Consider the following 139,356-nt stretch of genomic DNA (forward strand, 5'->3'; position numbering starts at 1 on the left):
GGGTGGTCATGCGCCTAGGCCCCAGGGGGCGCCGCCGGGGGCGTCGGGGTCCTGGGAACTGCCCGGGACAGCCGCCGGGAGGCGACGGGGGCCGGTCGGTCGGTCGGCACGGCACGGCGGATGCGCCCCGCCCCGTGGACGCGCCCTGGGCTGCCGGCTGGGTTGGAATGGGGCACCGAAGTTGAACCCGGGCTGCGAAGCTTGGGGAATCCACCCTGAGCTGGAGATGGCCTGTGGGCGGGGCCGGAAGTGGCACGGCCCGGGGCCGTTACGGGGCGGGGCCGGAAGCGGCGGGGCCTGGGGCCAGTGCGGGGGCGGGGCCTGGGGCCAGTGCGGGGGCGGGGCCTGGGGCCAGTGCGGGGGCGGGGCCTGGGGCCAGTGCGGGGGCGGGGCCGGCGCCAGAGCCCCGTCTGCGGGCGGAGCGCGAGGAGCCGCGGGCGCCCCGACGCGCGCGAGCGAGGACGGACACGGGGCGAGGGCCGCCGGTGAGAGCCGGCCGGGGCGGGCGGGGGCCTGAGGCGGCGGGGTGGGCCGGGGCGGCGGGGGCCTGAGGCGGCGGGGGCCGGGGCGGGCGCGGGGCCTGAGGCGGCGGGGTGGGCCCGAGCGGGCGCGGGGCCTGAGGCGGCGGGGCGGGCCGGGGCGGGCGCGGGGCCTGAGGCGGCGGGGGCCGGGGCGGGCGCGGGGCCTGAGGCGGGGTGGGCCGGGGCGGGCGCGGGGCCTGAGGCGGCGGGGGCCGGGGCGGGCGCGGGGCCTGAGGCGGCGGGGTGGGCCGGGGCGGGCGCGGGGCCTGAGGCGGCGGGGTGGGCCGGGGCGGGCGCGGGGCCTGAGGCGGCGGGGTGGGCCGGGGCGGGCGCGGGGCCTGAGGCGGGGTGGGCCGGGGCGGGCGCGGGGCCTGAGGCGGCGGGGTGGGCCGGGGCGGGCGCGGGGGCCTGAGGCGGCGGGGCGGGCCGGGGCGGGCGCGGGGGCCTGAGGCGGCGGGGTGGGCCGGGGCGGGCGCGGGGCCTGAGGCGGCGGGGTGGGCCGGGGCGGGCGCGGGGGCCTGAGGCGGCGGGGCGGGGGCCGGGGCGGGCGCGGGGCCTGAGGCGGCGGGGGCCGGGGCGGGCGCGGGGCCTGAGGCGGCGGGGCGGGGGCCGGGGCGGGCGCGGGGGCCTGAGGCGGGGTGGGCCCGGGCGGGCGCGGGGCCTGAGGCGGCGGGGCGGGCCGGGGCGGGCGGGGGCCTGAGGCGGCGGGGCGGGCCGGGGCGGGCGGGGGCCTGAGGCGGCGGGGTGGGCCTGGGCGGGCGCGGGGCCTGAGGCGGCGGGGTGGGCCGGGGCGGGCGGGGGCCTGAGGCGGCGGGGGCCGGGGCTGGCGCGGGGCCTGAGGCGGCGGGGCGGGCCGGGGCGGGCGGGGGCCTGAGGCGGCGGGGGCCGGGGCTGGCGCGGGGCCTGAGGCGGCGGGGGCCGGGGCGGGCGCGGGGCCTGAGGCGGCGGGGGCCGGGGCGGGCGCGGGGCCTGAGGCGGGGTGGGCCCGGGCTGGCGCGGGGCCTGAGGCGGCGGGGTGGGCCCGGGCGGGCGCGGGGCCTGAGGCGGCGGGGCGGGCCGGGGCGGGCGGGGCCTGAGGCGGCGGGGGCCGGGGCGGGCGCGGGCCTCAGGCCGCACGTCTAGCCCCCGGCTTCCCGGGAGCCCCGAGCCCGGCGTGGCGCCGCCGGGGCCGCGGCTGAAGGGGCGCACGCCTGACCCGTTGCGGGCCCGCAGGCCTCGCCGCACCATGTGTGGGCGCACATCCTGCCACCTGCCCGGGGAGGCCCTGGCCAGAGCCTGCGCCTACCGGGACCGGCAGGGCCGGCGGCGTCTCCCGCGGTGGAGGGATCCAGAGAAGTACCGCCCGACCTACAACCTGAGCCCTGGGTCCCGCGGGCCCGTGCTACTCTCGCGACTGCACCTGGAGAAGGTAAGCGCGGGCCGGCCCGGCCTCGCCTGGAGCCTCCGCGGGGCTGGGGGAGGCCGCCTCAGCCCGCCGGCAGCCTGGCCCCGGTAGAGAAGCGCCGTGCGTGGCGCCCGCGGAGCTGTCCGCAACGCCCTCCGACCGGAGATGCGCACGCTGCAGAATCGGCCGATCCATGTCGCTACTTCAGACAGGCCCAGTCTGTGTCAGCCTTACAGGGAGCGTGAGCACATCGTTTAAAGACGGCGGCTGTCGAGCCTCGGCAGTTAGGGTCCCTTCAGTGTCCTGTGCCAGTGGAGTTAGGGTCCCAGGCCTAGAGTTCTGGGAATGTGCCCACTTCTCATTCTCAAAACTGGGTCAATGGGCTGGGAAGGTGGCTCAGTGGTAGAGCGCTTGCCTTGCATGCATGAGGCCCTGGGTTCGATTCCTCAGCACCACATAAGCAGAAAAATCCGGAAGTGGCACTGCTCTGTCTCAAGTGGTAGAGTGCTTGCCTTGAGCTGAAGAGCTGAGGGACAGTGCCCAGGCCCAGAGTTCAGGCCCCACACAAAATAACAAACAAAATAACAACAAAAAAAAAACTGGGTCAATCCACCTCAACGCAGAAAAATGTAGAAAATAAAACTACTTTGTTTAGGGTTTTTTAGGTCCTTTGTGTTTGTTTTTCTCCCAGTCCTGGGGGCTTGAACTCCAGCTGAGCTTCATTTGCTCAAGGCTAGCGCCCTACCACTTAAGCCACAGCATCACTTCTGGATTTTTTTTTTTTTTTAATATAGTGCAGAGGAATGGAACCCAGGGTTTCATGCATGCAAGGCAAGCGCTCTACCTCTAAGTCACATCTCCAACCCTTTTTTTGTGCCAGTACTGGGGCCTGAACTCAGGGCCTGAGCACTGTCCCTTAATTTCTCAAGGATTATCACTCATCACTTGAGCCATTCTTCTACTTCTGACTTTTTGCTGGTTAATTAGACAAAAACCAGAAGTGAAGATGAGGTTCAAGTAAATGCTAGAGTGCTAGCCTTGAGCACCAGAGCCTAGGACCTGAGTTCAGGTCCCATGACAGGCACTAAAAATTTTTTTTGTTTTTAAATTTTGTATGTGTATCAGTACTGGGGCTTGAACTCTGGCCATTCATTCTTGCTTGGCTTTTTTACTCAAGGCGCACGTTACCATTTGAGCCATACCTCCACTTTGAGCTTTTTGGTGGTGAAAGATGAATTTCCTGGAATTTTCTTTCTTTTTTTTTGGGGGGGGTGGGGGGAGTCCGGTCCTGGGGCCTGAACTCTGGGCCTGGGCACTGTCCCTCAGCTCTTCAGCTCAAGGCTAGCACTCTACCACTTGAGCCACAGCACCACTTCTGGCTTTTTTCTTTTTGCGTATGTGGTGCTGAGGAATCGAACACAGGGCCTCAGGCATGCAAGGCAAGCGCTCTACCACTGAGCCACTTTCCAAGCCCTCAAGCCCTTTTAAATTTTTTATTTATTTTTTGCCAGTCTTGAGGCTTGAATTCAGGACCTGGGCACTGTTGCTGAGCTTCTTTCGTTCAAGGCTATTGCTCTACCATTTGTGCCACATTGCTACTTCTGGCTTTTTCTGTGTATGTGGTACTGAGGAATCAAACCCAGAGCTTCATGCATGCTAGGTGAGCACTCTACCACTGAGCCACCTTCCCAGCCCAATAATCTTTTTTTTTTTTTTTTTGCCTGTCATGGGGCCTGAACTCTGGGCCTAGGCGCTGTCCCTCAGCTCTTGCTTTTTCTGTGTATGTGGTGCTGAGGAATTGAACTCAGGGCCTCATGCATGCAAGGCAAGCACTCTACCACTGAACCACCTTCCCAGCCCAGGAATCACAGTTTAAATAACTTTTTTTTTCTGGTGATTGAACTCATGGCTCCATAAATGGTAAGCACACGCTCTGTTGGTGAGCTACACTCCTAACCCCAACATTAATCTTCTTGGTTGACTGAAGCCATTTACATGAAATGGTTTTTTCTTGAGTCATTTTTACCAGATACACACCTTACTTCCCTATTGAAACTAGTTTTGTGTGCTGGTCCTGGATATTGAATTCAGGGCCTGGGCGCTGTCCCTGAGCTTTTTCACTCAAGGCTAGCACTCTATTACTTTGGGCCATAGCACCACTTCTGGTTTTCTGGTGCTTAATTGGAGATGAGTCTCATGGAATTTCCTGCCCAGGTTGCCTTTGAACTGCAACCCTCAGATCTCACTCTCCTGAGTAGCTAGGATTACAGGCATGAGCCACCAGCACATGGCTATTTAAACATTTTTATTTTTATTTATTTTTTTGGGGGGGGTCCAGTTGTGGGGCCTGAACTCTAGGCCTGGCGGCTGTCCCTCAGCTCTTCAGCTCAAGGCAAGCACTCTACCACTTGAGCTACAGCGCCACTTCCAGCTTTTTGCTTATGTGGTGCTGAGGAATCGAACCCAGGGCCTCATGCATACAAGGCAAGCACTCTACCACTGAGCCACCTTCCCAGCCCCTAAACATTTTTAATGAGAAGAAAATCAAAGAAAGGAAAAGAGAAATCAAGGGAAAGGAAAAAAAGAACATAATTGAAAGAAAGCTATAAAGTAAAAAGGAAGAAAATGATTAAGCATATTAGTTTTATTATTTATTTTGTTGGTCATGGGGCTTGAACTCAGCCTGGGTGCAGTCCCTCAGCTCTTCAGCTTAAGGCTCTACCACTTGAGCCACTTCCGGTTTTCTGAGTGGTTCCTTGGAGATAAGAGTCTCATGGACTTTCCTGCCTGGGCTGGCTTTGAACCTCGATCCTTAGATCTCAGGATCTCTTGAGTAGCTATGATTACAGGCGTGAGCCACCTGTGCCCAGCTTTAGTTTTATTCTTTTTTAGCCCTTGTTCTTTCCTTAATAGCTCTGGAGAATTAGTGACTGTTTACTGGAAAAAGACAACATGGGGGCTGGGAAGGTGGCTCAGTGGTAGAGCGCTTGCCTTGCATGCCTGAGGCCCTGGGTTCAATTCCTCAGCACCACATAAGCAAAAAGAAAAAAGCCGGAAGTGGTGCTGTGGCTCAAGTGGTAGAGCGCTAGCCTTGAGCTGAAGAGCTGAGGGACAGCACCCAGGCCCAGAGTTCAGGCCCCACAACTGGACCCAAAAAAAAAAAAAAAAAGACAACATGGGCTGGGAATGTGGCTCAGTGATAGAGCGCTTGCCTTAGCACTCATGAGGCCCTGGGTTCGATTCCTCAGTTCCATATAAACAGAAAAGTCTGGAAGTGGTACTGTTCTCAAGTGGTAAGAGCGCCAGCCTTGAGCAAAAGAAACTCAGGGACAGCGCCCCGGCCCTGAGTCCAAGCCCCTGATAAGAAATACAGGAAGATTGTGACTTGCCATATAAGTGATTGACATTTGAGACAGGTCCAGCAGTCTCCTCACTCCATAAAAAGATATTGGAACCTTGAGGAGAGAAAGTTGGTCTCCCAAACAGCCCAAGACTGTGTCAGTGGTATGGATTTGCTGAAGTTGTGTTTGACTGTAGGTCTGTAATAAGTTTTGTTACAATGGCTAGGGTTTATTCAGGTAGCTAATGGCTCAAGCATTAATCCTAACTAGGCAGTAAGCTGAGAACACAAGGATCCCAGTTCAGAGCTAGCCTAGGCTGAAAAGTCTGAGAGACTTAATTTCCCAATTAACCAGCAAAAAGCCAAACTAGAGATGCGACTTAAGTGGTAGAATACCAGCTGTGAGCAAGGAAGCTGAGAATCCAAGATTCTGAGTTCAAGCTCCCAATAGTGACAAAAAAAGAAAAAAGAATTGCTTGGTTTCTTAATTTGATACTTTTTCTCAAACCTGTAAATCCTAAAAATTAGAAGCATTTCAGCAGTTCATTCATCCAAATCCCAACGGCCATCTCCAGTATAGATTGCAAATTTGCATTGAAAACCACTGATTTGCAAATTACTTCCTCTTTCATTTTCTACCTTAAGGACAGTGGCAAAGATGACTTATGCTAAGCAATTTTTTCAGTATTTTGACCTCTCAGCTATATTGTGTCCCTGGCTCTCACCTTTGGATTTGGTTTACAATTGTCCAGTGAACACACTTGAGTTAAAAGAGACCAATAGGCCAGCGGCCAGTGGTTCACGGCTGTAATCCTTACTACACAGGAGGCTGAGATTTGAGGATCTTGCTTTGAAGCCAGCCCAGGCAGGAAAGTCCCTAAGTCTGATCTCCAATTAACCATCAAAAGGCCAGAAGTAGAGCTGTGGCTCAAGTGGTAGAGTGATAGCCTTGAGCAAATGAAGCGCAGGGACAGTGCCCAGGCTTGAATTCAAGCCCGAGGAGGGCCACCACAAAAAGAGGGAAATTGTAGGAACCTCTGCAAATAAGGATGTTTGTGTGAGTGTGAGTGAAGGGAATTGGGAATTAGTGGATACTGAAGGAAATAGGGTGAATTTTATAAGGAGCACAATGGAGGGGTTGTGTTTAAACAAAAGGAAATCTTTCTGAGATATTGCCATTGTTGATTCCTTTCTTTTTGTTGTTGTTGTTGGGCAGGGCTTGAACTCTGGGCCTGAGCACTGTCCCTCAGCTCTTCAGCTGAAGGCTAGCACTCTACCACTTGAACATCAGCCCTATTTCCAGCTTTTTCTGCTTATGTCGTGCTGTGGAATCGAACCCAGGGCCTCATGCATGCAAGGCAAGCACTCTACCACTGAGCCACCTTCCCAGCCCTATTTATTTATTGTTGGTCTTAGGGCTTGAACTCTGGGGCCCAGGCTCTGTCTCTCAGCTCTTCAGCTCAAGGCAGTTGCTCTACCACGTGAGCCACAGAGCCACTTCCAGTTTTTTTTTGTTTTTTTTTTTTTTTTTTTCTGGTGGTTAATCAGAGATAAGAGTCTTTCGGACTTTCTTGCCCAACCTGGCTTTGAATGGTGATCCTCAGATCTCAGCCTCCTGAGTAGCTAGGATTATAGGTGTGAGCTACCAGTGCTGGGCTTAAAGTTGTTTTTTAACTAGGCTTCCCTTTTTTTTTTTCTGTTTCTTTGTTTTACTTTGTTTGCTGGTCCTGGGACTTGAACTCAGGGCCTGGGTACTGTCCCTGAGATTCTTTGTGCTCAAAGCTAGCACTTTACCACTTGAGTACCACATTTTCTGAGTAGTTTATTTGAGTTTAAGAGTCTCACGGACTTTTCTGCCCAGGCTGGCTTCCGAGATCCTCAGATCTCAGCCTCCTGAGTAGCTAGGATGACAGCAGTGAGCCACCAGTACCCAGCTTACTTGTTTGTTTGTTGTTTTTCTTGCTAATGTACTCTGGGGCCTTGAGCCCTCATTTTTTCACTCACAGCTAGCCTTTTACCACTTGAGCCATGTCTCCATTTCCAGCTTCAGCTCTTTAATTAGAGATAACAGTCTCTGAAGCCAGGTGCTGATAACTCACGCCTGTAATCGTAGTTGTTGAGAAGGCTGAGATCTGAGGATCGTGATTTGAAGCCAGCCCAGGCAGGAAAGTCTGTGAGACTCTTATTTACAATAAACTACTCAGAAAAAGCCAGAAGTGACAATTGGGCTCAAGTAATAGAGTGCTATCCTTCAGCACAAAGAGGCTCAGGGACAGCACCCAGGCCCTGAGTTCAAGCCCTAGGACCAGCAAAAAAAAAAAAGTCTCTTGGATTTGTCTGTTTGGACTATCTTTGTGCCAGAATTCTCAGATCTCAGCCTTCTAAGTAGCAAGGATTATAGGCGAGAGCCACTGGTACTAGGCTGTGGTTTTTTGTTCTTTGTTTTTGTCAGTCCTGGGCTTGAACTCAAGACTTGGGCACTGTCCTTGAGCTGCTTTTGCTCAAGGCCAGTACTCTACCACTTAAGCCACAGCACCACTTCTGGCTTTTTCTGTTTATGTGGTTTTGAGGTATTGAACTGAGGTCTCACACGGGGTAAGCAAGCATTCCACCTCTAAGCCACATTCCCAGCCCTGTGGTTTGGTTTTTAACATAGGGTCTTACGTAAGCCCTGGCTGTCTTTGAATTTGCACTACTTCTGCCTCTACCTTTCTAGTGCTGGGATTATAGGCCTGAGCCCCATGCCTAGATGACCCTTTCCCATTGAATCATCTTGTAGTCTTTGCATTTCAAGAGTAGTGATAGTGTAGTACATGTGCTAAGTTTGCTTTTTTTAATTTCAGATGGTCTTCTTGATATTAACGTCTTTTCTGTGGCAGGACTCAGACTCGTCAGAGCGGGTCATTGCTCTCATGCGATGGGGCTTGGTCCCTTCATGGTTCAGAGAAGGTGACCCTTCTCAGCTGCAGTTCAACACCACCAACTGTCGTAGTGACACTATGATGGAGAAACGATCATTCAAGGTAGGTGGAAGGCACATTCTCTCTCTCTACACAAACGCACATGTGCACACATGTTTGTAATGAGTACTTTGCATGCCTGAGAAATAAAGAAAGATCCCAAGGAATATTCCCAGTTGATAATATTGAATACTGTTCTGTTTAGTAACAGACAAATAGGCCAAAATTGATTTCAAACAGCTGTCTTCTATGGCTTGGCTGTGCTCAGCTACCAACGTCTTTGGAAGTTCTGATGTGCTTGTAAATCAGATGACAGGTGGAAGTGGATGTCAGGACGGCTTGTTTGTTGTTTTTTTTTTTTTTTTGGGTCCGGTCGTGGGGCCTGAACTCTGGGCCTGGGCGCTGTCCCTCAGCTCTTCAGCTCAAGGCTAGCACTCTACCACTTGAGCCACAGCGCCACTTCCGGCTTTTTTTTCTGCTTATGTGGTGCTGAAGAATCGAACCCAGGACCTCATGCATGCAAGGCAAGCGCTCTACCACTGAGTCACCTTCCCAGCCCAGGATGGCTTCTTTACCCATGCCTCATAATTGGGCTAGAACATCTGGAAGCCTTTCCACGTACTCAAGCCTGAAGCATCTGGGTAGATATGCTTCAGTATGCCTCAGTCACCACAGAGAAGGTAAGACAGGGTTATACAGCTGTGACCTGGCCTCCGCACAGCATCCCTCCTCCTACCGCTGTCTGTCTGGTTCAGGACAGGAGGCTGCAGGGCCCAGGGTGTGTGTGCTAGGAGCCAGCTTCAGAGATGGCTACCGTGTGTACCACTGGTTACAGAAGAACTGGTCACTTGCATACACGTTATTTCAGCCTTTCAACATGTGTGTGATTGAGTGGGGAGACATTAACTTCTCTCAGGATGAAGTTTGGTAGTCTAGGTCCTTGCCTAGTGTTCCAGGGTCTTAGATTCCATCCCAGCACTAGTGAAGAAAAGGAAGAAAGGTAATTCCTTTAAGATCATCTTAGACCTGAAGTTTGGGGTATTTTCTTGTTTTGTTGCTGCTGCTGCTGCTGGTAGTAGTAGTCCTGGTGCCTCAAACTTGCTCAGCTTTCTTGCTCACAGCTGGCACTCTACAAGTCATTTGAGTCACACTTCCAATCTGGCATTTTGCTGATTAGATGGAGAAAAAAGTCTCATAGAGCCAGGCTAATGTAGCTCATACCTGTAAACCTAACTACTCAGGAGGCTGAGCTCTAGGGATCAAGGGTCAAAGCCAGCCCAAGCAGATAAATCAGGGAGACTTCTATTTTCAAATAACTAGCAGAAAGCCAGAAGTGGAGGTTTAGCTCAAATGATAAGAGTGCCAACCTTGAGTGAGAAATCTGTGAGGCTGAGTTCAAGTCCCAGTACTTAGCAGGAGAGGACTCTCGGATTTCACAGCCTGGGCTAGCTTCAAACTGAGAGCTCAGCCTCCTGATAGCTAGGATTACAAGCCTGAGCCGCTGGCACTTGCTCATTTTATTTTTGTTGTTGCTGGTCTTGGGGCTTGAACTCAGGGCTTGGGAGCTGTTCCTGAGCTTCTTTGTGCTCAAGGCTAGTACTCTACCACTTGAGCCTGCTCCACTTCTGGCTTTTCTGAGTAGTTTATTATAGATAAGAGTCTTATGGACTTTCCTTCCTGGGCTTATTTTGAACTGTGATCCTCAGCTCTTAGCCTGCCAAGTAGCTAGGATGACAGATGTGAGCCACTAGCACCCAGCTTACCATCCTACTTTCTGTCTCCATGTACTTAACTGCTCTAGATAGCTCATCAAAATAGAATTGTAAAATGTTGTGGCTTTTGCTTCACTAAAAAAAATATCTTCAGGTTTTATCTACATTATGTAGCATGTATCAGACTTTCCTTCTCATGTCTGAATTTTTTTTTTTGTCGGTCATGAGGCTTGAACTCTGGACTTGGGCACTGTCCCTGTGCTCTTCAGCTCAAGGCGAGCACTCTACCGCTTGAGCCACAGCGCCACTTCCGGTTTTCTAGTGGTTAATTGGAAATAAGAGTCTCACGGACTTTCCTGCCCAGGCTGGCTTTGAACCCTGATCCTCAGTTCTCAGCCTCTTCTGTAGCTAGGATTGCAGGCTTGAGCCACTGACGCCCAGCTCTGAATAATATTTTGTTTGAATAATGTTTCATTCACCTTTTGTTATCCATTTATCAATTGGGGGGGGGGGATGCATTTTGAGCTCACCTGTTGACAATTGTGAATAATGCTGCTATAAATATGGGTATACAAATATCTGTCCAAGTTATGCCTCTAAAGTTTATTTACTTGCTGTCTTTATTATTTGTCTTGTCAGTTGTGGGGCTTGAACTCTGGCCTGGGCCTCAAGACTAGCACTTTGGGTCATAGCACCATTTCTGGTTTTCTGCTGGTTAATTGAAGATAAGAGTTTCACAGGACTTTCTTGCCTGGGATAGTTTTAACCAGCTATCCCCAGATCTCAGTCTCCTGGAGCTAGGATTATAGGTATGAACCACCAGTGCCCGGCTTTTATTATTGTTAAAGTAATTTATATTTGAGGTCCTGGGTACTGAACTTAGTGTGTTGTATATGTTAGGCAAGTGCTGTATACTTGCTACACTCCAACTCCGGTAAATATTTCTGTTTACATATTTACTTACTTTGGTAGTACTAGGGTTTGAACTTGGGGCCTTATGCTTACTAGGCATGCATTCTTCCTACTGAGCCACACCTACAGTGGTTATTTTGGGGGGAGAGTCTCACTGCCTGTCCAAGCACATGCTGGGGACAATCTGCCTATTGTGAGGCTCCCCGTCATAACTAGGGTCATAGATGTGTGCCACCACACCTCTCGAAGCCTGGGCTGGCTTCGAACTGAGATCTTCCTGATCTCAGCTTCTCAAGTAGCTAGGATTATAGGCCTGACTCACCAGAAGACTGAGATCTGAGCATCATAGTTTGAAGCCAGCCTGGGTAGAAAAGTCCATGAGATTCTTATCTCCAGTGAACCACTCAGAAAAAGCCAGAAGGGGTACTGTGCTAGCCTTGAGCACAAAAGCAGCTCAGGCCTCAAACCTCAGGACCAGGAAAAACAAAAACAGAATGACATCCCCAGCCTTGAACCTGAGATTTTTTTTTTTAATTTTTTATAGGTATTATAAAGGTGATGTACAGAAGGATTACTGTTTTGAACCTGATAATATATATATATATTTTTTTTTTTGAACTCAGGTACATACAACAGAACCCTATGAAACATAATGATCGCCTTTCTTTCTCAGGTACCTCTGGGAAAGGGACGACGCTGTGTTGTCTTAGCAGATGGATTCTACGAGTGGCAGCGCTGTCAGGGAACAAGCCAGAGGCAGCCATACTTCATCTACTTTCCCCAAGTCAGGACAGAAAAGGTATTAGCAGCTGCACTAACAATGCATTTTTGGAAAGGACAGGGAAACATATCACAGTCATGTGCTATATGAATTGTTTCAGTCAGTGATACAGTGCATGTGTATCGTGGCTGTGCCTGAGCCTGGCGGTGTAGGGAGGCTGTACTGTGTGCGTTTGTGTGAGTACACCCTATGGTGTTATGCAACAATGAAATTGTCTAGTGATGAATTTCTCAGAACTACCTCATCATAAGGGATATGTGACTATGAAGAAGAATATTTTTCCCGGGCGCTGGTGGCTCACACCTGTCATCCTAGCTACTCAAGAAGCTGAGATCTGAGGATTGCAGTTCAAAGCCAGCCCAGGCAGGAAAGTCCTAAAACTCTTATCTCCAGTAAACCACCAGAAATAGCACTGTAGCTCAAGTGGTAGAGCACTAGCCTTGGGCTGAAGAGCTCAAGGATAGCGCCCATGTCCAGAGTTGAAGCCCCAAGACCAAAGAAATGTCTCATAAACATTTCTTCAATAATAAAGACATATGGTGAACACAAATTTGTAATTTGATAATCTGAGAAATCAGAAGGCTGAGGCAGGAGAATCTTGACTTTGAGGCTGGCCTGAGCTATGTAGTAAGACCTGTTTCAAAAAAAAAGAGGGGGGGGCTGGGAAGGTAGCTCAGTGGTAGAGCGCTTGCCTTGCATGCCTGAGGCCCTGGGTTCGATTCCTCAGCACCACATAAGCAAAAAGAAAAAAGCCGGAAGTGGTGCTGTGGCTCAAGTGGTAGAGCGCTAGCCTTGAGCTGAAGAGCTGAGGGACAGCGCCCAGGCCCAGAGTTCAGGCCCCAGGACTGGACCAAAAAAAAAAAAAAATGGGGTGCCAGTGGCTCACGCCTATAATCCTAGCTTCCTAAGAGGCTAAGATCTGAGGATCGTGGTTTAACTTCCACTGTTTCCCTGGCAACTAGAGACAAGTACTCAGGAGAGAAATCATGAGGGAAGGCCTCCTTCTGTATGCATGCTGTACAGCAACAGCCTGGAAGCCCAGTCTGCTCCTGTTTTCTCTAAGCATTAATGAGGTCTGCAGAGACCCTGTGAGTCAACACAAACCCCTTGATTTCTGCAGTGCCTGGGGGTTATAGACTCTCAGACTGCCCGTGATACAATTTTAACATATTGATAATTACATCAGAGTTCTATACTGTTTGTATGAAGCCGTGTTTTCCTTCTGTTGCCATCAATAAACTAGTATTTGTGTTGTTTCAGAGAGGTTATCTCTGCTCTTCTTCAGGCTCCAGTCTTGTTGATTGACCAGCATCTCAAATCACTGATATAACCTTAAAAAAATGTATGATTTTGTAAATTGCCTAGCTTTTTTCTTACTGTTGGAATATAAGTAATGCATTTCTCAGCCTTCAATATTACAGGTTTTAAATGGAAGCTTCAACGGTGTATAGAAGTTGGCCTGGTGAGAAAGGGGGTGGGAAGAGTTTTGTGAAGAAGACTGCTTCAGCAACCTACACAGAGGTGTAGGTTGCATGAGACCTTCATTTTACAAACAGGGGTTTGAGTTCAAGTTACCTGTGTGGGCCCGAAAATGCCAAATGAGGAAGGTGTTTAGGAACTGTAAGCCTCAACTTCAGAGCTATTTGCCACCAAGCCCCTTTTTATTAATGACAGTGGATCAGTGATAAAGAATGGGCTGAAGCTGGGTACTAGTTACTCACACTTCTAATCCCAGCTACTCAGGAGGCTGACATCTGAGGATCACAGTCCAAAGCCAGCCTGGGCAGGAAAGTCCCTGAGACTTACCTCCAATTAACCACCAGAGAAGGAAGTGGAGCTGAGGCTCCAGTGATAGAGCACTAGCCTTGAGCATAAAATCTTAGGGACAGCATCCAGGCCCTGAGTTTAAGCCCCATAACCAACAGAGAGAAAGAGAGAGAGGGAATGAGAATGGGCTGAATTATTTCTAAAATGACTGCTTTGTGGTCTGAAGAAGCTCCTGCTGTGCTTATGGGAGGGCTGTTGAGTGTGTCTAATCTTCCCATGTGTTCCAGTCAGGTAGCAGTGGTGTGATAGGCAGCCCAGAGAACTGGGAGAAGGTCTGGGACAATTGGAGGCTGCTGACAATGGCAGGGATCTTTGACTGCTGGGAGCCCCCGGAGGGGGGAGACCTCCTCTACTCCTACACCATCATCACAGTGGACTCCTGCAGAGGCTTGAGCGACATCCACCACAGGCAAGACACTTCCTCTGCTTTTATTTGTGTTGTTTTGGGGCTTGAACTCGGCCTGGGTGCTAACCTTGAGCCTCTTCCTGCTCAAAGCTAGTGCTCTACCACGAGCCACAATGCCACTTCTGGTTTTTGAGTAGTTAATTGGAGATTAGAGTCTCCAGGAGTATGAGCCACTGGCACCTCTGACTCTCTGAAATCTGAGGATTGCAGTTTGAAGCCAGCCCGAGCAGGAGATTTTTATTATTATTATTATTTTTTTTTTTTGTACTGGGGTTTGAACTTGGGGGCCTTGAGCTTGTTAGGCAGCTTCTTACCACTAAGTCACATCCCTAGACCTATGAGACTCTTACCTCCATTTAGCCACCAAAAAGTTTTTTGTAAGTGGAGCTGTGGCTCCAGTGGTAAAATGCTAGTCTTGAGGGGAAAAAAAAAGCTCAGTGACAGTGTCCTGTACCACGACAAAACAAACAGAAAACAAGTACCTTTAAAAAATAGTACCAGCACACAAAAGAAAAATACATTAAAGTAGTCCTAGCTACTTGAGTTTGAGCTAGAGTTCTGGCTCAATAGTAGCATTCCAGCTTGAGCAGAGGGCTAAGGGACAGTTTTTAGGCCCTGAGTTCAGTTGAGCCCTAGTTCTGGTACATGTGTGCACATGCACATGCGTGCGCACACGCACACACACACACCATTTAACTGTTAATGTGGATGTTTGTGTGTGTGTCTCCTAAAATCAATTGTACCATTGGCCAGGAAGTATAAGCTATTTGTATTAGTATTAGTTATACTAGTATTAGCTATTTGCATTGTATTAGTCTAGAACATAAACTTGTTTTTTTGCCAGTCCTGGGGCTTGGAACTCAAGGTCTGGATGCTATCCCCGATCCTCTTTATGTTCAAGGCTAGCGCTCTAGCACTTGAGCCATAGCAACACTTCCAGCTTTTCCTGAATGATTTTGTCTCATGGACTTTTCTGCCCGGGCTGGCTTTGAACCTTGATCCTCACATCTCACCCTCCTAGGTAGATAGGATTATAGGTGTGAGCTACCAGTATGTAGCTTAGAGCATAGCAACTTGTTTTAAACATTTGATCTACTGCGTAACCTCCTTCATCCTTTCATACCATTTTCATATATACTTGTGGCCTTTCTTCACTGAAGATAGCTTTGGAAAATTGTTTGAAACCACCACGATTATCATTAAAAGAAGTTAATTCTGTGGTATCTGATGTCCTGAAAGGTCCAACTTTTTTTGAGATAGTTTTTGTCATGTATACTGGTCCTTCTCTACATAGTCTCAGAACTTGGGAGGCTGAGGCTGAGCATTTCAAGTTTGAGGACAGCCTAGGCTAACATAGCCAGACCCTGTCTCAAAAAGACCAGACAGCTACATGCCTGTCTCTCCCAGGGTTGACTCTTGTGCCCTCGGGAGGCATGTGACAGACAGTGTGCGGCTTCTCCTCAGATGACCAAGGGAGGCATCAGTGAAATCTGTCTTTCTACCCTCACTAATGGCACTCTTGACCTCTTGGCTAGGATGCCTGCCATATTAGATGGAGAGGAAGCAGTCTCCAAATGGCTCGACTTTGGTGAGGTCTCATCTCAGGAAGCTCTGAAGTTAATTCATCCCACAGAGAACATCACTTTCCACCCGGTCTCTCCAGTGGTGAACAACTCTCGAAACGATACTCCTGAATGTCTGGCTCCTGTCAACTTGATGGTTAAAAAGGTAGGGGGCGCTATTAGTCCCCTTGTAAGACTTTGGTGACAAGCTTTCACAGTCAGCACTTTGAACTACCCAAAATGCTCACACTCCTTAGGCAGACAGTAACGGAGCAGTTGTGCCTCTGGAAAACTCTCCCAAAATGTTAACAGTAAGGTTCCATTGCTCCACTGCAATGGCTGAACGCTTATCTAGTATGTTCAGGGTCCTGGGTCCCATCAAAAAAAGAAAATGTAGTTGGGTGTGGGTGGCTCATTCCTGTAACTCCAGCTACTTAGAAGGCTGAGATCTTAGGATCACCATTGGTTTTTTGTTTTTTGGTGCTGGCCCTGGGACTTGAACTCAGGGCCTGCCTGGGCACTGACTCTGAGCTTCTTTTGCTAAAGGCTAGTACTCTACTGCTTGAACCACAGCTCCACTTTCAGCTTTTTTGGTAGTTTATTGGATTTGAGAGTCTCATGAAATGGAGTGCTGGTGGCTCATGCCTGTAATCCTAGCTACTTAGGAGGTTGAGATCTGAGGAAAGTGGTTCAAAGCCAGCCCAGGCAGAAAAAGTCTCACGGGCTTTCCTGCGCAAGCTGGCTTCGAACCACAATCTTCAGATCTCAGCTTCCTCAATAGCTAGGATTACAGGTGTGAACCGTCAGTGCCCAGCAGGATTGCTATTTGAAGCCAGCTCCAGCAAAAAAAAAAAAAAAAGTCCATGAGACTCCAGTTAACAACCTAAAAGCTGGAAGTAGAGCTGTGGCTCAAGTGGTAGAGCTCTGGTCTTGAGCAGAGAGAGCAAGTGCCAGGACTGGCACCCAAAAAAAAAAAGTAAATACATATATTCACTTTGCATTCGTGGTTGCACTGTCATATTTTGGAGAGGCAGCCTGATGTTAATCCAGAACCTCTGCTTGGAATAGGCGTTGCTGAACGGAAATGCCTGTGGTCCCTGATTGTGGTGGCTGTGGAAGCGTACATTTCCCTGGCTTTCTTTTTTACTTGTATTCTTTCTGCTGTGCCATTTCTGGGCTTGAACTAAGGGCCTTGAACCTTTTTTTTTTTTTTTTTAGAATTTATTGTTAAGCCAGGCGACAGTGGCTTACGCCTGTCATCCTAGCTAATCAGGAGGCTGAGATTGAGCATCATGGTTCAAAGCCAGCCGGGACAAGAAAGTCTGTAAGACTCTTATCTCCAATAAACCACCAGAAAACCGGAAGTGGCTGGGAAGGCAGCTCAGTGGTAGAGTGCTTGCCTTGCATGCATGAGGCCCTGGGTTGGATTCCTCAGTACCACATAAGCAGAAAAAGCCAGAAGTGGCACTGTGGCTCAAGTGGTAGAGCGCTAGCTTTGAGCTGAACTGCTGAGGGACAGCGCCCAGGCCCAGAGTTCAGGCCCCACTACCGAGAAAAACAAACCCAGAAAACCGGAAGTGGCGCTGTAGCTCAAGTGGTAGAGCACTAGCCTTGAGCTGAAGAGCTGAGGGACAGCGCCCAGCCAGGCCCAGAGTTCAGGCCCCACAACTGACCAAAAAAAAAAAAAAAAAAGGCTATTATAGAGGTGATAATACAGAGGGGTTACATTTACATGTGTCAGGTAAGAGTACACGCCCTCATTCTCCCCCATTCCCTCCTCCCATCCCCCCACTAGTTATGTACATAGTTCACTTTCATCAATGTCAGTGCCCCACTGCCATACTTTTTCACCCTTTTTTCTCAGAAGGGCGTTTCACGCTTGCCTAGTTTTTTTTATTTTTTAATTTTTTTTGGGTCCGGTCGTGGGGCCTGAACTCTGGGCCTGGGCGCTGTCCCTCAGCTCTTCAGCTCAAGGCTAGCGCTCTACCACTTGAGCCACAGCACCACTTCCGGCTTTTTTTTTTTTGCTTATATGGTGCTGAGGAATCAAACCCAGGGCCTCCGGCATGCAAGGCAAGCGCTCTACCACTGAGCCACCTTCCCAGCCCTTTATTTATTTATTTTTATTTTTTATTGTGAAAATACCGTACAGAGGGGTTACAATTACATGAGCAAAGTAATGAGTACATTTCTTAGCAAGCATTGTTGCTTCCTCCTTTGTTTCCCCTTACCATCCCTGCCCTCCCATCTCCGCGCCCCTGCCGACCCCCCCCCCAGTTTCTTGTGGCTTTCTGGTTGTTCCTTGGAGATAAGATTCTCATGAACTTTTCTGCCCAACCTGTGTGTGTGTGTGTGTGTGTGTGTGTGCGCGCGTGCATGCGTGCGTGCGTGTGTGTGTGTGTGTGTGTGTGTGTGTGTGTGTCTGTCTGTCTGGTTGTTCCTTGGAGATAAGATTCTCATGAACTTTTCTGCCCAATCTGTGTGTGTGTGTGTGTGTGTGTGTGTGTGTGTGTGTGTGTGTGTGTGTGTGTGTGTGTGTGTGTGTCTGGTTGTTCCTTGGAGATAAGATTCTCATGAACTTTTCTGCCCAACCTCTGTGTGTGTGTGCGTGTGTGTGTTTCTTTCTTGGTACTGGGGCTTGAACTCTGGGCCTGGGCACTGTCCTGAGCTTCTTTTTCTTTTGCTCAAGGATAGCGCTCTACCAGTTGAGCCACAGTGCCACCTCCGGCTTTTTCTGTGTATGTGTTACTGAGGAATTGAACCCAGGATTTCATGCATGCTAGGCAAGCACTCTACCACTAAGCCACATTCCTAACCCCCTCAGCTGGTTTCAAACCATGATCCTCAGATCTCAACCTCCTGAGTAGCTGGGATTACAGTCCTGAGCCTGCTGGTTTTCTCTTTCTTTCTTTCCTTCCTTCCTTCTTTTTTTGTCGGTCATGGGGCCTGAACTCTGGGCCTGGGTGCTGTCCCTCAGCTCTTCAGCTCAACACAAACACTCTACCACTTGAGCCACAGTGCCATTTCTGGCTTTCTGGTGGTTTATTGGAGATAAGAGTTTCAGTCTTTCCTGACCAGGCTTTGAACTGCGATCCTCAGGTCTTAGCCTCCTGAGTAGTTAGGATTACAGGTGTGAGCCACTAGTGCCTTCTGGTTTTCTTACATGCTCCTACTTGGTTCCAGTAAATTACTTCATTTCTCTAAGGCTGTTTTCATTGTCTGCAGCCTTCTCTGCTGGCTACTCTTGTTCTTAGAGCACGCTGAATGCTGGTTCCTAAGGTCTCTTTGTGCTCTTTGGACGGTCTTCCTGAAAAGGTCAGGGTGGGTGGTAAAAACTTCTCTCTTTCCTAGGAGCCCAAAGCAAGTGGTAGTAGCCAGAAATTGATGCAGTGGCTGGTCACAAAGTCACCCATAAAGGAAACCCCCAAAGCCCTCTTGAAGAAAGAGTTGGATGTGCCTCAGTGGTCCAGTCAGTTCCTGCAGAAGAGCCCACAGCCATCCAAGAGAGGCAGTGGGGCAGGCCTCCTGGATCGATGGCTGAAGCAGGAGCAGAAGGAGGAGGAGCCCAAGGCCAAGCGACCTCACAGGCAGTGACAGACTCTCACAGACCCAGGCTGGGCCTGCTCCATTCCCAAAGGGGACTGCTGAGAGCAGCCGGTGGACTCTCCATCCAAGCCCTCCCTGCTGAGAGTCCAATCCCGTGCTGCTAGCAGAACTTCTTTTTCTCAACCCCAGGACTCCTGCTGTCTTTTAAACTTAAGTTCTTACATGTATTTTGTTATGAATAAAGTACATTGGATAAACCTTGGTCTGCACCTTTAGGTGATGCTGGCGGGGGAATTCTGGGTCATCCTGCGGATTGTCTGGGGGGGCAGTGGACTTTGTGAGGAAAGGTCTACAATGGGGCCAGGTGGAGGCTCCTTATGTCATCTCTTCAGTCAGGACTTGGGGGTGTCTTGAATGGTTTCATGTAGAACCAGGCTGACCCAGTGACTCCTGTCTGGAATCCAAGCTACTCAGGGAGCTTAGACAGAAGGGTTGTGATTCAAAGCCAGCACAGGTAAAGAAACCAAGACTTCCTAGTGGCCAGAAGTGGGAGTGCTCCGTGCACTGGGAGCCTGAGGTCACCCGTGGGTGGGTGGGTGGTGCGCCACCACACCCCCCTCTACCGGGGGGGACGGCCCTCCCCAACTAGTGCAACCTGCTGCTATATGAAGGACATCTTTCCCAGTGGCCTCTACCAAATCCCACTGTCGAGGGAGCGATGATCATTTTTGTGACATCTGCAGTGACACCCGAGGAAACGCATCCCAGCACCCACAGCTAGGGAGGCCGGTGTCGGCCCCTCACTGGCCGCGCAGGCCTGGGGTCAGGCTGGCCCTGGAGTGGATGGCCAGGCAGGGCCCTGGCTGCTTTGGGCGCCGGGGGCCCCAGGCCGCCCTTGGCTGGGGTTGAGGACGGGGCCAGCGGGCAGCCGGAAGGGCGCTCTGGCCCAAGGCGTGGAGCGCTGGCCTGGAGCCAGAAAGCTGAGGGACAGCGCCGTCCTGAGTTCAAGCCAGGCCCAGCCCGGGGCGGGGAGGGGGACAGGCGGGGGGGGGGGGGGGCGCCCTGCAAGCGTCCCGGGGCGGGGAGGGGGACAGGCGGGGGGGGGGGGGGTGAGGGTGAGGGGCGTCCTGCACGCGGGCCCGGGGAGGGGGACAGGCGGGAGTGGGGGGCGCCCTGCGGGGGACAGGCGGGGGGGGTGGGGGTGGGGGGCGCCCTGCGCGCGGGGCGGGGAGGGGGACAGGCGGGGGTGGGGGTGGGGGGCGCCCTGCGCGCGGGGCGGGGAGGGGGACAGGCGGGGGTGGGGGTGGGGGGCGCCCTGCGCGCGGGGCGGGGAGGGGGACAGGCGGGGGGTGGGGGGGACGCTGCCCGGCCCGGCCGCCGTGGGCCTGCCCGCCCCTCCCGGCCCCGCCCCTCCCCACTCCCCGCCCACACCCCAACTGGGAGCTATGGCCTCAGGCACTATGCAAATCAGGGATCCTGGTTTCTGCCAATCAGAGGGCGCCTCTCCGGCCCCGCTCCCCGGCCCGCCCGCGCTGGCCCCGCCCCGGGCGCCCGCGGACTTAGCCCGTGGAATGGGGACGACTCGGTTTCCTATTCGCATGGTCCATGAATGGCTTCTCTTTGTTTCCCTCTTGGTCACCGGGGCACTGCACCCTGGGGGGGACGGTGGGGCTGCGTGCTGGGTGGCTGCGCGCTGGGGGGGCTGCGTGCTGGGAGGGGCTGCGCTCTGGGGGGGCTGCGCCCTGGGGGGGCTGCACTCTGGGGGGGCTGCGCCCTGGGGGGGCTGCACTCTGGGGGGGCTGTGCCCTGCGGGGACTGTGACCTGGGGTGGCTGTGCCCTGGGGGGCTGCGCCCTGGGGGGGCTGCGCTCTGGGGGGGCTGTTCTCTGGGGGGGCTGCGCTCTGGGGTGGCTGCACCCTGGGGTGGCTGCGCCCTGGGGGGGGCTGTGCCCTGGGGGGACTGTGACCTGGGGGGGCTGCACTCTGGGGGGGCTGCACTCTGGTGGGGCTGAGCTCTGGAGGGGCTGTGCTGAGGGGGCTGAGCCCTGCGGGGGGTCCTGCACTCTAGGGGTCTTGGCTCCGGCCCTGAGCTGCCCCCTCCAGCTCTCTTGCTAGAGGCTGGTGCTCTACCACTTGAGTTGCACAGCTCCATGCTTGCTCTTGGCTGGTTAGCCTCGGGGACTTCCCTGCCTTGCCTGACTGGAAGCCCGATCCTCAGATCTCAGCCTCTGTGGACCCAGGAGTACAGGGGCCCAGGGCAGTGGAGTCTTAACACAAAACAAAAGTGTTCAAAGGTGTGACTAATCTTCATTTACCTTATACTTGAACCATGCCTCCACTCCAACTTCTTGCTGCTAACTGTAGGTAATAAACTCAGGGGCAGGGACTTTTCTGCCTGGGTTGGTGTTGAATCAGGATACTCAGGTCTCAGCCTATTGAAACATCCGGGATTACTGGCCTGATCCACCAGCACACAGCTGAGCTGTACTTTAGATAGGCATCATGTTGCAGCAAATGCATTCCTATATAAGAACATATTGGGCTGGGAAGATGGCTCAGTGGTAGAGCGCTTGCCTTACATGCCTGAGGCCCTGGGTTCGATTCCTCAGCACCACATAAGCAGGAAAAAAAAAAGCCAGAAGTGGCGCTGTGGCTCAAGTGGTAAAGCACTAGTCTTGAGCTGAAGAGCTGAGGGACAGTGCCCAGGCCCAAAGTTCAAGGCCCACAACTGACAAAAGATAAGAGGGCTGGGAAGGTGGCTCAGTGGTAGAGTGCTTGCCTTGCATGCCTGAGGCCCTGGGTTCAATTCCTCAGCACCACATAAGCAGGAAAAAAAAAGCCAGAAGTGGCGCTGTGGCTCAAGTGGTAGAGCACTAGCCTTGAGCTGAAGAGCTGAGGGACAGCGCCCAGGCCTGGAGTTCAGGCCCCACGACCGACCAAAAAAGAAACGACATATTGCTTATAGGTTCAGGTTTCATACATGCAGTCCTCAGAAACTTTTCTAAGTCACCAGCTTTACTACTGTCAGATTGCGTTTCAGATTTTCACTTGTTTTAGAGTTACTTGAATCTTGCCAATGTGTAATGCACTTTATCAGCGTAGTGCTTTGTCTCTTGTCCTCTAGGTTTTGTTTGCTTGTTTGTTCTTTGTGCCAGTCCTGGGGCTCGAACTTAAGGCCTAGGCACTGTCCCTGAGCGTTCTTGCTCAAGGTTAGGGCTCTATCACTTGAGCTACAGCACCACTTCTGGCCTTTTCTGTTTATGTGGTAAGGAGGAATCGAACCCAGGGTTTTATGCATGCTAGGCAAGTACTCCATCACTGAGCCACATTCCCAGCCTCAAGGATGCATCTCTGCTACCTGTACTTCTGCATGGAACCTGGGAACTGGGGGGAGCCCTCCTTCCTGCCCCAGACCCACACCCATGGTGGGCTCTGGAGTAGAAAATCCTCCTGGATGTGGTTGGCCCTGTTGTCCTGGGCCCTGACGGGGCTCTGACCGCCCTTGGGATGCTGTTGACTGGCTCTCCTGCCTGTGTGTGAATCCTCAGCGGCCCTCTCTCCCATCCCAGCCTGGCACAGTCCTGAGGATCCAGCCAGGAGTGACTGACTGTGGAGGAGTCCTTCCATGTGGGATCTCTTTTTATCAGCTCCTCAAGACTTACTCCTTCCACCTTGCAAGTGGCGTGTGGTCCTGGCAGTGTCTGTGGGAGACTGGGGTGCGGATGGAGATAAATGTTTTTCCCCAAAGCCTGCCTGAGATCTTGAAGTGGCTTATGAGGCTAGTTTGTTAGCAGGTGAGTAAATCTCTGCCAGGCACTGGTGGCTCACACCTGTAATCCTAACTACTCAGGAGGTGGAGATTTGAGGATCTGAGGATCGTGATTTGAAGCCAGTGTGGGCAGGAAAGTCTGTGAGACTCTTACCTCCAATGAATCACCAGAAAACCAGAAGTAGGGGGCTGGGAAGGTGGTTTAGTGGTAGAGTGCTTGCCTTGCATGCATGAAGTGCAGGGTTCAGTTCCTCAGTACCACATACACAGAAAAAGCCGGGAGTGGCGCTGTGGCTCAAGTGGTAGAGTGCTATTCTTGAGCAAAATAAGCCCAGGGACAGTACCCAGACCAGCTCTGTCTCACACACACCAATCTTTCTTTGCTCCTTTTTTTTTTTTTTTTTTGGGTCTGCTGTGGGGCTTGAACTCTGGGCCTGGGCGCTGTCCCTCAACTCTTCAGCTTCCTGTTTTCTGGTGGTTTATAGGAGATAAGAGTCTCAAGGACTTTCCTGCCTGGGCTGGCTTTGAGCTACGATGGTCAGATCTCAGCCTCCTGCTTAGCTAGGGTCGCAGACATGAGCCACCATGCCTGGCTTTCTTCATTCCTCTTGAGATAAGGAAACTGAGAGCAGACTAAAAGCCCCTGGTAGAGCCAGGCCCACCACCTGACCCAGCCTTGTGGGTTAGGTGGGATGAGGGTGCCTGGGCAGGGGGCCCTTGGCCATTTCATAAACCCATTGCCTCCAGCCACATTGGGCAGCAAGCTTTCCTCCGAGTGCTCCGCTGCCTTCTGTAGCCACTGGAACCAAGGCTCCTTCCAGGGCAAAACAGGAAAGAAGCAAAGAGGCTCATGTTTTGTGAACATGGCCCAGAGTCAGGTACGCTCTGACATGGACCACGGCGGGTGTCCTAGGGACAAAGCTGTGGGCTTTGCACACATCCCTCCCAGGCAGCAGCCAGAGGGTTCAGTGGAGCTGTGTGGCCTTCACACAGCCCAGGACAGCATCCAGGACCCAGAGCCCCAGAGCACAAGGCCCACACAGCACGAGTCCACGGCTTTGTCCCAGGTGCTCTCAGAGATGCAGATGACCAGACAAGGCAGGTGTTTTGGTCAGCCCAGTGGGGTTCAGTGAGCAAGCTGGAGTGGCCGGTGACCCTGGGCAGGGCATGGGAAGAGCCCCCAGCTCTAGCCCTGGCTCCAGATGGGGCTGGGTGGACACAGGGCTCCTGGAGAACTTGGACTGCAAGGACAGACTCCATCTTCGACCTCAGGGCCTCTGCTCCACAGTGAGCAGAGCACCCCTCCCAGCGCAGCCTGGACAGCCCTAGGGAGGCCTGGACAGCCCCAGGGAGCCTGGACAGCCCCAGGAGACCTGGACAGCCCCAGGGAGGCCTGGACAGCCCCAGGAGGCCTGGACAGCCCCAGGGAGGCCTGGACAGCCCCAGGGAGGCCTGGACAGCCCCAGGGAGGCCTGGACAGCCCCGGGAGGCCTGGACAGCCCCAGGGAGGCCTGGACAGCCCCAGGGAGGCCTGGACAGCCCCAGGGAGGCCTGGACAGCCCCAGGGAGGCCTGGACAGCCCCAGGGAGCCTGGACAGCCCCAGGAGACCTGGACAGCCCCAGGGAGGCCTGGACAGCCCCAGGAGGCCTGGACAGCCCCAGGGAGGCCTGGACAGCCCCAGGGAGGCCTGGACAGCCCCAGGGAGGCCTGGACAGCCCCGGGAGGCCTGGACAGCCCCAGGGAGGCCTGGACAGCCCCAGGGAGGCCTGGACAGCCCCAGGGAGGCCTGGACACCACCAGGAGACCTGGACAGCCTCAGGGGGCTCAGGACTCCGCCTCATGTCTGCTCCCCTTCTAGCCACCCCCACCCCCTTGCTTCACTTGCTCCTCCTCTTGGGGTCTGGGCAGCTGCTGTCATTCTGGGGACAATCTGTGGACAACATGGTGTCCACCCAGCCTCCTCTCCTTCGGCAGGACCGGTCGGTGAGCCGCGGACCTAGGGCTCAATTCAGGCTGGGACCCATCAGGCCCCGGCCCCAAGCGTGGCCCACCGGGGAATTGGCCATTCTTTACTGGACCTCCCTCCTTGCCCCCCTCCCCCGCCGGACCGAGCGCCCCCCTCCCTGCCCCTTCCCCCCTCCCCCCCGCCGGACGGAGCGCGCCCTCCCCCAGCCCGCCCCGCCGGACCGAGCGCCCCCTCCCCGTCCCCCGCCCGCCCCGCACAGGACCACCAGATGCTCGGAGGCTGAACTCTTTATTGCGCCGCGGAGGCCGCGCGGAGGCCGGGGAGGCCGCGGGCGCGGCCGGCCCGTTGGCGCCGCCGGGCTGGTAACCATGGCGACGGCTTTTACCGAGGGCGCGAGCCAATAGGACGTCGCCGGGGCCGTTTCAAACACCCGGAGCGAGCGGCGGGCGGCGGCGGCGCGGGGGAGGGGGGCGCCGGGGCCGCGCGAGCCCGGTCCGGGCCCCCGGGACGGGCGCCGGCGCCCGCTCACTTGCGGGTTCGGGGCGCGCCGGGCTTGGCCGCCTTCTTCGCCTTCTTGGCCCCGGCGGGCGCCGCCTTCGGGGCCGCGGCGCCCTTGCCCGGGGCGGGCGCGCGCCGCTCGGGCCGGGCCGGGCCGGGCCTGGAGTCCGCGCGCCCGGCCTGCGGCGCGGCGGCCTTGGCGGCGGCGGCGGGGGCGCCGCGGGCCGCGCCGGCCTCCAGCTTCTTGCGGTTGAGCTTGAAGGAGCCGTTGGCGCCCGAGCCGCGCACCTGCAGCAGCGTGTCGTTCTGCACCAGCGCGCGGACCGAGTACTTGAGGTAGGTGCGCCCGTTCTGCTGGTCGAACCACGGCAGCTTCTTGGCCTCGGCGTGGATGCGCGCCAGCGAGGAGCCGCCGCGCTCGCCCAGCCGCCGGATCGTCTCCACCACCAGCTGGCTGTAGCGGCCCGGCTGGTTCTTCTTGCGGCTCCTCCGCTTCCGCGCCGGGGCGGTGGGGCCTCCGCGGGCCGCCGCGCGCGCGCCCTCGGCGCCGGTGGGCGGCAGGGCCTCCTCCAGCTCCACCGACATGGTGGCCAGCGGGTTGGCGGCGGGCGGCGCGCGGGCGCCGGGGGGCCGCGCCGGGAAGAGGAAGGCAAGGGGCCGGGGCGGCGCCGCGGGGCCGGGGGCGCGCGGCGGCTCCGGGCGGGAGCGGCCGCGGCCGGGCCTGGGCCCGGGCGGCAGGGCTGGGGCGGGCGGGGAGGGGCGCGCGGGCCGGGGTCCCGCCGGGGACCGGGGCGGGCGGGCCGGGGCGAGGCCGAGCGAGCTGCGCGGAGCCGGGGCGCGCGCCGCGTTCTGGCGAGGACGGCGCCCCGCCCCGCTTTTATTGCCTCTCGGCGGACCGCGTTGAGAGCACCAACAGCCGGGGCCCGGCCCGCGCCCGCCGAGAGCTTCCTGGGGCCCTTCCGGGGCCGCCCGCCCCCCGGCCCGCGCCCGCCCGGCCTCGGGGCGCGGCGGCCAGCGTCGAGGGGCGCGGGACGGGGGGGCGCGGGACGGGGGGGCGCGGGGCGGCGGAGGTCACGGGGCCGTGCGGAGGGCGCGGGGCGGAGGGCGCGGGGCGGAGGGCGCGGGGCGGAGGGCGCGGGGCGGCGGAGGGCGCGGGGCGGAGGAGCGGGGGGGGGGGGGGCGCGGGACGGCGGAGGAGGGGGGGCGGAGAAGGGGGGGCGCGGGACGGCGGAGGAGCGGGGGGGCGCGGGACGGCGGAGGAGCGGGGGGGGCGCGGGGCGGAGGAGGGGGGGCGGAGGAGGGGGGGCGCGGGGCGGAGGAGCGGGGGGGGGGCGCGGGGCGGCGGGGGGCGCGTGCTGGAGGGCGCGGGGCCCGGCAAAGGGACAAGGGCTGGGGATGCGGGGCCGGGGCTACGTGGCCCCCGCTGGATCCGGGCCGCCCGAGGCCCGGCCGGCTGCGGCCCTGGGGCCTGAGCGGTGCCACGGCCCCACGCAAGAAACTTCCGCGTGGGGCGGGCCGCGCGATGGCGGCGGGGAGGGCGCGGGGCGCGGCGGGGAGAGCGCGGGGCGCGGCGGGGAGAGCGCGGGGCGCGGGGCGGAGGCCGGCCGTGGGGAGAGCGCGGGGCGGAGGGCGGGGGGGGGGGGGGGAGGCGCGGCGGGGAGGAGGCCGGCTGCGGGGAGAGCGCCGGGCGCGGGGCGCGGGGCGGAGGCCGGCCGTGGGGAGAGCGCGGGGCGGAGGGCGGGGGGGGGGGGGGGGCGGAGGCGCGGCGGGGAGGAGGCCGGCCGCGGGGAGAGCGCGGGGCGCGGGGCGGAGGCGCGGCGAGGAGGAGGCCCACGGCCTGGGGTCCCCACGCAGCCCCGCCCGCCCTGGGTCGGCCGTTCTGGGCCCCACAGGCTGCGGGGCGGAGCGGCTGCGGCCCAAGGCCCCGCAGAAAATCCGTGTTTTCTCTTCCAGAAAGACGCAGCTCTTGGGACCAGGAGGACCGGGACCGCGCAGGCCGAGGATGGACACCGAGGACCTTCCCATCCTTTGTGCTGGGTGTGAGCGTCCGCGCGTGTGTCCGCGTCCGCGTCCTGGGGTGTGTGACCGTGTCCGTGTCCGCTGTGCCCGTGTCCATTCGTCTCCATAGCTGTGTCCATGTCCACATCCTGGGCACTGTCCCTGAGCTTTGGCTCCAGGCTGACCCTCACCGACCCTCACCAGCCCTCACCGACCCTCACCGGCCCTCACACGACCCTCACATGGCCCTCACCGACCCTCACCGACCCTCACCGACCCTCACCGACCCTCACCGGCCCTCACACGGCCCTCACCGACCCTCACACGGCCCTCACCGGCCCTCACACGGCCCTCACCAGCCCTCACCGACCCTCACACGGCCCTCACCGACCCTCACACGGCCCTCACACGGCCCTCACCGGCCCTCACACGGCCCTCACCAGCCCTCACACGGCCCTCACACGGCCCTCACACGGCCCTCACCGACCCTCACTGACCCTCACACGGCCCTCACACGGCCCTCACACGGCCCTCACACGGCCCTCACCAACCCTCACGCTGCCCTCACCGACCCTCACTGACCCTCACGCTGCCCTCACCGACCCTCACTGATCCTCACCGACCCTCACTGATCCTCACCGACCCTCACTGATCCTCACCAACCCTCACTGACCCTCACCGACCCTCACTGGCCCTGGCGCTGCCCTCACCAACCCTCACTGACCCTCACTGGCCCTGGTGCTGCTCTCTGAGAGCCCTGTCACCTGTTGCCCTGTTCTGAGCGTGAGCCCGTTTGCAACCCAGTGTAAAATAAACCCGAGGTCAGTTTCTCTGGGAGCGGCTTGGTTTGTCTCAGTCTCCTTCCTCAGCCTTTTGGGAGGCCGAGGTCTTTAAGCAGAAAGTTCAGGTCCAGAATCCAGGTAAAACACACACACGCACGCACGGGACCGTGCCTGCAAGGTGGCACTCAGAGAAAAATGTCTGTCAGAGACTGCACAGTTTGAGTAGACTACTCTGAAAATGCAAGGTGCTGGGCTGGGAAGGTGGCTCAGTGGTAGAGCGCTTGCCTTGCATGCCTGAGGCCCTGGGTTCGATTCCTTAGCACCACATAAGCAAAAAGAAAAAAGCCAGAAGTGGTGCTATGGCTCAAGTGGTAGAGTGCTAGCCTTGAGCTGAAGAGCTGAGGGACAGCGCCCAGGCCCAGAGTTCAGGCCCCACGACCAGACCCCCCCCAAAAAAAAGCAAGGTGCTTACTGGTCCAGCAGCACGGAGGATGCAGAGCCTCGAAGGGGAGGGACATCAAGGTGGGCATCAAGCCCACCCAGGCCAAAGCCAGGTCAGTGAACACGGCCATGTGGGTGTGGTTGTTGAGCCAGGAAGCAGAGCACTGAGCTGGGTGTGGGGTGGAAAGGCAGGCGGTCCCTGTCAGGTAAGGGAGGTCACTGGACTGGCTAGTCAAGGAGCAGGGCCAGGGTGCTGAGTCAGAGTTGGAGGTGAAGATCCCGGACCGAGGTCAGCTCCCTGGAAGCACCGCCCTGGAGGAGGTAGAGCGTCCCTGTTTTCTGTGGGGCAGGGAAGAGTTAAAGTCCGTTCCTTTAAGCCCACGGTGTACTGGGGACCGGTGGAAACGGAGGGAAGCCAGGGCAGGAAGCTGAGAAGTTCAAGAGTGTAACTCTGGTCCCTCACAGGGCATGGCAGGTCCGGCAGAGCTGAGGGGACACCAGGCTCCCAGTACCCTGCCCAAGACCCTGCAAACTCTGTGCTTGCACTTGGTGAAACATAGTTCCAGGATTTAAGCTCAGGTGATGTCAAAGACTTCAGCCTGCATTCCCCAGTTCCCTCAATATAGGCCAGAGGGTAGGGCGGAAGGTGGGAGGCTGAGCCCTGGGAAGCCTGGCCAGGCCAGAGGGAGAGCCGCACCGCGCACTTGAGTCTGCGCCCGCTCTATGGCCAGCGTGCTCTTCTCCAGCTCCCTGAACAGGTGGGAAAGAGGCCTGGGGGCCGCAGCGCTCAGCCCCACCAGACACATGGGTGGGGATCCTGCCAGCCTAGAGATACTTCACCAACCATGCTCCTGGGTGCCACTCGCCATGAGCCCACAATGGAAGCCGGAGGAGGGGTTCCCAAAAAGCCAATAAAGAACGGGAGGAGTGGGGGGGGAATGGAGCGTTGGGCAGTCAGCAGGGCCCAATAGGGCCCGCCCGCTCACGGGGCCGGGGAGCCCCTTCCCCTGTGCAGTGTGGAGGGTCCGGGGATCCCGCTCGGTTCCGAGGGGTCTGTGTGGCTGATGTTTCCGTGCTGTGCCTAGCTGAGTCCCGTCCATGTCCTGATGATGCCTTCTCCCTCTGCAGCAACATCCGAGGCCGACTTCCAGCCAGCACTGCAGTTTTCGTGGTCTTTTCCCTCCATGCTAGCCAGACGGTCAGTCGCGCTAGCAGCTTGGGGTCTCCCTCAGGGCACCTCCGTCTCTGGTGAAATGTCTGGCTGAGGGGCCTCCCATCCCAGTTTTCTTATGGACTGTGAGCTCTTATTATTAAATTTTTTAGAAGAACTTGCTATTTTGCCCAAACTCGTGTCATTCAAGCTCAAGGCTAGTGCTCTTCAAACAACTTTTCTTGTTTGGGGGGCCGGTTGTGGGTCTTGAACTCTGGGCCTGGGCGCTGTCCCTGAGCTCTTCATTTGAGCCACAGCACCACTTCCGGTTTTCTGGTGGTTAATGGGAGATTAAGAGTCTCATGGACATTCCTGCCCGGGCTGACTTTGAACCATGATCCTTAGATCTCAGCCTCCTGAGTAGCTAGGGTTACAGGCGTGAGTCATCAGCACCTGGCTTCAACTTTTTTAAGAGCGGTCTGGGTCTGGGAGGGGCTAGAAGGCCTCTGACCTGTGGGAGGGCTGGATGCCACTAGGCCCCAGGCACTGGATCAAACCAGAGAGCCTTCCAGAAAATACCTTTTATTTACTGCTACTATCTGCTGTCCTGCTCTGAGGGTTTTGTTGTTTTTCCTGTCAGTCAGGGGCTTAAACTCAGGGCCAGGGCACTGTCCTGAGCTCTTTTTGCTCATGGCTAGTGCTGTACCACTTTGAGTCACAGCATCACTTCCTGTTTTCTGGTGGTTCATTGTAGACAAGAGTCTCATGCACTTTCCTGCCTGGGCTGGCTTTGAATCAGGATCCTCAGATCTCAGCCTGCTGAGTAGCTGGGATGACAGGCGTGAGCCAGCAGCGCCCAACCTTTTTTTTTTACATTTTAATTTTTTATATTTATCTATCTTGGGTCCGGACGTGGGGCCCAAACTCTGGGCCTGGGCGCTGTCCCTCAGCTCTTCAGCTTAAGGCTAGTGCTCTACCACTTGAGCCACAGTGCCACTTCCAGCTTTTTTCTTTTTGCTTATGTGGTGCTGAGGAATCGAACCCAGGGCCTCAGGCATGCAAGGCAAGTGCTCTACCACTGAGCCACCTTCCCAGCCCCAGGTATCTATTTTTTTCTACATTCTATTTTTTATTCTCTTGTCAAGTGTCAGGTAACTTTAAGTATGTCGCTTTATTTCTGGGTCTTCTAGTCTGTTCCACTGGTGTTCAGGCCTGCTTTTGTGCCAACATTGAAATGTTTTTGTTATGATAGCTCTGTAGTAGAGTTTCAGCCTAGGATCATGATACCATCAGCTTTCTTTTCCTTTTCTTTTCTTTCTTTTTTTTGCCTAAAATTGCTTTGGCTATTCAAGGTCTCTTGCTGTTCCAGGTGAATTTCTATCTTGTTTTCTCTCAGTAAAAAATGTCATTGGGATTTCAATAGGGATTGTGTTAAATTTGTAGATCGCCTTGGCAGTATGGCTGTTTTCAGGCTATCAATTCTTTTTGGGTGTGAGACTGGGACCCGATTTTGGCTCATTGGTTTAGTGCTGCACCAACTGAGCTATGCCTCCAACCCTTTAATTCTACTTATTGTAGGACTTTTTCTCCTTCTTTGGCAGGGAGGGTGATGTTGCCTACGAAACCCTGGGCCTTGAGTCGCGTGCTCAGCCAGAGCTACATTTATTTTAACAGCCTTTCTCCTTTTCTTCCCTAAAATAGTGCTATGAGTAATAAATAATTCACCACTTAGCCATGACTAAACCCTAAGAAGTTTACAAAACCAAAGGACTGCTTCCTTGGTGAGAACTCCAGCAAAAATAACATACACTAGGAGCTGGAGTGCACCCCAGGGTAGGCAAAGTATTTAAACGGGAATTCAACAGCAAAGGAGACTACAGAAGATATCCCAACACATAGAAACTGCCCATACATTGTTGGAAGATGAGCGGGTCACTGAAGTCATAAGGGGTAAAATAAAAAGTTCCTGGAAGCGGGGCACCGGTGGCTCCCGCCTGTCATCCCAGCTACTCAGGAGACTGAGATCTGAGGACCACAGTTCAAAGCCAGCCCAGGCAGGAAAGGCTGTGAAACTCTGAAGCCACCAGAAAACTGAAAGTGGTGCTGTGGCTCAAGTTGTAGAGCGCTAGCCTTGAGCTGAAGACTGAGGGACAGCGCTCAGGCCGAGTTCAAACCCCATGACTGACAAAAAAAATGTTTGAGCTGGGAAGGTGGCTCAGAGGTAGAGTGCTTGCTTTGTATGCATGAGGGCCTGGGTTCGTATTTATTTTTTCAGTCGTGGGGCCTGAACTCTGGGCCTGGGTGTTGTCCCTCAGCTCTTCAGCTCAAGGCTAGCGCTCTACCACTTGAGCTACAGTGCCACTTCCCACTTTTTTCTTTTTGCTTATGTGGTGCTAAGGAATCAAACCCAGGGCCTCATGCATGCAAGGCAAGTGCTCTACCACTGAGCCACCTTCCCAGCTCCTCTTTATAATTTTTTAAGGCTACATTTCATTATTTCTGCCGTCAGCTATTAAATTGTTTCTGTCTGCCAAGTTCTTTTGAGCGTTTGCTAGTACTAGGGCTTGAACTCCGGGCGCTGGCGCTGAGCTGCCCCTTAGCTTTTTTGCTCAAGGCTGGTTCTCTACCACTTGAGCCACATTTCCCAGGATTTTTGTTAATTGGAGATAGAGTCACATGGAATTTTCTACCTGGACTGGCCTCAAACTGTGATCCTAAGATTTTCTTTTTTTTTTTTTTATTTCCTTCTCTTGAGTAGGTGTAAGCCTACAGGCACCTAGCCAAATTTTAGACTTGGCTTGTTCTTGTTTTTCCAGCAATTTGAGGTACATAATTAGGTACATTGAGATCTTTTAAAAAAAAAAAAAATACATGTAGGCACTTATAGCTATAGATTAGCACTGCCTTTGCTGTATCTCAAAGGTTCTAATAGGTTTTTTTTGTCGGTTGTGAGGCTTAATGATGGACCTGGGTGCTGTCCCTCAGCTAAGCGCCACAACCACTTCTGGTTTTCTGGTGGTTTATTGGAGATAAGAGTCTCACAGACTTTCCTGCCCAGGCTGGCTTTGAACAATGATCCTCAGATCTCAGCTTCCTGAGTAGCTAGGATGACAGGCACAAGCCAGTAGCACCTGGCGTGGCTGTTTTAATTTTTACTATAGTCCAGGAACTTTTTTTTTTTTGGGGGGGAGAGGGAAGTCCATCGTGGGGCCTGAACTCTGGGCCTGGGTGCTGTCCCTCAGCTCTTCAGCTCAAGGCTAGTGCTCAACCACTTGAGCCACAACGCCACTTCCGGCTTTTTTCTTTTTGCTTATGTGGTGCTGAAGAATCAAACCCAAGACCTCATGTATGCAAGGCAAGCGCTCTACCACTGAGCCACCTTCCCAGCCCCCTCCAGGAACTTTGAAAATCAGGAACAGAAAGAATGTGCCTAAACTTAATGAGGTTTTTTTATATATATATATGAAAAATACACGTTACTATATATGGATGTATGACAAACCTATACTCAACACAATAAATAGGGGAAAAACAAATATTTTCCTCAGTCAGGAAATGAGACAAGGGTGCTTTTATTCAATATGATACTGGAATTCCTAGCCTAGCCAGAGCAATAAGGAGGAAAAAGAAAAGGGATTCAAATAGGAAGAAATCAAATTACCCTTATATGCAGATGAGAAAATCCTGTGCTTGACAGACCCAGACAGTGCCAAAAAGGCAGTGATGTGCTCAATAAATCACACAGGGTATCAATCACACCACAGGATATCAACACTTTCCACACGCCAAAAATGAACAGGCTGAACAGGAGACTAGGAAAACAATTCCATTCATGATAGCCTCAAAAATAATAAAAATATATACACATTAACTTAAAGTCCTTTACAAAACGTGTAAAACCTCGGGGCTGGGAAGGTGGCTCAGTGGTAGAGTGCTTGCCTTGCATGCATGAGGCCCTGGGTTCGATTCCTCAGCACCACATAAGCAGAAAGAAAAAAGCTGAAAGTGGTGCTGTGGCTCAAGTGGTAGAGTGCTAGCTTTGAGCTGAAGAGCTGAGGGACAGCGCCCAGGCCCAGAGTTCAGGCCCCACGACCGGACCCCCCTCCCTCCCCACCCCCCCCCCAAAAAAAAATCCTGTAAAATCTAGAAGGAGCGAGATGCCGGATCACTCCTGTCATCCTAGCTACTTAGGAGGATGAAATCTGAGGATCACGGTTTGAAGCCAGCACCAGCAAGAAAGTTCCTGAGATTCTTATCTCCAAGTTAACCACCAGAAATCCAAAAGTGATGCTGTGGCTCAAGTGGCAGAGCACTTGTCTAGAGCTGAAGAGCTCAGGGACAGCACCCATGCCCAGAGTTCAAGCTCCACAACCCACAAAAAACAAAGAAACCTAGAAGGATTTGAAGACACACCAGAAGATGGAACCACTTCCTGTTGGTGTGTGTGAGTTGGTGTGTGTGCGGGCGCGTGCACACACATGTGTATGCCTTCTAGTCCTGGGGCTTGAACTCAGAACCTGGACACTGTCCCTGAGCTGCTTTTGCTCAACTAGCACTTTACCACTTGAGCCACAGCACCACTTCTGGCCTTTTCTGTTTATGTGGTGCTGAGGAATGGAACCCAGGGCTTCATGCATGCTAGGCGAGCGCTCTACCGCTGAGCCACCTTCCCTGCCCTCTTGCTTTGCTCTACCACTTGAGCCACAGCTCTACTCTGACAGATCTTATTTTTCGTGCAGGTCCTGGACTTGAACTAAAGGTTAGATAGAGGTCTAGTATCTGAGCGTAGCCCCACTTTCCACTTCCGCTGTTTGCTGGCAAACTGGAGAGGAGTCTCTTGGACCTCCACCTTCTGCGGAGTTAGGGTTACAGGTGTAAGCCACTGGAGTCTGGCTCCACTGATACTTTCACACAATTGCTTCTAGGTGACACCTCTTTGGATTTACTTTGTAACTGGGGCTTGAATTCAGGGTCATGGTGACCATTACTCTGAGGGGACTATGCTGTGTCCACTCAAGGATTAACCACCCACAATACTGAGATTGCAAAAACAATGAAGGCAGGTCCTACAGGGGTGGATGGGCCAGGGAGAAGGATCCTACCCTAAGAACACTGGCTGTGGGCAGTAAACATCTCTTTGGAGCCATTTATCTGCAGGAAGAGAGAGGAAAAAAAAAACAAACCAGCACACAGGGCCAAGGAAGCTGTTCTTTGTTCTTGTTAAGTTTTATTGGCATCCCATTCATCTCTTTACAGAAGACGCAGCCCACACCTAGAACACAGACCTCTGGAGAAGGGCGTGCTCCCTCAAGCCAGTCAGGGTGCAGGCAGTCCTGGGGAGGGGCCGAGTGGCCAGGGCTCAACTGAGAAGGTGGGTAGCTAGGGGGGAGGGGGGAAGCTAGGTGGGGAGGAGAAGGTCTGCTAACCTAGGACACCACAATCCTAAAAGGAGCGCCTTCTAGAACAAAGGTCAAGTCGCTAGGACAGGTCTGCCAGGGCTCTCCTCTCCTTGGAGAGTAGGTGCACATCTAATGGGAGTTCTGAAATGTGGAGCAGTAGGGGAAGGGAGGAAATAAGAATTTCGAGTTTTGAAATAACAACCATTTATCCATTGCACGTACAACTGTATTATGCAAATCAACCTTTTGGAAAATTTAGACAGAAGGAAACTGTCTAGTTCAATTTTCCCTCTGGAGAGATGAAAAGCTTTTTGGCTCTTAAGTCTTTGATAAAAGGCGTACATGATTCTTGTGTCTACTGTACAGAATACTGCCACTAGCTGGATTTCCAAATGCTGCATCTCTAACACTGCCATCCAGACAGGGTCCAACCCTCCACACCTTACACATGCCTGTATTACAGGGCCTGACACACATGATCCACAAATTCCTCACGCTAATTTATAATTTTTAATTGGTTGCATATATTAACATGTACTATAAGATTCTTTTCTAAGAAGCATTACATAATAAATGGATACTGTAAAAAGATCTGATTAGTTAAAAGTAACAAGCATTAACAGATACATACAAAACTCAGTCTGATCAGACTGGGTGTAAGCCTGTAAATGAAGCGTGGGCACCGGCCTTCCCAAGGGGGCCTTCGGCAGGGAGGATGGGGTCAGGGATAACAAGACCGTTAAAAAATCAGATCACTAATTAGAGAGATTCGCTGTGAACAGTCCTCTCGCTTTCCAATGGACAAGAAGAGCAAGCTCACTGCTGACCAGCCAGACTGGGGTCTGCAGCCACATCGGGGGGCGACTGACCAGGAGCCCCGCAGGCCTGTGCTGCAAGTTTGCTTGTGTGTGTGTGTGTGTGTCTGTGTGTGTACTATGACGTGGGCATGTGTGGATGGAGGACAACTGTGTTTGGTGGGATTTCTTTTGGCAGCTGGATGTGAGAGGTTGCTTTCTGCTCTGTTTACAGGAGGGAGGCTTGTGTTTGAAGGCTTGTGTGTGTTCTTGGTTTGTTTACAGGAGGGAGGGCTTATGTTTGAAGGCCTGTGTGTGTGTTCTTGGCTTGTGAAGGACTCTGTGCTCAGTGCTCACTGCCTCTTCAGCAACTGCAGCTCTCGGCTGAGGCCTTGGCCCGGTCGTTCTTGTCCAGTTTGATGGGTTCAGGAAATTCATTGTACAGCTCCACCTCTGTCTCCTAGACAGCGAGAAAAAAAGGCTAGTCACCTCTGGCCTTTCTGACAAGCAGCACAGCACAGAGAAGGGACAGAGTGGGCCCACCCTGGATGCAGAGCAGGCCACCTGGTGATGACAAATCCAGGTAGAAGGAGCCCCTGTCTACGCTGAGTAGCCAGGGACAAGCTGCCTGATGCTCCTGCCCAGAGTATGGCCTGGTGACCCGAAGACCATGTCCTGCTCCCACATGTTCATGGATGGTTGGCCCACAGAGTTGCCAATACAGGTTGGCTCACACCTGTAATCCTAGCTACTCAGGAGGCTGAGAAATGAGGATCATAGTTTGAAGCTAGCTGGGGCAGGAAAGCCAATGAAACAAATGAATAACCAAAAAGCCAGAAGTAGAGCTGTGGCTCAAGTGGTAGAGCACTAGCCTTGAGCAAAAGAAGTTCACAGACAGTGCCCAAGTCCCAAGTTCAAGCCTAGGACCAGTACAAAAAACAGAACAGTTTGCCATAGTCTGGATTCTGGACTTCTCTCAAGGACTAGGCCAGCCTGGGACAGGATTCCCATATGGTGCCGGCTGCAGCTTGGCTTCTGAGTCTCTTGGACCCAGTCCCAGTCTCCCCTGTCCTCACCTCCCACTTGTTTTCAGACTGATGGACAGCCACGGTCTTCCTTTCTCTTCCTAAGATTTAGAAGAGGTTTGTCTCCTGAGTGCTGCAGAATCAGGAACAGACCCCCTCTGGAGGGCATGGCTCCCGTGGGGAGCAGGGCTGCACCTCTGGGTGTGGCAGAACCGTGTGCATTATCAGGGAACTGGGTGATGTGCCAGTTGCTGCCTGCAGCCTTAGACACAAGTAGGGACTGTTTCTATTCTTGTTGGTCGTGGGGCCTGAACTCTGGGCCTGGGCGCTGTCCCTCAGCTCTTCAGCTCAAGGCTAGCACTCTACCACTTGAGCCACAGCGCCACTTCCATCTTTTTTTCTGCTTAAGTGGTACTGAGGAATTGAACCCATGGCCTCATGCATGCAAGGCAAACACTCTACCACTGAGCCACCTTCCCAGCTCTGTTCCTTTTCATTTAAAGCTCTCTCAGTGGCCAGGTTGCTGGTGGCTCATGCCTGTCATCCTAGTTATTCAGGAGGTTGAGATTTGAGGATTACAGTTCAAAGCCAACCTGGGCAGGAAAGACCATGAGATTCTTTTTGGGTACGGTCATGGGGCTTCAACTCTGTGCCTGGGCTCTGTCCCTCAGCTCTTCAGCTCAAGGCTAGCGCTCTATCACTTGAACCCCAGCGCCACTTCCGGCTTTTTTCTTTTTGCTTATGTGGTGCTGAGGAATCAAATCCAGGGCTTCAGGCATGCAAGGCAAGTGCTCTACCACTGAGCCACCTTCCCAGCCCAAGACCATGAGATTCTTATCTCCAATAAACCACTAGAAAACCCGAAGTGGTGCTGTGGCTCAAGTGGTAGAGCGCTAGCCTTGAGCTGAAGAGCTGAGGGACAGTGCCCACGCCCAGAGTTCAAGACCCACAACCAACAAAAAATAAATAAAAAATAGACAACATCTGGGAATACATATTTAAGGAAGATACAAGTTTTACTGTGGTATAGTTCATGAATTGTACAAACGTGATGTTAGTGTGTTTAAAGACTGAACGGTCACCACCCTCTGTATGGAACACCCATCATTCCAAAAAGAACCCCTGTGCTCACCTGTGACCGCCCCTCCCCCAAGCCATCATCAGTCCAGTTATGGGAGTGGCCTCCCTGGCCCTGCTCGGGGACTGCAGCCACAGCCTCCGGGTTGGTAAGCAAGGGCTCTGCCTCCAAGCCCCACTCCCGTCCTGAAGGGTCCCCCTCGCATCTTACCCGCTGGTGGCAACATTCACCAGCGTTTCATCTTTTTTTTTGCCAGTCCTGGGGCTTGAACTCAGGCCCTGGATGCCGTCCCTGAGCTTCTTCAGCTCAAGGCTAGCCCTCTACCACTGAGCCACAGAGCCACGTCTGGCCTTTCCTGTGTATGTGGTGCTGAGGAGTGGAACCCAGGGCTTTATGCATGCGAGGCGAGCGCTCCACCACTGAGCCCCCTTCCTTCCCACCTGTGCCTCAGAGTACCTACACCCGTTCTAGGCAAGGATCTGAAGTTTATGCTGCTCCTGCGGGGCCAGGGATGCCCCCAGGCAGCGGCTGTGCCTGCCCACTCCGCACAGAGGCAGAGGACAGCAGGAAAGGCCTCACAGGACCCAGGCTGCTGCAGCTGCATTCTGGACCGAAAGGTGCGAGGTGCACGCCACCCTGTCCCTGCGGTGTGCTGGGCAGCCTATGGGGACAGGTGCACCCCACAGAGACGCACGGGCTGCAGCTGGGGTGGAGGGGAGAAAACCGCAGAAACACAGATTTCAATAAAGTAGAAAGTAGTGCCAAGAAAAAGAAAAAGCTCAAAAAAAAGCATCCCAGGATTCGAATGGACATTTCCTGGGGTGAAGGGCATGTCCCAAGGTGACCTTTCTCATCCCATGTCCTAAACCCCAATAAAAACAAATTAACAAAAAAAAAAAAGAAAAAGAAAAAAAACACACAGATTTCAATAAAGTAGAAAAGAAAAAAAAAAACCCAGAAAATACAAGACAGCTAAAAAAAGAAATGCCAGGCAAGAAAAAAGATATAAGATAGAATGATGAAGTTGGATACCTGTAACCCTAGCTGCTCAGGAGGGTGAGATCTGAGGATCATGGATCACAGTCAGCCCAGGAATAAAGGCTGGAGAAACTCCATCTCTAGAATAATCAGCAAAAAGCCAGGCTACAGGTATGGCTCAGAAGTGACAGAGCACTGCAGGTCCTCAGGGTGGACTCAGTACAGGCAAACAACACGTACAACTGTGCCCTGACAGGAGCCGGGCCCCAGACCCCAGACTGTTTCCTTCTGAGACAGTACTGAGATTTGAATGCAAGGCCTAACATTTGCTAGGTTGGAGATCTACCACTTGAGCCACACCTCCACATCTAAAGGCTTTCAAATCAAGTCTGAGGGCTGGAAATGTGAATTCGTGGTAGAGTGCTTGCCTAGCGTGTATGAAACCCCAGGTTCAATTCTAGAGTATCAGCCGGGCGCTGGTGGCTCACGCCTGTAATCCTAGCTACTCAGGAGGCTGAGATCTGAGGATCGCGGTTCAAAGCCAGCCCGGGCAGGAGAGACCGTGAGACTCCTATCTCCAATAAACCACCAGAAAACCGGAAGTGGCGCTGTAGCTCAAGTGGTAGAGCGTTCGCCTTGAGCTGAAGAGCTGAGGGACAGTGCCCAGGCCCAGAGTTCAAGCCCCACGGCCGACAAAAAAAAAAAAAAAAAATTCTAGAGTACCAAATACACAGAAAAAGCTGGAAGTAGTATTGTAGCTCAAGTGGTAGAGTGCTGGCCTTGAGCAGAAGCTCAAGGACAGTGCCCAGGCCCAGAGTTCAAGCCCCAGGACTGGCAAAAAGAAAAAAGAAAACAAAACAAAACACCAAATCAAGTCTGTGTCCAAAGAGACACAGACATCGCCAGGAGAAACTAAGGGAACTGTACATGCATCCCAAAGTATGTGCACATGAAATACAACACAGGCCACGCCGGGCTGGGAAGGTAGCTCAGCGGTAGAGTGTATGCCTTGCAAGCATGAGGCCCTGGGTTTGATTCCTCAGCATCACATAAACAGAAAAAGCTGGAAGTGGCGCTGTGGCTCCAGTGGTAGAGCGCTAGCCTTGAGCTGAAGAGCTGAGGGACAGCGCCCAGACCCAGAGTTCAGGCCCCATGACTGGCAAAAAAAACAAAAAACAAAAAACACAGGCCACGCCGGCAGGACAGGGAAGATCTCTTATTCCATATGTTAGCAATAAAATGAAGGGCTATTCGAAAGGAAAAAAAAAGTATGTCCAAATATGCCCTGCTTTCTGGCCATAACTTTCTTTTTGTGAAAGGGCCTCCTGTGTAGCACTTTCTCAATTTTTCTCAGACAGTCTTAATAAATACCACAGGCTGGGCTGGAACTTGAGACCATCCCATGGAGCACAGGTGAACTCAACTTCAATTCCCCAGGCCCTGGTGAGAATTTTCAGGTGCGTTGTGGAGGCTAGTCAAGCAGAGAGACCCAAACAGCAGAGCTAGAATGGAACAGTGGCCACAAAGGGGAACTGGCAGGCCCGCACCTGGCGCGGCCGTCAGCAGCTGAGGACGCCCTCTGCTCGCTGGGAGGGAGGGAGGTGGAGAAACCAAACCCTCACACATGTGCTGTACTGTCTCTTCAACGAGGAAGCACCCCTCTCAGTCAAACAGCTTAGACCCCACAGAAACGTCAGCAGTGACACAAAGAAGCAGGGACAGCAAGGGCCAGAGAAACACTGACAGTGATGCCAGCCACCAAGGACGGGACTCCTAAGTGGCTGCATAAACTCTGAAAAGCCTGTGGGGTTACTCGTCAGGTGCAGGTCTGTGCTGCAGTCAGCACACACTTGTGTTTCCAGAGAGGTGCTGGGCGCTCGGGCGCAAGCCTCGCCAGGCAGGCTGTCACTTGTGTAGGCCCTCTTGTTCTCTGAGAACCGGTGCATCTGACCAGCCTGGTGTCCTGGACACAGCTGCCTTCTCTGCAGCCCAACACCTGCTGTGCCACGTGGGACGATGCTGGATGACCTGCTCTCACCTGCTCCAGCCCACCCTGCCTTCCTGTTACCTTGTCACGTGGAGCGCCAGGCTCCTTAATACAGTTGTTTTGGATTTTGCCTCTTGTTGGTCTTTCTTAACATGTATGTCCACCTCATGAAACCATCACAAATGCCCTGCAAAGGGCATGTTACAAAGGTGGGGAAATAGGAGCTCAGATGTAATTTTTAAAAGCTAGGTCTAAGGACTAATAGAATTAGTAATTGAATTTAAGTGTATCTCCTCCTTAAAGAGAAGCAGCAATTTGGAAAAGGGTTTTCTGATCTACTGGCATGAAAAGAAAGTAGCCTTGAGCAGATAAATTCAGGGACAGCACCCAGGCCCTGCGTTCCTGGGTTCGAGCCGCAGGCCCATGTTTTCACTGCACAGTCTTTAGATGACGCACAGAGCAGAACTTCTGGGACTCAGGCAGAGACTGCCTTTGACTTCCCAGAAACAGAGTTTCCTGGCTGCCCATGAGAGGGTGCTAGGAAAGATCACAAGCAAGGGCAGTAGTGTTGGGCCAGTGCCAGGCCGTCCTCACCAGAGGGTGCCAGACCACTGTGGAGACCTGGACACCTACCTGTTTAAGTGCATTCCTTGCGATCGTCTGGAACGCCTGCTCCACATTGATGGCCTCCTTGGCACTGGTCTCGAAATAGGGAATGTTGTTTTTGCTGTAGCACCAGGCCTGTGCCCTCTTCGTGGCCACCTGCAGGAAGAAGCAGGGCACCTGTGGACTAACACGAGCAGTGACAGCCTGTAGGTACACAGGCAAGTCAGACCTGGAATGAGGATGAGCAACAACCATGGAGATCTGCCAAGACTCGTGAGCTGGCTGTGAGGATCACAGATAGTGCCAGACTCAAGCGTGGGCAGCCTGTGCTACTGACCTCAGCTATGCTCACCTGTGGTTTGTGAAGGGAATAAAAGCCAGACCAAGACAGGAACCAGTGGCTCATGCCTATAATCCTAGTTATTCAGGAGGCTGAGATCTGAGGATCGTGGTTCAAAGCCAGCCTAAGCAGGAAAGTCTGTGAGACTCTTATCTCCCATCAACCATGAAAAAGCCAGAAGTGGAGCTGTGGCTCAAGTGGTAGAGCCCTAATCTTGAGCAGAAAAACCCAGGGACAGCACTCAGGCTCTGAGTTCATGAGTTCAAGCCCCAGGACTGGCACCCAAAAAAAAAAAAAAAAAAAAAAAAAAAGCCAGTTAGGAGGAACAGCACCATCTCATCTCCTGAACACTCCTGCCTGCTTGGCTGTGGACACCGGTGCTATGTACTCAAGTGACACATAATTTCGTAGCTTTCACACATCCTCATTCCTTTCCAATGCTAGCCCATTTCAGCCAAGAGACAAGTCTTAGAAAGGAGAAAATTAAGGGATTAGTGGTCAGAACTAAGCAGCTATAATTAGTAAAAGAATGTTTCCAACAAATACTGTTTGAAAATACACAAAAACCATTTAATTCAAAACCCACAGCAATCTTCTATTCCATTGATCTGTGCAGGCCACTGAGAGTGAGATCAAACTCCCTACTTCAGAGAGCAGCAACAGCTGGCAGCAGCAGCACTGCTGGAGGGGTGCTTCAGGGTCAGACACGGAGCCAGCATGGCCAGGCTTCTCAACGACCTCAAAGGATGGCCCTGGCCCAGGATGAGGGACTCTATCACCAAGAACCATCCAGAACCACCTAGCATGGCACTTACTTGTCTGTTTTCAAGGTCAATCTTGTTTCCCAACACAACAAAGGGGAAGTTTTCAGGATCCCGGGGACTGGCCTGGATGAGAAACTCATCTCTCCAGCTGTCAAGGGTCTTGAATGTGTTAGGGGCAGTCACATCAAACACCAGAACACAGCAGTCTGCACCTCTATAGAAGGCCACACCAAGAGACTGGAACCGTTCCTGACCAGCTGTGTCCCAGATCTGCAAGAAATAACAAACATTTCCAACTTGGAGGACGCTCTGCAGAGCAGCAGGTGCATCTGTGCTGGGGGGCCTGTAACAGCACACAGGCTGAAGGGGGGGGGGGTGGGCACCCACAAAGCTACAGGGTTCAGGACGCAGACCCCCACAGTGCAGCACCCTAAACAACCCTACCAAGTAAGCGCAGAGAGTATCTGAGAGTGTGACCTGGAGTCTGCTCTCTGGAGTGCTAGGAAGTAAGTTTTTATATACTGCCCTCCATGGGTAGCTATGTATGCTCTTATATGCTTATGTACCCTTATAACCCTGGGAATTCTCTAGGAATATTTGTTTGTTTCTGAGAACAATTTTGCTATGGAGCTTCGTCTGGCCTGGACCCTGGCCTCTTCCTGCCTCAGCTTCCCCAGTGCTGAGACTACAGGTATGGCTCCCACACCCAGCCTTTCTGGGGGAAACACAAACAAAAGGAGGTGATTTGTCACTGAATTGTACATTCACATCTATACATTTCAATAAAGTGAAGTTTGGTTTAAAAGTTCAGCATGCTTTATATTTTTTATAATCTTTTATATTATAATTCAATTATAAGCTGGGCACTGGTGGCTCACACCTGTAATCCTAGCTACTCAGGCAGCTGAGACCTGAGGATTATGGTTTGAAGCCAGCCTGGACAGGAATGTCTGTGAGATTCCTATCTTCAATTAACTACCAAAAAACTGGAAATAGAACTGTGGCACAAGGGGTATAACACTACTATGGAGCAAGAAAAGCTCAGAAACAGTGCCCAGGCCCTGAGTGCAAGCCCCAGAACCAGGACCAAACAACAACAAACCCTCTATTACAAAACAAAGCAATCACACACCCTGACAGAAATGGAATATCGCACAGGTCCTACTGACCAATGCAAATTGTTGCTTTCCAGTGCTAGGGTAGGTTCAAGAGCAACACTAGAGTTCCCCACTGCCTGACAGCCACCCAAACTGAGAAGACAGCTGTGGTAATACTAGGATGAGGTTATCAGAATAGGTGAGGCCAAACAGTCCTCTGCCTCAGAACACACATGCAGGTGAGACAGGGTCTGCAGGGGCAAGGCAGGATTGAGGAGCTACCAGTGATAGGGTCTTTGTGTTCACTCATGTTCTTCCTTGAGGATGTATATGTATGTATGCGTGAAAACAACCAGGGGACTAAGGTAGAGAAGAATCAAGAATTGGGTCACATAATGAAGTAGAAACAGCTCACTATTCCTGTGAAAGTATGCAAGTTTCATAAACGGAACTCAATCTAGACTTGGACACATTTTTCGGATATAAAGGACCCATGGCACCCTCTCCCATGTGGCCTCTCACAGGTCCAGTCTCAAATATTACGCTTTGCCGGTATTTCACACAGATCCCAAGAGCAGAGATAGGCGAGAACTGGTCGCTCTCAGCTGAGAACTAACTGACTACTAATAGAAAAGGCAAAGAGTGAAATGAAAAGGAAAAGCTGAGAAGTTGAGGGGCTATTCCTAATAAGCTCAAAATAATTTAACTTCAAAGTTATACCCGGGCGCAGGTGGCTCACGCCTGTCATCCTAGCTACTCAGGAGGCTGAGGTCTGAGGATGTGGTTCAAAGCCAGCCCAGGCTGGAAAGTCTATGAGACTCTTATCTCTAATAAACCACCCAGATAACAGAAAGTGTTGCTGTGGCTCAAGTGGTCGAGTGCTAGCCTTGAGCTGAAGAGCTGAGGGACAGTTCCCAGGCCCAGAGTTCAAGCCCTGTGACCAAAAAAAAAAAGATAAAGAAAGAAAAAAAAAGAAAGAAAGAAAAAGAAAAAAGTTACAAAAAGCATAATCCGGGCAGGGAATGTGGCTTAGTGGTAGAGCTAGCATGCATGAAGCCATGGGTTTGATTCCTCAGTACCACATACACAGAAAAAGCCAGAAGTGGCCCTGGGGCTTAAGTGATAGAGTGCTAGCCTTGAGCACAGAGAAGCTCAGAGACAGAGCCCAGGCCCTGGTATCAAGCTCTAGGATCTGGGGGGGGGGGAGAGAAGCATAACCCTCTGTCTACTGTGATCTTTTTAATTTTTTGGGTAAGTGATGCTGGGGACGCAATCCAGTTTACAGTGTGTGCCAGGCAAACATTTTACCTCTGACCAATGTCCCTAAGAGAAATATTCATTATTTTTTTACGTTTAAAATTATACAAGCCACGCCGGGCGCCGGTGGTTCACGCCTAGCTACTCAGGTAGCTGAGATCTGAGGATCATAGTTCAAAGCCAGCCTGGGCAGGAAAGTTTGTGAGACTCTTATCTCCATTTACCACCAGAAAACCAGAAGTGGTGCTGTGGCTCAAGTGGTAGAGTGAGCAAAAAAGTGGTAGAGTGAGCAAAAAAAGCAAAAAGAGCTCAGGGGCAGTGCCCAGGTCAGGAGTTCAAGCCTCACTGACAAAAGAAAAAGAAAAAAAAAAAAAAAAGATTGTATATATTATATATCCACTCACGATTCTGATAGGACAATTTTCTTTTTTTGGATAAGGCTGTGTTCCATGCATGCTAAGTACACATCTGCCATGAGCTATGCTCCTAGGCCTGATGTGACAAATACCACACTACCACCAATAATACCCAGATGGGCACTGTGGCTGAAGTTTGTAACCCTAGCTAGCTGGGAAGATCCAAGTGGAGCCTCATAGTTAAAGAACTCATGAACACTGTGTCTCAAGCAATGGTTGGAACAATGGTGCCTGCCAGTGACCCCTTTCGGGCGTGCAGTGCCTCAGTGCAGCGGTGTACATCTGTCCCCAGAGACACGAAGAAGCACAAGTAGGAGCACTGTACCTCAGGCCAGCCTGGGAATAAAGCTCCCAAGTCACAAATAATCGATGGGGGTGCCAGTGCTTCACAGTTGGAAAACCTAGTCACTCAGGAGGCTGAGATCTGAGAATTGTGGTTCAAAAAGCCAGCCTGGGCAGAAAAGTACATGAGACTCCAATTAACTACCAAAATCTGGAGATGGGGCTGTGGTTTAAAGTGGCAGAGATCTAGCTTTGGGCACCAAAGTTCAGGGGCAGTAACCAGGCCCTGAGTTCAAACCCATGACCAAAATAAATAAATAATAAATAATCAAGCAAAGGGATCAGGGACTGGGCTTGTCTAGCATGAGTGCTTCTCAAACATGCTTGACGCCCTCGGTTTAATTCTCTGTACCTTGTGGAAAAGAGAAAAACAAAGCCTAGTTATACTTAAATTTCACAAAATTTTAGTATTCTTTATCTTGAAATTCAAATTTATAGAGCTGGGATATCACCAGTAGTGGAATGTGTTTAGCATGCATAAGGTCCTGCAGTAAATCTCCAGCATGACACACATAGAAGATCTAACTTAAACTGTGCCTTCACTTAAAAGAATGGAGGGCTGGGTGCAGGTGGCTCACACCTGTCATCCTAGCTACTCAGGAGGCTGAGATCTGAGGATGGTAGTTCAAAGCCAGCCCGGGTAGGAAAGTCCATGAGAGTCTTATCTCCAATAAACCACTAGAAAACAGGAAGTGGTGTGGTGACTCAAGAGGTAGAGCGCTCGCCTTGAGCTGAAGGATAGCGCCCAAGCCCAGAGTTCAAGCCCCATGACCAACCAAAAAAAAAAAAAAGAATGGAGAAATGGGGTGAGGCGGTGATGGAGTGGGAGGCTGTCTGGGATACGCTGTGTAAAGAAGCCACAGTGAGACCCTCCATCTACTAGTTGTGTATGCTAATAAAAACAGAAACAAGGTCTGGGAAGGTGGTTCAGTGGTAGAGTGCTTGCCTTGCATGCATGAGGCCCTGGGTCCGATTCCTCAGCACCACAAAAGCAGAAAAAGCTGGAAGTGGTAGAGTGCCAGCCTTGAGCTGAAGAGTAGGGGACAGCACCCAGACCCAGAGTTCAGGCCCCACTACCAAGAAAAACAAAAAACAAAACAAACAAACAAACGCAGAAACAAGAAAAATCTGGGTGTCTAGAATTGCATCTAGTAATTCCATCTGTAGGATATCTATATGCCTTACACATGAATGTAACAGTCAAGTCTGGGCAACAAAGAGGAAAAATGCCTAAGTATTTTAAGTTTATTATTAGATAAGCTAACAAGGTGTGGCTAGCACTAGTGTACAATGGCTTACCTGCATGGTAACTAGTCTGTCATCCACCATCACCTCCTTGGTCAGAAAGTCTGCTCCTATTGTGGCTTTGTACTGGTTACTGAACTTCTTGTTCACATACTGGTTCATGAGTGATGTCTTACCCACACTGAAATTGGAGAAAGCCCACAAGTTTAAGTAAAAAATCCAAACTGAACCAAACCAAACGAACAATGAAAACCAACTTTGAAGCTGGGCCCCAGTGGCTCATACCTATAATACTAGCTATTGAGGAGGCTGAGATCGGAGGATGGCCTTCAAAGCCAGCCCAGGCAGAAAAAGTCTGTGAGACTCTTATACAATTAACAACCAGAAAACCAGACGTGGTAGAGCGCTAGCCCTGAGCGAAAGAGCTCAAGGTCAGAGCCTAGGCCCTGAGTTCAAGCCCCACAAATGACCAATAAATAACTAAAATAAAATAAATAAAACCACTTGTGACACCTGCAACTTTAAAAGAAAACCTGAGCCGGGCTCCAGTGGCTCACGCCTGTAATCCTAGCTACACAGGAGGCTGAGATCTGAGGATCACGGTTCAAAGACAGCCCAGGCAGGAAAGTCTGTGAAACGCTTATCTCCAATAAACTACTAGAAAACTGGAAGTGGTGCTATGGCTCAAGTGGTAGAGTGCTAGCCTTGAGCTGAAGTGTGCAGGGACAGTGCCTAAGCCCTGAGTTCAAGCCCCAGGACTGATAAAAAAAAAAAAGAAAGAAAGAAAGAAAGAAAGAAAAAAAAACCTGCTCAAAAGTAAACAGGACTCAAAAAACAAAGGACCTCGTCTTACTTTGTCCTATTGTTTTTAGATGACTCTATGTTCTTGACTCCATATATGGAATACACATGTGCTTTTCTGAGGGAAACTAGGAGGAGGCACAGAACCAGAGCACAACAGAGGGGCCCATCAGCTTGTACTGGACACGGATGAAAATGAACGAAGCAACTCAAAGGCAGCGATGGGAGGAAGGGAATGAGAGGGAAAGAGGGAACAGGTCACACTAAGGAAAGAAATGCACATATCACCCAGTGTGGAAGAAATAGTTGTACTGTCAAAGCTCGTAAAATTCACAAACTTGATAGACCACGATCATGACAATTTGCCTGATGAAGGTTAGAATGTGTGTGTGTGGCTTAGCTAAGAATCACTATCCCATAGTATTGTGAAGTTTATGTAATCACTTAATCTCAATAAAGAAATTTTAAAAAAAGAAAGGAAAGGACAGGAAAAGGCAAAGAAAACCTGCTCATCTTGACTGAGAACTAGGAACTTCCCCACAGCAGAGGGCAGCACCAGATGTGTGTTAGCACCACACATTGGGAGCTGTGTACTGTCCTGGGTGTGCTTAGGGGTGTAGCTCAGTAGCAGTGATCGCCTAGCACTCTCCAGACCCAGGACTCCATCCCTAACACTGCAAAACAAATGTTACATGTGGAATAGCTGTTTACAGTTTTAATAGAGGCAACTCAGAAGAGAGTAGTTATCATTCTTTTTTTTCCCTTTCAAAAATGTCAACATCAGAAGATGCTCACTCCTAAAGGAAGCTCAAGAATAAGAGCTATTCCAAAATGATCACCACTTTCTCCACTTAGTGGCTGTACTCAGTTTGGTGAAGTAACAACAAGAGGAAGGCACTGGCTTTGAACAGAAACACGTGCCACACCAGCCGACATGCTGCTTCAAGTTTAAAAACCCAACAGAGAAAACAAGTTATGTAATCAAATCACAATCTAACTCAAAGCAAGCAAGCTCTTCTGAGCCAGGACCTGCAATCCCAGCAGTAGTCAGGAGGGTGAGGTAGAAGGCTTATAATTTGTTCAAGGCCAGCATGGGTTATCTATCAGGATTTGTTCTTCTTTTTTTTCCTTTGGTGTTGGTCATGGGGCTTGAACTCTGGGCTTGGGCGCTGTCCCTCAGTTCTTCAGCTCAAGGCTAGAGCTCTACCACTTGAGCCATAACCCCACTTCCGGTTTTCTGGTTCTAAGTCTCACGGAGTTTCCTGCTTAGGCTGGGTTTGAACCTCAATTCTCAGATCTCAATCTCCTGAGTACCTAGGATTACAGGTGTGAGACACAGGTGCCCAGCTCTTTTATTTATTAAAAAAAAAAAAAAGAATGGTAAGGAAATGAAGGAAAGGATGGATGCAGGAAGAAAAGAAGGAAGGTAGGAAAGGATGGATTGGAGAACTCTACCAAAGAAATTATTCAGTAACAAAACATCAAGAGGGAGTGTGAGCCAGGCGCCGATGGCTCACACCTGTAATCTTAGCTACTCAGGAGGCTGAGATCTGAGGATCGAGATTCAAAGACAGCCCAGGCAGGAAAGTCTATGAGACATTTTCTTTTTAATTGTGAAAATACCATACAGAGGGGTTACAATTACATGAGCAAGGTAATGAGTACATTTCTTATCAAGCATTGTTGCTCTTGCTTTGTTTCTTCTCATCTGTTCCCGTTCCCGTTCCCGTTCCCATTTCCACCCCCACCACCCCCACCCCCGTCCCGTGAGACTCTCATCACCAATAAACCACCAGAAAACTAGAAGTGGTGCTGTGGCAAGCGGTAGAGCGCTTGCCTTGAGCTGAAGAGCTGAGGGATAGTGCCCAGGCCCAGAGTTCAAGCCTCACAACTGACCAAAAAAAGAAAAGAAAAGAAAAAAAGAGGGAGGGAGGTGGGGGGGAGGGGTTGGTAAGATGAGGTTTTGAAGATGGTGATAATTTTTTAAAGATCTTCTTAAGCCAGGTGCCAGTGGCAAGCCTGTCATCCTAGCTACTCAGGAGGCTGAGATCTGAGGATCACGGTTCAAAGCCAGCCTGGGCTGGAAAGACCTGAGACTCTTATCTCCATCAAACCACTAGAAAACTGGAAGTGGTGCTTTAGCTCAAGCGGTAGAGCATCTGCCTTGAGCTGAAGAGAGCAGGGACATGGGCTGGGAAGGTGGCTCAGTGGTAGAGTGCTTGCCTTGCATGCTCGAGGCCCTGGGTTCGATTCCTCAAAACCACATTAAAAAAAAGCCGGAAGTGGCACTGTGGCTCAAGTGGTAGAGCACTAGCCTTGAGCTGAAGAGCTGAGGGACAGTGCCCAGGCCCAGAGTTCAAGCCTCAGGACAAAAAAAAAAAGAGTCTTCTTTATACCACCACTACCAGCACTGAACTTGCGGGGAAACACTCTGTACATAATGGAGCAAGAAGGGCCTGGTGGTTCTTTTTAGGCCAATACAGGGCCCCAAGCAGTCTCTGTGAATCCTGACATTAGCAGGAAAGGGAAACACATACTGAAGTCCTCTCACTCGTCTAAGGATGGACACATGCTGATTTTGTAAAGCTTCCTCAGACAATTTAAATTAACTGAATCAAGCTGGGACTGGTGGCTCAGGCGTGTAATCCTAGCTACTAAGGAAGCTGAGATCTGAGGATCACAGCTCAAAGCCAGCCCAGGCAGGGCAGGAAAGTCCAGGAGACTCTTATCTCCAATAACCTCCACCCGCTGCGCACCAGAAAACCAGAAGTGGTGCTATGGCTCAAGTGGTAGAGCGCTAGCCTTGAGCACAAAAAGGTTCAGGGACAGTGCCCAGGCCCTGAGTTTAAGCTCCAGGACTGGCAAAAAAATAAACGGAGAGAGCATTTTTGGAGATAGGGTCTCTGTTGTGCAGCCTGGCCTGTGTCCAAGTAATTTGCCAGCCTCAGCTTCCCAAGTAGATGGGACTATATCTGCATACTTTCATTCTTGGCTTATTTTTAATGTCTGTCTCATGGAAATCAAAGCCACCACGGGCCAAGTGAGACACTAAGTCTGGAAAGGCTGCCAGACAATATTGAAGAGCTACTAGTTAATTACTGGTTAATGGCAGATCTAGACTCAGAACCCAGTCCCCTCTCCCGGACTCTTCCACAGGAGAAGGGTAACAAGTGCATGGGAAAGTAGGCAGTATGCCAGAGCCAACAGGACTCCTTAGTCTGGCCAGCTTGGAGGAAAGGAGAGTTATGAAAATAACCATTTGTCAAGTTCCAACAGCAACCCCACACACTGCAAAGAATGCAAATTACATTTCAAAGGAGAACACTCAAGTTTCCACTACATCCCAAACTGAAGGGAAGAGAGGCCCAGAGCAGGACAAGGCTCCAAACCAACCTTACAGCTCAAATTCTTGAGAAACACTTACCCTGAATCTCCCAGGATGATGACCTTCAGCAACACCTTCTTCCTAGAGGTCATCCTTCAGACTACAGGAGGAGAGGAGAACACAGTGAGCTGATGGAAACATCGGGGAAGAAGCACCTTTGCTGTATCTATTCTAGGCAGCCCCAGAGCAGGTTCCGGAGCCGTCTGGGGGGTCTTCTACTAGAACCCCTAAGACCTGGATAAAGAAGAGGGCCTCTAGCAGGGTGCCAGTGGCTATAATCCCAGCTACGCAGTTGGCTGACTGAGATCTGAAGATCAAGGTTTGAAACTAGCCCACCAGGAGGGAAAGTCTGTTAAGACTCTTATCTACAATTAACTACCAAAATGACAGAAGCATAGGTGTGGCTCAAGTGGTAGAGTGCCAGCCTAGAGCTGAAGAGCTGAGGGACAGCGCCCAGGTCTGGAGCTCAGGCCCCACAACCCACAAAGAACAAAAACAACAACAAAAAACTATTCGTTAGGGCTGGGAAGGTGGCTCAGTGGTAGAGTGCTTGCCTTGCATGCATGAGGCCCTGGGTTCGATTCCTCAGAACCACATAAGCAGAAAAAGCGGGAAGTGGCACTGTGGCTCAAGTGGTAGAGCACTAGCCTTGAGCTGAAGAACTGAAGGACAGAGCCCAGGCTCAGAGTTCAGGCCCCACGACTAAAAAAACAAAACAAAAAATTATTAACAGCTATTTTTGTTTGTGTCAGTTATGGGGTTTGAACTCAGGGTCTGAGCACTGGACTCTTTTTTGCTCAAGGATAGTATTCTATCACTTGAGCTACAGAGCTACTACTGGTTTTCTGGTGTTTAATTGGAGCTAAAGAGCCTCACAAACTTTCCTGCCCATGTTGGCTTTGAACCATGATCCCCAGATCTCAGTCTCCTGAGTAGCTAGGATTACAGGCCTGAGCCACCAGTGCCCAGCACAATTATTTTATTATACTTTTTTTTGTGTGCACTCTGGCACTGGGGCTTAAACTCAGGGCCTTGTATTGTTTGGCTTTTACACTCATGTCTGGTGTTCTACCATTTGAGCCAAATCTCCACTTCTGGCTTTTTGCTGGTTATTTGTAGGTAAGTCTTTCAGGAACTGGACACCAGTGGCTCACACCTGCAACCTAGCTACTTAGGAGGGTGAGATCTGAGAATTGAGGTTTAAAGCCTGCCAGAGCAGGAAACTCTGGGAGACTTATCTTCAATAAACTACTCAAAAGAGCCAGAAGTGGCGCTGTGGCTCAAGTAGTAGTGCACTTGCCTTGAACAAAAAGAATCTCAGGGACAGTACCCAAGCCCAGAGTTCAAGCCCCGGGACCAACCTTCCCTCCTCTCCCCCACCCCCACCCCAAAGACTCTTAGATTTGCCTGCTTGGCTGGCTTTAATCCATGATCCTCAGATCTCAGTCTCCTGAGTAGCCAGGATTACAGGTGTCAGCTACCAGTGCCTGGCTGGTCGCTATTAATTTCTGCACCAAACACAGGTGACCAGATGACAGAGCAGAGTCCAATAGGAAAGAGAATGAGAGCAGGTTACAGAGAGGCATTTCGATACTGCTGCCAGCTGTCTGTCCACAGGCAGTAGGGCACAAAACTACAAACCCAAAGCATTAGCTCTGACTGCAGCCTTCCCCTTCCTCACTTCCCCAGGATCAGACTAGGAGCAAACTGATTTCTTAGATTCAGCCCACACCTGGAAGCAGGTGGTAGCAGGCTGGTTGCAGTTGAGTGGGAGTTCTCGAAAGAGTCCACTCAGCAGAAGGCTCAGAAATCAGGGACACAGAGCCTGCCAAACCACCTGACTTGGTACTCCAGTTCCTCAGGGAGCAACTACCCCAGCCTGACTCTCAGGCTCTCCAGGGAGTCACCAAGCCCAAGGAAAGCCTGGGGTGGCTCATAGGTGTTTACAGCCCTAAACACTGAGATGCAACATCCTAATCAGGGCACAGGATCAGAAGTGTTATCTGCTCTTATTTAGCTCCCAAGTAAACAGTGGGAAAGTTAACCAAGGTTAAGTGCTGGTGTAGGGGAAAGGTACAGTTGTAACCCACAGACACTGCTCAGAAAATTGGGACACTGAGTCAAACTATAAACCTTGCATGATTTTTTTTCTTTGGTCGGTCATGAGGCTTGAACGCTGTTCCTCAAGCTCTTCGGCTCAAGGCTAGCACTCTTTGAGCCACAGCGCCACTCCCAGCTTTTTCTGTGTATGTGGTGCTGAGGAATCTTGCCCAGGGCCTCATGCATGTGAGGCAAGCGCTCTACCACTTAGCCACCTTCCCAGCCCACTTGCATGACTTTTGCCACTTCATTTTCTTGAGGAATTTCCCTAATTTTTTAATTGTGAAAATACCGTATAATAGAGGGGTTACATGGGAAAGATAATGAGTACATTTCTTATCAAGCATTGTTGCCTCCTCCTTTGTTTCCCCTTCCCATCTTCCCCTGCCCCCCAGAATTTCCCTAATTTACACTGTAATCACGACTGTGGTTGCTCATAGGCAGAGACTCCAAATGAGGAAACAAGACAAAAAAAATCTGAATAAACAAAGACATTTTAAAGTAAGAAGACTCAAGACAAAGATGTGAATTCTCCATTTAAAAAATAGCAGGGAGGGCTGGGAAGGTGGCTCAGTGATAAAGCGCTTGCCTTGCATGTATGAGGCCCTGGGTTCATTTCCTCAGGACCACATAAGCAGAAAAAGCCAGAAGTGGCACTGTAGATCAAGTGGTAGAGCTCTAGTCTTGAGCTGAAGAGCTGAGGGACAGCGTCCAGACCCAGAGTTCAGGCCCCAGGACCGACCAAAAAAAAAAAAGCAGGGATGGAGTGGGGTGTTTACTGGGGCTTGAACCCAAGGCCTGGGGCTCTCATTCAGTTTTTTACTGAAGGCTGGCTTCCAACCACATGAGCCATGTGCTTTACTTCAGCTTTCTGCTAGTTGACTGGAGATAAGAATCTCTTGGCTTTATCTGCCTGGGCTGGCTTTGACTCTCAATCCTGGTACCCAGCTTCTGAGGGTTTTTTCCTTGGGGGAGGGGGGCGAGGGTCCGTCCTGGGGCTTGATCTCTGGGCCTGGACACTGTCCCTCAGCTCTTCAGATCAAGGCTAGCGCTCTACCACTTAAGCCAGTGTTACTTCGTTTTCTGGTGGTTCATTGGAAATAGAGTCTCTTGGACTTTCCTGCCTGGGCTGGCTTTGAACCACAATCGTCAGATCTCAGCCTCCTGAGTAGCTAAGATTACAGGTATGAGCTACTGGTGCCCGGCCAATTCTGTATTTTTTAATTTTTTTTTGTTGGTCGTGGGGCCTGAACTCTGAGCCTGGGCACTGTCCCTCAGCTCTTCTGCTCAAGGTTAGCGCTCTACCACTTGAGCTACAGTGCCACTTCTGGTTTTCTGGTGGTTTATTGGAGATAAGAGTCTCTCGGTCTCTCCTGCCCGGGCTGGCTGTGAATGGTGATCCTCAGATTTCAGCCTCCTGAGTAGCTAGGATTATAGGCGTGAGCCACCAGCGCCCGGCCAATTCTGTATTTTTATATAAGGTACTTTCTAAGACTTGTAGGGCTAGTCACTGTGCCACTTTTGTTGGGGGGTAGGGGGTAGGGAGAGGTACTTCTTGTCTTAAAAATAGAAGGGGGGAATAATAAATAATTGTATTGTCAAAGCTTATAGAATTCACAAACTTTATAGGCAAGATAATAACAATTTGCCTTGTGAAGGTTAAAATGTTTGTGACTTTAAGTATCACTATCCTACAATACTGTGAAATTTGTGAAATTTATTTAATCACTTAATAAAAATTATATCAAAAAATAATAAAGTCAGTTATTTCATCAAATTAAAATCCTCTCTGGCCTATCTCTGATAACCAGTCTTGAGCTAGGAGGTGACCAAGTTTTGCTACTGTAGAATTTGAGGTTATAGAAACATTTAGCACATACCTTCTAAAAAGGAAGTCTAAGGGGGAAAAAAGCAACTAGTTAATTTTTGATAAAAACAGCTCACGTTAGTTGTCAAAGAATGAGAGAAAGTGGTATTCTGCATACAAATTTGGACTTCTGTCTCAAGAGAGTAAATCAGAAAGGGTAAAGTTGGAACAAGTAGACCTCAGTGAATGCTAGCACCAGCTCATTTTACTTACTCCAATGGCTAAAAACATCACTAAGGGTTTGTGAAGCAGCAGCAAAGGATGAGGCCCCTCTTCGCAGGGAAAAAAAAAGAAAAGCCAAAGGTGAATAAAAAGCCCCCTCAACAGGGCTTTGGAGCCAGGAGGGAAAGCAGGAAGTGACCACTAACAGGCAGGCAGGCAGGCAGGCAGGCAGGCAGGCAGGACACCTGGGGAAGCCTGAGAGTTAAGGCAGCTCAGTGAGACAGAGGAACTCAAAGGGTGGCATGTCTTTTGGGAACAGGATTCAAGAGCAGCCACTCCTACTCCCAGAGGTTAAACTAATCCATCTGTGGGCAAGAAGAACACAACGGACTAGGTTAACTTAAAAATAAAAATGGGGGCTGGGGCTGGCTCAGTGGTAGAGGGCTCGCCTTGGGCTGAAGAGCTGGGGGACAGCGCCCAGGCCCAGAGCTCAGGTCCATGACCGACAAAAATAAAATAAAAATGGCTTATGTTTTTTCAGTAACTCAAGCTGGGCATTGGTGGCTTATGCTGATAATCCTAGCTACCCAGGATGCAGACTTGCGCTGTTTGCTCACGCCTGTAATCCTAGCTACTCAGGAGGCTGAGATCTGAGGATCTCGGTTCAAAGCCAGCCCAGGCAGAAGAGACCGTGAGACTCCTATCTCCAATAAACCACCAGAAAACCGGAAGTGGCACTGTAGCTCAAGTGGTAGAGCACTCGCCTTGCCTTGAGCTGAAGAGCTGAGGGACAGCGCCCAGGCCCAGAGTTCAAGCCCCACGACCGACAAAAAAAAAAAAAAAGTGAGAGCCAGGGCTGGGAAGGTGGCTTAGTGGTAGAGCGCTTGCCTTGCATGCCTGAGGCCCTGGGTTCGATTCCTCAGCACTACATAAGCAAAAAGAAAAAGCCGGAAGTGGCGCTGTGACTCAAGTGGTAGAGCGCTAGCCTTGAGCTGAAGAGCTGAGGGACAGAGCCCAGGCCCAGAGTTCAGGCCCCACGACCGGACCCCCCCCCCCTCAAAAAAAAGTGAGCCATAAGCCTTGAGTTCAAGTCCCAGTACTGGTTTAAAAAGTTTAGTAATTCCGCCATCTGTACTTTTTTTGAGACAAGATTTCACTATATTGTCCAGGTTGGCCTCCAACTCCAGATCTTTCTAACTCAGCCTCCTAAGGGGCTGAGATTATCTGTATGTACCACTGACATAATGAGTTGGGTACTTGTTTGTAAGTAGCCTTTGTCTGAATTCTGTTACTCTGCTCTCCTAGCCTTGACCTGCAGCACCTCCCTTAACTGGCTAAGTGCTAAGTTGCCTTTCAGTCAACATAAATGTTTCAGAATAACCCAAAACTCCTAGTCCAGTGCTACCCCTCGGGGTACAAGGGTTTATCTATGATTCCCTAGTCTCTTCAAGTCATATCACAGAGAAGAATACCCAGTCCTCTCCACAGAGCCCCAGGCAGCCTCCAACCTTCCTTCTGTCACTGTCAAGGACCTAAGATGCTCAGAGCACTCTGCAGCCTCACCAGGGAGGTCTCCCTCCTCTCTGTTCTTACCACACCACGCAAAGGGCCTGCAAAACCAAAGGCTGCCACCTGCCATCTCAGAAGAAAACTCTATTAGTGAGGGCAAAGGGAAGGTGGACAGCAGTTGCATGCCAAAGCAGCAGGAAGTGTGTGGAGTAATGCCAAAGAAGTAGGTCTGTGTCTCTGAAGACCAAGGGGATTTCTTAGACCCAAGAACCCTGAAGAAGAGCACGTGTGAGGGGAACAGGGATGGTCTTAGGCACGGTATATTTAAATAACTATTGACACACAAATAGGAGTGGCATTTTGTACTCATTTGTTTTATTTGGTTCACATGCGTATCTAATGTGTACCCAGAGGAAGGCAGACATGGTAAAAACACCAGTGTCATGGACTTGAGCAACAGTTCAATTTTCACGGCAGGAAGGGGCTAGTTACCAAGCTGTGATCAGCTTCAAGTGGACTCTGCCAAAAGTGTCCAGACATCTATGTCTGGGAGCAGAGACCCTGGTATTCTCACCCTGATCAGTGCATCATCTGCAAACTGTGGGAGCCATTGCTTCAAGACTCAAGGGTCTGCCAGGTCCGGTGGCTCATACCTGTCATCCTAACTCCTCAGGAGGCTGATATCTGAGGATCACGGTTCAAAGGCAGCCTGGGCAGGAAAGTCCATGTGATTCTTATCTCCAATTAACCACCAAAAAACCAGAAGTGGCGCTGTGGTTCAAGTGGGAGAGCACTAGCTTGAACTGAAGAGCTGAGGGACAGCGCCCAGGCTCAGAGTTCAAGCCCCATGACCAAGGGGGGGAGGGGAGGGAGAGATCTCTTAGATTTGTCTGTCCAGGATGTCTGTTAGCTTTTTCAATCAAGGTTGGCACTCTAGCACTCCATTTCCAGTTTTTTGCTGCTTACTTGTAGACAGTCTCACCAACTTTCCTGCTCAGGCTGACTTCAAACCACCAGATCTCAGCCTACTGAGGAGCAAGGATTACAAGCTTGAGCCAAGTGTCTAGATATTTTGAACTTAGGGCCTTGCATTTGCTATACAGGTGGCTCTTCTCACCTGAGCTGAGCCCCCAAGGCAGAAGTACTAACAGTCTTATTCATCAGAAAGTATGCTCTGCTGGTATGATCAGGTTAGGACCAGCTTGCTCTTGCTCCCAGACAGTCATGGTCGACTGGTAATTTTTATTTAAGCCTCCTGGGTAGTTGATTTTAAAATCATAAAGTCAGAGAGGAATCAAACATTTAGTACACTCTTGGGCCATTAGCTCTCATGAAAGATCTATGTTCCGTTTCCCATAGTATTTCTTCTGGACTGTCTTACTTGTTAGTGAGCACCCTGTTCCTATCTGTCCTGTGGAGCAAAGCAACTGTACAGGCCGACTTGGTCTAAGTTATTTCAACAAGTAGAAATTTCTTGAACCAAAATACCAAAGTACTCAGGAGTGTTTAATGACATACTTACTCTTCTACACCCCACTTTTAGAAGATAAATTTAAGTAGTTCTGCCAGTCAACCTGTAATCCTACCAACTCAAGGATCACAGCTGAAAGCCAGCCTGGGGAGGGAAACCCAAGAGGCTCGATTTCCAATGAATCAGCAAAATGCCACACTGCAAAGTATGGCTCAAGTGGGAGAACGCCAGCTGTGAGCAAAAAAGCAGGGTTAGAATGCCAAGAGCATGAGTTTAAGCCCCAGTCCCATACCAATGTGCATATGCCTTTATCTAACTCTGTAGTTTTGGGGTTATAATAAAGAACAAGTGGGCTGGGAAGGTGGCTCAGTGGTAGAGTGCTTGTCTTGCATACAAGAGGCCCTGGGTTCAATTCCTCAGCACCACAAAAGCAGAAAAAGCCGGAAGTGGCGCTGTGGCTCAAGTGGTAGAGCTCTAGCCTTGAGCTGAAGAGCTGAGGGACAGCGCCCAGGCCCGAATTCAGGTCCCACAACCGACCAAAAAAAAGTAGTAGTAACATGATTTGGTTTAGTATGTTGGTGAGGAAAGATTAAAAGAGAATTAAACATTAAAAAAAAAAAGAATCCTTTCCAGTTCCTGAAGAGTCGGCAGAAACGTGGTTTCCATTTTCCATCGCCCAGCCCTTTTAATCTTTACAAAGTCTACCCGAAGCCTAGGAAAACCAAAACTCACCCATCATTTTTACTTCAAAACCCACCAGAATTTCCCATCTTGGATTTTAAATTCATTAGCGTAAAGTTACAGCAAATACTCCTTTATCACAGTTCATACGTTACTGTAGAAAAATATAGCTAAGATTTAGCATTTTAACCATTTACAATAGGGGTACAATTCTGTGGAATAAGACACCATTTTTAAAAAAATCATTACAACAGGGGCTGGGAAGGTGGCTCAGTGGTAGAGTGCTTGCCTTGCATGCCTGAGGCCTTGGGTTCGATTCCTCAGCACCACATAAGCAAAAAGAAAAAAGCCGGAAGTGGTGCTGTGGCTCAAGTGGTAGAGCGCTAGCCTTGAGCTGAAAAGCTGAGGGAGAGCGCCCAGGCCCAGAGTTCAGGCCCACGACTGAACCCGCCCCCCCAAAAAAAAATCATTACAACAGACTTTAAAGTATCAAAATAGGGGATTAAATTTGGTGCCTAGTATAAGGAAGGACAATGTGAAGACTGGGCTCAGAGCTCTCTACATGGGAAGCCTAACATTTTTTTTTCATGTTTTTTTTTAATTTTTCTGTCTGTCATGGGGTTTGAACTCTGGGCCTGGGCACTGTCCCTCAGCTCTTCAGCTCAAGGCAAGCACTCTACCACTTGAGCCACAGCGGCACTTCCAGTAAGCCCAACATAAATGCTTATCAGGAATGGCGCCATCAGTCAGCAGGCTTATATGAAGAGAATATTAAATGCTAATTGCATTGCAGCAGTGCTTAAAATCATCTTACTCAGTTCACACTGAGTTAAGTACAGTCAGAACTTGCTCCTATAATTACTCTAAAATTCCAATTATTTTTAAGCCATATAGCCTGGCAGCTACTGCTCTACAATAGACGTGCTTCCTTTTACAGAAGTATTTGCTGTGTAGAACTAAGTCCTGAAGATCTGGACAACTAGCTCGGAGGACATGCTAATTTGGGGGACAGGTCCCAACACATAGGTCTATTCAGAAGCTGACCTGAGAATCAACAAAGATTCATTTTCCAAGCACTTGTACAAGGCCAACTGCTAAACTTGCAAAGATTACTAAGAGATTCTCCCTGCTCTGAGGTTGGCTTAAAATTAGAGTCACTGCTGCCAGGTGCCTGTGGCTCACACCTGTAATCCTGGCTTCTCAGGAGGCTGGGATCTGAGGACTGAGGCTTGAAGCCAGCCTCAGACAGACAAATCTAAGAAATTCTTATATCCATTTAACTAGCAGAAAGCTGGAAGTTGCCAGGTGCCAGTGGCTTATGTCCATAATCTCAGGAGACTGAGACCTGAAGATCGCAGCTCAAAACCATCCCAAGCAGGAAAGTCTGTGAGATTCTTTCTCCAATTTAACTAACCAAAAATCTGAAACCAGAGCTATGACTCAAGTGGTACAGCATCAGCCTTGGGCAAAAGAGCTAAGAGACAGTACCAGGCTCTGAGTTCACAAGCCCCAGTACCAACACAAAAAGGAAAGAAGAAAGGGAGAAAGAGGAAAAGGTAAATAGGCAAGGGGGGGAGGGGGGAAGGAGAGAAAGAAAAAGTGGGGGAAGAGGGAAGGGAAGACAGCTGTAAATAGAGATACGGCTTAAGAGTTAGAGCACCAGGGGCTGGGAATGTGGCTCAGTGGTAGAGTGTTTGCCTAGCATGCATGAAGCCCTGGTTTGATTCCTCAGCACCACAGAAACAGAAAAGGCCAGACGAGGAGCTGTGGTTCAAGTGGTAGAGCAAAAGAAAAGCAGGGACAGTGTCCAGGCCCTGACTTCAAGCCTAAGGAATGGCCAAAAAAGAGAAGAGCACCAGCTAGCTGCGAGTGGATTAAGAGCACAATACTCTGAGTTCCCACCCCAATACTGGCACACACACGTGTACTTGCTCATTGCCTAAGCACACAGGGAGGTAATGATGTTTATGCAATATTAGATTTCATTCAAAGAGTGAGATGTGGGAACTATAAAGGACCTTGACTTTTGAAAGCATGTATCAGAGCCAGATGCTGATGGCTCACACCTGTAATTCTAGCTACTTAGGAGGCAAAACCAACCCAGGCAAGAAAGTCCATGAGGCTGGGAAGGTGGCTTAGTGGGAGAGTGCTTATCTAGTATGCATGAAGACCTCAGCACCACATAAACAAAAAAAGCCAGAAGTGGTGCTGTAGCTTAAGTGGCAGAATGCTAGCCTTCAGCAAAAGTAGTTCAGAGACAGTGCCCTGGCCCTGAGTTCAAGCCTCAGGACTGGCAAAAAGAAAAAAAAAAGTAAAGAAAAGAAAAAAAATCTGTGAGACTCTTTTCTCCAATTAACCACCAGAAAACTAGAAGTGGAGCTGTGGAGCTATGGTTTAAGGTTGTAGAGCACAAGCCTTGAGCAAAAAGAACTAAGGGATACTGCCCAGGCCTCCAGTTCAAGCCTCTCCACCAACCAAAACAAAAGCAAAAAAAACAAAGTATGCATCAGTTGCCATAGTTGAACTTTTAAAGTAATTAGCAACTGTAATTAAAAGAACAACAAAATCTTTAAACACAAAATAAAGAGCCAGAAGTGATTAATCTAGGTAGGCTCAGAAAAAGCTTTCCAAAAAGAAGCTTTTTTCTTTTTTGTGTATTGATAATGGAGCCTGAACTCAGGGCTTGGGAACTGTCTGAGAGCTTCTTTTGCTCAAGGCTAGTAGTGTTCTACCACTTAGCTACAGCTCCACTTTTGGCTTGTTCTGTAATTAACTGAAGATAAAAGTCTCATGGACTTATCTGTCAGGGATGGTTTTGAACCTTGATCCTCAGATCTCAGCCTCCTGAGTAGCTAGGATTACAAGTGTGAGCCAGTGGCACCTGACAAAGAGGCTTTCTTTATACTAAACTCCTGCCTAGAGGTAGGTCTTCTTTTTTTTTTTTTTTGGTCGGTCGTGGGGCTTGAACTCTGGGCCTGGGCGCTGTCCCTCAGCTCTTCAGCTCAAGGCGAGCGCTCTACCACTTGAGCTACAGCGCCACTTCCGGTTTTCTGGTGGTTTATTGGAGATAGGAGTCTCACGGTCTCTCCTGCCCGGGCTGGCTTTGAACCGAGATCCTCAGATCTCAGCCTCCTGAGTAGCTAGGATTACAGGCATGAGCTACCAGCGCCCGGCAAGAGGTAGGTCTTCTAAGCAAATGATTAGAGCAGAAACTACAAGACCCACTAGTCCCATATTTCATAACACTCAATCTAGAGGCTGGTGATTTTCATGAAGCTCTGGAAAGGCAAAAACAGGACTACCTTTCACTGCCATATCCTTTTGTTCAACAGAGGCTTTAACAATCAAGGGGTTGGTTAGCTGATTAAAAGGATCATTTTGGGGGCTGGGAAGGTGGCTCAGTGGTAGAGCGCTTGCCTTGCATGCCTGAGGCCCTGGGTTCGATTCCTCAGCACCACAAAAGAAAAAGGAAAAAAGCCAGAAGTGGTGCTGTGGCTCAAGTGGTAGAGCGCTAGCCTTGAGCTGAAGAGCTGAGGGACAGCGCCCAGGCCCAGAGTTCAGGCCCCACGACTGGACCCCCCCCCCCCCCAAAAAAGGATCATTTTGCCAGTACATCTGAGCAATAATAAATCTTTGAACCTTAAATTACAGGAACCATTTGTTTTTTGTTGTTGTTTAAACAAAACATTTCTCCTTATAGATGCTTGAAATCAAAAAAAGATTTTCTTAAAAAAAAAAACAACTCTCTTGGCAGGCGTTGGTGGCTCACGCCTGTCATTCTAGCTACTCAGGAGGCTGAGATCTAAGGATCAAGGTTCAAAGCCAACTCTGGGTAGGAAAGTCCATGAGACTCTTATCTCCAATAAACCACTAGAAAACTGGAAGTGGCGCTGTGGATCTAGTGGTAGAGTACTTGCCTTGAGCTGAAGAGCTGAGGGACAGCGCCCAGGCCCAGACTTCAAGCCCCATGACCAACCAAAAAACAAAAACAAAAAAAAAACCCAACTCTCTTAGGGCTGGATGGCTCAGTGGTAGAGCTCTTGCCTTGAATGTATGAGGCCCTGGGTTTGATTCCTCAGCACCACATAAGCAGAAAAAAAAAGCCGGAAGTGGCGCTGTGGCTCAGGTGGTAGAGTGCTGGCCTTGAGCTAAAGAGCAGAGGGGCAGCGCCCAGGCCCAGAGTTCAAGACCCATGATCAAAAAAAACAAAAAACAAGTGATCATACATGGATAGACAAGAAAACCTAAATTTCAGGTAGGGTGCTCTAAGGCTGAAGCAGAAGCCAACATTTTCAGGCTGAGGAGGAAGTGCTAAGAAACAAAGTATCCAAAGTTTCCCAACACTTTGCTTCTATATTTCAAAAGCTACTTTACCACAAAAGGGATACAAGACAGCTGTTACTTACCCTTGCCAATACTAGTTCCTTTTCAAAGCAATTCTCTGTGGCTTCAGCATCCTATAGGTTAAACCTACACAACTTCAATTTTCTCTTTTCTTTCCTATCAATCATTAGTAAATTCTGCAGGTTCAGTTACTGGGCTTTACTGGCCTTCCTCATTGCCTTTAGCATTACTCTAGGCGTAGCACAAGGCTCCCGACTGTGCTCCTGTCTTTCCTCATTTCAACCTGCAGTATTTGTTGCTACTGGATCGGTCTTCTTAAAGAGACAGTAAACTCAAACGTACCTAAGTAGAGCCAGGTATGGTGGTACATCTTGTAATCTCAGTACTTGGACAGCTGAGGAGAAAATTAAGTTCAAAGCCTGACTGGGCTACACAGTAAAACCTTGTCCATAAAAAGAAGGCAAGAAAGACTGTGAAACTCTTCTCTCCAATAAACCACCAGAAAACTGGAAGTGGTGCTCTGGCTCATGTGGTAGAGCGCTTGCCTTGAGCTGAAGAGCTGAGGGACAGCAACCCAGGCCCAGAGTTCAAGTCCCAGGACTGACCAAAAAAAAAAAAAAAAAGAGAGAGGGAAGAGCTGGGTGCTGGTGGCTCAAGCCTGTAATTCTACCTACTCAAAGAGGCTGCAGCTGGACACCAGTGGCTCATGCCTGTAATCCTAGTTACTCAGGAGGCTGAGATCTGAGGATCACGGTTCAAAGTCAGCCAGGCAGAAAAGCCTGTGAGACTCTCATCTCCAACTAACCTCCAGAAAACTGAAGTGATGCTGTGGCTACAGGGGGTACAATACCAGCCTTGAGCAAAAAGAGCAAAGACAGTGCCCAGGACCACAGTTCAGGGCCCATGACAGACCAAAAAAAAAAAAAGGTTTATGAAATTGTGAAGGAAAAAATTTCATGCTACTTCCCATCACACACTAACTTCAAGTTTCAGCCAAAGTACATGCAAGATCAATGCTCAGGCACAATGGAGAAAGATCACATTTGTGAGTAGAGGACACAAACACAGGTGCCAACCAACAGATTGTGTTCATATTGCTTAATGACAAGATTGAGTTTTGAGAAATGCATCATCTGGTAGTTTCATCCTTGTGAAAACATCATCAGGGATGCTTACACGGCCTAGATGGCCCCAAGATCACAAGACAATCTGTAACCTCAGGGGATTACTATCATGAAGAAAACACTGTTAGTTGGCACCTCACTGTATGGAGTTCAGCATCAACTGAGGTTCAGGTGTGGGACCTCAATCCTGCTTCTCAACCTCCTGGGTACTGACATGAATCACCACACCTGGCTTTCTTCTAGAAACAGGGCCTGGAGTCTCAAGCTTGCGGGGAGTACAAACTTGCTGTAACTCTGTGATCAGCACACCTGAAAACTTCTAGTATTCTGGTGAACTATTTAGCTTCTTTTGCTTTAACAGAAGCATCCTCTGAAAGTATATTTAATGGAGGATACAAAGAATGCTCTACAGAAGTCAACTTAGATCTTCTCTAAAAAAGCTCTTTATTTTTATTTTTTTTCCAGTCCTGAAACTTAAACTTAGAGCCTGGGCACTGTCCCTGAGATACTTTTACTCAAAGCTAGCACTCTGTAACACTTGAGCCATGCTCTACTTCAGCGTTTTCTGTTTACATGGTACAAAGGAATTGAACCCAGGGCTTCATGTAAGCACTCTACCACTAAGCCACATTCCCAGCACTAAAAAAGGTTTAAAAGGTTTTTGGGGGCCAGGCGCTGGTGGCTCACACCTGTCTGTAACCCCCAGCTACTCAGAAGGCTGAGATCTGTCACCTTGCTCATGTGATTGTAACCCCTCTGTACAATATTTTCACAATAAAAAACTTATTAAAGCCAGGCGCCAATGGCTCATGCCTGTCATCCTAGCTACTCAGGAGAGGCTGAGATATGAGGATCGCAGTTCAAAGCCAGCCTGGGCAAGGAAAGTCGGTGAGACTCTTATCTCCAATAAACCTCTAGAAAACCAGAAGTGGTGCTGTGGCTCAAAAGGTAGAGAGCTTGCCTTGAGCTGAAGGACAGCGCCCAGGCCCAGAGTTCAAGCCCCATGACTGACAAAAAAAAAAAAAAAAAGGCTGAGATCGAGGATCAGCGTTCAAAGCCAGCCCCGAGCAGTAAAGTCCGTGAGATTCTTATCTTCAATAAACCACCAGAAGGGGCTGGGAAGGTGGCTCAGTGGTAGAGTGCTTGCCTTGCATGCCTGAGGCCCTGGGTTCGATTCCTCAGCACCACCTAAGCAAAAAAGAAAAAAGCTGGAAGTGGTGACTCAAGTGGTAGAGCGCTAGCCTTGAGCTGAAGAGCTGAGGGACAGCGCCCAGGCCCAGAGTTCAGGCCCCATGACGGGAACCCCCCCCCAAAAAATAAATAAATAAACCACCAGAAAACCAGAAGTGGCGCTGTGGCTCAAGTGGCAGAGCTGAAGAGTTCGGGGACAGCACCCAGGCCCAGAGTTCAAGCCCCATGACCAACAAAAAAAGAAACATGACCAATATGGAGTACCACAAACCATTTACTTTTAGCCACATCGTAGTTCTTAGCTGGATTCCTATTAAATACTAGCACACCTGAAAATCACACACCCTACTTAGAATCATCTGAGTAAAAATGTAAACCATGCTCTTTTACTGCACTCAGGTTTTACCAATTCCTTATTTTCATGGCCTACCACCATCACATGACTGCTTACCTAGCTCCCAGCTTCCAAGTTCTGTTGGACCTATCTGCAAGGTTACAGACCCAACTTTCTCCCCTTTCCTGGAGGTGCCTGCAGATCAACAAAATCCACATCGAGAGGGGGATCTCTGTCCAACCCCAATCCAAAATAACTATTTAGATGAAACCAACTCACCTTATCAGCAAACATTCTGTGTATGCATATAAATGTTTACGGATGTATGTTTTTAATACAAAATAAGGCATATTCCCACTTGTATTAAGTATCCTATAGAATATTTTTGATCAGCCCTCAAGAATTGTCTTTTTGTAGGTATAAACAGAGATGGTACAAAGACTTCTTTGCAAAATTTCTTGTTCTATCAAAAAAAAAAAATTTTTTTTTGGGGGGGGTCAGTCGTAGGCTTGGGTCCTGTCCCTGAACTTTTTTGCTCAAAGCTGGTACCCTACCACTTTGGGCCACAGCTCTACTTCCAGTTTTTCAGTGGTTAATTGGAGATTAAGAGTCTCACAGCCAGGCGGCTCACACCTGCAATCCTAGCTACTCAGGAGACTGAGATCTGAGGATCACAGTTCAAAGCCAACCCGGGCAGGAAAAGTCTGTGAGACTCTTATCTCCAAAAAACCACCAGAAAACCGGAAGTGGTGCTGTGGCTCAAATAGTAGAGCATTAGCCTTGAGCTGAAGAGCTGAGAGACAGCACCCAGGCCCAGAGTTTAAGCCCCAGGACCAACGAAAGGAAGGAAGGAAGGATGCTCAGTCTCAGAGACTTTCCTGCCCAGGCTGGCTTTGCACCACAATCCTCAGATCTCAGCCTCCTGAGTAGCTGGGATTACAGACGTTAATCACCAGCACCTGATTCAATATACCATTTTGTATTCATTGACACACATAAGTCTAGAGATGTAGTTTAGTGGTAGAATGCTGGCCTAACAAGTCTAAGGTCCTAGGCTTAATCCTAACATCACAAAACATGCTACAAGCAATAATAACAGCAAACACACTGTCTTCAAGTCTACTACCCATCACGACTGACACATTCTCACTCTCTTTTGTAGATGGCTCTTCCTGTGTCACCCAGCCAGTCAGAAGGCCTCCCCAAGGGCAGAGTCTCTGGGCCTCTCCCTAGCACAGCGCTCACATAGCACGGTCCCAGGAAGCCTGCATGGTGACTTCACCATTTTTTTTTTTTTTTGTCGGTCATGGGGCTTGAACTCTGGGCCTGGGCGCTGTCCCTCAGCTCTTCAGCTCAAGGCTAGCACTCTACCACTTGAGCTACAGCGCCACTTCCGGTTTTCTGGTGGTTTATTGGAGATAGGAGTCTCACGGTCTCTCCTGCCCGGGCTGGCTTTGAACCGCGATCCTCAGATCTCAGCCTCCTGAGTAGCTAGGATTACAGGCATGAGCCACCAGCGCCCGGCTTTTTTTTTTTTTTTGCCCAGTCCAGGGGCTTGAACTCAGGGCCTGGGCACTGTCCCTGATCTTCTTTTGTTCAAGGCTAGCACTCTACCACTTGAGCCACAGAGCCATTTCCGACTTTTTCTGTGTATGAGGTACTGAGGAATCAAACCCAGGGCTTCATGCATGCTAGACAAGCCCTCTACCACCCACTGAGCTATGACTTCACCTTTTCTCCTCCAGTATCCACAGGAGTAGAGCTTGGGGAGGTGGGAAGCAAAGAACCAACTCACTCCTCAGTTTCTGACAAGCAGTGTTTGAACAGGTGCACACTCCACCTGAGGGAGGTGTGCCGGCAGAGCTAGCAATGGCATAACCACGCGCTTCCCTCTCAAGTAGTACTGGACTCACCTCTCGTCAGAAACTGGGCGACAAGCTGGGTGTTCTGCAGGCTCAGCTGACCTCACAGGCTCCTAGAACTGCAAGCCAGAGACAGTCACCGGGCAGGAGGAGCTGGAGATGGGATTTTACACAACATCTTGCAGAAATGATTAGTACCTCTTTGTAACCTTTCAAAAACCAGCCCGAGGACAGAAGGACTGAGCTGACACAATGTACTCTTCCTACCTAGAAGCTTTCTCCAATTCAAAAGCCCTGAAAATAAAAACTAGCCCCAAAGTCTACTCTATGTATGAAAATTTATCCCTACTTTATGTGTCAAAATTAATAATAAAGCAGAAAATATTTTAATATATGTATACAAATCCATGTGGAATCCACTATTAGGAATCTTCTACCAGGAATGATAAAAACACCTAACATGTTCAAATTAGACAACAGTTAACTGGAAAGAATCCATTTAGATTACAGATGAAGTGACTGTATGTTATAATACAGCAAGAAAAAGCAGAGAACACAGAACATGAACTGGTTAGACACTTTATGAACATAATTTAAAGTCCAGCATTTGCTTTCTAAGGTCTTTTTTTCGTTAAAAAAAAAAAATTTTTTTTGGTCGGTTGTGGGGCTTGAACTCTGGGCTTGGGCACTATCCCTCTGCTCTTCAGCTCAAGGCTAGCGCTCTAACTGCTTGAGCCACAGTGCTACTTCCTTGAGCCACAGCGCCACTTCTGGTTTTCTAGTGGTTTATTGGAAATAAGAGTCTCACGGGCAGGGACTTTCCTGCCCGGGCTGGCTTTGAACCGTGATCCTCAGATCTGTCTCCTGAGTAGCTAGGATTATAGGCGTGAGCCACCAACACCCAGCTCTAAGGTCTTTTTTTCAATCTATTACTTAAAGCAGTATGGACACAGAATTAAAGGTAAGTACTGCTGCTCCAGCAAATCCAGGAATTCCTCAGATTAAGAACTGCTACTTGCCAGGTGCCGGTGGCTCACACCTGTCATCCTAGCTACTCAGGAGGCTGAGATCTAAGGATCACAGTTCAAAGCCAGCCCGGGCAGGAAAGTCCGTGAGACTATTATCTCCAATAAACCACTAGAAAACCGGAAGTGGCACTGTGGCTCAAGTGGTAGAGCTCCATCCTTGAGATGCAGAGTTGAGGGACAGGGGCCACGCCCAGAATTCTAGCCCCAGAACACCCCCTCACACACTCACACAAAAAGAACAGCTACTCTCTGCACAAGACCTGCAAAATGGTAGGTAGGTAGGTAGGTAGAGAGAGAAAGAGAGAAAATAAAGATGACAATATACATGATATCTTAAGACTAAGCTCTTGAGCAGACACAATGGCACATGCCTATAGTTCGAACACAGAGGTTGAGTCAGAATTATAGTATTTCAAGGCCAGCCTAGGCTAATACAGAAAGACCTTGTCTCAAAAACAAAAGCATCAGATACTGAGTTTGAGTCCTGGACAAAAGAAAGAGAAGCTGGGTGCTGGTGGCTCACCTATAATCCTAGTTACTCAGAGAAGCTCAGATCTGAGGATCCCAGTTTGAAGCCAGCCTGGACAGTGCAGGAGACTCCTATCTCCACTAAACTACAAATAAATAAGTAACTAAACAGAGACAGACACAAGCCATAAGTGGTGGTGTGGCTCAAGTGGTAGAGCACTAGCCATGAGCAAAAGAAGTTCAGGGCCCAGACCCTGAGTTCAAGCCCTTGGATCAGCCAAAAAAAAAAAAAAAGTCCAAAGAGGACCTTCCTTCAATAATCATTCCATACTCCAGCATACTCCTGGCCATATCTGACACTATTGTGCTTCAGTATTTCAGCTCTGGGCCCACTGATAGGATCACACCTCAGGACACCTTGCGTGGTGTGACTCACTCTGGCCAGTGAGCTGTCTGTAGTAGTGATATGTCATGTCCTGGCTAGAACAATCAACTATAGCACAAAAGCCTCCACTAGTTCTTTCTCTTTTTGCCAAGACAGCTTTATTACATATTGTCACGCTCCTTCAGAAGTACGAAGCCAGGCACCAGTGGTTCATACTATAATCCCAGCTACTCTGTAGTTCAAAGCCAGCATAAGCAGAAAAGTCTGTCAGATTCTTATCTCCAATTAACCGCCAAAGGCAGGAAGTAGAGCTGGGCAAGTGGTAGAGCACTAGTTTTGCGCAAAAAAGCTCAGGGACAGAGCCCGGACACAGAATTCAATCCCTAGGGCAAAACCTCCCTCCCTCCCTCCCTCCCCCCCTCCATACCAGAGACAAAAGGATACACAGCATATGATTCCCTTCACCCAAGTTCAACAAAATTAGGCAGTGTTAAAAGTTAGCTCACTGGGCTGGATTACAGCTCATGCCTATAATCCTAGCTACTCAGGAGGCTGAGATCTGAGGATCATGGTTCCAAGCCAACCAGGGCAGAAAAGCCCAGGTGAAACTCTTTTTGTTGTTGTTGTTATTGGTTGTGGTGGCTGAACTCTGGGAGCTGTCCCAGAGCTTTTCTACTCAAGGCTAGCGCTCTACCACTTGAGCCATAGCTCCACTTACAGCTTTTTTCTGCTTATGTGGTGCTGAGGAATCAAACCCAGGGCCTCATCAAATACTCTACCACTGAGCCACCTTCCCAGCCCGAGACTCTTAACCACTCAAAAACCCGAAGTGGAGCTGTGACTCAGATAGAAGCTAGTCTTGAGCAAAAGAGCTCAAGGACAGCACCCAGGCCTTGAGTTCAAGCTCCACAACCAACCAAAATAAATACAATAAAAAGAAAATAAAAAATAAGTAAATAGCACACTGATTACCCAGAAGACAATGATAATGGCAAGGAGGAGATACAAGAGAACTTCTGAGTTTATGAAAATTTCCCAAGTTATTCACCTATCTGTGCATTTTCTGAATGGCTGCATCTTTACTAAAATATAGATAACACATTACTTTTAAATATGGGCAACACTTTATTCACTGCCAGGGCTGACATACATTTTCCCCACAGCAGGTCCTCAGCCACTCCCAAGATCCTTCGGGGGCAGCTCCTCCCAGCCCTCAAGTTCCCACCAGGATACCTGGCCACTCCCACTCTCTGCACACCTCACTCCGCACCTACCTCACCACTAGCCAGAGCAACCACCTGGACAGGAGCAGATGCTATAATGCTCCCTCTCCGGGAGAGATACGGCCCTCTGATAACCCTTATACTAACCTTTCTCCTGTGCGTGTCTGCCTCTGCATGGCCCCCGTGGGATAGCCAGGATGGATTCTTACAGTCCCTATGACAAATTAACCTTTTTCTGGAGAGAGACCCTTAAGGTTCGGCTATTAACACTAACATTGGTAAATGTTAGTACTTGCTGCATGCTCAGTGCTAGTACCAACATCCCTAGCTCCCCATCACTGATGGTGTATGAAAATGTAGCAAGGATCCAAGAAGATCTGTCCTTCCAGTTCAATGCTCACACCCAGGATAAGGTGATTCACTAAAGAATCAAAGTATGTGTGGCTGGGAAGGTGGCTCAGTGGTAGAGCGCTAGCCTTGAGCTGAAGAGCTGAGGGACAGCGCCCAGGCCCAGAGTTCAGGCCCCACAACCAGACCCCCCCCCCAAAAAAAGAATCAAAGTATACATTCAAAAGAAGAAAATAACCAGTTTATACTTTGATTTCTGGATAGTGAATCACAAATAAATGCCCAGCAAAACACACATATTTAAAAACAAGCAAACAAACTACCACCATCAACTGAATGGCACAGGCTCTTTACCAGGGTCTGGCTCAGGGAACCCAGAGCTATTTCAGGTAAGTCCACGATGCTGGTAGAATATCAAAATACTACATTTATATATAAAAGGTAGTATTTTTCATTAAGCTTATGCTGTGGTTTTAAAGATTAAAAGTTCCTTTGGCTGGGTGCTGGTGACTCACCTATGATCCTAACTACTCAGGAGGCTGAGATCTAAGGATCATGGTTCAAAGCCAGCCCAGGCAGAAAGTCTGGGAGACCTTTTTTTCCTTCCAGTCCTGGGCCTGGGCACTGTGTCTGAGCTCTTCAGCTCAAGGCAAGCACTCTACCACTTGAGTCACAGCGCCACTTCTGTTTTTTTGGTAGTTAATTGGAGATAAGAGTCTCATGGACTTTCCTGTCTGGGATGGATTTGAACTATGATCATCAATAGCTAGGATTTTACAGGTGTTGACCACTAGCACCTGGCTCCAGAGCTTCTTTTGCTCAAGGGTAGCAATCTACCACTTCAGCCATAGCACCACTTTCAGCTTTTTCTATTTGTGTGGTACTGAGGAATTGAACTCAGGGCTTCATCCATGCTAGGTTAGCACTCTACCGCTGAGCCACATTCCCAGCTGCTGTGATACTCATATTCCAATTCATCACCAGAGAGTCAAGGTGGAGCACTGGTTCAAGCAGTATAATGCAAAAATTTCAGGGACAGCACCCAGGTGATGAATTCAAGCCCCAAGATCAACACAAAATAGTAAATATGTAAAAACTTAAAAATAAGCCAGGCAGGGCTGGGATGTAGCTCAGTGGCAAACGCTTGCCTAGCAAGTGTAACATCCTGGGTTCGATCCCCAGTACCAAAAAAGAAAAGACAAAAAAAAATAGTTAAAAAAAAAATAAGCCAGGCACCAGTTGCTCACATCTTTAATCCTATCTACTGAGGAGGCTGAAATCTGAGGATCATAGTTTAAAGCCAGCCTGGACAGGAAAGTCCATGAGATTCTTATTTCCAATTAATCACAGAAAAAGCCGAAGTGGCACTGTGGCTCAAGTGACAAAGCACTAGCTTTGAGTAAAAGTAGCATAGGGACAGTGCCCATGCCCAGAGTTCAAGCCCCAGGACTGACAAAAGGAGACAAACCTTAAAAATAGTAGCTTTGAGGCTGGGAAGGCGGCTCAGTGGCAGAGCGCTTGCCTTGCATGCATGAGGCCCTGGGTTCCATTCCTCAGCACCATATAAGCAAAAAAAGCCAGAAGTGGCTTGTGGCTCAAGTGGTAGAGTGAGCTGAAGAGCTGAGGGACAGCCCCCAGGCCCAGAGTTCAAAAGCCCCATGAGCAACAACAACAACAAAAAAAACAAAAAACAAAAAAGAATACTGGAAACCAAATGGTGTAACTGTTTACATTATTAATTTTCCCACTCATTATTAACCCATGTTGGTTGTACACCGCGGTCTTGCTATACTTGCACACATGCGCACTGTCTGTTAAGTAATATTTAAAGGACACCTGAAGTCAGATGAGTCACCCAGTAAGAAGCAGGCTGTCTTTACAGCCAGAGCAGAGACCCGCTTTCCTCTACCTGCCAAGTCAGATGCCAAATTCCTACAAGAACTGCCTAAGTCCTCAGGGTTTAATGTGCTACAATGTGCTTCCTCAGATTTGTTTCATGCCAACACACGCAGTCCTAGGTGACCAGGAAATGGATAGAATCAAGCAGACCAATCTCTACAGCAGTGATGATGTCAGCAAAACAGAAAGTCCCAGGGGACTCTAGGCCCACTGCATCAAGTATGGTTTCTTGAAGCAAAGGAACAAGGCTAATACTGAATGTCATCACTGGAACTAACTCCCAAGTCTTCTCTTCCTCCCAGGAGAATTTCCTGAGTAACAAATCTCAAATTTGTTTTCAGAATCAAAATCTAGAGTAATAAAACTGAAGCTAAACCAGGTGCCAGTGGCTCACGCCTGTAATCCTAGCTACTCAGGAGGCTGAGATCTGAGGATCACGATTCAAAGGGCAGGAAAGTCTATGAGACTTTATCTCCAATAAACCACTAGAAAACCAGGAGTGGCGCTGTGGCTCAAGTGGTAGGGTGCTTGCCTTGAGCTGAAGGTCAGCACCCAAGCCCAAAGTTCACCAAAAACAAAAAAACAAATAACAACAACAAAAACTGAAGCTAGTCAGATTCCTAAAAAGCCTGTTTTGATTTCAACCACATCAGGGTCAACGGTAATTCATGAACCACTATCCAAAGCAGCATTCAGAAGCTTTCTTGCCAAGTAGTAGTGGCTTGACTCACAGCTGTCATCCTAGCTACTCAGGAGGCTGAGATTTGAAGATCAAAGTTCAAAGCCAGCCTGGGCTGGATCTGTGAGACTCCTATCTATCTCCAATTAAGCACCAAAAAAAAGCTCAAGTATGGGCTGGGAAGGTGGCTCAGTGGTAGAGCGCTTGCCTTGCATGCCAGAGGCCCAATTCCTCAAGCCTGAGGTTCAATTCCTCAGCACCACATAAGCAAAAAGAAGAAAGCCGGAAGTGATGCTGTGACTCAAGTGCTAGAGCGCTAGCCTTGAGATGAAGAGCTGAGGGACAGTGCCCAGGCCCAGAGTTCAGGCCCCATGACCGGACCCAAAAAACAAAAAAAGCTCAAGTAAAGCTGTGGCCAAAGTGGTTAGAATGCTAGCCTTGGGCCGGGTGCCGGTGGCTCACGCCTGTAATCTCAGGAGGCTGAGATCTGAGGACCAAGTTAGCCCTCACAGGAAACTCCATGAGACTCTTATCTCCAATAAACCACTAGAAAAGTGGAAGTGGCGCTGTGGTTCAAGCTGTAGAGCACTTGCCTTGAGCTGAGGGACAGCGCCCAGGCCCAGAGTTCAAGCCCCATGACTGACAAAAAAAAAAAAAAAAAGAATGCTAGCCTGCACAGAAGTTTGGGGACAGCACCCAAGCCCTGAATTCAAGCACCAAAACTAGTTCCCACATATCCCACACTCACAAATTATGTTTTAAGTCATAAATGCAGACTATTTGTTAGTCTTTTTTCTTTTGCTTTTTTTTTTGGTCAGTTGTGGGGCCTGAACACTGTCCCTGAGTTCTTCAGCTCAAGGCTAGCGCTCTACCACTTGAGCCATAGCTCCACTTCCAGCTTTTTTTGCTTATGTGGTGCTGAAGGATCGAACCCAGGGTCTCATGCATGCAAGGCAAGCACTCTACCTCCGAGCCACCTTCCCAGCCCACTTGTTAACGTTTCTATGAAGAGATGGAGCCAATTTAAACCAAACTCAAACCACACATGTATGTAAGTTGTCTTATGCACTGTCCTCTCAGATTTCCCTTAAATCTTTACTGCTTTTTTCGGTGATAAATCATCCAACTCTACGTCCATTTAAATCTCTAAATACAGCTGAGATAGATTTGTCTAGGTATTAGGCTGGGTTTTCCTGGGAACTCAACAGAAGCATCCTGACTAAGGCTGAAGGGTGGCTCTTCTTGGTGCTGATGTCATGTTTTGAAGGGTTCTGAAGTTGTGGGAATGAGCTGCTCCTCCGTCCTGTATTTTTTTTTGGTTGTTTTCTGCTGACTCTTCCAGATAAAACTGCCCTTGTATTCACAGACATCAGTTCTTTAAGTTATCAAAACACTTATCTGTCAGTGTCATCTAATGGCTCTAGGTACTTCCCTGTCTTCACTTGCTGCAGAAACATTTTTTCAAAGTGTTAATTTCAGTTATTGACACTGACATCTTCTTTGTACTTTCTTTCTTCATGTATATGGCATTAAAGACTAACAGATAGGGGCTGGGAAGGTGACTCAGTGGTAGAGTGCTTGCCTTGCATGCATGAGACCCTGGGTTGGATTCTTCAGCACCACATAAGCAGAAAAAGCCAGAAGTGGTGCTATGGCTCAAGTTGGTAGAGCACTAGCCTTGAGCTGAAGAGCTGAGGGACAGTGCCCAGGCCCAGAGTTCAGGCCCCAAGACTGGCAAAAAAAATAAAGATTAAAAAAAAAAAAAAAATGAAAGCTGGGCACCGGTGGCTCTTACCTGTCATCCCAGCTACTCAGGAGGATGAGACCTGAGGATCACGGTTCAAAGCCAGCCCAGGCAGGAAAGTCTGTGAGACTCTCACCTCCAATAAACCACTAGAAAACCAGAAGTGGTGCTGTGGTTCACATGGTAGAGACCTAGCCTTGAGCTGAAGAGCTGAGGGACAGCGCCCAGGCCCAGAGTTCAGGCCCCACGATGGACAAAAAAGAAAAAGAAAAAAAAAAAGACCAAACTTTATTGCTTTATTTGGTGGTAGACCCAGAAATCTAGCTCCAAAGTCAGGGCCTGTGGGCTGTTCTTAAACTTCTTTTGCTCAAGGTTAACAAACACTCTACCACTTGTGGCCACAGTGCCACTTCCACTTTTTTTTTTTTGGTTGGTAGTGGGGCTTGAACTCTGGGCCTGGGCACTGTCCCTGAGATCTTCAGCACGAGGTGAGCACTCTACCACTTGCGCCACTGCACCATTTCTGGTTTTCTGGTGGTTAATTGGAGATGAGAGTCTCACAGAGTTGCCTGCCCAGGCTGGCTTTGAACTTTGATACTCAGATCTCAGACTCCTGAGTAGCTGGGCTGACAGGTGAGAGCTACACCGGCACTTCTGGCTTTTTCTGTTTCCTGGTACTGAGGAATTGAGCCTCGGGCTTCAGGCAGGCTAGGCAAGCACTCCATTCCCAATCCCACTTCCAGGTTTTTCTACGTAGTTTATTGAAAATGAAAGTCTCAGCCAGTGGTGGCGGCTCATCCTGTAATCCTAGCTACTAAGGGGTTAAGATCTGCGGATCGTGGTTCAAAGTCAGCACTGGCAGGAAGATCCAGGAGACTCATCTCCAATTAACCACAAGAAAAAAAAACAACAAAAAACTGCAAGTGGTGCTGTAATTCAAGAGCTCAGGGACAGCACCCAGGTCCTGGACCCCAGGCCCATAACCAATTAAAAAACAAAATAAAAAAGGCTCGTGGGCTTCGGTGCACAGACTGGGCTAGCTCCGTCCCCAGGCTAGCCTCCCGGCCGCTGGGGGCCAGGCGAGCCCCGGCGCCCTGCCGGACGGCACTTGAAGGGCTGCTCTGTGATGACAGGGTTTGGGGCTGTGACAACGGCACGGCTGCCACAGCAGGCAAATGAGAAGGGGAAAGAAAACGCCGCCCCAAGCGGCAGGGCCGCGCCTTCCCTGCCCGCCGCGGGTTTGTTTACGCCAGCGCTCGGCCGGGGCCCCGCGGGCGGCGCGGGCCGCCTCCGGGCTGTGCGGGCCCCGCGGGCGCCGCTGTCCCGCGCCCCGGCCTCGCCGGGCGGGGCGGGCGCCCCTGGGCTGGGCGCAGCCCGGCGGGAGCGCCCGGGGCCGCGCCCGCTCCCGGAAGCCGGCCGGGCCGCACCAGCGGGCGCCCCCCGCGCGCGGCGCCTTCGCGCCGGCCGGCGCCCGCACCGCACCCGCCGCCGAGGCGCCCCGCCGCGGCTCGGACCACGGACGGTGACCTTGGGCGACGCGCGGGGCCGCGGGTGGACGGGCCCCGCTCCGGCTCCGGCCCGGCCCCGCGGGAGGCGAGCGGAGCCCCGCGGCCGGCCGGCCCCGCAGCGCCGCCCGCGCCCCACCGCGGGAAACTTCCCGGCGCCCCGGAGCCCCGCCGCCGCCGCCGCGCTCGCCGGGCGGGCGGCACGTGACCCGGCCCGCCGCCCTGACTCAGGCCGCGGCGGCCTCGCCCACCGCGGGCCGGGCGGGTGGGGCCGGGCCCGGCGCGGGGGCGCTCCGGGGGCCGGGGGCGCGGCGGCCCGGCGGCTCGGCCCGGCCCGGGGGGAGGCCCGGCCCGCGGGACGCCAGGCCCGGGCCCGCGGGGGGGAGGCCGCCGGCCCGGGCCGCTACTCACCGCGGCGCGGCGCGGGCTCCGCGAGGAGACGCGACGGAGGGCGGGCGGAGAGCGCTGCGCTGCGCTGCGGCGGTCGGTCGGTCGGTCGGCCTGCGGTCGGCCCTGCGTCTGCCAGCCCCCGACGCCGCCGCCGCCTCGGGCTTTATGGCCAAGGCTCGGTCTCCGCTCCCACTTCCGCCACCGCCGCCGCCCCGAGCGGAAGTGCCCGTCACGAGACGCCCGACGCCGGAGGAGGCGAGCCCCGCCCCGGCCGCGCTCACGTCACGTTACGTCACGTCACGTCCCGGCCGCGCGCACTCGGCCGCCGTACGAACGCAAAGTTGGCGACCGGCGGCGCCCTGTGGAGTCGGACCCGCTCCTCCGCCCGCCCCCCCGGGCCCACGCCTCGGAACAGCGGAGGCTGGGTGCCCGGGACGGGGGGCGGGCCGGCCGACCGACCCCGGGACGCGGAGCGGACCGACCGACCGACCGACCCCGGGACGCGGAGCGGACCGACCGACCGACCGACCCCGGGACGCGGAGCGGACCGACCGACCGACCCCGGGACGCGGAGCGGACCGACCGACCGACCGACCCCGGGACGGGGGGCGGACCGACCGACCGACCGACCCCGGGACGGGGGGCGGACCGACCGACCGACCCCGGGACGCGGAGCGGACCGACCGACCGACCGACCCCGGGACGCGGAGCGGACCGACCGACCGACCGACCCCGGGACGGGGGGCGGACCGACCGACCGACCCCGGGACGGGGGGCGGACCGACCGACCGACCGACCCCGGGACGGGGGGCGGACCGACCGACCGACCGACCCCGGGACGCGGAGCGGGCGGCTGCCCCTGAGGAGGCCCCGCACAGCACCCGGAGAAAGCGAGGCTCCCGGGCCCCCGCCGGGGAAGACTGCCAGGCCCGACCTGCGGCCCAGCCCCTGGGGCCGTGACCACGGACGGAGCCGAAGCCAGCCCCGGCCCCAAAGCCGTGAACCACCGAGGGCCGCGGCGGCGGGGGCCTGAGTGCAAGGGCTAGGACGCACGCGCGCACACGGGCACACCCGTACACGCACACGCGCGCACGCACATACACGGGCACACCCGTGCACGCGCGCACGCACACGCGCGCACGCACACACATGGGCACATACGCAAACGCGCGCGCACATACACGGGCACACCCGTGCACACGCACGCGCGCACACACGGGCACAGCCGTACACGGGCACACCCATACACACGCGCGCGCGCACACACACGGGCACACTCGTGCACACGCACATGCGCGCACGCATGCTGCCTGGGTGTAGAAGTGGCTCACGCCTGTCATCTAGCTACTCAGGAGGCTGAGATCTGAGGATCACGGTTCAAAGCCAGCCTGGGCACAAAAGTCTGAGAGACTTTTTTTGTCGGTCGTGGGCCTGAACTCTGGGCCTGGGCACTGTCCCTCAGCTCTTCAGCTCAAGGCGAGCGCTCTACCACTTGAGCCACAGCGCCACTTCCAGCTTTTTTCTTTTTTTGCTTATGTGGTGCTGAGGAATGGAACCCAAGGCCTCAGGCATGCAAGGCAAGCGCTCTACCACTGAGCCACCTTCCCAGCCCTAGCTTGCCTTTCAGGTAAGGTCTCATGCTTTTTCCACGGGCAATCTTGGATCACAATCTGCTAATATGTCCTTCCTAGGTAGCTAGGATTACAAGCATGTGCCACCATGTCTGGCCTTAACTATTTTCTCCCATTCTATGGGTTGTATCAAAGAAGAAAACTTCAACAAATTGAGTTTTGAAGATCCAATTTGCTTGTTATTCAAGAACTGAGAATTAGCTGTTTAGTGCTCAGGAACTCCACTGGGTGTGGGAAGGGAACAAGAAGGGAACAAGCAACTAACTAGCACAGGGGGCAAAGTGGACTGGCTATCAACTGGCTGATACCAGCCTAATTGGTGACCTTACTAAAGCACAGGGCACTTGACTCTTTAGGGAGGGGAGAGATTTTGGGGATCCTAGGAGCCTCATCCATTCTAGGTAAGTATTCTGCCACTGAGCCAGACTCCCATCTCATCAGCAAACAGCTCTGGTTTTAGCATTAGTGACTCCATTTCAAGTTGGTCTACAGTGCCCTAGTAAAAGAACCGTATCCAAATTAATAGCCAGTTGGGGCTGAGAAGGTGGCTCAGTGGTAGAGTGCTTGCCTAGCATGCCTGAGACCCTGGGTTCTATTCCTCAGCACCACATAAGCAGGAAAAAAAAAAGTGGTGCTGTGGCTCAAGTGGTAGAGCACTAGACTTGAGCTGAAGAGCTGAGGGACAGCACCCAGCCCGAGTTCAGGCCCCACAACCGGCAAAATAAATAATCTCCAAATTAATAGCGACACACTTCATTAACCTTAAGTTTTCTTTGATACATTTAGAAGTCTTTAATTTTGATGGAATCCATTTTACCTATTTTAAATTCATTATCCTAGATGTTCAGTCTTAAAAGATAGGTGACTTGGAAGGTTTTTGTTTTTTTTGTTTTTGTACTGGTCCTGGGACTTGAACTCAGAGCCTGGGTGCTGTCTTCAAGTTTCCTTTGTTCAAGGCTATTGCTATACCACAGATCCTCTTCTAGCTACTTGGTAGTTTATTAGAGATGAGTCTCTTGGACTTTCCTGCCTGGGCTGGCTTTGAACTGTGATCCTCAGCTTTCCTCCTGAGTTGCTAGGATTACAGGGTAAGTCATTGATGCCTGGCTTTGAAGCATTCAGTTCTGCTTAGACCTGATGGTATGTAGGTTTTATACTTGTTAAAGTAAAATTTCCTTTTTTTGTGTGCCAGTTCTGGGCTTGCACACAGGACTTGGATGCTTTCACAGCTTTCCCCCCCTCAAAGCTGGTGGGTGCGCTGCCACTTGTTCTACAGCTTCACTTCCTAAAATTATCTTTAAGAAATGTAAATTCAGGGCTGGGAACGTGGCTCAGTGGAAAAGCGCTTGCCTTGCATGCCTGAGGCCCTGGGTTCGATTTCTCAGCACCACATAAGAAAAAAGAAAAAAGCTGGAAGTGGCGCTGTGGCTCAAGTGGTAGAGCGCTAGCCTTGAGCTGAAGAGCTGAGGGACAGCGCCCAGACCCAGAGTTCAGGCCCCACGACCGGACCCCAAAAAAAAAAGAAATGTAAATTCAGGCTGGGTGTAGTGGCGCATGCCTATGATCCTAACTATGCAGAAGGCTGAAATCTGAGAATCTTGGTTTGAAGCCAGACTCAGCAGGAAATTCCAGGAGACCTTTCTATTCAATTAAGCAGCAGAGCCATAGCCTTGAGGTGAAGAACTGAGGGACAGCGCCCAGACCCAGAGTTCAAGCCACGACCAAAAAGACAAAAAACCAAGCAGCAAAAATCCAGGAACAGAGCTGTGGCTCAAGTACTAGAGTGATAACCTTAAGCCATAAAGTCAAGGGAGAGCTCCAGGCTCTGAGTTCAAACCTCAGTAGTGGCACACATAAAAGTAAAGGCAGGCAAGGCAAATCCTCCCATACAAAGATGTTCTTTTTTCTTTCTTTTTTTTTTTTTTTTTTTGTCCGTCGTGGGGCCTGCTCTTCAGCTCAAGGCTGGCACTCTACCACTTGAGCCATACCTCTCCTTCTGGCTTTTTCTGCTTATGTGGTGCTGAGGAATCGAACCCAGGGCCTCATGCATGCAAGGCAAGCACTCTACCACTGAGCCACCTTCCCAGTCCCTGTATTTTTTTTTTTTTGGCCTTTTCTTTTTTGGTACTGGGGATCGAACCCAGGAGGAGGCACTTGCTAGGCAAGCGCTTTTACCACTGAGCCACATCCCAGCCCAGTTTTAAATTATTTAAACATGGCAACTCCCAAGAAGGGAAGAAGCAAAAGGGGGGAGGCTCTATTTCTATTGTGGAGATATGGGTGATTCCTGAAACAGCTACAATGTAGCTTCATGTAGTCTTCTCATACTTCGCCCTAGTGTTGGGGGTGGAACTTAGGACTTTATACATGCTAGGCAAACACTACCATTAAAACACATCCCCAGTCCAGTCTGGAAGTAGATGTGTGAGATATACATGTCCATTTTGATAATGTCACTGTTACTTTGCACTGCTGTCTGACAGCTTTGTCACCAGTGTGCCTTAACCAGGAAGTAGGAATGTCAGCCAGAAGCAAAGCCTTCTTTCTTGTGTTAACCTCAATGTAGGCCTGGCTCAGAAAGGAACAGGAAGAGAAACACTGCTTGCTGAAAAAAAAGTATGTCAGGAGGGAAGGGATGGCAGGGGAAAAACAAAGGAGGGGGTAACATGCTTGATAGGAAATGGACTCATTACCCCTCTACAGTATCTTTACAATAAAATATAAAATATTTATGCATATATTTACACACACACCTATACTCAGAAAAAAAAAGACAAAGAGGAAATCCTTCAAGATGTTAACTGCAAAGTTTCTCTTGCCTGGGCTGGGAAGGTGCCTTGCATAGCACGCATGAGGCCCTGGGTTCGATTCCTCAGTACCACATGCACAGAAAAAGCCAGAAGTAGTGTTGTGGCTCAAGTGGTTGAGTGCTATCCTTGAGCAAAAAAAAAACTCAAGGACAGTGCCCAGGCCCTGAGTTCAAGCCCCAGGACTGGCAAAACAAACCAAAAAACAAAAACAAACCACACCAAAAACTAAAAGATTGTTGTGAGGGTCATCCTGGGAAGAAGCCTGAACTATGATGATAAATGTCGAAAATGAGCATTTTAGATGGTAAAGCTGAAACAATGTGATACTATCATAAAGACATTAGACCTATTCCTCTTACTGGTAGTTACATGACTAACAAACCCAGTCTGTAAGAGCTGAAGAGATGTGGTTTGTTCTTTGGTTCTTGACCTGTGCTGTGAAACACTGTTCCTGACACATGGCTACTGTAGAAAGGGGTCAGGGATGCAACTGCATTTTCCCCTCAAGATCCCATTAAACAATGGGATTTTAAAGGCTTTGAAGCCCCACAGAAAGTATTAATACTATGATAGACACTAAAGCCATGTATTTACTCTCATTCTTCTGACAGAACTGTGTTCTATTCCAGGTAATGTGTCCAGATAAAGAATACACTACTTGAGCTGGGCGCCGCTGGCTCGCGCCTGTAATTCTAGCTACTCAGGAGGCTGAGATCTGAGGATTGCGGTTCAAGGCCAGCCCAGGCAGGAAAGTTTGTGAAACTCTTATCTCCAATAAATCACCAGAGGGCTGGGAAGGTGGCTCAGTGGTAGAGTGCTTGCCTTGCATGCTCGAGGCCCTGGGTTCGATTCCTCAGCACCACATAAGCAAAAAAAAAAAAAAAAAAAGCCGGAAGTGTGCTCTGGCTCAAGTGGTAGAGCGCTAGCCTTGAGCTGAAGAGCTGAGGGACAGCACCCAGGCCCAGAGTTCAGGCCCCACGACTGGACCCAAAAAAAAAAAAAATTCACCAGAAAACCGGAAGTGCTGCTGTAGTTCAAGTGATAGCGTGCTCGCCTTGAGCTGAAAAGCTGAGGGACAGCACTCAGGCCCAGAGTTCAAGCCCCACGACTGACCAAAAAAAAAGGGGGTGGGTGGAGGGAGGATGGGAAGGGATGGGAAGGGGAAATAAAGGAGGAGGCTACAATGGTTGATAAGAAATGTCATGGGGCTGGGAAGGTGGCTCAGTGGTACAGCGCTTGCCTTGCATGCATGAGGCCCTGGGTTCGATTCCCCAGCACCACATAAGCAAAAAAAAGAAAAAAAGCCGGAAGTGGCGCTGTGGCTCAAGTGGTAGAACGCTGGCCTTAAGCTGAAGAGCTGAGGGACAGCGCCCAGGCCCAGAGTTCAGGCCCCACAAAGGGACCCAAAAAAACAAAAAAAAGAAATGTACTCATTATTTTGCCCATGAAATTGTAACCCCTCTGTACAGTATTTTCACAATTAAAAAAAAGGGGCTAGGAAGGTGGCTCAGTGGTAGAGTGCTTGCCTTACATGCCTGAGGCCCTGGGTTCGATTCCTCAGCACCACATAAGCAAAAAGAAAAAAGCCGGAAGTGGCGCTGTGGCTCAAGTGGTAGAGCGCTGGCCTTAAGCTGAAGAGCTGAGGGATAGCGCTCAGGCCCAGAGTTCAGGCCCCACGACCGGACCCCCCCAAAAAATAATTTTAAAAAGTACACTGCTTGATCTGGGCATGGATGGCTCACACCTGTAATTCTAGCTACCCAGGAAGCTGAGATCTGAGGATCGTTGTTCAAAGCTGGCCTGGGCAGGAAAAGTCTGGGAAACTTTTTTTTTTTTTTTGTCAGTCATAGGGCTTGAACTCTGGGCCTGGGCGCTGTCCCTCAGCTCTTCAGCTCAAGGCAAGTGCTCTACTGATTGAGCCACAGTGCCACTTCTAGTTTTTTAGTGGTTTATTGGAGATAAAGAGTTTCATGGCCTTTCTTGCCCGGGCTAGCTTTGAACCATGATCCTCAGATCTCAGCCTCCTGAATAGCTGGGATGACAGGTGTGAGCCACCGGTGCCCGGCTAAGTCTGGGAAACTTTTACCTCTAATTAACCACCAGAAAACCAGGAATGGTGCTGTGGCTCAAAGTGGTAGAACACAAGCTATGAGTAAAAAAGCTGAGGGACAGTGCCCAGGGCTGTTCAAGCCTCACAACTGACTAAAACAAACAAAAAACCTCACTATTCATGTCTATGAGCTACACAGAAGGCTGATATCTAAAAATCACAGTTCAAAGCCAGCCTGAGCAAGAATGTTCATGAGACTCTTATCTCCAATAAACTACTCAGAAAAGGCTGGACGTGGTGATGTGGCTCCAGTGGTAGAGGGCTAGTCTGGAACATGTCCAAGCACATGAGCAGCACACACACAGGTAACACAGTACAGGGAGAGGTGGCCAGGTAACAGGGTTATAAGGGAGGTGGAAATGAAGTTGCTGGGTGTGCTCCCTGTGAAGCCCATAAAGAGAAGTGCTGACTGAGCTAGAAAGGGAAGTTTGACATTTTACCCCCTTCCTCCTTTCTGAAACATGGATGTGATAGAGGAAGTGATATGCCATCTTGTGAGCCTGAGGTGTCATGTATAAAGATGAGAGCCACAGGTAAGGAAGACCCAGTAAGAAAGCCACTGGGGACTGACTGAGAAGATCCCATAAGTGGTCCTATTTAAGACACCATCCTTTGTCCTGAGGCCAGAGTCCTTTTTGGTAGTGCCAACTTTAAAGTCTCCAGTATTTTTATTTATTTATTTTTGGGTCCGGTCCTGGGTCCTGAACTCTGGGCCTGGGCGCTGTCCCTCAGCTCTTCAGCTCAAGGCTAGCACTCTACCACTTGAGCCACAGTGCCACTTCTGGCTTTTTTCTTTTTGCTTATGTGGTGCTGAGGAATCGAACCCAGGGCCTCGAGCATGCAAGGCAAGCGCTCTACCACTGAGCCACCTTCCCAGCCCCGTAATTTTTTTTTTTATTAGACTCAAGATTTTAAGTTTTTTTCAGCCATTCATGATTTTCAAATGCATGCTCAAAACACCAAAAAATTGGAAAATTGACAGGAGAAAATTATATAAATTTACCTCCCAGAGATAACAATATTTTAATATAAAATTGTCTTTTCTATAAATTCTTCAATGTATTCTATTTTATATGTATATTTTATTACATGTTTTTGCACGACCAGGGGTCAAATTAAGAGCTTCATACATACTAGGCAAAAGAAATACCATTGTACTAACCCCACTAAGGTGTGCTCTATAACTTTAACAAACAGCAACTTACAGAAAACCTGTGACCATGCAAACCATCTCTCTGCGTGCAGGTTTACTGTATTCACTTGCAGGTGGCATAAGGGATTGAACCTGGGCACTGCTAACACTCTCATTGCTTTTTTTTTTTTTTGGTCAGCTGTGGGGCCTGAACTCTGGGCCTGGGTGCTGTCCCTCAGCTCCTCAGCTCAAAGCGAGTGCTTTACCACTTGAGCCACGACACCACTTCCGGCTTTTTCCACGGTGCTAAGGAATCAAACCCAGGGCCTCATGCATGCAAGGCAAGCGCTGTACCACTGAGCCACCTTCCCAGCTCCCTCATTGCTTTTTTATCTGACAGGGTCTTACTATGTAGCTCAAACTTGCCTTGAATTCATGATTCTCCTGCCTCAGCCTCCAGCGTAGCCGGGATTGCAGCTGCGCACCATCATGCCCAGCTTTAGGTGTGTTGCTTTTTATGGTAATTTTGAATGTGTGGGGTCCAGGTTGTCATAGAGATTTGGGCTTTTTTTTTTTTTTTTGCCAGTCCTCGGTCTTGACCTCAGGGCCTGGGCGCTGTCCCTGAGCTGCTTTTGCTTAAGGATGGCGCTCCACCACTTGAGCCACAGCGCCACTTTGGCTTTTTCTGTGTGTGTGGTGCTGAGGAATCGAACCCAGGGCCTACTGCACGCGAGAGAGCAGGCTACCGAGCCACGTGTCCCCCGGCCCGCGTTCTGCACCAAGCAACACAGCTTCGTGGTCACAAACCCAACACTTTTCAGATGTCCGCTCAGCCGGGCGCCGGTACTCAGGCCTGTCATCCTTGCCACCCAGGAGGCCGAGCTCTGAGGATCGCGGTTCAAGGCCAGCCCCGGCAGGCAGGGCCGAGACGCTTCTCTCAATAGCCGGAAGTGGCGCGGTGGCTAGCGTGGTGCAGCGCTCGCCTTGAGCTGAGGAGCGCGGTCGTCCGGGGTGCGCACAGCCCAGCACCGAGCCCCGGCCTGGGAGGGGGGCCCGCGGCCTGGGCCGGAGCTCCAGGCGCGGGGCGCGCCGCCGCCACGCAGGGCCCGCGCCCGCGCCCGGGGCGCCGAGGAGAGCGCGCGCCGCCACGCAGGGCCCGCGCCCGCGCCCGCGCCCGGGGCGCCGAGGGGAGCGCGCGCCGCCACGCAGGGCCCGCACCCGGGGCGCCGAGGGGAGCGCGCGCCACCACGCAGGGCCCGCGCCCGGGGCGCCGAGGGGAGCGCGCGCCACCACGCAGGGCCCGTGCCCGGGGCGCCGAGGGGAGCGCGCGCCACCACGCGGGGAGCGCGCGCCGCCACGCAGGGCCCGTGCCCGCGCCCGGGGCGCCGAGGGGAGCGCGCACCGCCACGCAGGGCCCGTGCCCGGGCGCCGAGGGGAGCGCGCACCGCCGCCACGCAGGGCCCGCGCCCGGGGCGCCGAGGGGAGCGCGCGCCGCCACGCAGGGCCCGCGCCCGCGCCCCGGGGCGCCGAGGGGAGCGCGCACCGCCACGCAGGGCCCGTGCCCGGGCGCCGAGGGGAGCGCGCACCGCCGCCACGCAGGGCCCGCGCCCGCGCCCGGGGCGCCGAGGGGAGCGCGCGCCGCCACGCAGGGCCCGTACCCGGGCGCCGAGGGGAGCGCGCGCCGCCACACAGGGCCCGCGCCCGCGCCCTGGGGCGCCGAGGGGAGCGCGCGCCGCCACACAGGGCCCGCGCCCGCGCCGCCGAGGGGAGCGCGCGCCGCCACGCAGGGCCCGTGCCCGGGGCGCCGAGGGGAGCGCGCGCCGCCACGCAGGGCCCGCGCCCGCGCCCCGGGGCGCCGAGGGGAGCGCGCGCCGCCACGCAGGGCCCGTGCCCGGGGCGCCGAGGGGAGCGCGCGCCGCCACGCAGGGCCCGTGCCCGGGGCGCCGAGGGGAGCGCGCGCCGCCACGCAGGGCCCGTACCCGGGCGCCGAGGGGAGCGCGCGCCGCCACACAGGGCCCGCGCCCGCGCCGCCGAGGGGAGCGCGCGCCGCCACGCAGGGCCCGTGCCCGCGCCGCCGAGGGGAGCGCGCGCCGCCACGCAGGGCCCGTGCCCGCGCCGCCGAGGGGAGCGCGCGCCGCCACGCAGGGCCCGTGCCCGCGCCGCCGAGGGGAGCGCGCGCCGCCACGCAGGGCCCGTGCCCGCGGCGCCGAGGGGAGCGCGCGCCGACGCGGCCCTCTGGCGGCGGCGCGGCAGTAACGCCGTCTTGACATGCGGAGATTCTGCTTCCGGGTCTACTGGGTGGCTTTGGCCACCGGAGAGGCTTAAGTTCTTGTCCGGCTGACCGGGCGTGCGCAGTGGGTGCGCGCGGGGGCGGGGCCTCAGGGCCGGCGAGGCCCAACCCCAGCCGTACGCCCTGGCGCTCGACGGCGGCGGCGGGCGGGGCCGAGAGGCCGGTCCCGGGCTCCAGCGCCCAGGCGTCCCCGCGGAAGCGCTCTCCGTCGGAGCCTCCGGGCCCTCAGTCGGGCCTCCGCCTCCCGAGGAACCAGCACGCGTGCGTGCTCACGCGCAGGCGTGTGCGCACGCCAGCGGCGGATAGTTCATTTAGGCTGATGGGTGTTTGTGTGCCTGTGCGCGCGCACGCGCGACTTGGAGGCGCAGCTCCGCACGGGTGTTGCCCAGAACTCAGGCCGGTTGCCGGAGCTGGCCATCCGGCCGTCGGTCTGTCTGTCTGTCAGGGAGCGGCAGCTCACTTCTGGCCCTTTCGGCAGTTGAGTGGAGAGCCGGCTCCGCACCCCATCCTCAGGCCCAGCCTCCTGAATACCGTCCTTATTGTTGGCCTGTGGCCTTAGGGCTTCACCATCCCAGCCCAGGGCTGGGCGGGCGGCTCAGTGGTGGAGCGCTGGCCTTGAGCTGCGGAACTGAGGGACAGCGCCCAGGCCCCGAGTTCGAGACCGACGACCGACCACCCACAGTAAATAGAAGCACATGCCCAGGAAGGGCACAGCGAGGGGCGTCTGGCCGCGGTCGCCTGCAGGGCGCTCAGGCGCCCTCATTACTCTCTGGCCTGGCCGAGCCGGCAGTGAGCCTGAGTTCGAGGAGGACCGGAGGTGGACTGGCCGACCCCCGTGTGCCGCGACCGGGCTCGGTGCTGGCCCGGCCGCTACTCTCCTTGGAGTTTCCACTCCGACGTGTTTCCACCGAGCGTGCCCAGGCGGGGGCGGCCCGGGTCCGCACGGCCGCTCCTCCCGCGGGGGGGGAGCACCCCGGGTCCGCACGGCCGCTCCTCCCGCGGGGGGGGGAGCACCCCGGGTCCGCACGGCCGCTCCTCCCGCGGGGGGGGAGCACCCCGGGTCCGCACGGCCGCTCCTCCCGCGGGGGGGGAGCACCCCGGGTCCGCACGGCCGCTCCTCCCGCGGGGGGGGGAGCACCCCGGGTCCGCACGGCCGCTCTGCTCCTCCCGCGGGGGGGGGGGGGAGCACCCCGGGTCCGCACGGCCGCTCTGCTCCTCCCGCGGGGGGGGAGCACCCCGGGTCCGCACGGCCGCTCCTCCCGCGGGGGGGGAGCACCCCGGGTCCGCACGGCCGCTCTGCTCCTCCCGCGGGGGGGGAGCACCCCGGGTCCGCACGGCCGCTCCTCCCGCGGGGGGGGGGGGAGCACCCCGGGTCCGCACGGCCGCTCCTCCCGCGGGGGGGGGGAGCACCCCGGGTCCGCACGGCCGCTCCTCCCGCGGGGGGGGAGCACCCGGGTCCGCACGGCGGCCGGGGTCCAGGTGGCGGCCCCAGCCGGGTGGGCGTCCCGGGGCCAGTGCGCACTCGCTTGCACGCGAGTCTCCGCTGGCGTCGCGGGCTGGAGGACCCAACTTCCGTTTTCTGCCCGAGCTAAGCTGGCGGCCTTGGGGGCAGACGACGGGCGCAGGCGCGCAGTCGGACCCGGGGGCCTTCCGGCAGCGCTGGGCCGAGCTCCGGTTTGTGGTCAGGCGCGCGGCGGCCACTCGGTTGCCCTGGAGACGGGGTCCTTCGCGGCCCCGTGGCCCCGACTGGCCAATGGGAGGCCGCCCCGTGGCGGGGGCGGAGCCGGGCGTCGGCGCTCGGCTGGGTCCGGTCATGGAGGCGCCCGCCGCCGGCCTGCTGCTGCCGCTGCTCCTGTGGCTCGGGGCCTGGGCCCCGGCGCCGGGCGGCGCCTCGGAGGCCCCGCCGCTCGTCAACGAGGACGTGAGGCGCACGGTGGACCTGAGCAGCCACCTGGCCAAGGTCACGGCCGAGGTGGTCCTGGCGCACGCGGGCGGCGGCTCCGCGCCGCGCGCCGCCTCCTTCCTCCTGGCTCTGGAGCCGGAACTCGAGGCGCGGCTGGCGCACCTCGGGGTGCAGGTGGGTGCGCTCGGGGTGCGGGTGGGCCTCGGGGTGCAGGTGGGTGCGCTCGGGGTGCGGGTGGGCCTCGGGGTGCAGGTGGGCCTCGGGGTGCGGCTGGCGCACTTCGGGGTGCGGGTGGATGCGCTCGGGGTGCGGGTGGGCCTCGGGGTGCAGGTGGGTGCGCTCGGGGTGCGGGTGGGCCTCGGGGTGCGGGTGGGCTCGGGGTGCGGGTGGGCTTCGGGGTGCGGGTGGGCCTCGGGGTGCGGGTGGGCCTCGGGGTGCGGGTGGGCCTCGGGGTGCAGGTGGGTGCGCTCGGGGTGCGGGTGGGCCTCGGGGTGCAGGTGGGGGCGGGATCGGGGTGCGGGTGGGCCTCGGGGTGCGTGTGGGGGTGGGATCGGGGTGCGGGGGGGGCCGACGGGGAGCAGGCCTCGGAGCCGCCGGGGTCGGGGTGCCCTCCGCCTCGGACCGGGCCGCACGGCCCCGACGCGCACGTGGCTGCCCGGGTCCCTCGCGGGCGCGGCCTCTGGGCTGCAGCCGAGGGCTCTGGGGGTCCCCGGTCCCCGCCAGCCCAGCGACTTGAGGTTGCCCAGTGTAAAACGGCCGAGGCGAGCCCGGGGCGCCGCGCCCCTCCGCTGCCCCAAGGAAGGGGCCGGTGGATTCCGGGGGAGGCGTCGGGACCCCAGCGGTGCCCTTTTCGGGCCATTTGAGTGTCACATTTCTTGGGAGCACTCTATTCTGGATGTGGAGCTCTACAAAGGGGTAATAGAGATTGGATTTCTAAAGTGACCCCAATCCCTTTCATGCCTTGCCCTGGATGAAAACAGCTGTACTCAGATGCATCTGGGAAGAGTGGATCAGGCCTTATTTTACTTAGCTGAACCACCACCATCTTCGAATGCTTTGAGTGTTAAATCCCATTCTGTATGTGTGTCTGTGTTTCTGTGTGTCTGTCTCCCTTCCTGTCTCCTGGGGCTTGAAATCAGGGCCTGGGCACTGTCCCTGAGCTTTATTTTTGCTCAAGGCTAGCACTGTACCAGTTGAGCCACAGCACCACTTCCAGTTTTTTTTTTTTGTCAGTCGTGGGGCCTGAACTCTGGGCCTGGGCGCTATCCTTCAGCTCTTTAGTTCAAGGCTAGTGTTCTACCACTCGAGCCACAGCACCACTTCCGGCTTTTTTCTTTTTGCTTATTTGGTGCTAAGGAATCAAACCCAGGGCCTCATGCATGCAAGGCAAGCACTCTACCACTGAGCCACCTTCCCAGGCCCCCACCTTTTTTTTACAGGTAAGACCACTGGTGCATAGCTGGCAATGATTTTTTGTTGTAGAGAAAAAACTTAGAAACCAAAAAGTTTAAAGAATAACTCATTTTTTTTTTGCAATAGGTGAAGGGAGAAGATGAGGAAGAGAATAATCTGGAAGTACGAGAAACCAAAATCAAGGGTAAAAGGTAATCTGACAAACGACTGTGTAAGAGGAATCGCCAAGGCAGGACTGACCAGATATTTGGGATGGGGTAGAGTGAAGTATCAGAACATCCCTGAGATTTCTGCAGTTGGTTTGATATTAGTGCTATTAACAGTGGTAATATTAATCTGCATTCCAGAATTGGTTAGATGGTAGTGCTATGAACAAAGGAAGGGAATCAGGTCATGAAGGGTACTGGCTATGGGTAGTTATTGGAACTGACTGGTAAACATTCAGAAGCTGAATTCAGGGTGCTGGTGGTTCATGTTTGTAATCCTACCTACTGGGGAGTCTGAGCTCTGAGGATTGTGGTTCCAAGCCAGCCTGGGCAGGAAAGTCTGTGAGGCTCCAATTAAACTCCCAGAAAAATAGAAGTGGTGCTGTGACTCAAAGTGTTAAAGTTGCTAGCCTTGCGCAAAACTTAGGGACAATGCCCAGGCCTAGTTCAAGCCCCATGAGTGACCAAAAAAAACCCAAAACCAAAACACAAAGGTAGTACTGAGGTTTGAGCTAAGGTTGTCCTGCTCTGATTATTTGCTTGGTGGCGCTTTGCCACTTGAGCTATGCCTTAAGCCAGCTTTTTGCTGGTTATTTGGAGATGGTGTTATGGCCTCCTGCTGTTTAGAACTTCAACTCCATGCTGCATAAACAGAAAAGGCTGGAAGTTGCACTAGTGGTTCAAGTAGTAGAGTGCTAGCCTTCAGCAAAAGAAGCCCAGGGACAGCGCCCAGGACCTGAGTTCAAGTTCCAAGACTGACCAAAAAAATAAAAAAGTGATCTTTTAAAGGTAGTCATCTTTAGCTGAGCCCTGGTGGCTCATGCCTGTAATCCTAGTTACACAGGAGGCTGAGATCTAAGGATCTCCATTCAAAGCCAGTCCAGGCAGGAAATTGCCCATGAGACTCTTATCTCCAATAAACCACCAGAAAACTGGGAGTGGTGCTGTGGCTCAAGTGGTAGAGCGCTCGCCTTGAGCTGAAGAGCTGAGGGACAGTGCCCAGGCCCAGAGTTTGGGCCCCAAGACTGACAAAAAAAAAACACATCATTTTTGTTTTGGGTCTAGAATTTTTCTGTGACTTTGAGCTACAAGCTTGTTAACCTTTTTTTTTTTTTTTTGGTTGTGGGGCTTGAACTCTGGGCCTGGGCGCTGTCCCTTTACCACTTGAGCCACAGCCCCACTTCTGGTCTTTTCTGTTTATGTGGTGCTAAGCAATCGAACCCAGGGCCTCATGCATGCAAGGCAAGCGCTCTACCACTGAGCACCTTCCCAGCCCACTTGTTAACCTTTTAACCTAAACCTTTCTCAATTCTCTTGCTTCAGTGGAAGATTCTTCGTGGTCAAGCTCCCAGTTGCTCTGGATCCTGGGAGCAAGATTTCAGTCATCGTGGAAACAGTCTTCACCCATGTGCTTCAGCCCTATCCAACCCAGATAACACAGGCAGAGAAACAGTTTGTGGTTTTTGAGGGGAACCACTATTTCTACTCTCCCTACCCAACGAAGACCCAGACCACTCGCGTGAAGCTTGCTTCCCGAAACGTGGAGAGCTATACCAAGCTGGGGAACCCCATGCGCTCTGAAGACCTCCTGGATTATGGGCCTTTCAGAGATGTCCCTGCCTACAGTCAGGTGGGGCCAAATGGCGTCCTGCAGAGTGACTCTTGGCTGATAGCCTGGAGTGGCTTGGGGTGGGTGGACATTTGAAGTGGAGTGTGTCTCGAGGTCTCTTCTCTTGGAGCACAGTGGCTAACTGCATGTGGGGATGGGGGTTGAGGGTGGTGGAGGGATGAGATGGGAGCTGGGGTGGCAGTATCCCGGAGTGGCTGAGGGCCTTGGGGTGCTGCTAGGAGGGAGCAGTTCAGGCTTGAGACTTCGATATTGTAGACAGCTTCAAACATGAAGGTGTACTGGTATAACCAAGTCTGGTCACAGGAACTAGAGGTTTGGCTCAGTGGTAGAATGCTGGACTTGAGATTTAAAAAAGCCAAGCAAAAGCACAAAGTCTTGAGTTAAAGCCTCAGTGCAGGAACACAATGAAAATCTAGTGGCAGAATGAACTTGGGGAGGAGGGTGCTCTTTGACATTTTGTTCTCTGTGCTTCAAGGGTTTTCACAGAAGGGCATTAGGGCTATACAGTGGTTAGAGCTGCTGCTGCTAATGATGATTTTTCTTGTTGGTTGTGGGCCTGAACTCTGGGCCTGGGCGCTGTCCCTCAGCTCTTCAGCTCAAGGCTAACGCTCTACCCCTTGAGCCACAGCGCCACTTCCGGCTTTTTTTCTGCTTATGTGGTATTGAGGAATCGAACCTAGAGCCTCATGCATGCCAGGCAAGCGCTCTACCACGGAGCCACCTTCCCAGCTCATGCTGCTGATTTTTGCTGGTATCAAAAGATTTTTTTTCCCCCCCTAATAACCTCAAGGTAAAAGTGGCTTAGAAGTTAGGAAACTGATGCAAGTATAGATGTTAATTTTCTGGACCTAAGCGGGAGGCGGTACTTAACTATAAAATGATGGAGTTGGACCGCCCAAGTCAGAGCTGAATGTGCAGTATTACCACTTAGGGTTATGCTCTTTAGTAAGTAAGGGGGCTGCTAGGTCTGGGCCTCCATTTTGGTTTTATAATGGAAATAAAAATATTTCTTATTTTAGCTTATTTTGTGGGTGGCGTGAGATAATGCATTTAGGTTTATAAAAGAGGACCTGATACATGTATGTATGTTAGCTCTCTCTATATTAGCTCCATAAGTTTTAGCTGAAAAAGTTTGTGAATTCCAGTTAGAAAAAAGCAGTAATACTATGTATATGTGTGTATACACACACACACACACACACACACACACACACACACACACACACACACACACACACACACACACACACACACACACACACACACACACCACCTTTTCTAGTTTATAGTATGTCTTCATTGGAGCTTGTATTTCCTAGTCAAAGTTTTCCTTTATTTACAGTTTAAAATTGTACAGCCAGGGCTGGGAAGGTGGCTTAGTGGTAGAGTGAGTGCTTGCTTAGCATGCATGAAGCCCTGGGCTTGATTTCTCAGTACTCCATAAACAGAAAAAGCTGGAAGTGGTGCTGTGGCTCAAGTAGTAGAGGGCTAACCTTGAGCAAGAGCAGGTCAGGGACAGTGCCCAGGCCCTGGGTTCAAGCCCCAAGACTGGCAAAAAATGTACAGCCAGCTGGGCACTGTTGGCTAACGCCTGTAATCCTAGCTACTCAGGAAGCTGAGATCTTAGGATCACACTTCAAAGCCAGTGTAAGCAGGAAAGTCTGAGACTCTTCAATTAACAACACCAGAAAACAGGTTGTGTTTTAAAGTGGCAGAACACTAACCTTGATGTGAAAGAGCTCAGGGACAGCATCCTGGCCCTGAGTTCAAGCCCTACAACCTACAAAAAAACCTACAAAAATCACCCAACCCATCTGATATCATTACTGTAAGGTAAGTGAAGTATAGGTATATTGTTTTTTTCCCCCAGTTATGGGGCTTGAACTCTGGGCCTGGGCTCTGTCCCTCAGCTCTTCAGCTCAAGGGGAACTCTCTATCACTTGAGCCACAGCACCACTTCTGGCTTTCTGGTTAATTGGAGATAAGAGTCTCATGGACTTTCTTGTCCAGGCTGGCTTTGAACTGCAATTCTCAGATCTCAGCCTCCTGAGTATCTAGGATTACAGGCGTGAGCCACTGGTGCCTGGCTTATATTCAATTTTTTTTTTTTTTGAGTCCGGTCGTGGGGGCCTGAACTCTGGGCCTGGGCGCTGTCCCTCAGCTCTTCAGCTCAAGGCTAGCGCTCTACCACTTGAGCCACAGCGCCACTTCCGGCTTTCTTCTTATGTGGTGCTGAGGAATCGAACCCAGGGCCTCGAGCATGCAAGGCAAGCACTCTACCACTGAGCCACCTTCCCAGCCCCCTTATATTCAATTTTTTAAATACAAAAGATATGTTAGGCTTTAAAAAAATTTGTGTATTCTGTCTTTTCAAATGAACATTTATTTCCACATTAGCAAAAGGATCTAGTGTATGTCATTAAGAAATGGTGCACATACACACTAGAGCACACTAGAGGACTGGTTCAAGTGGTAGAGTTCCAGCCATGAACAGGTTGAATGTAAGCTTCTTGAGTTCAAACTTTAGAATTGGCCAAAAAAAAAAAAAAAAAAATATATATATATATATATATATATATATATATGTATATATATATATATATATATGTATATATATATATATATGTATATATATATATGTATATATATATATATATACATATATATATATATACATATATATATATATATGTATATATATATGTATATATATATATATATATATATTTATTGCATATAGCCAAGTATAGTGGCACACGTGTGTAATTCCAGCCGTACTTGGGAGATGGCATAAAGATCAAGATTGCAAGTTTGAAACAGCATGGGCTACTGTATGGCAAGATCTTGGCTCAGAAAAAAAAGTTAGCGATTTCATATTTACTATTGTGTTGATGTGTGTAGACTGTCTCCTGCAAATGTGATTGTAGACTAGTGTTGAAAACTATTTCTCAGAACTTTGAGGTGCTTGTTTCTCCTTCTCCCTAGGATGCCTTTAAGGTGCACTATGAGAACAACAGCCCTTTCCTGACCATCACCAGCATGACCCGTGTCATCGAGGTCTCCCACTGGGGTAATATTGCCGTGGAAGAGAACGTGGATTTGAAGCACACTGGGGCTGTGCTCAAAGGGCCTTTCTCTCGCTACGACTACCAGAGGCAGCCAGACAGCGGGATATCTTCCATTCGCTCTTTTAAGGTGTGTGGCATTCAAGTTTGACACTGTGAGTACTGACTTCATCAGTCTTCCCTCTCTTGCTTTTTGAAAGTAGCAAAAAGTAGATAGTTTGGGAATTAATCAATTGTCAAGTAATTGAGTGAAGAACTTAGACAAGTAGACAGTTTGCTTATTTCTTCATTGTCAGTTGTGGGGCTTGAACATAGGGCCTACGTGCTGTCTGTCCAGAGCTCTTTTGCTGAAGCCTGGCGCTTTACCACTTTGAGCCACAGTGTCACTTCCAGTTTTCTGGTGGTTAATTAGAGATAAGAGTCTCATGAATTTTCCTGCATGGGCTGGTTTTAAATCGCATTCCTCAGATCTCAACTTCCTGAATAGCTAGGATTACAGGCGTAAGCCACTGGCGCCTGACTTATTATTTTTTATTCTTTTTGGCTGGTCTATAAGTGGAATATGGCAATGTCTTTGTACTCACTCGATCTTTCTGCCTCTGCCTCCCATGTGCTGGGATTATGAGTAATGTGTACCACATTGTCTGGAATGTAGCCTTGGCTGTCCTGGTACTCCATCCAACTGCTTCTGCTTCCCTCCCACGTGATGAGATTATGGATGATGTGTATCATTGTGTCTGGCTCTAGACCATAATTTTTGTTTGGACTTCTTTTTTCACTGCCAGTCCTGGGCTTGAACTCAGGGCCTGGGCACTCACTGTCCCTTAGCTTTTACTCATGGCTAGCGCTCTACCAATTGAGCCACAGGGCCACTTCGGGCTTTTTCTGTGTATGTGGAACTGAGGAATTGAATCCAGGGCTTCATGCATGTTAGGCAAGCACTACCACTGAGTCACCTTCCCAGCCCTGTGTTTTTTTTTTTGTCCCTTCTTTTTGGAACTGGGAATGGAACCCAGATTGTTGGTACTTGCTAGGTAAGTGCTTTGCCACTGAGCTATGTGTCCCAGCCCCAAACCATGGGTTTGAAAGGAAAAATAGTACCACCACTCAAACAGTATTGTTGACTTGTTTTTTTGTCGGTTGTGGGGCTTGAACTCTGGGCCTAGGCACTGTCCCTGTGCTCTTCAGCTCAAGGTGAGTGCTCTACCTCGAGCCACAGTGCCACTTCTGATTTTCTAGTGGTTTATTGGAGATAAGAGTCTCAGGAACTTTCCTGCCTGGGCTGGCTTTGAACTGTGATCCTCAGATCTCAGCTTCTTGAGTAGCTAGTATGACAGGAGTGAGCCACTGGCGCCCGGCAACATTTTTGCTTTTTCAGTTTAAAAAAAATTAAGTTACTTGTATAGTTCTGTGTCTTTTTTTTGTCTTAAAAGGAAATTTTTTTTTTTCTGGGATGAAGCCCAAGGCTTTGAGCATGTCAGTCAGGTTAACTGTGTTATATTCTTAACCCAGTATTAAATATCTTCATGTTCTTCTCTATTGTAGAAGGGCTTAAAGTGTGAACAGAGTTATGTATTTCATCCTTCCCTCATGACCTGACCAAGTATTAGAAATCTTTTTTTTTTTTTTTTGGCAGTCTGGGGCCACGACTAAAAAAAAAAGCCTTACTCTACCTAGTAATTTGATGTAAGTTCTTCCAGCTTTAAGTTCTTTTCTTGCATAGTCACTTGTAGGATTGTTTTTACCTCTACTAAGCTTAGTTCACAAGGGCGTTTGCAAGGATTAATTATTTACTATATAGAGGATTCTTGTCTACTTAGCATTCTTGATTGAGTTAGATGTGACTATTAGAAATTTTAAAGCCATAGGAGTAAAGTTAGATGAAGGGATAATGAAGATGTTGCAGTCTTGTGCCTCTGAGGTCAACTCCATGGAGGTGCCTGCAGCTTCTTGAAGCCGTGTCCACTTCCTTGCAGACCATCCTCCCTGCTGCTGCCCAGGACGTTTATTACCGGGATGAGATTGGCAATGTTTCCACCAGCCACCTTCTCATTTTGGACGACTCTGTGGAGATGGAGATCAGGCCTCGATTCCCTCTCTTTGGCGGGTGGAAGACACATTACATGGTTGGCTACAACCTCCCAAGCTATGAGTACCTCTATAATTTGGGTGAGTCTGTATGCAGTGAGAGAATAGGAGAGGCTTTCTGTCTTCTATTCCCCTCCCTCCCTTGTGGCTTCCTCTTTCCCAGCACACCAGCCCTTCCAGTGTCAGTAGTATTCACTTGTATTCTTGGGAATGCTAATACGTCAGGAGCCAACTCTGCTGTACAAATTACTGTTGTAAAAGTAATGCATCTGTACACTAATGGGTTCATACACTAGTGGAAATTCTCTACTATCAGAGAAAGCTGGTTAAATTTATAAATAGTTTCTTTTTTTGTCAGTCGGGCTTGAACTCTGGGCTTGGGTGCTGTCCCTCAGCTCTTCAGTGCAAGTCAAGCACTCTACTGCTTGAGCCACATCATGTTTCCGGTTTTCTGAGTGGTTTATTGGCCATAAGAGTCTCATGGTCTTTCCTGCCTGGGCTTGCTTTGAACCAGGATCCTCAGATCTCAGCCTCCTGAGTAGCTAGGATTACAGGCGTGAGCCATACAGCCACCTGGAGATAATAGTGACACTGTGGCTCAAGTGGTAGAGTGTTCGCCTTGAGCTGAAGAGCTGAGGGACACCACCCAGGCCCAGAGTTCAAGCCCCACAACTACCACCACGAACAACAAAAAAGACAGTGTTTTGCTGGGCCCCGGTGGCTCATGCCTATAATCCTAGCTACTTAAGAAGCCGAGATCTGAGGATCATAGTTCAAAGCCAGCCCGGGCAAGAAAGTGGCTCAAGTGGTAGAGCACTTGTTTTGAGCTGAAGAGCTGAGGGACAGCACCCAGGCCCAGAGTAAAAACCCTATGACTGACCGAAAATAAATAAGCCAGGCACTGGTGGCTCATGCCTGTAATCCTAGCTACTCAGGAAGCTGAGATCTGAGGCTAGAGGTTCAAAGCCAGTCCGGGCAGGAAAGTCCATGAGACTCTTATCTCCAATAAAAACCACTAGTAAACTGGAAGTGGCACTGTGGCTCAAGCAGTAGAGCACTTGCCTTGAGCTGAAGAGCTGAGGGAGAGCACCCAGGCCCAGACTTCAAGCCCCACTACCTACAAAAAAAGTCTTATGGACTTTCCTGCCTGGGCTGGCTTTGAACCCCGATCCTCAGATCTCCGCCTCCTGAGTAGCTAGGATTATAGGTGTAAGCCATTGGTGCCTGGCTCAGTCTCTTCTTTCTTGATGTCTTGTGGAAAGATATTTCTGATTCAATTGTGTAATTTCGGCTACAGATCTTTTTTTTTGGGGGGGGGGGGGGGACGGTGCAGTGGTGGGGCCTGAACTCTGGGCCTGGGCGCTGTCCCTCAGCTCTTCAGCTCAAGGCTAGCGCTCTACCACTTGAGCCACAGCGCCACTTCCGGCTTTTTTCTTTTTGCCTATGTGGTGCTGAGGAATCAAACCCAGGGCCTCATGCATGCAAGGCAAGCGCTCTACCACTGAACCACCTTCCCAGCCCCATATCTTAAATTTAGTTTTCAAGAAACTAGTTTCTTCTAGTGGACAATGGTATTTTAAGACCATAATCTATGAGACTGGGTCTGGTGGTAATTACTCAGAAGGTTGAGGTGAGAATGTGATTAACCTAGAAAAAGCTGGTTACATAACATCCCAGCTCCATAGGAAGCATAAGTGGGGTCATGGTCAGTACTGTCTTGGAGACATGGTCAGAAAAATGGAAAATAACAGAGGCAAAAAGGTCTTAGAATATGGCTCAAGTAGTAGAGCCCATGCCTAAGGCGCACAGGCCTTGCGTTTTGTTGTTGTTGTTGTTGTTTGTTTGTGTGGGTCTTGAACTCTGGGCCTGGGCGCTGTCCCTCAGCTCCTCAGCTCAAGGCTAGCGCTCTACCACTTGAGCCACAGCACCACTTCCAGTTTTTTTCTAGTAGTTTATTGGAGGTAAGTAGTCTCACAGACTTCCTTGCTTGGGCTGGCTTTGAGCTGTGATCTTAGGATTACAGGCACGAGTCACCAGCACTCAGCTAGGCCTTGTGTTCTTTAAACCCCAGCACTGTCAAACACACACACGCACACACATACGCACATGCACGCACACACACGCACACACGCACACACACGCACGCACGAAAACAGTAATAGGAGAATTGGGAATTGTTGCTTTGAGGCTGTGCTGGTTTATTTCATGTATGAAAGATGTGTGTATTACAGTTGACATTTTGTTGGTATGTTACATTTAATTCTGTGTTGGAAATCTGGATCTGGAGGGTATCAGATGGCAGAATTCAACATTTCAGTCAAGTCACTTGGTTTACCACACAACTCAACAGATAAAAAACAATCCTCCTTTCCCCATCTTACCTGCTTGGGCTATGGGAGCATTGTTGAAGCAAATAGGTGTTATGCAGCATATTTCCCTTTAATTCTGTTACAGTTCTCCAGTTCACAGAATCCTGTCTGTCTGTGTGTGTGTGCACACATTCATACCAATACTAGGGAGTGAACTCAATACCTGAGTGCTAGTTTTTCACTGTTAGCCTTTTGCTAGTTAATTGGAAATAAGAGTGTCAGACTTAGCTGCCCGGGTTGGCTTTGAGCCACGATCCTGATCCTCGTGTCTCAGCCTCCTAAGTAGCAAGGATATGGGTGTGCGCCATCGCCTGGATCCGGTCGCTGACCCATTCTCTGTTCTCATGGCTGTCTGTATCTGCCTGACTCCTCAGGTGACCAGTATGCACTGAAGATGAGGTTTGTGGACCATGTGTTTGACGAGCAAGTAATAGATTCTCTGACCGTGAAGATCATTTTGCCTGAGGGGGCCAAGTGAGTATGCCGGTCTCCGTGCATTCCGTGGGTCTGAGTAGATACTTATCGAAGCTTTGACTGAAGCTTGAAAAGTTAAGCTCAAAGGAAGGCATGAGGTTTATTTATAAAACTTTCGGAGTAGGGTAAGGGGAGGACATGCAGTGAGGGGGAGGGAGATGGGATGGTAAGGAGAAACAGGAGGAGGAGCCAACAGTGCTTGATAAGAAATGTACTCATTGGGCTGGGAAGGTGGCTCAGTGGTAGAGCGCTTGCCTTGCATGCATGAGGCCCTGGGTTCCATTCCTCAGCACCACATAAGCAAAAAGAAAAAATGTACTCATTACCTTGCTCATGTAATTGTAACCCTTCTGTACGGTATTTTCACAATAAAAAGCTTATTAATTAAAAACTTGTAAAGAGAGCTCTGTCCAGCAGAAGGAAGTTCTTGAGGCTAGGATGGCGGGGTGTGCATTTTGCTGTGCGGACAGAGCAGAGTGGCGCGCCCTTCGTCTTGGGCTCTTGAGGTGGCTCAGCAGGGGCCTCCCTCGTCCCAGCGGGCACCTGGGCAGAGGAGAGCCACAGGTGTGCTCTTAGCAGCCTCTCTCTCGTGTGGGGAGTGTTGGTGCTCCTGAGGCTCTGTGGAGGTGGGCCCTGGGCTGGGGCTGGGCGCGGTCTCCTCAGGGCTGGAGGGCAAGGGTGGTGAGTGGCGCATGAGCTTCGCTGTCCCTGGCCCCAGCTCTGAGGCCATGCTTCTGTGGGCGTGTTGTGTCTGAGGCCACGGGGTGTCCTTCCTTTCTGTCTCCAGGAACATCCAAGTGGACAGCCCCTACGAGATCAGCCGGGCCCCGGACGAGCTGCACTACACCTACCTCGACACCTTTGGCCGCCCCGTGATCGTGGCCTACAAGAAGAACCTTGTGGAACAGCACATTCAGGACATTGTGGTGCGTGGCCGAGCCGCTCTGCCAAAAGGCAGTGCGTCTGCAGCTGCCGACTGACCCGTCTCTGCCTTTGGGCTGCCACTGGGTCAGGGTGAAGAGTGAGCCAGGCTGGGGGCGGGTCTGTGCACCTAGGTCCTGGTGTCCCTGTGGCCCTGACTCTGCCTGTCTCCCCGTCTCCCCCAGATCCACTACACCTTCAACAAGGTGCTGATGCTGCAGGAGCCCCTGCTGGTGGTCGCTGCCTTCTACATCCTGTTCTTCACCGTCATTGTCTATGTGCGCCTGGACTTCTCCATCACCAAGGTGACCTTCACAGCCGAGAGCAGCCCCCTTCTGTTGCCAGACACTCCCCTCTCTGCGAACGTTTACCGCGCAGATACTTTGTATGTGTGGAGTTGGGTAAAGCCAGGGCTTGGTGTTTGGTCTCAGCCTTCCCAGTTCTCTCTTGACGCTGTGGTTTCCAGTGCACTGGGTGAAGTCCCTGTCTGGTTTCAGTTCTGGAAGCCCGCGTGGCGGCGTGGGTGTGGATGGGTTGGTGGTGGTTACGCAGCCCCCTGCTTCTTGGTAGGTGGGGTGAGCACTTCCTTGGCCGCCTTGCCAGCCCCCTCTACTGACAGATACCTGTAGACCTCTCTGGCTGCACACATGACATAGTATTTTTTTTTAATTTCTAGAATAAGCAGATGCTTTTTTATTTCTTTAAACTTTTTTTTTTTTTTTTAATACACATACTGGAAGTCATCTGTAACAGTTTCCTTACTTTTTTGGGGGTGGCATCCTGGGGTTTGAACTCAAGGCCTGGGCCTTGTCTTTTTCACTCAAAGCTGATGCTCTGCTGTTTGAGCCATAGCTCAACTTTTGGCTTTTGGGTGATTAGTTGGAGATAAGAGTCTTACGGACTTTCCTACCTAGGCTAGCTTTGAACCACTGTCCTCAGGTCTTAGCTCCTTAACAGCTGTTACAGACAGCCACAGATGCTTGGTTTGCACTTTTTTTTTTGGTGCCAGTCCTGGAGCTTGAACTCAGGGCCTGGGCGCTGTCCCTGAGCTTCAGGCCACGTCTGGCCTTTTCTGCTTATGTGGTACTGAGGAATCAAACCCAGGGCTTCATCTTGCTAGGCGAGCACTCTACCACTGAGCCACATTCCCAGCTTCCACTCGAAGGCTTTAAGAAGGAACGTGTAATAGGAAGCCTCCTTCAAGCCCTCAGCTAGTGCTGAAGCCTCTTCTCAGCACTTTCCATATCTGTTCACCGTATGCTCTCATGTTACTGTCCTGGCTCAACTTGGTGAGCCCTGTGGGCTGCTTCATCTGTTTGTTCCCTGTCATGCCCATTGCTGCGCGTCGTCCTGACTGTCAGCATGGGTTTGATAGTTCTACAATGGGGGCTTCCGGGTGTCCTGGGAGGTGTTCTGCAGTGGGCTCAAATTTGAGCACCGTCAGACATGGCACCCCTTCCCTCCTCTAGGATCCAGCTGCGGAGGCCAGGATGAAGGTGGCTTGCATCACAGAGCAGGTTTTGACCCTGGTCAACAAGAGGATAGGCCTCTATCGTCACTTTGACGAGACCATCAATAGGTACAAACAGTCTCGGGATGTCTCCACCCTCAACAGTGGCAAGAAGAGCCTAGAGACTGAGCACAAGGCTGTGACCAGCGAGATCGCAGTCCTGCAGTCCAGACTGAAGACAGAGGGCTCTGACCTGTGTGACAGGGTGAGTGTTTGCATTGTGGCCTCTTCTCAGTCAGCCTCCAGCCAGGTGGCCTGCTGGGTGAGCCTGCTCAGGCACGGTTTGTGAGGCACTGCACCTGGGCACAGGAAGTTCCAGGTCCTGGTGGGGGGCTGGGTTTCCTCTGGGCTCCAGTCTGCCTTGGCCCTCTACAGAGTGTGGGTGCATCTCAGTGCCACGGTGGCCTTGCCTGCAGTCCTGTTACTTGGGAAGCTGTGGTGGGAGGATTTAGAGTTCAAGACCAGACTTAGCTAAAGGGTAAAAACGACATCAGAAAAAGAACTCAAGCCAGGCGCCGGTGGCTCACGCCTGTCATCCTAGCTACACAGGAGGCTGAGATATGAGGTTCATGGTTCAAAGCCAGCCAAGGCAGGAAAGTCCATGAGACTCTTATCTCCAATAAGCTACTCAGAAGATGTTAGAAGTGCTGTGGCTCAAGTGATAGAGCACTCACTGTGAGCAAAAGAAGTTCGGGAATAGCACCCAGGCCCAATGTTCAAGCCCTAGCACTGGCAAAAAAAACAAATGCAGGCTCTGCTTCCAACTCTGACTTTGGGGATGTTACTTGACCTCTGGGTCAAGCTACAGGGAAGTAGCTCTGTGAGTAAGTGCCTTGCACAGGGACTGGCATGCGGTGCAAGTGTCCTCACCTCCAGCACCGCTCAGAGCTGTCCCTCACAGTCCCTGACTGCGTCCTATTCATACTCTTTGGGCATTAGTGTATGTATATCCTCCACACGAGGACCGTGCCTGGGTGTGTGTGAGCTGGGCCTGGGCTGCGTACCGTGCTCACTCCAGTCCTCTGCCACATGCACTGTTGGTAATGGCTGGCCCTAACCCCACACCAGCCATTGGTCTACTGCCTAACTGCATCCTGGATTAGCAGGCAGAGCAGAGATGCTCACCCTCACCTGGGTACCAGGGCATCATGCCAGGTGGTTCCACGGTGCTTGCCCTTAGTCCTCAGTTTTCTGCAGATGAGGCCAGGGGTGGCAAGTGGCTGGCCGTGAGGTCAGCGCTCAGAGGGGCAGGACCCAGAGTCCCTCCCGGCCGGCCGGCCCCTCTGTGGCTGCTGCTGTGACTGGCTTTGGGCCGCGGCTGCCTTGAGTCGGCGGGAGGCCTGTTCTCAGTGCCCCCACTCTCTTGGCCAGGTGAGTGAAATGCAGAAGCTGGATGTGCAGGTCAAGGAGCTGGTGCTGAAGTCGGCAGTGGAGGCCGAGCGGCTGGTGGCTGGCAAGCTCAAGAAAGACACCTACATCGAGAACGAGAGGCTCATCTCAGGGAAGCGCCAGGAGCTGGTCACCAAGATCGACCACATCCTCGATGCGCTGTAGCCCTGTGTCCAGGGCCCTGTGCCTGCACTCGAGAGCAGAGGGTAGGTGGAGGGAGGCGGCGCAGCAGCCCGGAGGCCGGGCCCTGCCTGCCTTCCTGGGTGTGAGCTTAGAGAACTCCACCGCCAAACACCACCGTGTTTTGAACAAAGGCGTTTCAGCAGTCCGTGTTTTCCCCCTTCTTCATCTTGTAGTCCTTCTAACTTTTGATGTTTGGTTATTTTGTGAGTGTATACATTTTGTTTTATTTTCAAAGCACGTGTGACCAAATGAAAATAAATGCTTTCCTAGTACTTTCCATCCAGTGAGTGGTGGATTGTTCCTCAGCGCAAGTTTAGCAGTTATACCGGAACAGATCCATCCCAACATGGGTCTTCCAGGCGTGCATCAGAGCTTGCTTGGGGGAGATGCAGACCAGCCTGCCGGAGCTCAGGCTCCAGTGGGACGAGGCTTGGCCTGGTTGGAATGGAGAGACTGGCGCACACCACGGGAGGGCACTGCAGCTCCAGCCCAGGCAAGGCTGCTGTGTCCCCGGCAGAGGACGCACGGTGGGAGGAGAGCTGGGGGGCCGACAGGGCCTGGGTGCGCCTAGAGGGGGCAGGGTGCCTACCTTTCCCAGCCCCTCCCATGGGGAAGCCTGGGCCGGCCTTCCCCACTTCCAGAGGGGGCCTCGGGGTTCCCACGGCTCTGGGCTGTGCAATCCCGCTGTGGCCTCACACACCGTCTGGGCACAGGGCACTGCCTGTCCTGGTAGAGCCTGCTCTGGGGCCACAGCTTGGTCACGAAGGCATATAGGCCCCTGCGTGCTGTTCAGGCCTACGCCTGGACCTGCAGGCCCCAGCCTCCTGCCCTCCTGGGCCCCAGGCCATTGCCCTGGGAGCTTCCCTGTGCCCTGGGGGGCCCTGTGGAAGCCAGGCACCCTCCCTGTGGGTGCAGACACCTGTCCCTGTGGCACGGCCACTGTGGCCCCCACTTGATAAGGTGTGACCCGCAGTAGCCCGGGCCTGGCCTTTGCATGTCTCCAAGCCTTGGGGGGCAAGAGGGCAGGTGGAGCTGGACTTGGGGAGCTGCAGGCAGCCCAGCCTGCCTCAGGGGAGCGCAGGGCCGAAGAGGGCCTGGGGTCCTTTCCCCCCACAGGGCCTAAGAAGGCCTGGGGTCCTTTCCCCCCACAGGGCCTAAGAGGGCCTGGGGTCCTTTCCCCTCACAGGGCCTACAAGGGCCTGGGGTCACTTTCCTCTCCATTTGTCTTGGAGGCTGACATGGGAGAGAAACCCCAAGGACCGGCCACCTCACAGTTTCACCACAAGTATCCTGACCGGGGTGTCTGGTGCTGCGCTGATAGTGCAGGCCTGGCCGCAGCCCCGCCGGAAACCCACTCCCAGCAGTTGGGGGCTGCAGGTTGAGACAGGAAATGCCAGGGTGCACCCCAGGGCTCAGGGCTTCCAGAAAGGCTGCTGCCATTTTAAAGCTGGGCCAGATCCTGGCCTGGCTGTGAGGTCTGGCCACTGCCAGTCAGGAAGACCAGGTTTGGGGATTGGAGAAGCCCAGGGAGCTCAGACCAAGGGAGCTCAGACCAATCCAGTCGGCCAGGCCTTGGTAGGTTGATGCTGATCTGCGGGTGCCGCCCGCCTGTCGGTCCGCTCCGGTCCCTCGGCTGGTCTGGCAGGCCTCCCCGAGGCCCCACTGGACAGGGTCACGTGATGCTGCAGTGGAACAGAACCCCGTTCCTCCAGCACATCTTCACGTGGAGTTAGGTGCTGTTTTAGGCTCAGGGATGTGAAGGAGCAGGAGAGAGCACTAGAGGAGCTCGGTCTGCAGCGAGGGACCGTCGGGGACGGTGCGACCTCTGATCTGAGGGCCGTGGCCGGGCGCGTGGCTCCAGTGCTGCGTTCCTTCCAGAGTCCTTGGCCTCGCTTTTCTGCACCAAGTCCAGGTTCATGGCCTGTCCCCAGCTGCCTTGGCTCCCAGCCTCCTCTTCCCAGGCCTGGGTCCGGGAGCTGAGCTGGTAGGACCCCAGGCTGTGGCTGGGGCACCCACCGGGCCGCCTCTTCTGTGAGCACGTGTGCAATGAGGCGCTCTGACTCGACGCTGGCTTTCGGAGAGCAGGCCCTTTGCCTCTGAGGTTGGGCAACACACCCACCGCACCAGCACTACCCAGGGGGGCCAGCCGCAGGAGGCAGCCTCGGAACACGGCCAGGCCCGCGGGCGGTGGCAGCCAGCCCGGGCTGCGCCACAGACAGACCCTCTTCTCTCGGCCTCAAGTCTTGCTGTTGTGACGTGTCTGTGAGCCTTTGAGCACTGACCAAGTGATTCCAGGGGAAGAAGACATGCTGGCATTTCTCGGGGCTCTTCCTGGGTGGTGTCCCTGGGGCAGGGCGGGCCTTCCCTGTCCGTGTCCTGCATTGGCCAGGCGTGCACACAGCACGGGGCACAGCTATTCCAGGATGGTTGTGCACCCTTGCTGTGCACACACAGGTGAGCATACCTGAACACAACGGATGGGAAGGTTGCAGCATGCAGATGCCTTGAACTTAGAGCCTGTGCTGTCTGAGCTCCAATATGCTCAAGGTTAGAGCTCTATTACTTGAGCTACAGCACCACTTCAGGCTTTTTCTGCTTATGTGGTGCTGAGGAATCGAACCCAGGGCCTCATGCATGCAAGGCAAGCACTCTACCACCGAGCCAAGATGCTTATTGGAAATGGGTCTGTTCTAGAGATAGAAAGGGAGTGGGCAGAGTCCCTGCCAGAGGTGCTGGTAGGCGATAGTGATCAGGGCTTGTGCAGTGTGCAGACTCCGTGGGGAGCCTGCCAGCCTGAAGCGTGCAGCAGACCTGTGCTCTGCATCCTGCTCTTCTGCATTTCTCCTCCCGCAGGCTCCTACACACACACACACACACACACACACACACACGCACGTATAGATCCCAGAGCAGGGCAGGCCCGGGGCTGCTCGGGTCTCCGGTGTCCATCTACTTCCATGGTTCCACATCTCAGTGCCAGCTCCTGTCCTGGCCCAGACCTCCCTGGAGTGAAGAGGGTGGGCTTATGTAAGCTGTGTTTGAACGCTGGACAGACAGGTGTGGCCTCTCCCATTCACACCCCTCTATCCCCCCTCTCCCAGGGATCCCACTTCCATCTGGGGCCAGGACTGCAGGGCAAGAGTGGCCGTGGTTCCCGCAGCCAAGGAAGCAGTGTTGGAGGGGCTGCGGAGGGGGGCCTGGGGAGGGCGGAGGCTGTGGCCTGTGCCCCGACCCTGTGTGTGCCGTATCGTGTCTGTCCATGTGCACCGGTGTGTGGCACTGGGGCGTTGGGAAACTGGAGTCCTGATCCTGCCTAGGGGTGACTTGGAGGTAAATCTTCCATCCAGCTACAGAACAAATAATCCCAGTGTTCTAGAAAGATGTGTGCTAAGACTCATCAGTGAATGTGGGGTGATCCTAGAGCCCCTCACACCGGGAGCGACGGTGATGGCGTAGCTGGTCTGGGGAGGATGTCACGCGTGGCCACCACGCGACCCGAGGGACGCGGTTCCCGGGCACAGCCCATGGCCACACCCCGGCCAAGCCCAGGGGGACAGCGGCCTGCCCAAGGGCCTTTGCTTGGTGGTCTCAGTTGCTCTAACGGTGCCTGAGGCTGAGTGTCTGGTAAGGCATTTTCTTGGCTCAGGAGTCTGGTGGCTGGAAGCCCACCGGAAGCTACATGGCTCTGGCTCCCAGCCAAGGTTCTTGGCCGCGTTTCAACATGGCAGAGAAGCAGAAGTGGTTTTATTTTCTAACAACCTGGTCCTGTGAGACCAGTGTTACCCATGCACCAGGCGAAGCCAGAGACAAAACTACCTTCCGGGCCGGTCTCAGCCCCGGCAGGGGGCGCCCTGCCACCGGCTCCGCAGCAGGGCCCGCGGCTGGACGCTGGAGCGGCGGCCTGGGGTGCCTGAGCCGTTGGCTGCACATTCCTGCACGGTTTTCACCTTGGTCCTCCTCCTCCCTGGGGTGCTCTGCCCCGTCCTCCCTGCCTCTGCTGCCCTCCAACCGCGGCCCCCATGGGGAGAGTGCTCAGCCCCGTGCCCCCAGGTGACACGTGACCCCAGGTGACCTGCCCCAGGTGACACGTGACCCCAGGTGACCTGCCCCCAGGTGACACGTGACCCCAGGTGACCTGCCCCAGGTGACACGTGACCCCAGGTGACCTGCCCCAGGTGACATGTGACCCCAGGTGACCTGCCCCAGGTGACACGTGACCCCAGGTGACCTGCCCCAGGTGACCTGCCCCAGGTGACACGTGACCCCAGGTGACCTGCCCCAGGTGACATGTGACCCCAGGTGACCTGCCCCAGGTGACACGTGACCCCAGGTGACACGTGTCCCCAGGTGACCCGCCCCCAGGTGACACGTGACCCCATATGACCCGCCCCCAGGTGACATGTGACCCCAAGTGACCTGCCACAGGTGACCTGCCCCAGGTGACACATGTCCCCAAGTGACCTGACTCCAGGTGACCTGCCCCCAGGTGACATGTGACCCCAAGTGACACGTGACCCCAGGTGACCTGCCCCCAGGTGACCCGCCCCAGGTGACACATGTCCCCAGGTGACCTGACTCCAGGTGACACATGCCCCCAGGTGACATGTGACCCCAGGTGACCTGCCCCCAGGTGACACATGTCCCCAGGTGACCCGCCCCCAGGTGACCTGATTCCAGGTGACCTGCCCCCAGGTGACTTGATTCCAGGTGACCTGCCCCCAGGTGACCTGCCCCCAGGGGACATGTGTCCCCAGGTGACCTGCCCCCAGGTGACACGTGACCCAGGTGACACATGCCCACACAGGTGATGTGACCTCACAGGTGACATGACCTCACAGGTGACGTGACCTCACAGGTGACATGACCTCACAGGTGACGTGTGACCTCACAGGTGACGTGTGACCTCATGGGTGACGCGTGACCTCACGGGTGACGCGTGACCTCACGGGTGACGCGTGACCTCACGGGTGATGTGTGACCTCACGGGTGACGCGGGACCTCACGGGTGACATGTGACCTCACGGGTGACATGTGACCTCATGGGTGACGTGACCTCACAGGAGATGTGACCTCACAGGTGATTTGACCGCAGGTGACATGGGTTGTGTGTGTCGTTTGGTTCTGGAGTAGGACTTTGCTCAGTTGGTCAGTGTGGGTTTCAGTCAGTAACAGTGTGGCCAGCTTGGGAGCCAACAGGTACACGGTCCCAGGTCTGCAGGGCTCTGTGTGCCAGGTTCTGTCTGGCCAGCTGCCTTCCTCAGATGCAGGCACTGCCCATGCTGTCCTGCACCAGCCCGAATCCAAAGGGAGCTCTCTCCACAGAGCCACGGCCGCCTCTCCCTCACTCAGCGCTGTGTCCACGCACCACGCCGCCCCCAGCCACGGCCGCCTCTCCACCTCACAGCGCTGTGTCCACACTCCACGCCGCCCCCAGAGCCACGGCTGCCTCTCCCTCACACAGCGCTGTGTCCACGCTCCACACTGCCCCCAGCCACGGCCGCCTTTCCACCTCACACAGCGCTGTGTCCATGCTCCACACCGCCCCCAGCCACGGCCGCCTCTCCCTCACACAGCGCTGTGTCCACGCTCCACGCCACCCCCAGCCACGGCCTCCTCTCCACCTCACACAGCGCTGTGTCCACACTCCACGCCGCCCCCAGAGCCACGGCTGCCTCTCCCTCACACAGCGCTGTGTCCACACTCCACGCCGCCCCCAGAGCCACGGCCGCCTCTCCACCTCACACAGCGCTGTGTCCATGCTCCACGCCGCCCCCAGCCACGGCCGCCTCTCCCTCACACAGCGCTGTGTCCATGCTCCACGCCGCCCCCAGCCACGGCCGCCTCTCCACCTCACACAGCGCTGTGTCCACGCTCCACACTGCCCCCAGAGCCACGGCCGCCTCTCCACCTCACACAGCGCTGTGTCCACACTCCACGCTGCCCCCAGAGCCACGGCCACCTCTCCCTCACACAGCGCTGTGTCCACGCTCCACGCCACCCCCAGCCACGGCCGCCTCTCCACCTCACACAGCGCTGTGTCCATGCTCCACGCCACCCCAGAGCCACGGCCGCCTCTCCACCTCACACAGCGCTGTGTCCATGCTCCACGCTGCCCCCCCAGCCACGGCCGCCTCTCCCTCACACAGCGCTGTGTCCACACTCCACGCCGCCCCCAGAGCCACGGCCGCCTCTCCACCTCACACAGCGCTGTGTCCACGCTCCACGCCGCCCCCAGAGCCACGGCCGCCTCTCCACCTCACACAGCGCTGTGTCCACGCTCCACGCCGCCCCCAGAGCCACGGCCGCCTCTCCACCTCACACAGCACTGTGTCCACGCTCCACACCGCCCCCAGCCACGGCCGCCTCTCCCTCACACAGCGCTGTGTCCACGCTCCACACTGCCCCCAGAGCCACGGCCGCCTCTCCACCTCACACAGTGCTGTGTCCACGCTCCACGCCACCCCCAGCCACGGCCGCCTCTCCCTCACACAGCGCTGTGTCCACGCTCCACGCCGCCCCCAGAGCCACGGCCGCCTCTCCACCTCACACAGCGCTGTGTCCATGCTCCACGCTGCCCCCAGAGCCACGGCCACCTCTCCACCTCACGCAGCGCTGTGTCCACGCTCCACACCACCCCCAGCCACGGCCGCCTCTCCACCTCACACAGCGCTGTGTCCACACTCCACGCCGCCCCCAGAGCCACGGCCGCCTCTCCCTCACACAGCGCTGTGACCACGCTCCACGCCGCCCCCAGCCACGGCCACCTCTCCACCTCACGCAGCGCTGTGTCCACGCTCCACACTGCCCCCAGCCACGGCCGCCTCTCCCTCACACAGCGCTGTGTCTACGCTCCACGCCGCCCCCAGAGCCACGGCTGCTGCCTCTCCCTCACACAGCGCTGTGTCCACGCTCCACGCCGCCCCCAGCCACGGCCGCCTCTCCACGTCACGCAGCACTGTGTCCACGCTCCACACTGCCCCCAGCCACGGCCGCCTCTCCCTCACACAGCGCTGTGTCTACGCTCCACGCCGCCCCCAGAGCCACGGCTGCTGCCTCTCCCTCACACAGCGCTGTGTCCACGCTCCACGCCGCCCCCAGCCACGGCCGCCTCTCCACGTCACGCAGCACTGTGTCCACGCTCCACGCCGCCCCCAGCCACGGCCGCCTCTCCACCTCACACAGCGCTGTGTCCATGCTCCACACCGCCCCCAGCCACGGCCACCTCTCCCTCACACAGCGCTGTGTCCACGCTCCACACTGCCCCCAGCCACGGCCGCCTCTCCACCTCACACAGCGCTGTGTCCATGCTCCACACTGCCCCCAGAGCCACGGCCGCCTCTCCCTCACACAGCGCTGTGACCACGCTCCACACTGCCCCCAGAGCCACGGCCGCCTCTCCCTCACACAGCGCTGTGACCACGCTCCACTCCGCCCCCAGCCACGGCCGCCTCTCCCTCACACAGCACTGTGTCCACGCTCCACGCTGCCCCCAGCCACGGCCACCTCTCCACCTCACACAGCACTGTGTCCATGCTCCACGCCGCCCCCAGAGCCACGGCCGCCTCTCCACCTCACACAGCGCTGTGTCCACACTCCACGCCGCCCCCAGAGCCACGGCCGCCTCTCCACCTCACGCAGCACTGTGTCCACGCTCCACGCCGCCCCCAGAGCCACGGCCACCTCTCCACCTCACGCAGCGCTGTGTCCACGCTCCACGCTGCCCCCAGAGCCACGGCCGCCTCTCCACCTCACACAGCGCTGTGTCCACGCTCCACACTGCCCCCCCAGCCACGGCTGCCTCTCCACCTCACACAGCGCTGTGTCCACGCTCCACGCTGCCCCCAGCCACGGCCACCTCTCCACATCACGCAGCACTGTGACCACGCTCCACGCCGCCCCCCCCAGCCACGGCCACCTCTCCACCTCACACAGCACTGTGTCCATGCTCCACGCCGCCCCCCCCCAGCCACGGCCACCTCTCCACCTCATGCAGCGCTGTGACCACGCTCCACGCCGCCCCCAGAGCCACGGCCGCCTCTCCACCTCACACAGCGCTGTGTCCATGCTCCACGCCACCCCCAGCCACGGCCGCCTCTCCACCTCACACAGCGCTGTGTCCACACTCCACGCCACCCCCAGCCACGGCCGCCTCTCCCTCACACAGCGCTGTGTCCATGCTCCACGCCGCCCCCAGCCACGGCCGCCTCTCCACCTCACACAGCGCTGTGTCCACGCTCCACGCCACCCCCAGCCACGGCCGCCTCTCCCTCACACAGCGCTGTGTCCACACTCCACGCCGCCCCCAGCCACGGCCGCCTCTCCCTCACACAGCGCTGTGTCCACACTCCACGCCGCCCCCAGAGCCACGGCCGCCTCTCCACCTCACACAGCGCTGTGTCCACACTCCACGCCACCCCCAGCCACGGCCGCCTCTCCCTCACACAGCGCTGTGTCCACACTCCACGCCGCCCCCAGAGCCACGGCCGCCTCTCCACCTCACACAGCGCTGTGTCCACACTCCACGCCACCCCCAGCCACGGCCGCCTCTCCCTCACACAGCGCTGTGTCCACACTCCACGCCGCCCCCAGAGCCACGGCCGCCTCTCCACCTCACACAGCGCTGTGTCCACACTCCACGCCACCCCCAGCCACGGCCGCCTCTCCCTCACACAGCGCTGTGTCCACACTCCACGCCGCCCCCAGAGCCACGGCCGCCTCTCCACCTCACACAGCGCTGTGTCCACACTCCACGCCACCCCCAGCCACGGCCGCCTCTCCCTCACACAGCGCTGTGTCCATGCTCCACACTGCCCCCAGCCACGGCCGCCTCTCCCTCACACAGCGCTGTGTCCATGCTCCACGCTGCCCCCAGCCACGGCCGCCTCTCCCTCACACAGCGCTGTGTCCACACTCCACGCCGCCCCCAGCCACGGCCGCCTCTCCACCTCACACAGCGCTGTGTCCACACTCCACGCCACCCCCAGCCACGGCCGCCTCTCCCTCACACAGCGCTGTGTCCATGTTCCACGCTGCCCCCAGCCACGGCCTCCTCTCCCTCACACAGTGCTGTGTCCATGCTCCACGCTGCCCCCAGCCACGGCCGCCTCTCCCTCATGCAACGCTGTGTCCATGATGCTCCCTGGCCAGTTTTTCTCCCCAGAATGGATTCACTTTCTTTGATTCAGATTAAATTGTACTTAAGTTCAGTTACTGTGTGAGTGCACGCGTGTGTGTGTGTGTGTGTGTGTGTGTGTGTGTGTGTGTGTGTGTGTGTGATTCTGAGGGAGTGCCCAGGCCTTTTGTTTAGATTTACTCTGTTTTTGATTGTTTTTTTTTTTTTTTTTTTTTTTGGGTCCAGTCATGGGGCTTGAACTCAGCCTGGGCGCTGTCCCTCAGCTCTTCAGCTCAAGGCTAGCACTCTACCACTTGAGCCACAGTGCCACTTCTGGCTTTTTTCTTTTTGCTTATGTGGTGCTGAGGAATCGAACCCAGGGCCTCATGCATACAAGGCAAGTGCTCTACCACTGAGCCACCTTCCCAGGCCCTACTCTGTTTTTGAGACAGGATCTTGAGCTCCTTTCGCTGGGCTGGGCTTGAATCCTGCTTCACCTCCTGTGTCATTCCTGAGCTGGCCTTTTCCTCTCCCACGTTGCAGCTGGGGACAGAAGGTGGCACCTCTGGCTCCAGAGGCCCAGTTACCTTTTCTTAAGGATTTGTGAAAGGGTTTCATCTCTGTGAAGGACACAAAGTTCCATTTCAAGGTGCCAGGACTCTGCTCTGGGCAGCCGACTGCTCTGACCTCAAATTTCTGCCAATTTCTCAGCATAATATTTGTTCCTGCCCACGCGTCAGGCCGTGGCCGTGGTTGGAGAAGTTCCTGCCCACGCGTCAGGCCGTGGCCGTGGCTGGAGAAGTTCCTGCCCACGCGTCTGGCCGTGGCTGTGGCCGTGGTTGGAGAAGTTCCTGCCCACGCGTCAGGCCGTGGCCGTGGTTGGAGAACTTCCTGCCCACGTGTCAGGCCGTGGCCGTGGTTGGAGAACCTCCTGCCCACGCGTCAGGCTCATGCGGTGCCCGCGGACAAGCAGGCAACAAATGATAGGAAGGCGAGACTGGACGGCGACATGTGGGTGGCCGAGCAGGGGCCCGGCGTGGCTCTCGCCTTCTGCCACAGCCCCTGGGACCGGTGGAGGTGGGCATTGTCGCAGAAGGCTCTGTGGAGTCGGCCTGTGAGCGCATCTGTGGACGGGGCGTAGGCGCGCCAGCACACAGCAAGCAGCAGACACGCAGGCTGGTGTGTCCCGTGTGAGTCCCGCCTGGCCATCTTCCGTGGTCCTGTGGACTACAGGGCAGCACTGTGCTGGTCCTTGGGAAGCAGTGTGGGTGGCCCCGGCCCCTGCGGCGCGAGGCTACAGGAAAGCGTGGACGGCAGAGCCGAGACTGCTACCGGCTGCTGGGCTTGCGGGCCGGGCGCTCCTGGCCCCGGAGGGCGCCGGAGCCCGTCGGCACCCACGCTGCGCTGCCCTGCACGCAGAGGCCACTGTCGTCCTCTTGTAACAACATCCACGCCCGAGTTACATTCCGCTACTTAACAAGAGTCTGTTCTGAAAACTGTGAAAGGAATGCATGCCCAAGCCGGTCCTCGCAGGCCGGAGCCGGGCCCCCGCGGGGAGGCCGGACGCTCCTCCCGCTCCTGCAACAGCCCGCGAGGGCCTGACACACGCAGGTGCAGCGGCGTGTCCAACGGGAGTGGGAGGGCTGCCCAGCGGGCGCACGTGGCCCCGGGCACAGCTCATGGGGTCAGGGTGCCGCATGGCCGGAGTCCCGCACCTGCCGCCCCGCGGACTCAGTTTCAAAACTGCACACCCAGGAGGGTGTTCCCCACGTGCTCAGTCTCCTGTCTGTCGTCAGTTCAGAGGATCAGGTCGCATCCGCATGTGTCCCTCCACAGAGCCCTGGCCTCGGTCAGTCCCTGCCTGCGGAGGGATTAAAATCCAGGGGTTCAGGGAGTTTGCTCCGCGTGGTGGGCTGGGGGGAGGCATGCCGCTCTACTCTGCGCAGTCAGGATGAGGAGCCTGGGCGGCAGGCGGGCTGGGTGGGGCTGGGGCTTGAGGCGTGTGGACTGGGTTTCCCGTCTCCAGCTGGAAATAGGACTTAGGCCCGGGCCTGCCCAGCTCACACCCAGCAGAGCGGGGCAGCGTGGGCAGCCTCTCCCAAGCCCGTGCTGCCCGGTGAAGGCCGGGCCGTGTGTCCTCAGGCTTTGGGCTTCTCCCCGGGCAGGGAGCTTCGTTAGCCCGACTGAGGGCTGCTGTGGGCTCTACATCAGTTCCCGGGGTTTGGAGCCCCGCCTGGGCTGCTGGCCCACGGCAGAGATGAGGAGTCGCAGCTGCTGTGGGGTGCCTTGGGCCAGCAAGGCTGCAGCCCCGTACCTGGAAGAGGCTTGGTGGCCATCAGCTCAGGGCCCCTAGGCCTCGGGGCCCGGCTACCTGGAGCCCTCAGCCCCCCGGCTGGGGAGTGACGCTGGCCCGATGCCTGGCCTGTGGCTGCCCGGCGGCCAGCCCGGGCTGGGCAGGGGGCGGGGTGGGGGCCAGCCAGCCCAGGCTGGGCAGGGGGCGGGGTGGGGGCCAGCCAGCCCAGGCTGGGCAGGGGGCGGGGGGGGCCGGCCAGCCCGGGCTGGGCAGGGGGCGGGGAGGGGGGCGGCCAGCCCGCTGGGCAGGGGACGGGGGGGGGGCGGCCAGCCCGGGCTGGGCGGGGGGGGGCGGCCAGCCCGCTGGGCAGGGGGCGGGGGGGGGGGCGGCCAGCCCGGGCTGGGCAGGGGGGGCGGGCAGGGCTGGCTGTGCCCTCCTATCTCTGACCCATGCCTCCTCTCCTCTCTGTCCTTCCTTTCCCAGTCGCCCCCGCCCCTCGGGTGCTGTGTGGGGAGGTTGTTGACAATTTGTGCATTAATCTCTCTGCCTGGGCGTCCTGGTCAGGTGGTGCTTATCAGAGCCTGCTCCTGTCAGAGGGGCCTTCCGGAGCCCGTGGCTGGGGGGAGGAGGCCTGCGGCGGCTGAGGCTGCATGCCCGCGCGGCCGTGGCCACGGCCCCCACTGCCGCCTTCTTCACCACATCAGGATACAGAGCATTGCATGAATTCCGGTCTCAATGGAATTATTTCAGAATTCTGGTCAACCGCAAGCTCGGGGTATTTCACAAACTATCTATCACTGCTGTGTGGTGGGCAGGCCGGCGGGGGCGAGTAACGGACGCAGCCACCCAGGAGGCCGCCTCTCCTGGGTGCCCGGGCTCTTCAGGCCATGGCAGCCATCCCTCCGGCCCCTGCCAGCTGTGGGGGGCAGGGCTGGGGCTGGGGGGCCACGGGGGGGGACCAGCCATGGGCATGGAGTGGGCCCTGGGTTGGGGTCGGCTCCCATCTCTTCACTGGGTACAAGAATCTTAGGGGTGTCTCTGGGCTGGCTTCGAATCTTGATCTTTAGCTCTCAGCCGCTGGAGTAGCTGAGATTGTAGGTGTGGCGGCCGGTGTCCGGCTTGGCCGTTAGATTCTTCACTCACTCCGCTTACTCTCTTCATGCTGGGTGACACCTCCACTCCGTCTTCGCCAGAGCCCCACCCACCAGCAGACTCAGGCACACGAGAGGAAACTTCTGGGTTCTTCTGGCCCCAGGGGAGGAGTGGTGAAGTTTTCAGGGGATCCCTGCTCTGCTTACTGCTCCCCAAGTTCCTCCTCAAGCCCTGCCCCTCCTCTAGACCCTGGACGCCAGCTCTCAGGGAGCAGGCAGGGGATGGCGGGAGCGGGGTGGGGTCCAGGGGCCCTGGCAGGGAGCGCGGGCCTTGGTGCTGGGTGAAATGTGACAGAGGCGCCCGACCGGTGCAGCCCCCTCCCCCAGGGACCCAGACTGGCCGTCCTGTCAATAGAGTGGCGGGGCACATGCAGGTGTGGCCCGGGGCTGGCCCAGGCGAGGAGGTGGGCCGCGGGCCCGGCCCGGGCGAGGGGGTGGGCTGCAGGGCCGGGAGGGGTCTGGCAGGGCCCATGGTCAGATACCCAAGGCCTGGCCACCTGGCCACCTGAGCCAGATCCCCGGCAGAGCGTCTTGGGGTGAAGTCCACAGGGCCTCTGGAGACCAGACCCCTGTCCTTCCTGGGGCCGGCCAAACGGTTCTCCATACTGATTTGTTTTTCTTCTCTCTTCATAAGACATCTGCAAGTCTCCCTCCAGCTCTGGGCCGTTGGACATCTGGGCCCAGACCAGGTTGTGAGGCCCACGGAGTGCGCCCCCAACCCATCCGCCCCCAGCTGAGGCACCGCTGCCTCTCACCGGACGCGCCAGCGGCATCATTTCCCACTTCATTTTAGAGATAAATTCTGGATTACGAGAAAGTAAGAATGGTATAGAAATCACTGTCTACCATTTACCCCACATCTACTGTTAACATTTTATTATTCTCTCTCTGTATGTTTATTATATGTGTTTGGCATACTTTTTTTTTTTTTTGGTCGTGGGGCTTGAACTCTGGGCCTGGGCGCTGTCCCTCAGCTCTTCAGCTCAAGGCAAGCGCTCTACCACTTGAGCCACAGCGCCACTTCCATTTTTCTGAGTTGTTTAGAGATAAGAGTCTCACAGACTTTCCTGTCTAGGCTGGCTTTGAACCTTGATCCTCAGATCTCAGCCTCCTTAGTAGCTTGGGTTATAGGTGTGAGCCAGTGGTGCCCAGCTTTTTGCTATTTTTCTTGAGACAGAGTCTTACTGTGTAACCAGGGTGGCCTTGAGTTCAGGATTGTTTGGCATTGGCATCTGGGAGCGTGGACTGCAGGTACCCACAGCCACGCCTACCTAGCATAGTATTGGCCTCTCTGGCCTTTGACTGGCCATGTGGGCAGCGCTGTGGCCAGTCCTCCTTGTTCCTACCATGTGCACGTGTGTCAGTGGAAGGATAAATCCCTAGACCTGGGCTTGCTGGGTGAAAGGGCAGCTGCATGTGCCACTCATGGCTCCGTGGCACTCATGGCTCCGTGGCACTCATGGCTCCGTGGTACTCATGACTCTGTGGTACTCATGACTCTGTGGTACCCATGGCTCTGTGGTACTCATGGCTCTGTGGTACTCATGACTCTGTGGTACTCATGGCTCTGTGGTACTCATGACTCTGTGGTACTCATGCCTCTGTGGCACTCATGGCTCTGTGGTACTCATGGCTCTGTGGCACTCATGACTCTGTGGCACTCATGGCTCTGTGGCACTCATGACTCTGTGGCACTCATGACTCTGTGGTACTCATGGCTCTGTGGTACTCATGGCTCTGTGGTACTCATGGCTCTGTGGTACTCATGGCTCTGTGGTACTCATGGCTCTGTGGTACTCATGACTCTGTGGTACTCATGGCTCTGTGGTACTCATGACTCTGTGGTACTCATGGCTCTGTGGTACTCATGGCTCTGTGGTACTCATGACTCTGTGGTACTCATGGCTCTGTGGCACTCATGACTCTGTGGCACTCATGACTCTGTCGTACTCATGGCTCTGTGGTACTCATGGCTCTGTGGTAGTCATGGCTCTGTGGTACTCATGACTGTGGTACTCATGGCTCTGTGGTACTCATGGCTCTGTGGTACTCATGACTCTGTGGCACTCCTGAGTCTGTGGTACTCATGACTCTGTGGCACTCATGGCTCTGTGGCACTCATGGCTCTGTGGCACTCATGGCTCTGTGGTACTCATGACTCTGTGGTACTCATGGCTCTGTGGCACTCATGACTCTGTGGTACTCATGACTCTGTTGTACTCATGGCTCTGTGGTACTCATGGCTCGGTGGTACTCATGGCTCTGTGGTAGTCATGACTCTGTGGTACTCATGACTCTGTGACACTCATGACTCTGTGGCACTCATGGCTCTGTGGTACTCATGGCTCTGTGGTACTCATGACTCTGTGGTACTCATGGCTCTGTGGTACTCATGACTCTGTGGTACTCATGACTCTGTGGTACTCACGGCTCTGTGGTACTCAAGGCTCTGTGATACTCATGACTCTGTGGTACTCATGGCTCTGTGGTACTCATGGCTCTGTGGTACTCATGACTCTGTGGCACTCATGACTCTGTGGTACTCATGGCTCTGTGGCACTCATGGCTCTGTGGCACTCATGGCTTTGTGGCACTCATGGCTCTGTGGTACTCATGACTCTGTGATACTCATGGCTCTGTGGTATGCATGACTCTGGTACTCATGGCTCTGTGGTACTCATGACTCTGTGGTACTCATGACTCTGTGGTATGCATGACTATGGTACTCATGGCTCTGTGGTACTCATGACTCTGTGGTACTCATGACTCTGTGGCACGCATGGCTCTGTGGTAGTCATGGCTCTGTGGTAGTCATAACTCTGTGGCACTCATGACTCTGTGGTACTCATGGCTCTGTGGTACTCATGACTCTGTGGTACTCATGACTCTGTGGCACTCATGGCTCTGTGGTACTCATGGCTCTGTGGTACTCATGACTCTGTGGTACTCATGGCTCTGTGGTACTCATGACTCTGTGGTACTCATGGATCTGTGGTACTCATGGCTCTGTAGTACTCATGGCTCTGTGGTACTCATGACTCTGTGGTACTCATGGCTCTGTGGTACTCATGACTCTGTGGTACTCATGGCTCTGTGGTACTCATGGCTCTGTGGTACTCATGGCTCTGTGGTACTCATGACTCCGTGGCACTCATGGCTCTGTGGCACTCATGACTCTGTGGTACTCATGACTCTGTGGTACTCATGACTCTGTAGTACTCATGGCTCTGTGGTACTCATGGCTCTGTGGTACTCATGACTCTGTGGTACTCATGGCTCTGTGGTACTCATGGCTCTGTGGTACTCATGACTCTGTGGCACTCATGACTCTGTGGTACTCATGGCTCTGTGGCACCCATGACTCTGTGGCACTCATGGCTCTGTGGCACTCATGGCTTTGTGGCACTCATGGCTCTGTGGTACTCATGACTCTGTGATACTCATGGCTCTGTGGTATGCATGACTCTGGTACTCATGGCTCTGTGGTACTCATGACTCTGTGGTACTCATGACTCTGTGGTATGCATGACTCTGGTACTCATGGCTCTGTGGTACTCATGACTCTGTGGTACTCATGACTCTGTGGCACGCATGGCTCTGTGGTAGTCATGGCTCTGTGGTAGTCATAACTCTGTGGCACTCATGACTCTGTGGTACTCATGGCTCTGTGGTACTCATGACTCTGTGGTACTCACGACTCTGTGGCACTCATGGCTCTGTGGTACTCATGGCTCTGTGGTACTCATGACTCTGTGGTACTCATGGCTCTGTGGTACTCATGGCTCTGTGGTACTCATGACTCCGAGGCACTCATGGCTCTGTGGCACTCATGACTCTGTGGTACTCATGACTCTGTGGTACTCATGGCTCTGTGGTACTCATGGCTCTGTGGTACTCATGGCTCTGTGGTACTCATGACTCTGTGGTACTCATGGCTCTGTGGTACTCATGGCTCTGTGGTACTCATGACTCTGTGGCACTTATGACTCTGTGGTACTCATGGCTCTGTGGCACTCATGACTCTGTGGCACTCATGGCTCTGTGGCACTCATGGCTTTGTGGCACTCATGGCTCTGTGGTACTCATGACTCTGTGATACTCAAGGCTCTGTGGTATGCATGACTCTGGTACTCATGGCTCTGTGGTACTCATGACTCTGTGGTACTCATGACTCTGTGGTATGCATGACTCTGGTACTCATGGCTCTGTGGTACTCATGACTCCGTTTTACTCATGACTCTGTGGCACTCATGACACTGTGGCACTCATGGCTTTGTGGTAGTCATGACTCTGTGGCACTCATGACTCTGTGCTACTCATGACTCTGTGGTACTCATGGCTCTGTGGTACTCATGACTCTGTGGTACTCATGGCTCTGTGGTACTCATGGCTCTGTGGTACTCATGACTCTGTGGTACTCATGGCTCTGTGGTACTCATGACTCTGTGGTACTCATGGCTCTGTGGTACTCATGGCTCTGTGGTACTCATGACTCCGTGGCACTCATGGCTCTGTGGCACTCATGACTCTGTGGTACTCTTGACTCTGTGGTACTCATGACTCTGTTGTACTCATGACTCTGTGGTACTCATGGCCCTGTGGTACTCATGGCTCTGTGATACTCATGACTCTGTGGTACTCATGACTCTGTGGTACTCATGGCTCTGTGGTACTCATGGCTCTGTGGTACTCATGACTCTGTGGCACTCATGACTCTGTGGTACTCATGGCTCTGTCGCACCCATGACTCTGTGGCACTCATGGCTCTGTGGCACTCATGGCTTTGTGGCACTCATGGCTCTGTGGTACTCATGACTCTGTGATACTCATGGCTCTGTGGTATGCATGACTCTGGTACTCATGGCTCTGTGGTACTCATGACTCTGTGGTACTCATGACTCTGTGGTATGCATGACTCTGGTACTCATGGCTCTGTGGTACTCATGACTCTGTGGTACTCATGGCTCTGTGGTACTCATGGCTCTGTGGTACTCATGGCTCTGTGGTACTCATGACTCTGTGGTACTCATGGCTCTGTGGTACTCCTGGCTCCCTGGCACTCATGGCTCGGTGGTACTCATGACTCCGTGGCACTCATGGCTCCGTGGCACTCATGGATCCGTGGTACTCATGACTCTGTGGTACTCATGACTCTGTGGCACTCATGGCTCTGTGGCACTCATGGCTCTGTGGTACTCATGGCTCTGTGGTAGTCATGGCTCTGTGGTACTCATGGCTCTGTGGTAGTCATGGCTCTGTAGTACTCATGACTCTGTGGTACTCATGACTCTGTGGTACTCATGGCTGTGTGGTACTCATGGTTGTGTGGTACTCATGGCTCTGTGGCACTCATTGCTCCTTGGTACTCATGGTTCTGTGGTACTCATGGCTCTGTGGCACTCATGGCTCTGTGGTACTCATGGCTCTGTGGCACTCATGACTCTGTGGTACTCATGACTCTGTGGCACTCATGACTCTGTGGTACTCATGGCTCTGTGGTACTCATGACTCTGTGGCACTCATGGCTCTGTGGTACTCATGGCTCTGTGGTACTCATGACTCTGTGGTAGTCATGGCTCTGTGGTACTCATGACCCTGTGGTACTCATGGCTCTGTGGTAGTCATGGCTCTGTGGTAGTCATGGCTCTGTGGTACTCATGACTCTGTGGTACTCATGACTCTGTGGTACTCATGGCTCTGTGGTAGTCATGGCTCTGTGGTACTCATGACTCTGTGGCACTCATGGCTCTGTGGCACTCATGGTTCTGTGGCACTCATGACAATGTGGCACTCATGGCTCTGTGGTACTCATGGCTCTGTGGTACTCCTGGCTCTGTGGCAGTCATGGCTCTGTGGTACTCATGGCTCTGTGGTACTCATGGCTCTGTGGTACTCATGACTCTGTGGTACTCATGGCTCTGTGGCAGTCATGGCTCTGTGGTACTCATGGCTCTGTGGTACTCATGGCTCTGTGGCACTCATGGCTCTGTGGTACTCATGACTCTGTGGTACTCATGACTCTGTGGTAGTCATGGCTCTGTGGTACTCATGGCTCTGTGGTACTCATGGCTCTGTGGTACTCCTGGCTCTGTGGCAGTCATGGCTCTTTGGTACTCATGGCTCTGTGGTACTCATGGCTCTGTGGTACTCATGACTCTGTGGCACTCATGGCTCTGTGGTATTCATGGCTCTGTGGTACTCATGGCTCTGTGGTACTCATGACTCTGTGGTACTCATGGCTCTGTGGTACTCATGACTCTGTGGCACTCATGACTCTGTGGTACTCATGGCTCTGTGGCACTCATGGCTCCGTGGTACTCATGACTCTGTGGTACTCATGACTCTGTGGCACTCATGACTCTGTGGTACTCATGGCTCTGTGGTACTCATGGCTCTGTGGCACTCATGGCTCTGTGTTACTCATGGCTCTGTGGCAGTCATGGCTCTGTGGCACTCATGGCTCTGTGGCACTCATGGCTCTGTGGCAGTCATGGCTCTGTGGTACTCATGGCTCTGTGGTACTCATGGCTCTGTGGTAGTCATGGCTCTGTGGTACTCATGACTCTGTGGTACTCATGGCCCTGTGGCACTCATGACACTGTGGTACTCATGACTCTGTTGTACTCATGGCTCTGTGGTACTCATGGCTCGGTGGTACTCATGGCTCTGTGGTAGTCATGACTCTGTGGCACTCATGACTCTGTGGTACTCATGACTCTGTGACACTCATGACTCTGTGGCACTCATGGCTCTGTGGTACTCATGGCTCTGTGGTACTCATGACTCTGTGGTACTCATGGCTCTGTGGTACTCATGACTCTGTGGTACTCATGGCTCTGTGGTACTCAAGGCTCTGTGATACTCATGACTCTGTGGTACTCATGGCTCTGTGGTACTCATGGCTCTGTGGTACTCATGACTCTGTGGCACTCATGACTCTGTGGTACTCATGGCTCTGTGGCACCCATGACTCTGTGGCACTCATGGCTCTGTGGCACTCATGGGTTTGTGGCACTCATGGCTCTGTGGTACTCATGACTCTGTGATACTCATGGCTCTGTGGTATGCATGACTCTGGTACTCATGGCTCTGTGGTACTCATGACTCTGTGGTACTCATGACTCTGTGGTATGCATGACTCTGGTACTCATGGCTCTGTGGTATTCATGACTCTGTGGTACTCATGACTCTGTGGCACGCATGGCTCTGTGGTAGTCATGGCTCTGTGGTAGTCATGACTCTGTGGCACTCATGACTCTGTGGTACTCATGGCTCTGTGGTACTCATGACTCTGTGGTACTCATGACTCTGTGGCACTCATGGCTCTGTGGTACTCATGGCTCTGTGGTACTCATGACTCTGTGGTACTCATGGCTCTGTGGTACTCATGACTCTGTGGTACTCATGGCTCTGTGGCACTCATGGCTCTGTGGTAGTCATGGCTCTGTGGTAGTCATGGCTCTGTGGTACTCATGACTCTCTGGTAGTCATGACTCTGTGGTACTGATGGCTCTGTGGTACTCATGGCTCTGTGGTACTCATGGCTCTGTGGTACTCATGACTCTGTGGTAGTCATGACTCTGTGGTACTGATGGCTCTGTGGTACTCATGGCTCTGTGGTAGTCATGGCTCTGTGGTACTGATGGCTCTGTGGCACTCATGGCTCTGTGGTACTCATGGCTCTGTGGTACTGATGGCTCTGTGGTACTCATGGCTCTGTGGCACTCATGGCTCTGTGGTACTCATGACTCTGTGGTACTCATGGCTCTGTGGTAGTCATGGCTCTGTGGCACTCATGGCTCTGTGGCACTCATGGCTCTGTGGCACTCATGACTCTGTGGCACTCATGGCTCTGTGGTACTCATGGCTCTGTGGTACTCATGGCTCTGTGATAGTCATGGCTCTGTGGTACTCATGGCTCTGTGGTACTCATGACTCTGTGGTACTCATGACTCTGTGGTAGTCATGACTCTGTGGTACTGATGGCTCTGTGGCACTCATGGCTCTGTGGTACTCATGGCTCTGTGGTACTCATGGCTCTGTGGCAGTCATGGCTCTGTGGCACTCATGGCTCTGTGGCACTCATGGCTCTGTGGTAGTCATGGCTCTGTGGTATTCATGGCTCTGTGGTACTCATGGCTCTGTGGTAGTCATGGGTCTGTGGTACTCATGGCTCTGTGGTACTCATGACTCTGTGGCACTCATGACTGTGTGGTACTCATGGCTCTGTGGTACTCATGGCTCTGTGGTACTGATGGCTCTGTGGTAGTCATGGCTCTGTGGTACTGATGGCTCTGTGGTACTCATGGCTCTGTGGTACTGATGGCTCTGTGGTACTCATGGCTCTGTGGTACTCATGGATCTGTGGTACTCATGGCTCTGTGGTAGTCATGGCTCTGTGGTACTCATGGCTCTGTGGTACTCATTGCTCTGTGGCACTCATGGCTCTGTGGTACTCATGGCACTGTGCTATACATGGCTCTGTGGTACTCATGGCTCTGTGGTACTCATGGCTCTGTGGTACTCATGGCTCTGTGGTACTGATGGCTCTGTGGTACTCATGGCTCTGTGGTACTCATGGATCTGTGGTACTCATGGCTCTGTGGTAGTCATGGCTCTGTGGTACTCATGGCTCTGTGGTACTCATTGCTCTGTGGCACTCATGGCTCTGTGGTACTCATGGCTCTGTGCTATACATGGCTCTGTGGTACTCATGGCTCTGTGGTACTCATGGCTCTGTGGTACTCATGGCTCTGTGGTACTGATGGCTCTGTGGTACTCATGGCTCTGTGGCACTCATGGCTCTGTGGTACTCATGACTCTGTGGTACTCATGGCTCTGTGGTAGTCATGGCTCTGTGGTACTCATGGCTCTGTGGTACTCATGGCTCTGTGGTACTCATGGCTCTGTGGTAGTCATGGCTCTGTGGTACTCATGACTCTCTGGTAGTCATGACTCTGTGGTACTGATGGCTCTGTGGTACTCATGGCTCTGTGGTACTCATGGCTCTGTGGTAGTCATGGCTCTGTGGTACTCATGGCTCTGTGGTAGTCATGGCTCTGTGGTACTCATGGCTCTGTGGTAGTCATCGCTCTGTGGTACTCATGGCTTTGTGGTAATCATGACTCTGTGGCACTCATGACTCTGTGGTACTCATGGCTCTGTGGTAGTCATGGCTCTCTGGTACTCATGGCTCTGTGGTAGTCATGGCTCTGTGGTAGTCATGGCTCTGTGGTACTCATGGCTCTGTGGTACTCATGACTCTGTGGTAGTCATGGCTCTGTGGTACTCATGGCTCTGTGGTACTCATGGCTCTGTGGTACTGATGGCTCTGTGGTACTCATGGCTCTGTGGTACTCATAACTCTGTGGCACTCATGGCTCTGTGGTCCTCATGGCTCTGTGGCACTCATGGCTCTGTGGTACTCATGGCTCTGTGGTACTGATGGCTCTGTGGTACTGATGGCTCTGTGGTACTCATGGCTCTGTGGTACTCATGGCTCTGTGGTACTGATGGCTCTGTGGTACTCATGGCTCTGTGGTACTCATGGCTCTGTGGTACTCATGGCTCTGTGGTACTCACGGCTCTGTGATACTCATGGCTCTGTGGTACTCATGGCTCTGTGGTAGTCATGACTCTGTGGTACTCATGGCTCTGTGGTACTCATGGCTCTGTGGTACTCATGGCTCTGTGGTACTCATGACTCTGTGGCACTCATGGCTCTGTGGTACTCATGGCTCTGTGGTACTCATGGCTCTGTGGTACTCATGGGTCTGTGGTAGTCATGGCTCTGTGGTACTCATGACTCTGTGGCACTCATGGCTCTTTGGTACTCATGGCTCTGTGGCACTCATGGCTCTGTGGTACTGATGGCTCTGTGGTACTCATGGCTCTGTGGTACTCATGGCTCTGTGGCACTCATAACTCTGTGGCACTCATGGCTCTGTGGTACTCACGGCTCTGTCGTACTCATGGCTCTGTGGTACTCATGGCTCTGTGGCACTCATGACTCTGTGGTACTCATGACTCTGTGGTACTCATGGCTCTGTGGTACTCATGACTCTGTGGCACTCATGGCTCTGTGGTAGTCATGGCTCTGTGGTACTCATGGCTCTGTGGTACTCATGGGTCTGTGGTAGTCATGGCTCTGTGGTACTCATGACTCTGTGGCACTCATGGCTCTTTGGTACTCATGGCTCTGTGGCACTCATGGCTCTGTGGTACTGATGGCTCTGTGGTACTCATGGCTCTGTGGTACTCATGGCTCTGTGGTACTCATGACTCTGTGGCACTCATGGCTCTGTGGTAGTCATGGCTCTGTGGTACTCATGGCTCCGTGGTAGGCATGGCTCAGTGGTACTCATGGCTCCGTGGTACTCATGGCTCCGTGGTCGGCATGGCTCTGTGGTACTCATGACTCTGTGGTACTCATGGCTCTGTGGCACTCATGACTCTGTGGTACTCATGGCTCTGTGGCACTCATTGCTCTGTGGTACTCATAACTCTGTGGCACTCATGGCTCTGTGGTCCTCATGGCTCTGTGGCACTCATGGCTCTGTGGTACTCATGGCTCTGTGGTACTGATGGCTCTGTGGTACTGATGGCTCTGTGGTACTCATGGCTTTGTGGTACTCATGGCTCTGTGGTACTGATGGCTCTGTGGTACTCATGGCTCTGTGGTACTCATGGCTCTGTGGTACTCACAGCTCTGTGGTACTCATGGCTCTGTGGTACTCATGGCTCTGTGGTAGTCATGACTCTGTGGTACTCATGGCTCTGTGGTACTCATGGCTCTGTGGTACTCATGGCTCTGTGGTACTCATGACTCTGTGGCACTCATGGCTCTGTGGTACTCATGGCTCTGTGGTACTCATGACTCTGTGGTAGTCATGGCTCTGTGGTACTCATGGCTCTGTGGTACTCATGGCTCTGTGGTACTGATGGCTCTGTGGTACTCATGGCTCTGTGGTACTCATAACTCTGTGGCACTCATGGCTCTGTGGTCCTCATGGCTCTGTGGCACTCATGGCTCTGTGGTACTCATGGCTCTGTGGTACTGATGGCTCTGTGGTACTGATGGCTCTGTGGTACTCATGGCTTTGTGGTACTCATGGCTCTGTGGTACTGATGGCTCTGTGGTACTCATGGCTCTGTGGTACTCATGGCTCTGTGGTACTCATGGCTCTGTGGTACTCACGGCTCTGTGGTACTCATGGCTCTGTGGTACTCATGGCTCTGTGGTAGTCATGACTCTGTGGTACTCATGGCTCTGTGGTACTCATGGCTCTGTGGTACTCATGGCTCTGTGGTACTCATGACTCTGTGGCACTCATGGCTCTGTGGTACTCATGGCTCTGTGGTACTCATGGCTCTGTGGTACTCATGGGTCTGTGGTAGTCATGGCTCTGTGGTACTCATGACTCTGTGGCACTCATGGCTCTTTGGTACTCATGGCTCTGTGGCACTCATGGCTCTGTGGTACTGATGGCTCTGTGGTACTCATGGCTCTGTGGTACTCATGGCTCTGTGGCACTCATAACTCTGTGGCACTCATGGCTCTGTGGTACTCACGGCTCTGTCGTACTCATGGCTCTGTGGTACTCATGGCTCTGTGGCACTCATGACTCTGTGGTACTCATGACTCTGTGGTACTCATGGCTCTGTGGTACTCATGGCTCTGTGGTACTCATGACTCTGTGGCACTCATGGCTCTGTGGTAGTCATGGCTCTGTGGTACTCATGGCTCTGTGGTACTCATGGGTCTGTGGTAGTCATGGCTCTGTGGTACTCATGACTCTGTGGCACTCATGGCTCTTTGGTACTCATGGCTCTGTGGCACTCATGGCTCTGTGGTACTGATGGCTCTGTGGTACTCATGGCTCTGTGGTACTCATGGCTCTGTGGTACTCATGACTCTGTGGCACTCATGGCTCTGTGGTAGTCATGGCTCTGTGGTACTCATGGCTCCGTGGTAGGCATGGCTCAGTGGTACTCATGGCTCCGTGGTACTCATGGCTCCGTGGTCGGCATGGCTCTGTGGTACTCATGACTCTGTGGTACTCATGGCTCTGTGGCACTCATGACTCTGTGGTACTCATGGCTCTGTGGCACTCATGGCTCTGTGGTACTCATGGTTCTGTGGTACTCATGGCTCTGTGGTACTCATGACTCTGTGGCACTCATGACTCTGTGGTACTCATGGCTCTGTGGTACTCATGACTCTGTGGTACTCATGGCTCTGTGGTACGCATGGCTCCGTGGTATGCATGGCTCCATGGCACTTTTGGCTCTGTGGCACTTGTAGCTCTGCAACAGGAGCTCCACACAGTGGCAATGGGTCTGCATGTTGCCCACCTCACCATGGATGCCAGACCCCGGCTCAGAGAAGCATGGATCACATTTCATTTGACGTTATGTCTTTACTTAGGTCTCTCTATGTAGCCCAGGCTAGCCTTGAACCCAGGATCCTCCTGTCTCAGCCTCCCAGCACTGGGATTAGGCCTGTGCCCCATCCTGTCTGGCTCAAATTTTTACTGCTATCCTTAAGTTTGCCCGTGAACCAACCAAGTCCTGGATGAATTCACACAGTGCTCTTCTGTTCCTGTATTTTCCAGGCAGGTGTGAGAGTATGAGGAGGTATTCACAGACATAGGATGTGCGGTTGGCTTTACTTTTCCGTTTTTAATTTAGTTTTGTGGTGAAGGTGGTGTGCAGGGTTGCAGCTGCGTGGTGAGGTGGTGTGCAGGGTTGCAGCTGCATGGTGAGGTGGTGTGCAGGGTTGCAGCTGCGTGTTGAGGTGGTGTGCAGGGTTGCAGCTGCATTGTGAGGTGGTGTGCAGGGTTGCAGCTGCGTGGTGAGGTGGTGTGCAGGGTTGCAGCTGCGTGGTGAGGTGGTGTGCAGGGTTGCAGCTGCGTGGTGAGGTGGTGTGCAGGGTTGCAGCTGCATGGTGAGGTGGTGTGCAGGGTTGCAGCTGCATGGTGAGGTGGTGTGCAGGGTTGCAGCTCCGTGGTGAGGTGGTGTGCAGGGTTACAGCTGTGTGGTAAGGTGGTGTGCAGGGTTACAGCTGCATGGTAAGGTGGTGTGCAGGGTTGCAGCTGCGTGGTGAGGTGGTGTGCAGGGTTGCAGCTGCATGGTAAGGTGGTGTGCAGGGTTACAGCTGCATGGTAAGGTGGTGTCCAAGGTTACAGCTGCATGGTAAGGTGGTGTGCAGGGTTGCAGCTGCGTGGTGAGGTGGTGTGCAGGGTTGCAGCTGCGTGGTAAGGTGGTGTGCAGGGTTGCAGCTGCATGGTAAGGTAATGCACACATTTCTTGTCCAACATGGTTTCTCCTGCTTCCCCCCCCACGCAGCTGACTTTAGAAACAGGTCCGCATAACAATGGAATGCATGAAACCTGTTCTGGTGCTGGTTAGCTTCCGTCAGGAGCTGGGGATGCGGGTGAGGTTGGGGGTGGGAAGGCAGGGCGGGGCTCCGAGGCCGGCTGGGCTCCGGAGTGCAGGGGTGGTGGTGGAGGGCTTCACCCGCTTGTGGTTGCTGCGTGGGCCCCAGCCTGTCCTCCCTCTGCATGGAGATTCCATCTTGTGCCCTGGCAGGCCGAGGGCCGGCTCCTGTGTGAGGGGCCTGTGCACCGGGGGCTGCGGGCAGAGTCTTCCTGGCCCCCAGCCCCATGCAGGATGGCAGATGCCCTTGTTTTAGTTTCTTGCATTGATTTAGTCCAACTTACGAAAGCCGTGTAAGCTGGTGGCTCACGACTGTCATCGTAGCTGCTCAGGGGGCTGAGATCTGAGGATTGAGGTTCAAAGCCAGCCGGGGCAGGAAAGTCTGTGAGACTCTAATCTCCAATAAAACCACCAGAAAACCAGAAGTGGTGCTGTGGCTCAAGCGGTAGAGCGCTCGCCTTGAGCTGAAGAGCTGAGGGACAGCGCCCAGGCCCAGAGTTCAAGCCCCATGACCAACAAAATAAAAAATAAAAATGAAAGCATGTAGTTTCAAAATGTTTCAGAGTAACAAAGCCAAGCCCGACCTCCCCGGCCCCCGCCCGCCCTCCTCCCCTCCTCCCCGGCCCCCGCCCGCCCTCCTCCCCTCCTCCCCGGCCCCCGCCCGCCCTCCTCCCCTCCTCCCCGGCCCCCGCCCGCCCTCCTCCCCTCCTCCCCGGCCCCCGCCCGCCCTCCTCCCCTCCTCCCCGGCCCCCGCCCGCCCTCCTCCCCTCCTCCCCGGCCCCCCGCCCGCCCTCCTCCCCTCCTCCCCGGCCCCCGCCCGCCCTCCTCCCCTCCTCCCCGGCCCCCGCCCGCCCCTCCTCCCCTCCTCCCCGGCCCCCGCCCGCCCCTCCTCCCCTCCTCCCCGGCCCCCGCCCGCCCCTCCTCCCCTCCTCCCCGGCCCCCCGCCCGCCCTCCTCCCCTCCTCCCCGGCCCCCGCCCGCCCCTCCTCCCCTCCTCCCCGGCCCCCGCCCGCCCTCCTCCCCTCCTCCCCGGCCCCCGCCCGCCCCTCCTCCCCTCCTCCCCGGCCCCCGCCCGCCCCTCCTCCCCTCCTCCCCGGCCCCCGCCCGCCCTCCTCCCCTCCTCCCCGGCCCCCGCCCGCCCCTCCTCCCCTCCTCCCCGGCCCCCGCCCGCCCTCCTCCCCTCCTCCCCGGCCCCCGCCCGCCCCTCCTCCCCTCCTCCCCGGCCCCCGCCCGCCCTCCTCCCCTCCTCCCCGGCCCCCGCCCGCCCTCCTCCCCTCCTCCCCGGCCCCCGCCCGCCCTCCTCCCCTCCTCCCCGGCCCCCGCCCGCCCTCCTCCCCTCCTCCCCGGCCCCCGCCCGCCCTCCTCCCCTCCTCCCCGGCCCCCGCCCGCCCTCCTCCCCTCCTCCCCGGCCCCCGCCCGCCCTCCTCCCCTCCTCCCCGGCCCCCGCCCGCCCTCCTCCCCTCCTCCCCGGCCCCCGCCCGCCCTCCTCCCCTGCTCCCCGGCCCCCGCCCGCCCTCCTCCCCTCCTCCCCGGCCCCCGCCCGCCCTCCTCCCCTCCTCCCCGGCCCCCGCCCGCCCTCCTCCCCTGCTCCCCGGCCCCCGCCCGCCCTCCTCCCCTCCTCCCCGGCCCCCGCCCGCCCTCCTCCCCTCCTCCCCGGCCCCCGCCCGCCCTCCTCCCCTCCTCCCCGGCCCCCGCCCGCCCCTCCTCCCCTCCTCCCCGGCCCCCGCCCGCCCTCCTCCCCTCCTCCCCGGCCCCCGCCCGCCCTCCTCCCCTGCTCCCCGGCCCCCGCCCGCCCTCCTCCCCTCCTCCCCGGCCCCCGCCCGCCCTCCTCCCCTCCTCCCCGGCCCCCGCCCGCCCTCCTCCCCTCCTCCCCGGCCCCCGCCCGCCCTCCTCCCCTGCTTGCCTTCTTCCTTCCTCTTGCTGTCTCCGTCTCTGCTTCTCCCTCTCTGTGTTTCCTCTTCTTCAATTTCTCTTTTGGCCCAGTCTTAGACGGGCTCCTCACGGGAGGGGCTGCGGGGTGTAGCATCTTAGATCACTTTGGAGAATTTACCGGAAGTGCAGCTGCCCGGGCAGCTTCGGTGTCATTATCACTGCCGGTCATCTGGCCATCTTCGTTGCACTATCTGAAATGCTCTCAGGAAGTAGGATGGCTTGGTCGAGGGCCGAAGCCACACAGAGCTGGCCTGGCCTTTCTCGTGTGGGACAGATGCCCCGCACAGGCGGCAGGAGCGGACACGGGAGGAAGGCGCCACCAAGAGATGCTGGAGTGCGTGACTGGGCAGAAGCCTGGAGAGCAAACGTCCGAGCTCCTGCGTGGTGGCTGTGCGGGCAGGGGCCATGGGTGATGGCGTCCACCCACAGGCCACAGCAGGGGACGTCCACTCACAGCACAGCACAGCGCAGGGACGTCCATCCACAGACCACAGCACAGCACAGCACAGCACAGCGCAGCACAGCACAGCACAGCACAGCACAGCACAGCACAGCGCAGGGACGTCCATCCACAGACCACAGCACAGCACAGCACAGCACAGCACAGCACAGCACAGCACAGCGTAGCACAGCACAGCACAGCACAGCACGGCACAGCACAGCACAGCACAGCACAGCACAGCACAGCGTAGCACAGCACAGCACAGCACAGCACGGCACAGCACAGCACAGCACAGCACAGCACAGCACAGCACAGCACAGCGCAGCGCAGCACAGCACAGCACAGCACAGCACAGCGCAGGGACGTCCATCCACAGACCACAGCACAGCACAGCACAGCACAGCGCAGCACAGCACAGCACAGCACAGCACAGCACAGCACAGCACAGCGCAGCACAGCACAGGGACGTCCATCCACAGCACAGCACAGCACAGCACAGTACAGCACAGCACAGCACAGCACAGCACAGCACAGCACAGCACAGCACAGCACAGGGACGTCCATCCACAGACCACAGCACAGCACAGCACAGCACAGCACAGCACAGCACAGCGCAGGGACGTCCATCCACAGACCACAGCACGGCACAGCACGGCACAGCACGGCACAGCACAGCACGGCACAGCACAGCACGGCACAGCACAGCACGGCACAGCACAGCACAGCACAGCACAGCACAGCACAGCACGGCACAGCACGGCACAGCACAGCACAGCACAGCACAGCACGGCACAGGGACGTCCACCCACAGACCACCCCGTCCTGTGGTTTCTACACACCAGGATGAGGAGGCAGCAATGCTCTAACAACCCAGGCGCTCGGGAGGATGGCCGCGCAGTAACAAACCACCCGCGCCATCCCCGCCTCCCCAGGGATGGCGTTTGTTTGGCTCTGTCATGGCGGAGGCCGGGCTGGTGCAGCCGAGCCCCCTCGGGCTCCCGGCTCCTGGCTCGGTGCAGCGTGTGTCGGGCTGGCTCCCAGCCTGTGGGGGGCAGCAGTCCTGGCCCTGAGGCTCGGCTCCTCTGTCCTCCCGTGTGCACTTCTCCCTCCTCCTCCGGAGGTAGCCGAGTTTGGAGTCAGGGCCTGGCGGTTGTAGGCAGGTGCTCACCGGCTGAGCTGGCCTCCAGCACCGTGCATGGGCTTGTAGGGTGCTGCCCAGGCCGCATCTGGAGTCCTCGCCTGCTGGGCACCACGGCCTGGGGAGGCTGGACGCCCGGAAGCTCCCGAGCCACAGGCAGAAGAGGCCAGATGAGCCATGAACCAAGAGCAATTCCCTGAGCAAGCTGGGCCACCTCGCCCCGCCTCGCCCCCCTCCCCCTCCTCACCCCTCCTCTCCCCTCCTCTCCTCTCCTCACCCCTCCTCACCCCTCCTCACCCCCCTCACCTCTCCTCTCCCCTCCTCAACCCCTCCACTCCCCCTCCTCACCCTCCTCACCCCTCCTCTCCCCTCCTCACCCCCTCCTCACCCCTCCTCTCCCCTCCTCACCCCTCCTCACCCCTCCTCACCCCTCCTCACCCCTCCTCTCCCCTCCTCTCCCCTCCTCACCCCTCCTCACCCCTCCTCTCCCCTCCTCACCCCTCCTCTCCCCACCTCACCCCTCCTCACCCCTCCTCACCCCTCCTCACCCCTCCTCTCCCCTCCTCACCCCTCCTCTCCCCTCCTCACCCCTCCTCACCCCTCCTCACCCCTCCTCACCCCCTCCTCACCCCTCCTCACCCCTCCTCTCCTCTCCCCTCCTCACCCTCCTCTCCCCCTCCACACCCCTCCTCACCCCTCCTCTCCCCTCCTCTCCCCTCCTCTCCCCTCCTCTCCCCTCCTCACCCCTCCTCTCCCCTCCTCTCCTCCCCTCCTCAACCCTCCTCTCCCCTCCTCACCCCTCCTCACCCTCCACTCCCCTCCTCACCCTCCTCTCCCTCCTCACCCCTCCTCACCCCTCCTCTCCCCTCCACTCCCCTCCTCACCCCTCCTCACCCCTCCTCACACCCCCTCCTCTCCTCACCCTCCTCACCCCTCCTCACCCCTCCACACCCCTCCTCACCCCTCCTCACCCCTCCTCTCCCCTCCTCTCCCTCCTCTCCCCTCCTCACCCCTCCTCTCCCCTCCTCTCCTCTCCCCTCCTCACCCTCCTCTCCCCTCCTCTCCTCTCCCCTCCCCTCCTCTCCCCTCCTCAACCCTCCTCTCCCCTCCTCACCCCTCCTCACCCCTCCTCTCCCCTCTTCTCCCTCCTCTCCCCTCCTCACCCCCTCCTCACCCCTCCTCACCCCTCCTCACCCTCCTCACCCCTCCTCTCCCCTCCTCACCCATCCTCACTCCTCCTCACCCCTCCTCACCCCTCCTCTCCCCTCTTCTCCCTCCTCTCCCCTCCTCACCCTCCTCCTCTCCCCTCTTCTCCCTCCTCTCCCCTCCTCACCCCCTCCTCTCCCCTCCTCACCCCTCCTCACCCCTCCTCACCCCTCCTCACCCCTCCTCACCCCTCCTCACCCCTCCTCTCCCCTCTTCTCCCTCCTCTCCCCTCCTCACCCCTCCTCTCCCCTCTTCTCCCTCCTCTCCCCTCCTCACCCCTCCTCTCCCCTCCTCACCCCTCCTCACCCCTCCTCTCCCCTCCTCACCCCTCCTCACCCCTCCTCACCCCTCCTCTCCCCTCTTCTCCCTCCTCTCCCCTCCTCACCCCCTCCTCACCCCTCCTCACCCCTCCTCACCCTCCTCACCCCTCCTCTCCCCTCCTCTCCCATCCTCACTCCTCTCACCCCTCCTCACCCCTCCTCACCCCTCCTCTCCCCTCCTCACCCCTCCTCTCCCCTCCTCACCCCTCCTCACCCCTCCTCTCCCCTCTTCTCCCTCCTCTCCCCTCCTCACCCCTCCTCACCCCTCCTCTCCCCTCCTCACCCCTCCTCACCCCTCCTCACCCCTCCTCTCCCCTCTTCTCCCTCCTCTCCCCTCCTCACCCCTCCTCACCCCTCCTCTCCCCTCCTCACCCCTCCTCACCCCTCCTCACCCCTCCTCTCCCCTCTTCTCCCTCCTCTCCCCTCCTCACCCCTCCTCACCCCTCCTCACCCCTCCTCACCCTCCTCACCCCTCCTCTCCCCTCCTCTCCCATCCTCACTCCTCCTCTCCCCTCCTCACCCTCCTCACCCCTCCTCTCCCCTCCTCTCCCATCCTCACTCCTCCTCTCCCCTCCTCACCCCTCCTCACCCCTCCTCACCCCTCCTCTCCCCTCTTCTCCCTCCTCTCCCCTCCTCACCCCTCCTCACCCCTCCTCTCCCCTCCTCACCCCTCCTCACCCCTCCTCACCCCTCCTCTCCCCTCTTCTCCCTCCTCTCCCCTCCTCACCCCTCCTCACCCCTCCTCACCCCTCCTCACCCCTCCTCACCCTCCTCACCCCTCCTCTCCCCTCCTCTCCCATCCTCACTCCTCCTCACCCCTCCTCACCCCTCCTCACCCCTCCTCTCCCCTCCTCACCCCTCCTCTCCCCTCCTCACCCCTCCTCACCCCTCCTCTCCCCTCTTCTCCCTCCTCTCCCCTCCTCACCCCTCCTCTCCCCTCCTCACCCCTCCTCACCCCTCCTCTCCCCTCTTCTCCCTCCTCTCCCCTCCTCACCCCTCCTCTCCCCTCCTCACCCCTCCTCACCCCTCCTCTCCCCTCCTCTCCCATCCTCACTCCTCCTCTCCCCTCCTCTCCCCTCTCCCCTCCTCAGACCCTCTTGCCCCTCCTCACCCCTCCTCTCCCCTCCTCTCCCATCCTCACTCCTCCTCTCCCCTCCTCTCCCCTCCTCTCCCCTCCTCTCCCCTCCTCTCCCCTCCTCTCCCATCCTCACTCCTCCTCACCCCTCCTCTCCCCTCCTCTCCCATCCTCACCCCTCCTCTACCCTCCTCTCCCATCCTCTCCCCTCCTCTCCCCTCCTCACTCCTCCTCTCCCCTCCTCTCCCCTCCTCTCCCCTCTCCCCTCCTCAGACCCTCTTGCCCCTCCTCACCCCTCCTCTCCCCTCCTTCCCCTCCTCTCCCCTCCTCACCCCTCCTCTCCCCTCCTCACTCCTCCTCTCCCCTCCTCTCCCCTCCTTCCCCTCCCCTCCCCTTCCCTCCCCTCCTCTCCCCTCCTCTCCCCTCCTCTCCCCTCCTCTCCCCTCCTCTCCCCTCCTCTCCCCTCTCCCCTCCTCAGACCCTCTTGCCCCTCCTCACCCCTCCTTGCCCTCCTCAGCCCCTGGCGTCTGCAGGCTTCCCTGGGCCGCAGCGTCTTCTTCCTTGAGGCCAGGCTTCTGTTTGTTCACCGGGAGGAGACCCCGTCTCATACGGCCTTGCTTCCTCATGGTGCAGGGATGTGGGCTGCCCTGGCGGTAAACCCGGAGACCTTGCCGGAGCCGCCACCTGCTGTTCCGATGTTCAGCCTAGAAAACAGCAGGACAAGTAGACCTGTTTTTTCTACAAATAACTGAGACTCAGGTGTTTTCTTGTAACAAAGTAAGCATACTGAGACAACCCTCCCCACGCATGCACACAGATATGTACACACTCACACGCACACACGAGTACACCATCCACAACGTTCACGGGATTCTGTGGCCTGGTAATGGCTGAGTATAAGAACATGCATAGTGAGATTGATCAACATCATTCTTTCGAGGTGCTTTTTAGCCTGTGTAGCCTAGGCTAGCCTTGAACTTGAGCGCCTCCTGCCCGGGCCTCCGGAGTGCTGGCACCCCAGCCCTCACCGTGGATGGACCGGAGCAGCGTCAGCACTGCCACAGCTCGCAGAGTTATTCCTCTGCGAATGGCAGGGGTACTCGCACTGGCAGATGAGCACCCAGCTCCTCGAGCGCAGGGGCGGCGCTGGGCCTGCCCATGGGTGGGAGGCTGGGGGAGCTGGGCAGGGCCTCCCGTGCTGGGGGGGGGGGCTGGGCAGGGCCTCCCGTGCTGGGGGGGGGGGGGCTGGGCAGGGCCTCCCGTGCTGGGGGGGGGCTGGGCAGGGCCTCCCGTGCTGGGGGGGGGCTGGGCAGGGCCTCCCGTGCTGGGGGGGGGGCTGGGCAGGGCCTCCCGTGCTGGGGGGGGGGGGCTGGGCAGGGCCTCCCATGCTCCGGGTATTGGCCAGGGGGCTGGGCAGGGCCTCCCGTGCTGGGGGGGGGCTGGGCAGGGCCTCCCGTGCTGGGGGGGGGCTGGGCAGGGCCTCCCGTGCTGGGGGGGGGCTGGGCAGGGCCTCCTGTGCTCTGGGCATCGGCCGGGGGAGGCATAGCTATGTCCACAGGAAAGATGCCCACCAGGGCCCCGAGCAAGGGGGGGAGGAGGAGAGCACGGGGCGAGGAGAGGAAAGTGAGGTGGCCGGCATTCCCACAAGCCACAGGCATCCGGGATGGTTCTGGAAGTCTGGGCTGGACTTGGGCAGGAGTCTCGGCCAGGGGTGGGTATGGGTGGCGGAGGGGCTGTGGGCTCAGACTGGGGTCTTAGGCATGTCCAGAGGGCGGCTCTTCCTGGCACAGGTAAAGGCTGGAGCCAGGCGTCAAGGCCTGGCCTTTCTCGGGGCTGAGCCTCATCTCGCTTCTGTGGCGGTATCCCCCCCCCTTCTCTTTTTAATAAAATAGCTTGGAAGCGCCGGCGCATCGCAGCAGCACACCGGTGGCAGAGAATGTCCCCTGTCACCGCACTGCCTGCCTTTATTTGACGTGTCTGGCCAGCTGTCTCCTGTGACAAGCCTCTTTCAGAGAGAATTATTCATCCCCCGCAGCCCCGCCTGCCGCAGCCCGGCTCTCGCAGGTGTGAAGACAGGCCCGGCCTTTGTGTGTGAGGCCCCCCTTCCCCTGCTGGACCCCCTCCAGGCCCGTCAGGACTCCGCACAGCTCCGCCGTGCACAGGGCCAGCGTCCCTGTCATCTGGGCGCCTCTAATCTCCCCCTCCACAAAGGGCAGCTCTGTCAGTCAGGGGACGGCAGAAGAGCCTGGGCCCAGGGCCTCGTGATAATGCTCCCGCCATCCAGCAGGGGCAGGAGAAGGCGGGCAGGTGCCTGCGCTCAGGGAGCAGAGAGGACGTCAGGTGGAGGTCCGGGCTCAGGGAGGAGAGTGGACGTCAGGTGGAGGTCCGGGCTCAGGAAGCAGGGGCCTGGGCCCATCAGAGCCAGGGAGCTGAGCTCATCTGTCAGTGAAGTGGAGCTTGCTGGCTGCGTGTGGCGGGGTCAGCCATGGCTGTGCAGGGAAGGTGGAGGGCTGGGTGGCCTCTGTAGGCCGTCCATGAAAGGAGGCCAGGCCTGCACCACAGGCCCCTAGCACACACCAAACCCTCCTCTGCTCCCCACTGGAGGGGCGTGGGCACACTGGTCGCTGGGGAGCTGGGCCCGAGGACCCCCAGCCCGCCCTGTGCACGTGGACGAGGTGCCTGTGGCGGGTGACCGCGCCGGTGGGCAGGGCTCTCTGCGGTCCTCCGGGGAGGCCTGGTGAGGC

General features: G+C 54.1%; 5 protein-coding genes across 6 annotated transcripts; 3 read left to right on the plus strand and 2 right to left on the minus strand.

Annotated features, from left to right (window-relative positions):
• The first annotated feature begins 421 nt into the window (after nt 1-421).
• Hmces (5-hydroxymethylcytosine binding, ES cell specific) lies at nt 422-19,208 on the plus strand. The gene is made up of 7 exons (XM_042670340.1): nt 422-485; nt 1,734-1,929; nt 8,125-8,268; nt 11,503-11,628; nt 13,665-13,846; nt 15,379-15,571; nt 18,757-19,208. The coding sequence occupies exons 2-7, from the start codon at nt 1,747-1,749 to the stop codon at nt 18,997-18,999; spliced, it is 1,071 nt and encodes a 356-aa protein (XP_042526274.1). The 5' UTR covers nt 422-485; nt 1,734-1,746; the 3' UTR covers nt 19,000-19,208.
• A 6,003-nt stretch (nt 19,209-25,211) lies between these two features.
• Nucleotides 25,212-25,855, minus strand: LOC122099855 (histone H1.10). Its single transcript, XM_042670351.1, has one exon. The coding sequence runs from the start codon at nt 25,767-25,769 to the stop codon at nt 25,212-25,214; it is 558 nt and encodes a 185-aa protein (XP_042526285.1). The 5' UTR covers nt 25,770-25,855.
• Nucleotides 25,856-34,760: 8,905 nt separating this feature from the next.
• Rab7a (RAB7A, member RAS oncogene family) lies at nt 34,761-77,595 on the minus strand. 2 transcript variants are annotated; one of them, XM_042670332.1, is made up of 7 exons: nt 77,405-77,595; nt 67,766-67,833; nt 51,109-51,169; nt 46,938-47,064; nt 42,578-42,796; nt 41,450-41,578; nt 34,761-36,208 (listed from the first exon to the last, which is right to left on the minus strand). In XM_042670332.1, exons 3-7 carry the CDS (start codon nt 51,159-51,161, stop codon nt 36,113-36,115), a joined length of 624 nt encoding a protein of 207 aa, XP_042526266.1. In that variant the 5' UTR covers nt 51,162-51,169; nt 67,766-67,833; nt 77,405-77,595; the 3' UTR covers nt 34,761-36,112. The 2 variants fall into 2 exon arrangements, with proteins under 2 accessions (XP_042526266.1, XP_042526264.1); XM_042670330.1 differs by lacking the exon at nt 67,766-67,833 and having other exon boundaries at nt 77,405-77,594.
• On the plus strand, nt 76,615-87,407 carry LOC122099856 (collagen alpha-1(I) chain-like). The gene is made up of 2 exons (XM_042670352.1): nt 76,615-77,808; nt 86,088-87,407. Exons 1-2 carry the CDS (start codon nt 76,615-76,617, stop codon nt 87,405-87,407), a joined length of 2,514 nt encoding a protein of 837 aa, XP_042526286.1.
• A 1,740-nt stretch (nt 87,408-89,147) lies between these two features.
• Nucleotides 89,148-104,784, plus strand: Rpn1 (ribophorin I). The gene is made up of 10 exons (XM_042670333.1): nt 89,148-89,433; nt 90,799-90,863; nt 92,202-92,508; nt 95,494-95,703; nt 97,550-97,742; nt 100,405-100,504; nt 101,292-101,430; nt 101,611-101,730; nt 102,895-103,140; nt 104,307-104,784. Exons 1-10 carry the CDS (start codon nt 89,170-89,172, stop codon nt 104,487-104,489), a joined length of 1,827 nt encoding a protein of 608 aa, XP_042526267.1. The 5' UTR covers nt 89,148-89,169; the 3' UTR covers nt 104,490-104,784.
• Nucleotides 104,785-139,356: the final 34,572 nt, after the last annotated feature.

This window comes from Dipodomys spectabilis, unplaced genomic scaffold (assembly GCF_019054845.1).
Source record: "Dipodomys spectabilis isolate Male_0828 unplaced genomic scaffold, ASM1905484v1 ptg000541l, whole genome shotgun sequence".
Classification (NCBI taxonomy): Eukaryota; Metazoa; Chordata; class Mammalia; order Rodentia; family Heteromyidae; genus Dipodomys; species Dipodomys spectabilis.

Bases quoted from the DNA above. Each gene is read 5' to 3' on its own strand.
- Hmces (XM_042670340.1), top strand. From the start codon at position 1,747: ATGTGTGGGCGCACATCCTGCCACCTGCCCGGGGAGGCCCTGGCCAGA. The intron at 8,269-11,502 runs GTAGGTGGAAGG...TTTCTTTCTCAG, and splicing joins TGGAGAAACGATCATTCAAG to GTACCTCTGGGAAAGGGACG. The intron at 15,572-18,756 runs GTAGGGGGCGCT...TCTCTTTCCTAG, and splicing joins TCAACTTGATGGTTAAAAAG to GAGCCCAAAGCAAGTGGTAG.
- LOC122099855 (XM_042670351.1), bottom strand. From the start codon at position 25,769: ATGTCGGTGGAGCTGGAGGAGGCCCTGCCGCCCACCGGCGCCGAGGGC.
- Rab7a (XM_042670332.1), bottom strand. From the start codon at position 51,161: ATGACCTCTAGGAAGAAGGTGTTGCTGAAGGTCATCATCCTGGGAGAT. The intron at 47,065-51,108 runs GTAAGTGTTTCT...CTCCAATTTCAG, and splicing joins ATCATCCTGGGAGATTCAGG to TGTGGGTAAGACATCACTCA. The intron at 42,797-46,937 runs GTAAGCCATTGT...TATTTCTTGCAG, and splicing joins ACAGACTAGTTACCATGCAG to ATCTGGGACACAGCTGGTCA.
- LOC122099856 (XM_042670352.1), top strand. From the start codon at position 76,615: ATGACAGGGTTTGGGGCTGTGACAACGGCACGGCTGCCACAGCAGGCA. The intron at 77,809-86,087 runs GTGCCCGGGACG...GGGTGCGCACAG, and splicing joins CTCGGAACAGCGGAGGCTGG to CCCAGCACCGAGCCCCGGCC.
- Rpn1 (XM_042670333.1), top strand. From the start codon at position 89,170: ATGGAGGCGCCCGCCGCCGGCCTGCTGCTGCCGCTGCTCCTGTGGCTC. The intron at 89,434-90,798 runs GTGGGTGCGCTC...TTTTTGCAATAG, and splicing joins TGGCGCACCTCGGGGTGCAG to GTGAAGGGAGAAGATGAGGA. The intron at 95,704-97,549 runs GTGTGTGGCATT...ACTTCCTTGCAG, and splicing joins CTTCCATTCGCTCTTTTAAG to ACCATCCTCCCTGCTGCTGC.